The sequence below is a fragment of the Pezoporus wallicus genome, unplaced genomic scaffold (assembly GCF_028554395.1).
Source record: "Pezoporus wallicus isolate ANWC-B61680 ecotype Strahan unplaced genomic scaffold, APGP_CSIRO_Pwel_v1 contig_3365, whole genome shotgun sequence".
NCBI classification, from domain to species: Eukaryota; Metazoa; Chordata; class Aves; order Psittaciformes; family Psittacidae; genus Pezoporus; species Pezoporus wallicus.
Window position 1 is genome coordinate 2005736 of NW_026640883.1, and position 121131 is coordinate 2126866.

The 121131-nt window shown below is 41.3% G+C and overlaps 3 protein-coding genes across 4 annotated transcripts; 1 reads left to right on the top strand and 2 right to left on the bottom strand.

Annotated features, from left to right (window-relative positions):
• Positions 1 to 582: 582 nt before the first annotated feature.
• On the bottom strand, positions 583 to 41885 carry COL17A1 (collagen type XVII alpha 1 chain). Its single transcript, XM_057421080.1, is given in 58 exon segments — positions 583 to 1229; positions 1425 to 1454; positions 1456 to 1496; positions 1715 to 1777; positions 2355 to 2495; positions 2655 to 3071; positions 3850 to 4002; positions 4241 to 4354; positions 4889 to 4978; positions 6002 to 6130; positions 6359 to 6442; positions 7000 to 7137; positions 7404 to 7511; positions 8523 to 8570; positions 8946 to 8993; positions 9156 to 9197; positions 9285 to 9311; positions 9825 to 9884; positions 10042 to 10104; positions 10888 to 10929; positions 11037 to 11090; positions 12319 to 12399; positions 13086 to 13121; positions 14107 to 14187; positions 14979 to 15014; positions 15528 to 15563; positions 16259 to 16285; positions 16635 to 16706; positions 17082 to 17117; positions 17873 to 17935; positions 18339 to 18374; positions 18577 to 18612; positions 18998 to 19051; positions 19193 to 19228; positions 19866 to 19928; positions 20402 to 20506; positions 20680 to 20742; positions 21229 to 21255; positions 21739 to 21765; positions 22706 to 22744; positions 23358 to 23573; positions 24012 to 24161; positions 24505 to 24549; positions 24687 to 24776; positions 25101 to 25262; positions 26547 to 26612; positions 26973 to 27044; positions 27881 to 27952; positions 28702 to 28845; positions 29798 to 29941; positions 30320 to 30367; positions 31965 to 32000; positions 32936 to 32983; positions 33343 to 33477; positions 35444 to 35542; positions 36352 to 36396; positions 37083 to 37148; positions 41700 to 41885. Coding segments are annotated over 57 exon segments (4587 nt in total). The 5' UTR covers positions 37138 to 37148; positions 41700 to 41885; the 3' UTR covers positions 583 to 1115.
• Positions 41886 to 64693: 22808 nt separating this feature from the next.
• On the top strand, positions 64694 to 69132 carry SFR1 (SWI5 dependent homologous recombination repair protein 1). Its single transcript, XM_057420980.1, has 4 exons — positions 64694 to 64808; positions 66722 to 66837; positions 67964 to 68350; positions 68573 to 69132. Exons 1-4 carry the CDS (start codon positions 64778 to 64780, stop codon positions 68762 to 68764), a joined length of 726 nt encoding a protein of 241 aa, XP_057276963.1. The 5' UTR covers positions 64694 to 64777; the 3' UTR covers positions 68765 to 69132.
• A 2588-nt stretch (positions 69133 to 71720) lies between these two features.
• Positions 71721 to 119745, bottom strand: CFAP43 (cilia and flagella associated protein 43). Of its 2 annotated transcripts, XM_057421015.1 has the most exons (39): positions 119577 to 119745; positions 116198 to 116451; positions 115319 to 115415; positions 112420 to 112587; positions 111056 to 111206; positions 107489 to 107639; positions 105641 to 105703; positions 104469 to 104548; positions 103626 to 103757; positions 102419 to 102532; positions 101201 to 101281; positions 100254 to 100402; positions 99163 to 99266; positions 98351 to 98491; positions 96132 to 96301; positions 95230 to 95382; positions 94688 to 94818; positions 93820 to 93985; positions 92630 to 92743; positions 90957 to 91034; positions 90708 to 90833; positions 90192 to 90296; positions 89462 to 89578; positions 87915 to 88073; positions 85988 to 86194; positions 84559 to 84648; positions 83710 to 83787; positions 83162 to 83287; positions 82513 to 82632; positions 82322 to 82429; positions 80681 to 80767; positions 80299 to 80387; positions 79705 to 79912; positions 78863 to 78975; positions 77922 to 78078; positions 75946 to 76110; positions 73903 to 73983; positions 72608 to 72761; positions 71721 to 71968 (listed from the first exon to the last, which is right to left on the bottom strand). In XM_057421015.1, exons 1-39 carry the CDS (start codon positions 119651 to 119653, stop codon positions 71811 to 71813), a joined length of 5022 nt encoding a protein of 1673 aa, XP_057276998.1. In that variant the 5' UTR covers positions 119654 to 119745; the 3' UTR covers positions 71721 to 71810. The 2 variants fall into 2 exon arrangements, with proteins under 2 accessions (XP_057276998.1, XP_057276999.1); XM_057421016.1 differs by lacking the exon at positions 71721 to 71968 and having other exon boundaries at positions 72632 to 72761; positions 73903 to 74053.
• Between the last annotated feature and the right edge of the window lie 1386 nt (positions 119746 to 121131).

Here is a 121131-nt window from a genome sequence, read left to right on the forward strand (position 1 = left end):
ACCTCAGTGTGTGTGTGCAGCACATACGGCCCCAGCAGCACCGTAATGCTGATGTGGTGTCACACGCGTGATAACCAGGCACGGTGCACTGAAATGCCAGCCTCTGCCCAGTGGTACCTTACAGCTCGGCCATCACTCAGCCCCTAGGCTCCCCCAGCTAAAATACATAAACTTTACCAGTAATGCCTCACTGCAAGGAGGAAGGCAGTGACTGTGGCACCCTGGGACAATGTGCAGAGACTGCTGCTACTGTGACTGGAACCTGCTGCCAGCTGGAGAAGCAGGTCGGCATGGGCCTGGCCCACATTCCTGTGCTGAGAAACAGAACAGCCACCAGCACCACCCAGCTGCGTCTGCCCATGGTCACAGTGATGCCCAATGTAATGCTGGTCACGCAGGCTTGGGTTGAAAAACACACTTTAATTGGGCTGTTTACATTAAAAATATTCCCCCACCCCAATGTTTTTAAAAAACAATACAAAAATACTTCTAAAAAGATCAACAAATTCTGTTTAAAAGTGCTTCAGTTCGGTCCCTGTGCATGTCATGTCCCGCTGTGCTGCTATGAACAGGCATCGCAAAGCACGTGCTGACCCAGGCAGAAGCACTTCTATGTGCTGTACCCATCACTGTCTGCACCCCTCCAGTAACAGCTTGTCCAAGGAGCTGTGCTCACGAGCAGGTTTAATGCACCTGGAGCATTAAACCCACTCCTGAGGCCAGGTGGATGGGCATTGCTTTCCAAAGCAAGTGATGGGCTGGGATGATTGTCCTGTGGGCTGAATCTGAGCTCTTAAAGGCATGTGTTTGGTGGGGGTTAGATGCTTTCGTTTTTAATTTATGCTGGATAGTTAGCTAGTTGTTAAAACAGGATTTTAGATAGCTGGGAGTAATACAAGAAGCCTGGACTGGGTGAGACAGACACGGCTCGCTGTCAGCCCAAAGCCTGGGAGCTCAGGGTGCTAAGCCAAACATCAGCAACAGCAGCAAATACCCACATCAGGGCCATACTTGACACATAAAAGAGCCATTCAAAGCTCTGCAGCAACACGGAACTATCAAGCCTAAGTGGTTAGCTGTGGGCAGGGATGTGTTAGCTTTAAGGCAGTGATGACTCAAGCTAATTCTCTATAGGCTGCTGGGAATGCTGCCCAGTGCAGAACTGAGCTGCCTCTTTCCTCAAACCCCAACATTTCTTCTTTTTCTTCTGCCAACATACATTTGTTCACCTGGGGAGAAGGAAGTCAAAAGGAGGGTTACTTGAAAAGTTCATGTGGGGTAACAAAGACAAAAGACCCCAAACAAGCAAACAGCTGGGGCCATGTGGGTTTTCCAGCAGTTCCCAGAGATGGGCTGGTCCCTGGGGAATCCTCCCCTCCCCAACAGGCACCCCCTGCTCTCCTGGGGATGGCAGATGTTCATACCTTTCTCTCCTTTCTCTCCTTTTGGTCCCCGGTGCCCATGGCGTCCGGGTGGGCCCATTGGTCCAGGGTCACCTGAGGGAATGAGAAGACCAAGTTTGCCCTTGGGCAGGACTGGCCCACCAACAGGGACAGGCCAGGGTACGGAAGGGCAGCTCCTGCTGAGATCTTGAAGATGCCACCTCCACTGTGGAGGTGTGACCTTCAGCAGCCCTGTGCCAACTATCTCTGTGGACACAGGGCTGCTCCCTGGCTGTTAGGAGGCTTGAGAGGGAAAGGATGGCAAGCCTTACCTTTGGGTCCAGGATAACCTCTCTCCCCTTTTTCACCGGGTGGTCCCTGGATGGCACCATATGCTGGAGAGGGAAATGAAGGAGAGGATGAATGAGTGGGACAAACCACTTGCAAAGGGCTCTGTACTCCCTCAGAGCAGCAGTGAGTCACACTGGAAGGACATTTCTCTAGGTTGGATGGGATTAGACTGACTGAAAGCAAGTTCTGGTTCTGATCCCAGCAAAGTCCCAGGGCATGGTGTGATCCCATTTCACCGGCACTGCTCTGCCACCCTCTCTGGGTGTCCTGGCTGTTACCAGGGCTCGAGCTAGCCCACATTCAGGAAGGGGAATCTCAGCACAAAGTGAGCTGCTGGCTCCTGTTGCTCTAGACATGCCAGCCCAGCCATGGTAAAATCAGCCACAGGGTTTGCAAGCACAGTGGCCTTCAGGATTTGGGACGAGTTTCCTGCAAGTAGTGGGAAAATCTAATGCACCTCCCCAGCAAGGGAGGAATGGGATGGACAGACTACCTGCCTCCAGCTTTGTATCTCAGCAGTATTTCTGCAGCGTGCAAAGGTGAAAAGATCACTGCATCTACAAGAGGTTGGTGAGATCTCACACACATGAGCCAGAAACCAGAACTCAATACGTCACTTACTTCTAAAGAAGTCCATGAGGTCTGCGGTGACGTTGCCATAGGCTGCAAAGACCCGGCTGATGCCAGGAGGACCAGGAGGGCCTGGGGGACCTGCGGGTCCCTGCGCAGTGTAAGACATCAGGTCCTGGAGAATACCTTGGCCTGAGGAATTTAAGATATCATTTGAAAGGAGCTCTGGGAAAACTGAGGCTGGATGCTGAGGCAGGAAGGGTAAGGGAAGTAAACACTGACACAAGCCACAGAGGGTTGGGGTTGTGCGCTGGGACACAGAGGGTCAGGACAAGCAGGCATTCTACTCACTCTGTAGGCTCTCTGACACGCGGAGTGCCAGCTCATTGTAATCCAGGGAACCAGAGAAGGAGTTCCTGTAGGATCTGCTTGAACTCGATCTCCTGCGTGATTCCTCCTCTGCCAACAACCCATCAAAAGACCCATCATTGCCCATGGAGGTCTCATAAGAGCCATCGCTGCCCATTGAGGCACTGTAAGATGACATGCTGCTCATGGAGCTGCCATATGAGCTGCCCGTGCCCAGTGATCCCCCATGGGATCCCTCAGCACCAAGGGATTCTCCATGCATCCGCTCAGAAGTCCGTAACCCTTGGTATGATGAAGACATAGACCCAGCCATCAAGCCACTGTCTCCTTTGGGTCCTGGTGGTCCCCTTGGCCCAGGGGGTCCGGGTGGCCCCGAGATGTAGCTTCGAACTTCATCACCTGCAAAACACGAGAGGGGGGGAACATCAGGGACACTGGGGTGCTGGGGACCCCAGGCTTGGCACAGGTCCTGTGCTACCACCTGAATGAGGACTGGAGAGTGAAATTTTGTCCTGGCAATTATCACAGTGACCCTCATCCAGTGCTATCTCACAGGCAGCAGGCACGGATGTCAGCCTCAATCTCCACAGGTGCCATATCACCCTCCTCCTTCCCATCTCTCCCACAGTTTCAGGTGTCCAATCTTAGCAACGTGCCCACAGCAGAAGGGTGCACTCCTCTCAGGCCAATGTCAGCACCTCTGCCAAAACAGCCATTCTGTGACCAAGGTCCTAAAAGTGAGGGGATCCCCATGTTTTTGGAAGGCTGCCCTGGATGACTTGCCAACTTCAGGGCTCAGATTAATGCTGCTTCACAGCTGGCTCGGCTCCAACCCGTACATCACCCATTGCTCTATAGGCAGGTGTTTGTCAAAGAAGATGCTTTTCACATAGCAAAATTCTGCAGATGACCTTATTAGGGAGTTATTTGGACCTTACAGGCCAATTGTAACTGCCCAGTGCCTGTTTCTTTTGGCTCACAACATGGATTTTGCCTCTTTGAGAGGAGACCAGCCCATCGGGTGCAGTGTAGACCTGGCTGTAGAGATAAGGTGTTTCTGCAGCCCCGTTTTAGGGAAGGCTCCTACAGAACTGCCTTAGCTGTGGTAGAGGCAGCAGCCTACACAAAGCAAAGCATGGCTCGGGTGTGTGCAGGGGGATGGATGGTGTCCCCTTACTCTTCAGGTACTGGATCAGCTCACTCCTGAACTCATCGCTGTTGGTGATGTCAGTATAGGACAGGAGACCGGTTCCTGAGAAGCCTGGAGGTCCTGGAGGGCCAGGAGGGCCAGGTGGGCCCTGGATTCCAGAGACGGAGGAGTATCCCACACCTTGAGAGAGAAGAATTATTTTCCAGCAGTGAGAGGACAAGGGAATCACACATGTCTGGGGATCTGCAAAGTGCAAAGGCTTCAACCCCAACTTCCACCCCTCTCCAGCTGATGTTGTGAAGTGACCCTGTTCTCAGTGGGCAGTCCCAGCCCTGCTGAGCTAAATCTCAGCCTCAGTCCCCCAGCACCTACAAACAGAGTCTGCCTGCCAGCTGTGAGAAGTACAAAAGTGCTTTACTTTGTAGGTAAGCAGAGAAGTCCTCCAGAGAGATGCCTGGTGATCCAGGGATCCCCGGAGGTCCTTGGGGCCCTGCAGGACCAGGGGGCCCAACAAGCCCACTGAATTCAGAGTCTGTAAGAAAGACACAAGAGAAGGAGTCACTCAAACCACCACAACCCTGATGAACCTTCCCTGACAATACAGTCAATGTTAGCCACAGCCAAGTATAAGGTATTTTTTTTTCTCCCCAGCACCTTCTGGTACAGCCTTCCTGGTGCACCTCACTTTCCTGTGCGTAGACATCACAGTCAGGAGATCCCAAAGAAGGCAGAAGTCCCTACTTTTTAAATATACTTTCATAAAGTGGCATAAAAAAAATCCTTTATGCTGCAGAGCTGGGAGAAGGGCTCCTCCAGCCCCATTCCCAAGACAGCACCTCCCAGCTGCTGCTCTCCACAGGAGCATGGTGATCTGTCTGCAGCCCTTCATGGTCTGTACAGGTCCTAGCAGAGCCCAGGAAGGCTGCGGTGTTCCTAAGTGACCATCATAGTCTCACAGACAATTATTTGTCATGATGGGCAAAAGGAGAAACTCTGGTTAAGCCTGTAAAAGAAGATCCTGAGGTATGCATGGACCTCTGACAGGGGAGTAAAGAAGCTGGCTTACTTCTGAGGTATGCTGTCAGGTCACTGTAAGATATACCAGGTGTCCCTGGAGGCCCAGGTGGTCCAGGGAGCCCAATGCTCATCCCAGAACCTGCAAAATCAAACAGATCCAAGAGTAGCACATTATTAGAACAGGCAATTACAGTGTGAACAGACAGGTTGCAGGGCTTGTTCATCAGTAATGCAGGAGGGACTCCTGCAGGGTAGAGTGTTCTCAGCAGCAGATCGTGCTGGGAACCGGGGCTTAAACCTTGTTCTGTGCTTGGAGTTAAAGCTTGCCCCGTTAATCTGAACACGAGGGCACTTGCACACCGGCAGGCATCAGGCCTCTATTCATGACCCACTGGCATGTGCTGCTCAACCTGTGTCACCTATCTGCAGTAGGTCTGATGCAGAACTTTGCATCTTTGTGATGCGCATTAATGAAATGTCCCTGCTGGTAAAGCGCAGCTGTCCTGGGTGGGGTGCTACTGCTAAACAGCAGTTTTCTGCTTCCAGAGCCAAAGAGGAAATCCCCACCATCTTTGGAGCAGCCAATTAGTGAAATCTGGTCTCCAAGGTCAGGTCAAAGAGACTAAGAATGGGCAAGGCTCTGCTTTTAAGGGGAAAAATGCAGCTACTAGGATTAGGCATTTTAGCACTGCTGTTGGGGATTCTTGAGTCCTTTCTATCCAACAGTTCTTACGTGCCACATCACTCCCTTACAAATGGAAAAATGAAGCAGAGGTGCTTCATTTACTTTAAACTTGTAAGATTTTGTTGTCTCAGCTGCCTTGACACAAAGTGGGTATAGACCAACTCTTCCACAGAGGGATACATCCTGGCCACAGAGCCAATGAAAGGCACTTGAAGGGATTGATGGGAATTCTAAAATGAAATTATGTTCCTAAACTCAGTTTTTAGCAAAGCAAGAACTCATTACTAGAGTCTGTGGATAGCATCTTAGCTATAGGGGGTCTTTGTTTTCTTCCAAGTTTCTCACAGTTCCTGTGAGGACGTCTCTGTACATAGGGATTCACACAGTCAACACTGGAAGAGTTTTCACTGACCGCATGAGCTTTCTGCTCAGTTCCCAAAAGAACAGAAGGAAATGCACACTAAAAAAGGCCATTACTTGTCAAGTAGCTGATAAACCGTCTGGTCAGCTCATCATAATCCAGTGACAGAGACACGCCATCTCCCCCTGGTCCAGGAGGTCCTGGTGGGCCCCGAGGTCCCACCAGATACTGACGAATTTCTTCTCCTGGAAATGAAAAATGCATCTTTTAAGGCCATCCAGCTCCTGCAAAGGCACCAGGTCTGAGGATTTCTCAGCCTGTGAGCAGGCCACTCAGCAGCACCTATGGCAGGCCTTGACCCTCTGAAGCAGCTGCTGGTAACTCCAGTTAGACACAGGAGATTGGAAGGGAAGAGGAGGTCTCCTGGGATGCTTTACCCCTAACCCCCATGTTTCCTTTCAAGGTTCACTTACTCTGCAGCATGTCCAGAAGTTCTTGGTACAAAACAGATGTAGTTGATACAGAACTGGCAAATGACTGATAGCGATCTGAAGAGCCTGTGGGAATGAGGATGAGACAGAAGATGAAGAAGGGTCAAGCAAGGACAAAGGAAAGCTGAGTTAATCCAGTTTAGCTGGTGGAATGAGCCTCCCATGCCCTCAACCATGATTCAGTTCTGTCTCACACATACTGGTCATCTCCACAGATGTGTGCTCTGTGCTTTTCTGAACTAAGATTCCAGGCTGCTTCCAAAGCTCTGGAAATTTCACCCACTTTAGGAGGGCCCCAAGTGTACAAGATAGCCCCAGAATACCTGAGATCACATATACCAAATAGAGGCACCTGTCTGGGTCTTAAGGGCATTAGGGGGTCTGACAGCTAATGTTTAATGTGAGACTCTTTAAACAGCAGCACCTGTTAGTTAATCTAACCATTAAAATGAAACAAGGCTCAGAGGCGACCTCAGCTGTGTGAGACTGCAGAAGATGAATAACTGGGTTGGGGTGCTGCTATTTAAAGACTGATGTTTCTCCTCTAGTTCTCACCTCCCAGGTGTTGTACAAGCTCAGCCAAGAGCATGATTCAGTACAGAGCTTACCAACATGGTGCTTACTTGTCATATAGCTCATAACACGGGTAGCCAGCTCCGCATAATCCAAGTTCATCCCATCCGCAGTGGTGATGACTCCAGGTGGGCCCGGAGGGCCTGGAGGGCCTTGGGCACCAGTCAAATATTGCCTTACATTGTCACCTAGATAGGAAGCCCAAGATATATCCACATCAGGAGAGGGAAGACAATGACCACAAGCACAATTACTGGACCCTCTTCTCCTGGCAAAAAAGCAGGCCAACAGAAGGACACTTCTGCAGACACCACAGTGGGCAATGGCACTTCACAGTATTCAACAGAAATAAGACCAGAGCAGTAAGGCTGCTGTTTCTAAAGGGAGGGTGACATGGGGCTCAGGGAGAAAGGCATGCTCCTGCTGAGCCACGGCAAACTCTCATTATACTCACTCTTCAGGTAGTCAGTGATATACTGCTGAATCTCCTGAGATGAACTTCCACCTGGGCCAGGAGGACCGGGTGGCCCGGGAGGTCCAGGGGGTCCTTGTCTGGATCCACCTACAGAAAGCATGGTAAAGAGAAGGCATGCTTGCAGTAGACCAAAGGATGCTAAAGTGTGCTTGCACTGAGCCCTTCCCACAGGTCTGGAAATAGCTTTGGGAATGGACAGTGGAGAGGGTCCCCCTCCATCTCTAAACACAGTCTAGGCATAGGCTATTAGGCAGTATATTGTCTTCAATTCATTCAGCATCTTATAATTCAGCCTGTGCAGCTCTGCAGGGCTGAGTCCAGAGACCTCCCTGGCTTTGTACTTACAGACCTGGCCAGTTCATGCCCCAGAGTGCAATGCTGTGTGGAAATATAGATGGAATTCCATAAAGTGCAGAAGCTCATTAGTTTAACCTCATTGCCCTGCTGCTCCCAGCCTGGGCAGCACCAGCTCAAGAACCCCAACACTCATCTCCATTGCAAGATACAGGTAGGTCCTGTATGACTCCTGTCACCATGTTGTCACGTGACACCTCATGTTCATTAAGGTGTTTTCCTATGCTCCTGAAGTAGTATTCCTATGATGTAGAGAATCATCAGGGGGTTTCTTCATATGGAGGGACACTTAGGTTAATACATATGCACTTTCTGTGAAACTGCACTAATATCCTGCATACACAGATGCTCTTACTGAGAATGAAAGCAGCTTAATTCACATGAACCCACCTGAAGGTAGGTAAAACTGAACAAAGGACCCTTCTAATCAGATTTTCCACTAGAGGGTTCAATGCAGCTTCTCTAATCCCTCGTAGAACATGGTTAGCCAACCCAGAATCCCTTTCTTTCATATGCCATGAGGAAAAACTCAAAGGATTCCCAGTAAGCTGATAACAGAAAACTTGCAGCTCTTAAATTATCTGATAAAAAGCAGATTGTGCAAAAAGAGGTTTTGAACACAAATCCCATCAGCATTAGGTTGGCACCCACAGCTGTAAAACCTGAAGGAGCTTTTTCAAAGTAATTTCAGAGGATGTCAGCATTCCTTGATAGTCTCAGAGCAATGATGGTCTGGCCTCTTACCTCGAGATGCTCCTGGGATGCCAGGAGCGCCTGGGACACCTGCATCACCTGGAAACCAGAGCGAGGGAGACAGACAATTGTAATGGGTGACAATGCACGTTGCATACTTGGTCATGTAAAACAGTTGAGCTATGTGTTGTCAGAGAAGCAACTACCTAGTCTTGTAATGACTATCTTGAATTAGCAGCTTGCTGGGGAAGAGCAGAAGGAAGGGGCCACAGCAGCTTTCCTGAGTGTTCTGTGACCTGCCCATGTGCCTTGTGCTCAGAGCGTTTCTATTGCCATGGTCCTGCTCTGCCTGAAAAGGCAGTGGTGAGCACAGATGAGGTTTCCAAAGGACCAGGTTAGTCCGTGCTTTAGTGTCAACCAGTCTTGGTTGTGTGAGGCTACCAGCAAAGAAAGAAATAAGATTCTTAACTTCACCTTTGGGTCCAGGTGGGCCTGGTGGTCCCTGTATGGTGACTCCCTCACCTGCCAATTGCAGAAGAAGAGTCAGAGATTCACAGGAATAAAACACATGGACAAAATCCTGGCTCCGCTAAAACTAAGCTAGAATCAGTAGAGCAGGATTTTGTCCCCTGATTTCAGTCTAGGGACAACGAATTAAAAGGAGGAAAGGGTACACAGACTAACCATGGGAGGAGAATGCTGAAAGACCAGGCTCACCCGGTTCCCCTGCATGGGACACAGAAATGATGGAGCAGTCACATACATAGGCAAGCTACCCTGCACTCCACTGCTGTCTCCTGGAAGCCTCCTTACCTCTGAATCCTTGTGGACCTCGTTCACCTGTGAACAGAACAAAGGAACAGTGTTAGCATTTGCCTTGTTCTGATCTGCAACATCCCAGCCTACACTGCAGAGTATTATCATGGCCTTCGATGTGCAAGGCAGAAATGAGCAAGGAACTAGGTGCCACGTTTTCCTGACAGCTGAGAGCTGAGCTCCACTTCACGGGGCCTCCTCCTTGCACTGACCTAGCCAAGTTCAACCTGCATTTTGTGTGGACGTTTCCCCTTTGATGGCAAATCTGAAGCTCTAAATGCTCCTGAACCTAAAGGGCTTGCACAGTTGGGATGGGAATACAGCTATTGCCTTGAATACAGTACCGGAGGCCCATGAATTTGTCCGACAAAGACTGACTTGTTTTACATCAGCAGAGAGGAGTCCTATTTAGTGAGCACTGTGCTAGCTTTCTTACAGCCACAGAAAGGCAGGATGCTTTCTGCTTCCAAGACCTCCCTTCCTTCTTTTCAGTCTGAAGTGCTGAGATCCATCTAGTATCTAGCAGCATATACCCACCTTGGTCTCCCTTCGGGCCTGGTGGGCCTGGTGGACCTGGTGGGCCTGTGAAGAATGCTTCTGTAATTAAAACAAAAGGGTTTCTTCATGACATCCAACAGAACACGACATAAATTTCATCTGTCTCCACCTGGTCCTAGCCAAGGATGTACTCTATGGAACCACAGGTCAGGACATTCACAGGACACAGGTGAGGGAATGAGCGGGAAGAACCTACCTGAGGCAGACATGGAAGACCCTGATCTCCCTGGTGGGCCTGGAGGTCCTGGCAATCCTTCTCCTAGGCAAAAGGGAAACAAAGGTTTTAGGAAGGATAAGGATTTGTAATTGAATGCATTTCAGAGCTGCTACATCTCCAGCCACAGCCATAGCTGAAGTATTTCCAAGTGTAGCCTTGTATCATTGTTTTCTCCACAGACATCCATCCATGTTAGTTATTTTTCATTATCTGTTGGCACCACAGCAGACACAAGACAGAGGAACAACTTCCTTTGTGGTACAGAATGCCTATCCCAGCTGGCCTCCACTACTTTGATACAGAAGATTCATTCCATCACACACCTGACCTGCTCCCCTTTGCTACTGAGCAGAGAGCAAGGAATGGGGTTATGTTCCTGTCTCATGTCCTCCTGCACCTCCCCTCTTCTGGCTGTGAATAGGACATCTGTGTTACAGGAAGTGGATATGTTCCTCATTATAAGAACCACTCCATCTGTCTCCAGCTGGAAGTTAACGCTGGACAAGTAAGGCATAAAGATGGAATTGATGGCAGTTACTTCCTCTCGGACTTGAGAACATTGAGTGTCTTCTCAAAAGGTATGGTTTTTATGAATTACTAGCCTGGCTAGCAAACCTCTGACAAAACAAATCTCCTCTCTTGGGCAGCATCTTGCTGCTGACAAACTATACTGCAGTGAAATTGTTTTAGGAGGAACCCACTATGGGAAATTCTGCTTCCAGTAAAGTCAGCCCAGGTCCAAGATTGCATCTGGGATACCACAAGGCACAGGATAGAGGTACACCTCCCACTTTCCAGGTTTGTTTCAGAGAAAGAAGCTCTTACCTGGGGGGCCACGAGGTCCAGGGGCTCCCTGCACAGATTCACCTGAAGACAAAAGAAACAGGGCTTACCTAGCAAGCTCTATGGCCCAGAAATGTGCCGTGTGCATTAGCATCCCCCTGCTACGTACTGAGCTCTGCTATGTTACGTACCCGGTGGTCCAGGGGGACCTGGTGGTCCTGCTCGCCCTTGTAAATCTGACAGCACTGTGCAAATAAAACACACACAAAAAAGAGAAAATTGTTGCTATGGAGCTAGTGCTGCTATAGAAACTCTGTCATTACATTGCTGTTAGAAGCCTTTACAGTCAAAGGTGGACTAAGGCAGGACCTGGGTGACCTAAGCCAAAGTTAATGCAGAGCGGGGAGAGGAGATACGTGTCTGATTGCCACCATGTAGGTTAGGACATGGAGCAAAATACAGCCCTAAGCAGGCTGGCAGCATACTGGAAACAGAGAGGAGATCTCTCTGGAGAATGATTGCTGAGGGAAGGAGCAAAGGACTCAAAGGCTAGAGAAGGAGGGAAAGAATTTTCCAGGAGAGGAAAGATTCCTTCAAAGAGGGGCAAGTTTGCTAGGAGAACACTATGCAGTCATTATTTTAACAAGCAGCTGCACTGTGTTATCTTGATTTGAGATGTATCCTCACCTCCAAGTTGAGGCACAAACTCAAAGTTCAGTAATGCTGAGATCCAAGACTCCTGAATGGGGGATGGGACAGTACTAAAGCATGATCTGGATATATATGACCCCATTCAGATGGTGATCAGGGAAAGACCATTTCTGATTTTATGCCCTCCTCTACCTTGCCTTTCCTGCACACTTGCAGAGGTCCAAGACCCTAAGAATTCTGATTGTAAGTGCACAACACATCTGGTATTGCACAGAGCAAGCAGACATGTTTCTTGGGATGCTGTTAAACCACTCTGTTCTGCTCCACTTATTTTCCATTTTAAAATAGCATTTGCTCCTCTGTGAATTCATCCTCTAACTCATAGAGAGATTTCAACGGCTGCTGCTCAAATTAGTGTGCCTTTTCAAACTGGTTCTCCTCTTACGGATGGCTCTGTGATCATAGGGAACTGCCCTGTGTGGCTAAAAGGTCAGGCTGAAATCTCATAGCTCTGTGACCATCTCTGCTGCTGGGGGCTGTTCAACAGTCACCATTCCTTAGATTTCTTCTCTGTGACATATGACATGGGCCTGATGCCATCTACTTCCTTTTGAAAGCACTTTGGGATGCACAGATGAGAAGGATGAGAAGGAGGGCAGAAGAGGTAGCTGGTATGGTTATCCCACTGCCAAACATACACACACATACTTGCCCTATGTCACGTTGAGGGGAAAGAAGTAGAGGCATCTCTGTTAGCTGTGAGAAGGCCTTGAGGCCTCTGGCACTTCTCCAAGCGAAGGAGTGGAAAGGTGGCCCACTTACTTTGAGATGCTAATGATGAGACTTCTGTTCTGATAGTTTCTATCACAGCTTCACCTGGGGATCCCTTCTCGCCCCGTGGACCTTTTTCAGGGAACAAAAGAAGAGAAAGTGAATCATGTAACTGAGAGAGGGTGACATTTTGTACCCACTCCTTACCTCCTTGTCAACGGGTTCAGACTTTGCCTATGTGAACAGGGAGAGTGAACTCAGTCCCTGGCTCTGAGGGACACTGTATTCAAATGTGGAAATTACTGCACAATTTGCCCTAACAGGATCATAGGAAACCAGCTAAGAAAGGTTCTTAGCAGTCAGCTCTGCTCAGGCCTTTCCAAACAGACATCTGTCCAGTTAGCAGCGGTTTCACAGGGACATTATTCTCAATTTCCCTCTAAGTTATTCTCCCACCTTTCAAAATGGCACAAGGTATCAGCTGGACTATATCCCATACCACAGAAAGGCAGCCACACTTGAGAAGTGTCTTAGAAATACCAGCCTCCAGAAAATATAAGAGACAAAAAGACATTTGCAGCATCCACATCACACCGGCTCTTCCCATCCCCCTTCTTCTCTTGGGAAAGAAAAAAAGAATAGAAATTCTTTGCAAGATTCATTAAGCCAAATAATGCAGCAAAATGAACTGAAAGGAAGAAATCTGCAGACAAAAGGGAGAGAGGTTGTGCCAAGGGCTGAGAGAATTAGAAACAAAGGAAAAGTAATGATTTCCATTCTCTTTAAGAAGCAGAATCAAAGCTGATGGTGAATGGTACCTTGCTGTCCAGGGAGACCAGCTGGTCCAACAGGACCTGGTTTCAAAGGAAAAAAAAGAGACTGCATTAGATTTGCCTGGCTGTACTTTACAATAGCAATAGGTCTTTTATAAGAACTGAGACTATAAAATAATCTATTTATTTGCCTGCACAAGTCAATCAAACTGCTATATGGTATTGACTTCATTGATGTCCCATGTATTACCCGAATCTCTGGAAAAGAGGCTTATTTTCCATCATGTGGTAATTAAAGTGCTTGGTGCCCCTTAGACTGAGGAAATAACCAGAGTGTCACTGACCACAGCAGGAATGAGATGATAGGCCTAATCCTCCTCCTGCGCCCTGCTTCAAGCTGAGGCTAGCTGTACCAAACCAGCTCCAAGAAGCTGGAAGTGGCACAGAAATCCCACTAGAACCAGGGCTCAGGACGTATGCTGCCTGACACCAGCATGCTGGAGGGCAGTGTCTGACCTGGAATAGAAGAGTCCCAGGACCAAGCTCATGTTTATGTTTGTCTGTGTGTCTGTGTTTGTATGAAAGGTTTGCATACACTAAATGTGGGATTTCTGCTGTCTTGAATTCAAAGCTAGGACTGGAAAACAAACACTTCCTGATCTTGGTGACAGTGCTGGGAAAGGGATTAGACACTAGCCTGCTTTCCTGAGACGCAAAAGAGCTTGATTCTACTCACTGTATTTGACCTACCACTATTTAGTACTCATCAGATCAAAGGACAAGAACAGTGTTCCCAGTTTCTTCATCTTCTCAGCACTCCCTTCTCTCCTACCCCCTCTGTGATTGTACCCCATTAGTCCCTTGAGGTTGCTGCCTTCCTAACTCAACCTGAGATCTTGGTCTTTCTGCAGGGAAGGGTGAGGACCATGAGTCCTGCCTGAGCAATCTTGCCACCCAGACAGGGCAGGCTGGCAGAGCTCATAAACATCACACATTAAATTAAGAACTGGATCCACAGTGATGTAAGCTGCCTGCAAAAACCACAGCAGAAGAACAGCTTCCTCACCTGGAACACCTGGGGGTCCAGTGGGGCCAGCTGGGCCAGGAGGACCTGGTGGGCCTGGCAGAGCAATAGTTGAGGAACCCTCTGAAACACAAGCACATACACTTGTACACATACACATACATACACACATCCAGTGAACGTATAACAAATCTATCCTTAAGGAATCACACATCTATAGCATATGTATTCTCCCAACACAGGGAGTCCCAGTACAGGTCCGACACATAATCAAGATGAATTTAGGAGGCACAGAGAAAACCAGTGTCCTGGGTTCAGCAGTAGCAGTCATTTTTCTCCTTCTTAGTAGCTGGTGCAGTGCTGTGGTTTTGACTTTCGGCCTGGGAACAGCGCTGATAACACCGATAGTTTTAGTTACTGCTCAGATGTTCAGTCTGACCAAGGACTTTGTGAGCCTCATGCTCTGCTAGGGAGGAGGGGAAGCTGGCAGGAAGCAGAGACAGGACACCTGACCCAAACTAGCCAAAGAGGTATTCCATACCACAGCACATCATGGCCAGGATGTAACTGAGAGTTACAAGGAAGGGCTAGTTCACTGCTTGGTTGGGCTGGGTACTGACATGTGGTGAGCGGTTGTATTCTCTTCCCTTGTTATTTCCCTTACCATTATTATCATTGGTGGTAGCAGCAGTGATTTGTGTTATACCTTAGTCACTGGGCTGTTCTTATCTCAACCCATGGGAGTTACATTCTTTCGATTCTCCTCCCCATCCCTTTGGGAGTGGGGGAGAGGAAAAAAGGTGGGGAGTGAGTGAGAGGGCTGGGTGGCTGACTTAAGGCCTGGGCTTAAACCACAACAACCAGAGATAGTCCTCCAAAAGCAGATGTATTTGAACTCTCACAGCACTACTTACCAGCACTTACAACTTTTCCCGGAGCTCCAGGTTCTCCTAAGAAAACAGAGACAAAAGATAAACTTCTGTTTTGGGGAAAATCTGTCACTAGCTCAACATCTTTGTCTTATTAAACATGTGATTTCTATTCTCTTTGCCCTTGATCTCTTGTCTGAGAAGTCATAGCACTAGAAAGTCATGGGGGAAGCAACAGCATTTAGCTGTAGACATCCTCAGATCAGCTTCCCAGGCACTACATCTGTCAGCACAGGCGATAGGCCTTGACTTAGCTGAGACAGCCACACAGCTTCCATGGCAGTCAGCAGCCATCATACTCATATGCTAAGGGCAAAACCAGGTTTGCTAAGGTTTTCTAAGTGTAGAACTTAGATGCCCTGCCTTTCCTGTATACTCAGGCAGGCTTTGCCTACCATCTATTTCTTAAACCTTCCCTTCCTAAAGCCACTAGATGCCACTGTTGATTCAGGGACTGATCACTAGAGCAGATAATCCTCCCGAAAATGAAGTGCTTGGAGAGAAAATGAGTACTGGGGAAGAAACAAAACTCACCTTTAGCCCCTGGTAGGCCTGGGTTGCCTGGAAGTCCTGATAAGAGGTGGACAAACAATTTTAAAAGGTTAGTGCAAACATTCTTTGCTCTGTTTTTTCCGCATACTGCAGTTGAGTTTCACTTGTGGATTTATAGAAGGAGCTCCCTACTCAAGACCCTGGCTTTCAGCATTTAACAAGCAGGTCACTGGCAGCAAGTGGAGGAATTCACAGTGGATTCTAGACTGACCTGTAATGTCCTTGGGTGTAGTTAAGGGCTTCCTTTCTCTCATTGCTCCCTGGATGATAGCCCTCCTAGATTTACCTGTAGCTTCTTCCAGGTACTGCTCCCTGGCTTGAGGCTCCTGGATAAATTCCCTTGTGATTTGCTCCCCAAATCACCTCTGCTTGCAGACATCACTTCCTCTGTTTCCACCTCTATTGCTACATCTTCTCTCCTCTGTTTCTGCTGCTGACTAGAAGGACTTTTCAGTGACGCATAGGGAACTGAAACATATTATTTGCTGCAAACTGTGTTTTAGGAGAGCTAAACTTGCCACACTCCAAGGCTCTGCATTGCTAAGAACTACACACCAACCACAAAACCCGTCTCAGAAGCCAAAGGACATGCAGAAACCTTAGGATCTCACTTTGGAAGACCCAAGCAGCACCGAGGGAAAATTAAAAAGGGTTTCTTTGAGCCCATATCAAAGTGTGTCATTGACAAATTGGAACATGGTGGAAAAGCCTACCTGGTGGTCCTTGGGGTCCTGTGAGACCTGGAAGAAAAAGACAAAAGTTCTAAGAAGTTTCAGGTGGAGAAAGGATAGACAGGGAGAAAAAGATTACATTTACTTGAAATTGAAACACATGATTCACAAGGGGTGTAAACTGGCTTAGCATCTGGTAGGTAAACTGAATGTTGGCTCATAGCAGTTGATGTTCTTGTCTGCAGCATGTGCAATCCTGAGATCACAAAGGGTCTAGATTCCCTGTGTGTCTCCCTTTCATCACCATCTTAGAGTACAGAGATCCTCTGCAAGCCTTAAATTAAGACTGGGAATTGTTGACAAAGACATCTGTGTTCCTGACTAAGCAATAGCATTTTTATTCCCTGTATGCTTTTACCTGGTTCTCCTGCATCTCCAGAGGGTCCTGGGGGGCCTCGGGCTCCTGGCATTCCCATAAGACCTGGTTCACCTAGGGATATAAGCACCATTAACAAGCCAGAAGTCCCTGACTTACAGTCTGCCAATTCATTCAAGCTTGGCCACCAGCTGTCCTGCTGCACTTTCCACCTATTGTATCCTCACAGCCAACTGGCCATTTCCAGGATGAGAGTCTGGGAGATGAAGATCAACAACAGAAGAGTGCTGTAGTGAGAAGAACTGTCACAAGTTTACAGTCAGCTCCATTATACGTCTCAGTTCCATGCTTACATGGTTGACGCTACAGTTCTGAGACAGCAAGATCCCAAAACCTGAATCTACTGCCATCTTTTCCCACCTCTTTCACAAATTAACCTCCTGCCAAATCAGAAAGTACCTGTACTTCTACCTCAGAGAAATCCCTTACCTTTTTCACCTGGCTGTCCATCACGGCCAGCTTGTCCTGTCCAAAGAAAAGAGATTGTTAGGAACCACTGCAGTAGTACACAGTTGCACTGTCCTACAAAGCAGAGCACAGTTCTAAACACAAGAGGGTGGTTTTTCATCATATTGCATCCAAAAAGAAACCTTGCCTGCAGTTACTGAAGATCTAGAAAATAATCACTTGAAATTTAACTGTAGATCATCTTTTCTGAGTATACAGGCTAATCATAGGGTTAGGGTTGGAAAGGACCTTAAGATCATCTAGTTCCAACGCCCCTGCCATGGGCAGGGACACCTCACACTGAACCATCTCACCCAAGGATCTGTCCAACCTGGCCCTGAAAACCACCAGGGATAGAGCATTCACAGCTTCCCTGGGCAACCCATTCCAGTGCCTCACCACCCTCACAGTAAAGAATTTCTTCCTTATATCCAATATAAACTTTCCCTGTTTAAGTTTTAACCCGTTACCCCTTGTTCTATCACTACAGTCCCTAATGAAGAGTCCATCCCCAGCATCCTTACAGACCCCCTTCAGGTACTGGAACACTTCTATGAGGTCTCCACACAGCCTTCTTTTCTCCAGGCTGAACAGCCCCAGCTTTCTCAGCCTGTCTTCATAACAGGAATAATCTTAGCTATCTAGAGAAAAGACCTAGGATCAAAAGTATGATTCCACTCCCATATTGTTTCCTTGTCTATGCTCATAAAGACACACTCTGCATGGAAATAACATTGCCTCACATTTAAACACAGCTGTTTTCTGTTACCCACCTGCAGGTCCTTTAGCCCCTGGCTCTCCTGGAGGACCAGGAGTTCCTCTTGAGCCTTGTTCACCTGCAGCAAAATGGTATGAAAATGAATCAATCAAATCTTGGTGAATATACAATTTATGACTGTCAGCAATAGTGGGTGTTCTGCATTGACAGGATGTTCAGGTCTCATGATTTGTGACTGTCTCTGGGCGTTAGAAAAAGCTCAAGCAACATGAATACAGGGCATGTGAGGGAGAATTTCCCTAAAGCTAAATACAAAGATTGCTACCAAGATTACTGAAACAAGAATGGGATCTATTTGTTTAAAACTTGGGTGCAAAAATAAAACTCCTATAACCAGTAATGTCATTACACTTTTTTTCAGAAGACTAACTTGGATTGGCTGGGCTATACTGTTATTTGAAACTCAAATAACAAATGTGTGTATTAGGTAAGCTGCTACTCCAGGAAAACAATTCACTGACCTGTCATTCCACGAGAACCCTTCTCACCCTGATCACCTGTGGTACAGAAAAGAGAAGGATTCTGTGATATTGTTTCATTGTAAAATGTTTCCATCAGAGAAAATAAAGTCTGCTTCCTGACACTAGCACAGAAGAAAAAGCCAAAAGAGGCTAGGGTTAATACCCATGGACAGTATCCACCTCTAAAGAATCTAAAGAAAATATCCACAAAGACAGTGGATATAACTGATCAACATACCTTTGGGTCCAGGGGCTCCAGCAGCTCCTTTCTCACCTGAAAGATATATGGGTGATTGAAGAATAACAAGAAGTCAGAAGGGAATCTAATGCATCAAGAAAAATCAAGGGAAATACAGATGCTCTGATACCAAACAAACTCAAACCATAAATTCCTTTGCTTCAATACAGCTCCATCCATCCAACCCCATTTCCTCACCTAGACTGCTCTATTGACTCTGTGTCTCCTGTATTTCTCAATACTTATTTGCAATTGCTAACTAAGTTTAGTTCCTCATCCTCTTTCCTCAGTCTTAACTCTTTCCTTTGCCCCTAGCATCAAAATGCTTCATGCTCAGACCAAGTCTGCTACTCAGGGCAGTGCTGGAAAAGTACATCAGTAGTTAGTGCTGCTGTAATTGCCAAGGGGAAGAGAAGCATACCTTTAGCACCTGGGAGACCTGCTTCTCCTCTAAACCCCTGTAGGCCAGGAGGACCTGCAGAAAAATGAGATGGGGGGTTTAATTCATCCCACTGACCATTATGCGCCACTGAAGAAGAAAAGCTATGAGAAGCTGTCACTCTGGTTTTGTTTTCTCTAGTCTCTATATTTAATAGCAAAAGAATGCAGCACTCACCTGGAGGACCTTGTGGGCCTGGAGAACCCATCAGACCTGTGAATAAGGAACATGGATTCTCTTTCAGTAACACCACAATTAGAAAATTAACTTTCAGTTTGGCATCCACAACACAATAGGTGTTCAGCAGGCTGGAATTCCCTCAGCCACTGAAAGAATTTGCATCACCAGCATCCCCAAACCCATGACAACAAATCTACACAACTTAGTTTTTGTGATGTGGAGTAAGTGGTTTTCCCTACAGGTAAAGAGACTCAAGCCTTTCACTTTGGCTGGGATGCCGGGATCTATACTTCAGGGGGGACCAAATTTTTCATAGTGCATTTTTTATTGCAGTTACATGTATTGTAGAGCTGTAACTGTGAGAAGCCTGTTAGGATATGGAGCTTACCTTATTATTTCTGAAAGCAGAGAAAAAAACAGTTGGAAACATCACACATCTTAAAGACTGGTGCTTTGCAAAACCCTGCCAATCCTCATTCTCACTTAAAAATATCCAAGAATTTATTGCTCTAAAGGTTATGTGTACCTACCAAAGTAAATTTTATCTAAAATGAGGACCATTCATTCACTTTTCATGACTGCAGTGCAACACAAGTGAAACAGGAAGGCTGGAGTGCTTATTTACTCCTAACCAGTCTGCTAGGCTCTCTCTGTTCATCTCCATATTTACCTTTAAGGCCAGCAGAACCTGGGGGACCAGGTGGCCCTGGAGGACCTGGCTCACCAATACCACCTGTAGGGGAAGAGCATGAATAGATAATTGTGATCCTGTGTTTCCATTATTTTCCATTATGCTTTCTCTGGCAAGTGTCATGATTAATCTGCTGGTCAGTTTGAAACACCAAAGTAAGCATTCATTGTCCAAGAAAGAAATCCCATCTCATTGGGATTCAGGATGAGCAAGAAATCCCCCAGCTTTGGTGACTTGGGTAACAGGGAAGGCGACCTTGATACTAAGTGCTTTTGTTTCTGCTAAAGTCAAACCTGACTGTGAGACCTGGCAAACCAAAGAACCCTTGTTTACTCAAGTATGGCAAAAAAATCCTTTAGTCCAGATTTGTCTGTGCTGGAAAATGTCTAAAATAACATCTGGATTTGAATAATTAAGTACTATCACTGAGGTGTTTTATAAATCAAACAAATAGGACCAAACTCTAGCTTTTGTTCATCTCTGCTTTATCCAAAAATGGGACACCTAGATCCTACCTCTGTCTCCTTTTTCTCCAAATCCTGGTGGTCCAGGCTCCCCTCGAGGCCCTGGTAGCCCTTCTCGACCTCTCTGTCCCATAGGACCTTCCATGCCTGGATCACCTACAGGAAACAAATGCCTTGTAAAAAAAGGTGTCTTTAGGGAAGGCTTGGGCAAAAGGATCCATGGCCACCTCCATAGGGGAAGGAAACGATCACACCAACTTGGACTCTGTATTCCTATGCCACATGTCAATCAACTGCAAGAGACTCACAGCATTGACAGAGATGCTTACCCATGCTGCCTTTCTGTCCTTTTGGTCCTTCTGGTCCTTGGTGTCCAATTGGACCAGGAATGCCTGGAAAATAAAACACAACAAATGTTCAGAGTTTCTGTCTGGGTGCCATGAAAGAATAACATGTAAATGAGGGGAACCTGAACCCTGGAGGGATTCATCAGCTAGGGTAAAGAAGATATTACTTGGAAGGTAGGTACTTGAACAGGGATCTCTTTGGAAGAACACAATACTTCTAAGAGCACGAGAAAGTTGGGCCAAGTACTCATGCAGCTGTGGGACTCTTTCAGAGGTAGGCTGGGATCTTTACAACCTCAAATTAGGCATGTTTGGCTAAGTGGAAATCAGGCTGAGGCCTTGCTTGTAACCAAGCCTCCAAGCTGTGCCTGTAGCTCAGCACCAAGTGACTTAATAAAGTGACTTAGTCTATGCTAAATATTGACTCTTTAGAGAACCACCTTGAGCTAGCTGTGCAGTTCAAAATTTGTTCCTGCCTACAGTAATGTCACTAAATGTCCTCCCTCAAAGGGGAATTGTACTATTGCCTACCTGGGACACCAGGAAGTCCTCGCTCTCCTGTAGAGAGAAAGAAAAAGACATTCAGTGGGGAATAGGTCTTCCCTGTTTGTCACTTTAGCAAACCTTAAAGCCCCATATAAAGGGCTTTATGTTCCTAGCAAGTTTACAAGTTCTAACACTTCCAGCAATACCACATTGGCCTTCTTGTATTTATGCATTGGACTGAATCATTCACACCATGCAAAATTCTCTGAAGCACTCTGTGATTAAAGCAGGTAGAGCTTGGCTTCAGGAATGACTTTCATCTAGGTGAAAGAAGTTTCTAGATTCAAAGTGAGATCTGCTATGTCTTCTAACGTGAACTCTAAAACTGTCTTGTCTGGAAGAAGAGAAAAAAACCCCAATCATCATAACAGTGTCTGAACTAGAGAATGCATCAGTTTCTCCATTTTACTTGTGGAGTAACAAAAATCCACCTGTTACCCAGGCCCTGTGGCAGGCTGCTGATCTACCTGAGAAAGCAGGTAACTCCCAACTCACCTCTGGGACCTTGCATTCCCATGTCACCTAAGTGGGAAAAAAAATTAAATTAGGAGAGATGCTAGAGCTATTTCCAACACCTATTCATTCATTTTGTTTTTCTGGTTGCTTTCCCACCTTCAATGAAATACAAAGGAGTTTTGGGTGAACAGGGATACTTCACACTTGAACAGTGCAGGATCAGACCCATTGCATTAGTGGTGCAATGCAAGATTCGACTTCCTGTATTAGTTCTGCATGGGATCAGGCCCTCTACACTTCATACAACAAACTAGCTTTACACTCTAGTAGGACAAGGAAGGAGATCATCCCTTTGTATTTGGCACTGGTGAGACTGCACCTAGAACAACATGTTTTTGGTCTCCTCACTACAAGAGAGATATTAAGGTGCTGGAGCAGGTCCAGAGAAGGGCAAAAAAGCTGGAGCACAAGTGTGAGGAGGAGTGGCTGAGGGAACTGGCGTTGTTCAGTCTGGAGAAGAGAAGGGTCAGGGGAGACCTTATCACTCTCTACAACTACCTGAAAGGGGGATGGAGAGAGGAGGAGGCTGGTTTCTTCTCCTGAGTAACAAGCAATAGGACAAGGGGAAACAGCCTCAAGTTGTGCCGGGGGAGTTTTCGATTGGATATTAGGAACAATTTCTTCACCAAGAGGGTTGTCAAACACTGGAACAGGTGCTCAGGGAGCTGGCTGAGTCACCAGTTCTGGAACTATTTAAAAGACGTTTAGAAGTGGCACTTGGGGACATGGTTTAGTGGTGGACTTGGAAGTGTTATGTTTACAGTTGGACTGGATGATCTTAAAGGTCTTTTCCAACCTAAAGGATTATGTGATTCTTTTTGTTCAAGTATAAACCGGATTCATCTTTCTCACTGGCAGTTGCTGCCTCTGGCAACATCCAGCCCAAACTTGGGCATTGCCAGAGTAAGGAATAGGACAGGGGAAGAGAAGGACTATATGGTTGTACCTTTCTCACCAGGTTCTCCTCTCTCCCCTCGGAAGTAGCCTGTAACAGAAAGTGAAGGGGCTCTTAGAGCTCATCACACAACAGAATAGCTACTTGCTTCATGTACAAGGATCCTTCTATTTGGAGCTTGAGTCTGTAGGCAGCACAGGCTATCAAGCCCAGCACAGCTTTCTAAGTAGTTTTCTCAGCAAATTTGCTTTTGCAAATACATGAAACCTCTGAAGCTGGGAGAATGGAGGCTCCTCTGATCTTAACCTATTTCCATCATCTGCTAAACAGAAGTAAATTGTTTTCCCTTTCTAACAAAAGTAGCATGAGAAACAAAGTGTGGGCTCATTTTTCTGGGTAGTTCTTTCAAAATGGAAAGCTTCTTTGCTGCAGCAAACATGGTACGACCTGTCACAGGATGGCATATCCACAAACTTCTTTCTTCTCTTTTCTGCTGCATTTTAAGAGATGCACCACCAGCGTAAGTGGTAGCTCTCTGAGCTCCAGCACAGCCTGTCTGTGAGGACAGGTAAGGGCATTATTTTTGGCAGACTTCATTGCACTCTAGAAGTCCTGATCTTTAGGCCCTTGGGCAAGAAAATCTTCCCACTCCCTTCCAAATAACCTGGTCTCAGGCAGCACCACAGCTATTCACTCTGCTCACCTCGTTCCATTTCCTTGTTCAGTCTGCTCTTCACCATCAGCCAGACTGCCTCTTCATTTTCATAAGGGAAGCTTGAGGAGGGTGAAATACCATGAAGAAAGTCTACTCTTGAAACATCCTTTTCTATTTTTGAATTCCCTTGGTTAATTGCCAGAAGGCCGCCATTGATTCTTTCCAGGTCTTCCACACGAGCTTTCAGCTTTCTCACCTCTTCCGCTGGAAGTTAAAGTAAAATGCTAGGGAACAGCTGTTGCCACAGATGCATGCCTGAAATACCTACTTCTAACAGCAGGGATCAGGCAACACTGTGTCAGATAGCTATGGCCACTGAGTTTTGCAGGACTGCTTTTTGTATTTATTCTTCTAGCAGGGATATCTGAAGTTAAAATGACAACTTTGGAATCTGTTAGTCTCTGAGAAGACCTCAGATCTCAGTAGTTTTCCTAACCTACTCACCTCAAGACTACATAACCCCTCATTAAATTTTATATTCCTTATCCATTCTTTCTGTACATTTGTAATATCTTAGTGGCAGTCAAGTTGAATGTGCTCCTCCTCATCTCTTTGGCTTGCTGTCTCTGGTAATTGGCCTCTTTACCAGCTTATGCCCTCTTTCTATCCCATTCAACATTTTGTTCCTCAGTTATTTCTTACCCAGAGCTATGAGTCCAAAAAGCAATCCAAGGAGAAGCAACCAGGCCAGAAGCAAACCCAGGAGCCATTTCCACCAGCTACAGCAGGAACTACAGGGACACCAGGATGGTGCTGATCCGACTGCACCCCCCACATCACCATTCCGTATTTCTGGAAGAAGGAAGGGGCAGTCTCCTGGTTAATGAAGTGTTCCTTAACTTCAATCAATAATCTCTTATAATAAGGACACCAAGTCTAATCCATTATACAAAGGGCTATGGAGAAAAATCTTTACATCCCACTCTGCACACGGTGCATGTAACTCTTGTCCCTGTGGAAGCTGGGAACATCATTCTCAATGAGAATTCCAACAGGGGACAACACTCAGTGCATTTTATGATAACAACTGAAAAATATGGTTCCCTTGAGATCACCCATGTCACTTAAGGATTGTTTTTTTTACATATCGTGCTTTGGCACTTCTTCCAGTTAAAGTCTAAATTGCATCAGTTACCTGCATAAGCTGCTTTGTCCCTTGTTGCTGCTGATTTTAGTCCTCCTGTTTTAACAGCAATAAAAGAGGTTTTAAAAGTCTTTCTGTGCATTACTGAAGTTAGAGCATTAGCTTGAAAGAGGAAGGCAGTAATGGAAGCAGGAGGAAGTTCTATTCTTTTTTCCACAAGGACAAACTCTTACCATTTGCATCTGATTTTATGCCAGTATCTGTAGTATAAGAGGAGGTCAATCCCTGCTTCTCTTTCTTCAAAGTGTCTTCTGCAAAGGATCCTGAACAGGTAATTAAAATCATTACATCAGAAGTTCATCCAAGCCTATTTTTCTCTTTGGCAAAAGGCATATTTTTCATTGGGATGACAAAATAGCTCTGCCTTTTTTTTTCTTTCAAAGCTCCTGAGCTTTGCAAAATATTCCAAGGCACAATCTGAAGCTTCAAATGCAAAAGCTAGACCTAGATTGCAGCTGCCACAGTCAAAGGCTAACTGCCTGTCAGAGCTTCGTTTGACTTGCAGAGTTTTGAGTCAGATGTCCTGAACTCTGAACTCCCCCCATTTCTCTGCCCTAGCATATCCACATGTCCAGAAGAAAAGTTACCTCCATTAAGTCCAGTGGTAGAGGCACTAAAGACTTTACCACTGTCCTTGTTCATGATCAAGCGCTCCACCTCCTTTGCTGGGGCATTCTCCTTCTCCAGCAGCAGGAACTTGCAGTCTTTGCGCAGAATGTCTTCTCCCTGGGAGCTCAAAACTGTTCCCCCTGCGATATTGATAATGGATTGGAATGAGGAGGAGATGAGTGTGGGCCACTGAGTCATAACTGCAAGCCACAAGCCTTTTGTTCATTAAAATATGCAGTTCCGTTGTGATTGGAGTTGCCACGGTTATAAGCACTGAGTAAGAGACACACTGCTCACTGAAGCTAAGAGGAGACCTGTGTGTGTCATTAGGTTTCTTTACAGATGTGTATTTCACTAGCAGGGAAGCAACTGCAACCAGAAATGGAGAGCGTCTGGAATTCAGTCACATGAAGAAATTATCTGACCAATGATATCTTTGCTTCTCAAACACATTTACTATAGAATCACAGAAACTCAGTCTGAGAGAGACATTCAAGGGCCACCAGAACCAGCACAGGTTAAGTTGAGGAGCAGCTTTAGCAGACCTACTCTGTCAAGCACAAAGGACTCCATATCCTTAGGAGGCAGGCATGGCTATGGGGCACTGAACTGTAGCTTACTGAGGTTTGGCAGAGGCCAAGCAAGGCTCAAAAACATTGGTGTGGTCACTCTTCTGCAATCAGAAAGTACCAAGTATGCTTTGAGCGGTGTACAAACCTGAATTTGTACACAAATTGACACAACACTGAAAATCAAGATAACTGTAATGGTATTATTCCATCACTCTAACACAAACCTGGAGTAAACCTGTATTAGAAATGTTATCATAACTTCTGTGGTATTTACACCTATTTTTAAGCCTCATCTTTGGAATTCCTTGGATTACAAAAGAAACTTGGCTTCCCTCACACACACACACACAAAAACCAACCCTAATTTATAGATCTCAGTTGCAGAAGCAAGCTGGATAAGATGAATCCCAACCATTCAAGACTACAGGCCAGGAGAAAGAACTCCTCTCTTTTAAAAACAAATAGTCTGATCATATGTAAGTCAATCCCTTGATTTTTTTCAGTGGTTGAGGCTGGTACTACTGCAAAGTGATGTTTAAGAGCAACCTTGCAAATGTTTTGGCTTCAAATAAAGCATGATTTCACACATGTGATCTTCTATCCGTGACCTACCTGTTGAGCAGAAATAGCTGAAATTAAATCAGCTATTCCATTAGAACAGCTCACTTGCTCATGCTTAGTTTCTAATTAATTTGCTTTCTATTCAGAAAGTTACTGGTAGGAGACCTGGCTAGTGACATGTCCTGCTCCTGAGGAGCAAGTGTTAGTGTCAGTCAGTTGGATGAATCTCTGACTCATTTTTATCATGATATGCTTGTTAAGGCCATGCCTAAACAACTGTGAATGACACACCTGCTGTGGTAGACACACCAGTACTTGCCATGGTGTTGCTCTGTGAAGTGTTCTTCATCCCATATGCTGCAAAGAAGAAATTTGAGAATGAAGAGATGAAGGATAACAAGGTATCCACACACCAACTTGGTCTGCACACCATTTCAAAAGCCTTTTCTCATTCAAGGTATTTAGGACAATTCAAACAAGCAAGGAAATCCCCAGGAAGCAAATCTCTAATGCTTCCATAGGCACTGGGTGCTGTTCTTGCCCATAAGAGGTAAAGGAAATGTTCCTCAATATCACTTTATATGATGCTGTGCCTCAAAAGATGATCATGAAGGAGCCTCTGTCAACATGAACTGTCTAGTCACTATAGAAAAGGTGGGAGAAGGCAGCACACATTGTGTGACCATCACACTTTTTCTAGGCTCAAATTGTACTGACCTGCAGAAGCTGCAGTAGCATTCTGGGGCAGGGTTGAAGAGCTTGGAGACAGGTTGTTTTGAACTCCAAACACTGCAAAGAAAAACATTGCCATAGGGGTTATAGGAGTCCTGCAGTGCAGGTGATATTCCACCTAAAACCAAAACTACCAGTCAGCTGGAGGCATCACAGGACTAAGCATTTCTGTTCAAAGATCTTCCTCACAAGATGTTTTTTTCCTTAGATCATTTTGCTGTATAAGTTATTGCTGCCCCAGGACAATGATGATCACTTTAAAACATGATCTCAAGTTTGACTGTGAGGCCACTCACATGCTAATTGCTGCAGGTAGGGCACTTGGCAAAAAAGTAAATTCAGAAAACTGGCTTGGACTGACCATGGTAGATTTAAGGATCTAACTGTACAGTGTGTACTGTCAAAGTACTGCCCAGAGAGAAGCGAACAGCTTGGCAGGTGACACCTTTGGTGCCAGAATCAGTGTGTACAGTGTACAGGCTGCTCTCATACACCCTGCTCTCTTCGCAGGCCCAGTGAGAGACCCTGCATGATGGCACTGTGCTGCGTAGACACAGTGTGTCTATAGACATGTGTGGATTAGGACATGAGTCTATTTTTTAAGGCATTATCCTGAGTTGTTCTAGGGAAGAAACAGGCTACCCTAACAGACAAATTATTCTCCTTGGAAAATCTCTAGCGTTCCCTGCCTCCCAGACAAAAATCGTCAGGAGCTAACACCAGCTATAGAGGTCTGACTTTGAATAAATCCACTGTAAATATATAGCTGTGGTATGTAGATAAGCTGCTGACACTGAGATGAGGAACAGAAGAGAAATAGAATGACATTGGTACTATTTCATTGTACGTGTCTCTCAGGACTGTGGTGATGAAGGGAATAAGGTAATTCTGACCTGTAGAGGAAGCGCTCAGGCCTGCGTTCAGAGTATGAGTGCTGGGAGCCAGGTTATTTGGGACACCAAAAACTGCAAAAAGAGGAGGTGAAATGTTACTTCCCTGGAATCAGAAATCCAGCGCCCGAAGCTCAGTGGCACACTCACAGAAATTAAGTCAGGGTCACTGTGAAATGCAGTTAATGATATGCACAATAATTGCAGAAAGGAAAAATCTTGACAATTGTGATACCAAACCACTCTGTTACTAAATTGAAAAAGGGGAGAAAATCCTGCATCAGACAATTTTCAATCATGTGACAGTGTGAGAAAGCAAAGCTTTTAATAGTATGCTATCATAAAGCTTCCTATTTTTCTCTGCAGCTGGGAAATGCAGCATCCCTGGCATTCAGGTCTTATAATGTATAAACACACTCAACACTTCTAACATTTAAGATTACAGCTTTAGTGTATGAGGACTGAAGGATTAGACCCAGTTGTTTTTACAACGGGCTAGGATAATTCAATGTTAACTAGAGTCTAAAACTAGTTTTTATATGGAACGTGAGCCTGACCTCATTGACAAAGCTATCATCAAAATTTTAGAAACAGATCACAATAAGGAAAATATATCCTCACAAAGCGGGGTTTTCAAATAGAGTCAGTGTAGAAGCAGAGAGCACCAAGTTACAGAAAAACAGAGAAAATTCAAGCATAACCCCTGCTATCTCAATTCTCCCATCACTTTAGCTCTTCTTGCCGTGCAAAAACCCCCCACTGCTGTTGACCCAGTTTCATTATGGAATTCTATCCTTCAAGCCTGGACGGTCCAGGAAGCATACCTGAACCTGTAGAGTGAGACATAGCATTGATCAAGGAAGAGCTGTTATGGTATCCACCAAGGGAAGACCCAGCAGGCAGAGTGGATGACCACATGTATGAAGGGAGAGCGGTATTCAGTACGGTTGTATCATATGTCCCCGACACTGTATAAAAACCAAACAGAAGTGTGTTTTGATAAGACCAGGCATATGGCTCAGCATGCATTGCAGCTTTACATGGCAAATAACTTCATCTGCCTTAAATTTCAATTACCCTTGTGGAGTCAATGCAGTGACTCCAGATCAACATGGTATAACTGATCTCAAATGACGGGTGATTAAAGCCCATCTGAATTTTAACCAATGGAATAAAGATTGATCTGGTAGCATTATCATTCACAAAACCTTGAAGAGATTTCATTGTTGTTCATGCTGATACTAGAATAAAACACTTCAGTCCACCATTCTGTTAATTAATGATCCTGGGCCATGGGATGTATTTTGCTTCCCATAGGTGGATTTGATTGGTTCACTAGTGTATTGGGCTAAAATTCACAGTTTTAGACAGGATTTGAACCATGTGCAAGTGAAAAGGTATTGCTTGCTCCTAGATACTGGTGGAGGACAGTGGAGTGAATGTGAATACCACTGCCTCAAGCCCTGTGGTGAGGCTTATAAAAGCTGGTTATAGTATTTTAAGTACCACTTCTATTATTTTCAAGTTCTAGTGATCTCTGAAGCGTGTTGTGTGCACAATAAATCAAACACTGACCCAAATGTCTTCAGTGCTATCTCCATCTTTCTTGAAGATAACAGATCAAATTGCTTCAAGAGGTATTTGCTTACAGCTCTTGCCTATGCCAGAAGCACCTCTGAATTAAAGCTGGTGGCAGCAGGAACTGGCTTATTTTTATGGAAATTAGACAAGTAACTAGGATGCTACCCAAGATGGCTCTTGTTAGGACAACATCTGGACAGCCCTGCAGCATTCTGACCCTTTTTCTGTATTGCCACCACTGTCTGGGACAGAAACTGTGTTTTCTTACTCAGATGTTCTTAGCAACTGGGTATTTTTATGGCAAATAATGTTTGGAATGGCTCCAGCATTGCCAAGTACCTGACTGAGAGCTCTCTGTAACCATCTTTGTCTCCACCACAGCCTTTTTTGGTATCGGGAGTGTACTTGATGGTGATCGAGTAGGGCTGCAGCTGGCTGATCGACTTCCTTTCAGCAAACGTTTCACATCATCCAGTTCTGTCCCTGTCAGGAAAAGAAACATGTCCAGATCACCCAAAAGCCATTGTTTCATTGATCTATAATCTTGCCCTGGCTAAACCATTCAGTGTCATTTACATGTGTGTCGATGAAGTTGTACTTTCTGGGGGTGCCACTTACTAACAAAGCTTCAGGGCCTCTCTTTCTGGCACTAAGTACAACTACACTCTTGCAAGACCACCACCTAACACACAGCATGCTTCCTTGTTCAGAAAGGGGAGACGAATGTTCTTAACAGGGAAAAGAATTACATGCTGCTGTCATCATGAAGACTGGACCCCAGAGACACTGCAAACATACCCACAGCAGCAACATCCTCTGTCGTATACCTGATCCCCCTGGAATAAAAGCCATGGCACTTACATCTGCCAGAAGGAGATGCACTCTGCAGTCGGACTCGTATTTCACTCTCTGGAAAAAGCAAAAGCAGATCATGAATATGGAGTGAGATGTGTTTGTGCCCTGGGCTGGGAATGAATCTTTAGGCAGAGCCAAATTTTTCCCTTCTTGTTGTCTATGCTCCACCTTGCTGTCTTGCTGCTTTATCTGAACTGCACTTATGGCCCAATGTGAACTGGCTGTAAATTGCTTTGGGTGATTTTTTGTTTTGGGGTCACATTTTGCTACATTTAATTCCAGAGAGGTTTACTCAGTGAGGGCCTCTGTTGAAGTCAAAAGCATTGTTACTGCCAGATATACAGAAGGCCTACTCCATATATGCAGTCCTCAATCACATTGATATTCCCACTCATCACAAATATTGTTATTATCGTCCTTCTGGACGCAAACTTAGAGAGCCAAAAGAAGCTTAGTAAGTACACAAATTGCCCACTACTTCTTGGGTAAAATTCACACTACAATGGGCGCTATGATTTAGTCTCTTACAACTTGCTGACTTCTCTTCTGACTCACTGAATGTAACCAGGCCAGTTTAAGTAAATATTCTCACTAGGTACTTGATTTTATTACTGACTTCTACTGTCCAGCACAAGCGACTATGGAGTTAATACGATTTGGCTGGGGCAAGCCTTTAAGCTTGCTACCCATAAGCAAACTTATCAGCCAGGACATGTGACACATACTCCTGAAGATGAAATCTGGCAGTGCATGCACTATAAAAGACACACTAGCCTTGGCATTCATGTGGAGAAGCTGATGGATTGGAATTATTTTCTGAAGTAATATGAGAAACTGGAGCTAATTCTCTGGTGTCTGTTTTATTATGTATGGCCTAGTTCTGCTGGGAGCTTATGTAAGTGTGCTAGAGGAGACTGTGAAGATCTGAGGCAGAATAATTGGTAGCTCTGACACTCCAATAGAAGTGTGCAAGAGCACACTTTGATTTATATCCACTGCTAAAATTAACTTGGATAAAGTGACATTATAGTTTCCTCTTCAAGCAGCTGGGAACAGATATTACACACTTACAGACCAAGATAGCCTTTCTTTCCCCAGCATTGCTAATAAATTATTAGAAGACCTGAATGATTTAAACAATGCAGATCTTTAAAGTGATCTGGCTAAATAGACCACAGCAAGACCATAATTTCCTCACCATCTCCTTAGTACGAGCATGATATCATTTCAGGGTATGCCCTTACAGTTTGTAAGATAGATCACGTTAGGAGGAACATGAATACACTATATTCATGTTGATAGCAATTACTATAAATATGTCATAAGCAGGTCACAGAGCACAGACGGATTGAGTTATCATAGTGAACGGACAAAAATGAAAGATGATGTCCTATGCTCCCAGTTGCCCAGCTCCTCAAATAGATCCTCTTTTCTGACAGTCCAAACCACCATGACCTTCACTAGGGTCAATTTTTACACTGAGGGTGCATAAGCAATTGCTTACCGATAAATGGTTCACATCTGCAGTAGCGTAAATCCGCGTACCTCATCCTACTACTCTGCACTTACTGACTGCAGCTAAGGAACAGGTCCATTTAACACACCCTGAATAAAAAACAAAAGAGGCTCCTAAAAGAACAGTATCACTCACCTCGACTTTGGCTTCTCCCTCTTGTGGCTGCAGATGCTGTGAACAGCAATGAGAGTAAAGCAATATTAGGGTTTACTGCCCATGACATCTCAGAAAATTAACACATGATCTTGCTCAGAGTGCTCAGACAGTAACCTTTACTTGGGGCACAGCTGGGGAAATTGAACCCTCAGAGTTTTTACCATGCCCCTTTAGACTATAAGGTATCTAAAGAATCAGTAGCACCTTGAGCATTTCTGGACCAATTGCTGTTTCTTTTTGTACTTATAAATGCACACGGATGACAATTGCCTATTTCAATTGCCCAAAAGGAAGCTAATGAGGCTGTTTACCCCATCAACTAAGGTTGGACACTGTGAAACCCTGCCTTCTCTCTGAGCTCTAAGTCTTTCTGAGAAGGACTGCCTGATCATATTGTTTCACTATGTACAGTGAGTAAAACTGGCAGCTCAGAGTTTAGACAGGGTAACCTCATACCTGCTGACAATGTTTAGTGTAAATATATCACTTGATAGAGAGTTCACCTTCCCATATTAATATGCTGAAGTCTAGAAAATTGCTACTGGAAAAGCATATGTAGCAATGCTCAAGATCATGAGTCTGGGCTTTCTTGCTTGGAGCTGTTCTTCCAGTTATGTATGGCAGAGCAGAGGGAAGGAAATGATACAATGCACGTCATGTCTATGTTCTCCCATCCATGTCCTGTGCCATATGGGGAGCATAACAAGAGCAGCTGAGGGTAGCAGATATACAGTATGCATCCTCTGAGTATGCATCAGCTAGAGACCCTGCTGTCAGCTCTGAATGTAAACCCCAAATAACTCCTCCAAAGTCATGGAGCTGCACTGGCTGCTCAATACAGAGGAAGTATAGGTAGGGCAAGACACAGCAATATGCAAAAAGCCACCGTAGTCACCAACTCACATGACCTTGCCATCAAGTTCAGAGGAACAGCTCTAAAAAGAACATACCAAACTCTTTTCTGGGAAACTCAGGAGAAGAGTTGGCACTGGAGCTCCCTGCAGAGAATAGAAAGGTGTTCATTAATACTTTGCACAAGATCATTAAAAGCTTTCAAAACATGTCTTTCTGGTAACCGTCTAATCCCAGTGGGCAACAAACATTTCCATTTAAAAAAAAAAAAGAGATGTTCAGGATTACATGAAAGGGCTGCTAATGTCTTTCATCAAAAATATGTCACAACTCCTTTTAGGAATGAGCGTTTCTATCCATAGGAGTTAATCATTAAAATGTGTCCCTGACGGCTTATTTCCTAGCAAAACCACAATGGTATTCTTGTGCTATTTGGAACAAACCTGCATTAATGCAACCTCAGAGTTCACTACACATTGCCTCCTTATGGCATATTCTGTGATACCTTCGTATGTTGCATGGCGGTTGACATAGGTTTTTCTTTCAAATGTCGAGCCAGGTGATTTGGTGAGAGTAGAGCTGGGAGACTGGGTTTGTCTGTAGCCAGAAGATGACATTGAATTCAATCTACCACTTCCACCTATAGGTAAAACAAAATACAGTCGGCAAATTGAAGACATGGTCTGGATGTACACTGTGGATGCCCTGGGTGCTTTATGTTGCTGTTGTCTGAGCTGGACAAATTTGCATTGGTACCTCACAACTCTACACTGGCAAGAACAACATTTGGGTCTAACTCTGACTGTTCTCACCATGTAGTGCAGGGAGAAGTATTTGTTATCGTTGTGTTTTCAAAACAAACATTGTCAATGATATATATATGACAGTAGGTTTTGGCCTAGGATGATGAATGAGCCATCTCCCCTGAGCAGGACTACCTGGCTCTTGATGGTGCTGGGTTTTGGTTTGGATACAGATCTGCCTGTAAACTCAAGCGTTACATGACACAGACCACAAAAAACGGGAGACTTTAAAGCCAAACTCAAAGTGCTGAAGGATACAGTTCATGAGAAAAGGGAAAGCAGAGATAAGTCCACTTCCCTTCCAAAGCAGGTATCCATACTTTCACTTAGTCATGCCTTAGTCAGTTCACTTTCTGGAGAAGTGACTGAGGTGTGCATCAGGCCCAAGGCATCCTGAAGATTTTTAGAGTCTGTTATATTTCAACAGAAGAAAGAATTTCCCTCCTAATTTACATCAGTGATGTGGAGAAAGAACCAAGCAGACATAACTAATGTGTCCATACTCTTGTATGGAATCAAATCCTGGAGTATGAGCAGATAGCAGCAAAAAGGGGGCCCTGTAATAAAGTGCACCATATCCATGCTGATCAGCAGGATCAGACTGGATATTGTTTACCCATCCCTGCAAAAAGAACATGTCCATGTGATCTCAACAGAGTGCTTTCTTGCCAACTTTCCCCTCTACAAGGACCTGTATTGTTCTGTAACTTTTTGACTTAATTCAGCAGGAAGAACTACTGTGACAAGCAGGGCTCTGCTAGAGGCATTCTGCAGGCAGAGATTAGAAAATGCTTCATGAAACGTCAGGAACTCATTATCTCTAAAGTTCAGGTTCTTTTCTCTTCCTCCACACACTCAAAATAAATAACAAGGGAGATGGCAATCCTGCCACAGTTGTCTGAGTTTGCAGGGCTGGGCTCAGTTCTCACACTGGTGCCAGTCCAGACAATTACACTGACATCTCCCTTCACTGGAGTTACTTCACATCTCCTCTGAGGCAAAGTGATTCCATAGTCTAGCTTTTAATTGGTATGGAGGTGTCTGTCAGATCTACTGGGTACGCCTAACCCTCCCGTTGAGCTTCCAGACTGCACTTCACTCCCTTTGGTTTGACAACTCTTTCAGGGCATGGAGGATATTTTTTACAAGGGTAGTTATACAGTCTGGCCCACTGAGGATAGAGAGGGGTGTGCCAGAAACCTGATTAGGAAGCTTATTCTTCAGACACCTTCGCTACAACAATCTAACAGCTGGGCAAAGAATGTTGTTAGAGAAGAACCCACAGAGTAGACAGCACATACTGATTTAGCACATCCAGAAAATCTGGCAGACCGTTTCAAAGTGCTAAGGCCATGGATGAATACACACACAGAGGAAAATATTTTCTAGGAAATTTTGTAATAATATTCTATCCTGAGCAAGATCAACAAAACGATTTGTCAAAACTGTCTTTGGAACAAGAATGGTCAGAATGATTGTGATTCGGAAATCAATCCTGAAAGAAGGAAAATCTGGGTTCTAAATGACTTCCTAACAATAGTAGGAATGACATTTTGTGTTGTTGCTTCCCTGAAATCAAGTTTTCCCTGTGGAAAATGGGAATTTTGCCATTTACTCACTCATCCTCACACCCAGCTTTAGAGAAGGAATACCTTTGTCTTGACTGTTTGCCACTTCTACTTCCACAAATCTTATTTTCCCTACCTCTGGCTCATCCTACTCCCCTGGCCTGAATTTCTCCTCAGATCATTTCAGCTGCCCTTGCTCTCTTTTTGCTCACTGTGCAACGCCCTAATTCCTTACTTGAAGTCACATAGCTGCTGCTATGGGTGTAAGATCTCTTTTCCACTCCACTCCCTCCAGTGTGGGATGACGTTTTGAGCCCACTGCTGCTCCCTCCTTCTGGAAGAGATAAGCACAAAATGAGATATTCTCTCAAGGTAAAAGATCAGAACAGCAGCAACACTGCAAGACAAGCCAGTAGGTACCCAAAGCTGTCCTCACAATAACAAATATAGCTTCATGTCTGGTGAGATACCAAAACTGCAGGGAAGTGTCCTGGCAGGTTAGATAAAACATTCAGACTGCAAACCCAGCAGGTCTGTATTCAAGTTTTGCTCCACAGATGGACTGAAGGATACTCCTGATAACCCTCATCATAAATGAGATGCAATTCCTTTCCAACCCAGCTGGAGCAAGCTAATAAAGAATATGGTGCCACAAAGAGCGTAGAGGATTCTTCCCTGCTTGGTACTTGTACTTCCCTACAGAAGTAGAAATCACCCATGACACCTGACATTACCCAGAAAGATTCACTCACTGTTGTCAGCTGGGTAAGATGACAGAAGAATACACCTCAGCTCCAGCAGTGGAGGCTGCAGACCCATCACTTTTGACCCTTGTCCCCAAGAGACAGTCAGCACTGGAGACCCTCTATCTGGGTTTAAGCCCTTGGAGAGTCTGGTCTACCAGTCTTAGTGGACTATGCAGCTTTGTTTCTGACAGTATCCAGACAGCTTCCCACATCCTACTTCCTGCATATTCTCTAGTAAAAAGTATTTTGGGAGAAGCATTTCTGAAAATAGCTCCTCTTTGGGTGTGAATCTTTTTTGCACGGAGACTGCCCACACCCAGGGATTTATGGAAATAATGTAGTCAAAAAGCATGGAGGAGCACAGAACAGCAGAAGTAATGTAATGACAGTTACTTACTGGGTGGCAAGGACGTCAGTCTTGTGGTCACAGTCTCTGTAATAACTGAAGAAAGAAAAGGATGCAGAAGTATTGGCATGTTAATATAGCCAAACAAGATCAATGTTCTACTTAACTTCCATGGAAGAACATGACTTAGTCAAAGGTGGTCTCATTTAGAGAACAGTCCATTAAGACCACACTGCTTGGAGACTGCAGTCTCATTAGTACCCAATGCTGTGTGTTTTCAAGCCTTCCTACCTCTACAGTAACTAGGGACATGCTGCCATGAAACACTTTTGTTCTTCACAAGATCCCTGTAAAACATGGAAGTACTATTATTCCTGGGCACAGCCATTGCTGGAAGAGCAGCCCCCTTACTAGCTTCCTCCTCGTTAATTCCCATAATGCCAGCAGGAAAACTATCACCTGTTTTACACACAGCCAAAAACCACATCTGAAGACCATCTTCTAGGCCACACAGGCAGCGGTATCAGAGGTAGGAGGAGAGTCCAAATGTCTGCACTACTGGCTAAAAATGTTACCATAGGGCAATCACCTGTGGCTAAATAATCAGGTCATGCTACATGTCTCTGTATGTGTGATTTTGGCCCTTACTCTGTCTTCTACAGAGAGAACAGGGACAGGTGCAGAATTTAGCTCTGGGGCTCTGGTCAGCATTCAATCCCTTAGAAAACTGAGCATCCACTTCTGTGATTTCTGGTGTGTGACTCAGAAAATGTTCTCCTTACGTCTTTCAGTAACTTCTGATCCATCTTGCCTCGTTTTCTTTGTTACAGAATCCATACCATTGCCACCTGCAAGGAAAGCAGACACTGCACTCAGAGCTCTGTGGATAGTAGGATATTACAACAGCTCCCCACAAGGCCCACCACTTTTCTCCCTTCAGCTGTGGAAGACATCTATGATAGGGAGTTTATAATGCCTTCCCAGAGCCATATCAGTATTACTAACAGACCTGCATCACTTTACTACAAAACTGGATGCAGCAGAGCTGAAACAGCAGGAGGGGTTGTGAAGCCAGCAGGTGAAATAAGGGCCATTGAAGCAAATCCACTCAGTGCTCGAGAAGTTTAGACCTGGATTTAAACCCAGACTTTGTGGCACTACACTACTGTCTCCTGTTGTGCCCCTATAAAGGCTTGATCAAAACCACAGGATTGAAATGCTGCTCCCACACATCTGCTTTGGGCAGGACTCAACAGTACAGGATTAGAAATAAAGGCAGTGGCAGGAGTAAGCTATAGGCACCATGCGAGCGCTGCCAGAAACACCTAAGCAGAGATACTGTTGCACTTTCGACAGTAACACTGTGCATTCTCTGGGTAAATCGATGCTAAAGCCACAGCACTGACTTTAGTGATGCCGAAAAACACTGGAGGCACGCTTAAACTAGCTGTTTTCAGCAGCTAGGAACTTAAGGTAGGAAGTGCTTTATCTTGTTTTATAAGCAGAGCAGAGACAGTTTGGAGGCCCTGTCTGCATCTTTGGAATCTGATACAAGTTAATGCCAGCTCAGGTCAGCCTACATAGTACTGGAATCACTGCTGGGAATGCTGTGTCAACTCCCCTTCATACCTTGGATCACACTCGAGTCAAAATTACTGAGTCATACCTCTAGCAGAGGTATAACTGCCTGCCAAGGCAGGAATACCACAAAGAAACGTGATTGTGGAAAAACACCAATTAGAAAACATTTCTGTCAGAAGGAAATACACATTTTCTCAATCCTCATCTAAGGTAACATTTTATCTTGTGCAGCCACAAACAATGAAAAGGAAGAGCTTTGAATTTATGCACAAGGTCACAATAGATTAGAGCTCTCCAGTGCATTCGAAGACTCCTCCTCAAAACTGAAGACCCAGCTGTATCAAAATGTCCACAAATAACAGGCTGAGTACCAAAAACACACTTTGGGAAAAATTCCTTCCAAGATTCAGAGCCCAGCTTGAGGCAGAACCCAAGACTGTGCCCTCCAATTCAACTCCCATTTGAGTCTGATCCTCATGATTCCACTTACCCTTCTGCAAAGTGTCTACTGAGTACCCCCCTTGATGTTACGCTTGCACTGCCCACGCACAAATAGTGGTATAAAGTAGGATGCAGCAGAGAATCTGCAGGAATATCTTAAGTTCAGATTCAGTTCTGCTATTCCCAGAGCTGGACAGCAACAATTTCAGTGTAGAAGACACACTGTCAGTCAAGCCACTTCAGCCTCCTATCACAGACTCAGCTCCAATTTGCAGAGAACACCCACAGTGCCCAGGGCCCTCACTCTCTGCACCTCAGACCTGAGCTTGGCTAAACAGCCCTGTAAACGGAGCTCCTGAGACCACATCCAAGTCTGTACACAACCTTGGCATCAGAATACCATCCACGCCTTACAGTGCTTGCTAACACTGGGGATTTCCATGGGATTATCCAGAGTGCTGATTCCAAGGCATGAGCAAGACTGGAGCTGTATGTGTTAGGAGAGTTCCTCCTCCAGCAGAATAACAGTGCCCTCCAATGGAAGAGTCATTCATTCCAAGAAAAGGCAATCTCTCTGCTATTCTTTACTGCATCAACAATGGAAACATCTTTCAAGCTCCTTCCCTAAAAAGCAGATGCTGGAAGCTGTTGTCAGCACTGTTGGCTTTGCCAGTGTTTTTGGCAGGGAACACAGTTTTGTATTTGGAAACTGCCTTCCTATTGCTTTGTATCCCCGGAACTCCATTCCCTTTCTCCTATTGGGAAGTGGTACTGCTTATGGGTACTGGAAGAGGGCAGCACCACCACGGAGTTGAATACATCTTCTGCATCTTTGCTTTCCCTTGAGGAAAGGGCTTGCTCTGTTACCAATAAAAATAGTAAAATCACAAGAGGTTAAACCACATCTTTGGAGCCACACATGCCACAGCCCAGCTCCAGCACATGATGCAGTTTGATATATGTTGCATGTGTTAGCCACACGAATGCAAAACCCAGCCCAGGCTCCAGTAGGATGACTGAGCTGGATTTTCATTATGTGCCAGGACTGACTGACTCATTTCACCAGCTCCTATCTGGATTCACAAAGCCGTAGCTGTGGGGTACGTCTGTGGCAAAGCAATAGTGCTATTAAATCAGAGAAGTCACCTGCAATCATCTCTGAGCAACAAGCAGGAACTCATGCAGTGGGATCACTCTCAAACAATGCAGGCAGCATAAGAGAGGGAACCCTATAGCCATTTTAACATAAGCTCAGGGTTTACAGTGTGCTTGTGGCACCCACAAAAACAGGGAACCTGCAGACCGTAACCGTGTGAAGAACCAGGAGAGGTCTAGCACGGGCACACTTGTCCACACTTTTTCCTCTCTGTAGAGCACTGAAAAGCAGGATAGTAACAGCAACCCAGCTTTGCAAAGCATACTTAGATCCATGCTTTCCACGTCAGCTTGACACTGCAGGGTGACTCCTGCACCCCCTTTTCCACCTGACTGCAGTGCACCACACTGGCAAGGACACTAAGCCACTGAGATGGGACACTCAAACCCCTCTTACTATCTCAGAATTTAGGTATGGTGTGCAAAGGTAATAAAGTTTATTACAGACATTTTTTCAAAGGGGAGGGGAATAGCCACAAGGACACATTTTAATGGAAAAATGAAAGCAGGCACGTTTCAGATTCCTTTATTCCTCCACAATGTTCTTCCAGTTTTCATGTCAGAATGCTGTTACACCCCCACTGCACATCCTTTCAACTCCCTCCTTCCTCCATTAATAAGGCTCCTGCTGTTAGACACTCCATTAAGAGAAGGAGGCACCAGCAGGTGCTGAGATTAATAACATTTAATGTCAGTGGAATCCTTTGATCACAAATACTCTGAGACTCAGTAGATGTCCCCAAACCATGTCATTGACTATGTTAAAAGCAAATGCCATGTCTTCCATCATATCAAATGTCTCTTAGGGTGCCCCTTTCTCTTAATCAAGCCTTTCAGGTGCTACTGTCCTGGGACTAGAATCACAGAATCAACTGGTTTTTAATAGAGTTTTAAAATGGCCCTTTATCTCTCTCTTTTTTACACCACAGTCTAGGAATCTGACCTCCTCATTCTGCTTTAAAACCTATTTCTTTTCAGTTATTCTAACAAAACTAACACAGTCAGAATCAAGTCAACCAAATCTGCTCATTTTGTAGACTCACTGAAACGATGCTCATTCCAAGGAAGCAGGTTAGTGCCCAACCAAAGCCTGGACATGCTGCCAGGATCCAAATGTTTCTCTGCCCACAATCTGTCCCATCTGACAGCAGTATGAGCCCATTTTCCAGAGCACAAGCAGGAGCACTGCCCAGACCTTACTCCACACTGCCAGGTACCTTCCTTTCAAAAACATGTCCTCACTGTCTCTACTTAATTGAGCTACTCGAAGAGAAACAGCCCAAAGCAAGGCCAGTCTGACCCACACAGGCTTCTCGCTTCTGGCACAGAAAGGGAGCCAAACAACCTGGTATTATACAAAATATGTTTGCAGAACAAGCAAGTGGTGCTGTCACCATTCCACAGATGAAGCAACTAGTCACAGAAGAACAAGTAACTTCCCTGAAATCACTCTACAATTCAGTCCAAAGACAGGTCTTTTACCTTATGCTACTGTGTTCAAATTGCCAGACCTGCTGCTGAAAGGTTTCAAACCAATTCTGAAAACAGAGTTCATCAACTTAGTGTGACAAAGCTTCAATAACACCTTACAATGCCTCCTAATCTTCTGTGACAAAAATGTAGCACGAAGTCCATAGTCAATGAGTCACTGCTGATAAATAAGTCTACTCAGCATAGGGCAAAACAAAGCTTGTTCATGGCAACACAAACTTTCACTCAGAAGCAGTTCCAGGCACTCTCAGGACTAAACATCAACTCCTTAATATTACAGCCTGCACCCACCACCTGAAGCTCTGATTTATTATCATCATTCCTCCAGCACGTTTCAGCTCTGCTCACTTTTAAAACGAGCCAACAGCTGATGTGCATTTCACCATGCTGGTACCCTTGCAGAACAGAGAACATCTAGCTAAGCTTTATCTATTTGCATGGCAGTACCACAAGGTCCATTAAAAATATGCCAGAGCTTGGCTTCACGTTTCTTATCTCCCAGCAGGTACACTCCTTTAACTTGATGCTCACTTTAAAAGAGCAGCAGTCGCTGACAAACACAAACCCTAAATGACCCAGCTCTTACACAAATTTTTACATTGTATTCCCCAGAGAAACATGTAAGACCTCCTCTATTTCGCCTGAGAATTCAGCCTTCCTCTTCAAGGAATCTAGGAGAGAGAAAATAAAGGATACTTTTTTTCTACTCCTTTTTAAGTAATGTAACTTACCTGGAGTGCTTTGCTTACTGAACTGAAAATCTGTTTTTCTCCTCAACCGTTTTCTTTCTACCAGAATTTGCCACCTACACTTTATATCACGTCCTTCCAAAGGTGTGTGGAATCTGAGTGATCATCCAAAAATGTTCACCTCTTCTTTAGTCAACCTGTTTTATTCTCGCCCTTCTTCTGCTTTTCTATTCCCGTGCTCTCAAACAAGTCCCAACAAAGGCGTGTTGTGGTTTCCTGCCTCACCCTACCCTTCCAATTACCTGACACTCAATGGAAAAAAAAGATCTGCCTCCAGGAATCAAACTTTATTGGAAGAAAAAAATTCTCCTGCCTATTTGTTCAGGTAGATTAACTATTTAGATCCCAGACAGACACAGGTGTGAAGGCTTAAGCTGAAGAAAATGAAGTTGTGCCAAAACTTTCTGATACATGATCTGAGCTCTACACTGGTATTTTCTTACAGAGTTACAGAGCACCTGTGGATGTCTCTGCAAAGCTGGCTGCAAACTAAGCATATTTTGCTGCTTGCAATAGAAGGGGCTAAACTTCCAGCTAGTACAAACTGGCTGGAAAGTGCTCAAGTCAGCAATCTGAACTGCATCGCCCACCACATAGATATTTATGCTCTATTCAGAAGGCAGCACTATTAATAAATATAAATACACCAAACTGATTAAGGAACAAAATTTCTTCCGCGTATATCACCTACAGCCTTCACTGAATAGGAAATGGAGCAGCAGAGCAGCCATGGTGTGTCAAAGCAAAGCTTCATCTAACTCACAACCCTGTCTTCCACCATGGCTCACTTTAACAGCCCAAGGAAGACTACGGGAACAGGATAAGCATACAGAGATATTTTCCTGGTGTACAATGGACACTTCCTAAATCAAAAGCAGCAGCATTGCAGTCATTCCTTGATGGGTATTTTCCATTAATTGTCCAATTATTTTTTTAATCTGTACAACATTTTAAGATGTAGTGTCCTACAGCAAAGATGTTTACAGCTTAATCATACCTTGTGCAAAAACACTTCCACCTACTGAACATGACAGTGCCATTTGGTGTCCTGGGTTTATTTGTAAGAATCAGAACCCACCTTTGCTCCTCTCACCCTACACAGATTTTGACAGGTTTGTACCACAGAATGGGAAAAGAACTTGATGCTTCATGCCTGTTTTTGCACAAACCTTTTAAGGTATCGTAGCTGTGCACTGTCAAGATTGTACTCTGTTCTTTTAAGTCGAAAACTTCCAAAAAGTATGTAGGCACATGGCTGCTATTCAGCACTACGCTGCCACTCCAAAGGCTACGCCCTATGCTTGTTGATGGGAATCAAGACTCCTTCAGAATTCATCAATGCATCTCCTAAATCACAGAACTTGTAATTATATTTACTTTTAGTCATAAAAACATTTATGAAGCATCATTTCCTCCCTGCATGGAGGAAGCATCCATGACTCTTCCTTCTGAACACTAATCAAAGGACAAGCTGCATGTGACAAGTAAGTCATTAAGAGGAGTAGAGCTCAGCCTGGGACCTGGCCAAACTGCTCTTGGCTTAAGACTTGATAGAATGATAAAAGTGGATTTACCTTTTTGAACTTCACATTCTTTGAACATGACACTTTACTGTCCCTCTTACTGTCAACCGCACTTTAAACCTGCACTTTGGTCATCCCATTTTACACCTGATTCCAGCACAGTCCAGAGCTGTGTGCTTCAGACATAGCCTGGCTGCTCTCAGACAGAAATTGTTCAAGGCAAAACAGCACTGAATGCACTGGGATATCATAGCTCTGCAAGACCCACCAGTACAGGGAAGATTCACTGGAATGACATAAAGATTTCACTGGAGCAAGAGACTGGACCTCACATTTTAAGATAACATGCTCAGGACTGGAGAAATTTTCTCACTCCTTGACCTTTGTTCACCAGTTTTCTTTACATCGGTATAACCAAAAGTAGCCATCCCAATTTTGATAAAATCAGAAAATTACGGCATTTCAGTCCCTGCAATGTCATCAGTGAGAAAGATACTGGTTTAATGTGTCTTGAGAACAAAGCGTTCACGGAGTGTCTCTTCTTTCTTACTGGAAAGAAAAATAAGAGGATGGTGGGGTAGATGTAGAGGTGCCTTAAAATGAAACTGTTGACTGAGAAGCACTAACTCTGCATTTAAAAGGGGAAATACAGGAGAAGGTAAAGTTGAGGATGCTGCTTGATGAAACACACTGACTACTGCACTCAGGTTCCTAATGGGCATAATTTGGAGAGGTCCTGAGCTGCCTCACATTTCACTGAAGTCACTGATTGGCTCAGGTACCCAAAGCTACTGAAAGTCAGGTGTCTAGCTGGCACAGGGCAATGAACTGCAGCAGACCTAGCTTCAGGTCATCAGCTGCCACTTCTCCAATAACAGTGGTGTTGTGTGAACTGGTGGTTAGAGCAGGGGAGGCACTTTGAGCTCCTCTTGAAGGAGACAGTATCCCTCCTCACATTCCCCCATCTGCCCTGCTCAATTTTGCTTGTAGAAGGTGAAGTCTGTACAGATGGAGTCTGCACTCCTGAAGTACACTGCTCCTAGGTGTACCTGTGAATGTTATACCAGATGCAGAGTCTGCTGCTTTCCCTGTTCCCAACACAAGAAGAAGCTGTACAGACTTTGAACTTTCAACTGACACCTCAGTCTGGCAGCTATAGAGATCAAATCATGGTTGAAGACAGCACTGTTTTCTCTGGTGAAAGATGCTCCAAAAGCCTGCAACTACTGAAGCTGGTACTGAAAAAGCTGAGATGAGGCAGGAGTCTCCACTGCATATTCACTGCACCTGGGAGGGGGCTGTGCTACAGCACATCTGAATCACTTCTCACTCTGCAAGGGGAGCCCAAAGATAAAGAGTCTCAAAGCTGAAGCAGCTGGTTTTGTCACGGCTGTCCTCTGGCAGCTTAAGGGGTGTTCAAGGTTTAGAAACAGCCAAGTGATGATAACTTTTTATCTTCAATTTCAAAGGCAGCTGTGGAGCACAGGATAAGGTGTACATGGGTCTGGTAATTCTGTCTTGATTGACACATAAATTACACAGCTAGTGAATCAGCCAACAAGCTGATTGGAATAGTGCAGGTCTGCACAAGGATGGTTCGCACAGGGAAGAAGAAACCACACCTATTTCTGTGTAGCAACTGCAGTTCTCTCTTCATTTTGCTAATAGAGCTGGGCAGCTACTAAACCAGTCAGAGCCTCCTGAGTCACTCCCTTGACTCAATGCCCCAAGTCCACAATTTGCACATCACTTGAGAAACTCACTGTGAGTAACCTCAGGCATGAATAAAAGTCTTGTGGGGAACTGATCATTGCTTTTGGGGTGCTGGGAGGTGAGTAATGTCAGGATGCAAAAAGCCATTACTAACTCAATCTCCCAGGTTCCAAAAGACGAGTGATCAACAGATGTCTTGGCTGTTTGTACTCCTTAATATAAAACCTCTACAGCTAAGGACTGCCTTTCCCCTATCCTTTTGGCTTTATACAGCATTCCACACAATGGGAGGCTTGCTACAGCTTCTAAGGCTTATCACAGTGCAAATAATAAATAGCAATAATTATAATAAAGCTATATATGCATACAGAGCATTGTAAAACACTGATCCTTCACCGTGCAGGACAAACTGAATTGTACTGGTCCAGAAAGGAGGGTCTAGGCTGTTCTGGTGGAGGGCAGAGACTGGCAAGAGGTGGGTAAAGACTTGGGCTTGCTGCTTTTACTATTACCATGTGGACAGGAGGAGTGGGACTCTTCAGCAGCAGTAGACGGCTCTCTACCTCTGCTCAGAGACAAGCCAGGATAGACACTAGGTCCCTGATGCTGTTATCGATGCTCTGCAATACAACTGCCTAATAGTTACTAGCAAGTAGCCCAGTCCAAGGGCTGAGAATGGACATGTGCATTGTCTTGTGCATCTGGAACTGCTCCTGATAATGTAAGATTTGGGAACAGGCAGATCCAAACAAAACACATTGGTGACTTCTTACAGCCCCTCTGTCCTCCATGCAGCTTTTAATGCACACTTACGCTTAGGCATATTGTACATTTTGGTACAGGTCAGGCTGTTCGCTGGCAGAGCCAGGAGTTATCATCCATACCAGACTCACCTCTAACGGCAGCAGGGCTGGGATGTTAACAGACCTGTTTGCCAACGTGACTTGCTGCCATCTCTCCTTCTGCCTTTCCACTCCCACCATGGCAATTCAGGAGCTACCCCAGATGTGCAGCAAGCCCCAACATCTGCCAGGGAACACAGCTGTGAAGCTGATGGCCCTGATCAGCGCTGCTCTGAGGGGTATCACTGTGAGCTTAAACTAAGTAATTTTCACCCATAAGGAGCCTCTCCTTCCCTGTGCTGGCTTTCGCTTTGTCCTCTAGGTAAGAGTTGCCTCAACACATGCTCCACACAGCCGCAGAGGTCAGAGCTGGACTGTCTCTCGTTTGATGCGCTAGTTACTCCAAATCAGCCCACTGCCCCACCTGCTTGGTCAAAGACAAAGAAAACCAGTCCTTGAGTGTTTTATTTGGGAGAATTCAAAATCTGATTCACAGAATCAAATAATTACCCATCCCCCAGCTTTTAGAAAACTACTGATTCTTTGCAACCTGTGAAGCCTTAAAACAGTTTTAGCACCAGTGTTTTTTAGAGAAAAAATACGCACCAGAAAATGCACTATTTGCCAACATTACACATCAAATGCTTCAGTCAGCCAGGCAGCAAAGGGACACAACCAATGCCAGATGACCTGGCTGTGGTGTTGCCAATATAAATAATGGAGCAAAGTCAAAGCAAACTGTTTACAAAGAACTGGCAGCAAGCAAAAAAAAAAACCCAACCCCAAACCCAAAAATCCTTTCTGGCAGACGCAAAGCAAACACAGTTGGATTTGTGAATTGCTCACCAGCCATACCCATGGTCAAAATTCCAAGCAATTAGTATTTCAAACAAACAATACAACCAGTTCTACCTGCTGCCAGTCCAAAGCTTGAAAGTTTAAGCACCATCACATGAAGCAACACAGGGGGAATTGCAATGCAACAGTACAGGACAGAAGCTGAAGACAACGCTTATCTTGGAGATCTGCCTCAGAAGATGATGAGTGTTGGCAAATAGATTTCTGAGTTGGCAACTGATTTCTAAGTGCTATCCTGACAGAAAATTCAAAACATACATTGTCAAAAAATCTCGGCTCAGCTTAGCTACAGCTTGGAGCAACTCACCACCTATACAGACAGGGTTCTCTTTAGCAGGATAGGAAATGCATGGGAGGGTGCCTGAAGGGTCCCTGAGAACAGTTTTCTTCTGTTCTCCCCTTCTCCAGCTTTATTCATCCCTGCCCTGCAAGTCCTTTTCCCTGCTAATATTCTGAGGGTTATTTTTGTATCAAGGATTATTTCACAGCCCATAAAGGATTTTCAAGAGACTTTAGGAAGAGAAATGCCACTGGTACTTGGTCACTCAGGTGAGTATGTACTGCAAGAACATCTCCTGAAAGTACCTGGGCACAGGGAATGGAAATTAAACAGAAGACTATGCATAAAGCCCATAGTTCACACCCAGATCAAGTAACCACTCAAAGCACTGAGGATAACTGCAGGGGCACCAGAACTGTTGCTGCAGGGACAGCTGAACTGCAAGTGAGTCTATATTGTTGGTGGTACACCTCCTATATCCCACTCCCAAGCCCTCCAGCCTTATCTATACTGTCAAGATCTAACTTCGCTTTCATAACAGATTTCCTCATTATCCACATTGTTTACACAACACCAAGAGAGAGCATTAGCCTGAGCTCCAGAGCAGCCTGAGGGCAGGTCCAGAGCATAAGCAGTCCCCAACACTATGCTCATGCAGTCCAGATTGATCTACCATGCACAGTTAAATATAAGGTGTGTCACTAGTTTTCACATATTCCAGAAGGCCTAATAGTCATCCCTAGAAGGTTTTTTAACCAATACACAAACGACTTTGCAGTGTATCTTCTACAGAATTTGGCTTCTCCTAAATGCTGTATTGACACAATGAACTCAAACTACCGGTTTCCTATACCAAGACAAAATTGGGTATGTGGAGCAAAAATCAATGACTTGATACCACATGTGGCAAGTTTATACTCACTCTTGAGGTTGTGCTTGCAGTGTACAGAGACCTTCTATGGCTCTGCCAGGTGCAGAAGCAAGAGAAAAAGGGAGCTTCCTGAGACTTCTGTCAATAAAGCATAGAGTGCCACAAGTAGCTTCTCAGCCTTCTCAGCAGGGATGGGGATCCCCAGCAGCAGAAGCAAGCACAGTGAGCTTGCAAGCTCATCTTCTAACAAATTCATCAATGATACAGTATTGCAGGCCACCAAGAGAAAGTGCTTCAATTATCAGGGGTTCTGATTTAGCATAGAAGCAAATGATCACCAAAGGAAAGAAAGAATTGAGGTATATGGAGATTTTAAACATGTATTCAGTATGTTAATGTTTCTGTTTTGTGAGCTGACAAGTTGGAGCTCATTATGGATGAAATACATTTCACTCACCATTTTCAACCACAGACTTTATGAAGAACCTGTGGTAAGTAAAAGAAGCATATTGACAAATGATTTTAACCTACAACAGAGGGATTATCCCCTCCTCTAAAAATCTTTACAAGTCTGCAAGTTAAAAAAGGCTGGAAACTATTGTATCAGATCATGTTAAAAATATGTTAAAAGAGCAGAACATGCATATACAAATATACTATATATGATTTGACCCCTTCTGCAGGGATCTTTCGTAGCACATGGAAAGTATGTAGTAAGTTTGGATTCAGGGTAGAAAGAAAATGGTGATTCAAACTCAGTCTATTTTAGTAACACAGATCTTTCCTGTGCCCCATCTATATGGCACACCGGCCTGGCACTTCAGGAAACATAAAAGCATTAAAAAAACCTCATCCAAATCAAGTTTTTGAGCTTTTCAGGTTTGTTGTTTGCACACAATGGGCTTTTTGCAGTCCCTGGATGGTGTGCCTGGCTTGTTGGCATGTCTGTGCCCATGTGTCTGTTGATCATGAAGCTGCCTTTGTTGTAAATTTCAATTAAAAAGCAAGAGGAAATTGAATACAGTGACACTGAATACCAAACCTGGTTCTGTTCTCCAGCAACACTACTGAAGAGTTTGTGTGGCTTAAAGAGGGACAGGTTTTTTCCTCAAGAGTATATATGGCAGTTAGGAGAAGGGGAAAAGACAGACCCAGAACCATGATAACCTCTTCATTGTTTACAACAGAGGAAATAAATAATGGATCAAAATTATCAATTGACTGAAAACTTTCCATCAATTTTATTTTTCACACCACTTTTATAGAGAAGTTTACAAGAAAAATATTTTTATTTCCAACAGATTTTGAAAATTACAAAAAATTGAAAAATTCTCTTTGTTCCTTTCTTCCATTTATTTATTTTTCTCCAGGGATGTGAGAGCAATCATTGGGATTACAGGCTTTCCCAAAAGAAAAGTTAAAAACATTAAAAATAGAAGGGTTTTAGAACATTTTTCAACATTCGCATTTGACGTTTATAATTTAAAATGAAAATCCCTCCCCCTAAGAATTAAACAAAGGAAACTCTGCATTTCTCCCCAAAAAAAGTTTGCCTAAATAGATTTCATTTGAGAACCTTCTTTGCAACTCTGTTAAGCTGAAGTCTGGTGCTAGGCAGAACCTGGAAGAAAGTTACTGCTAAATGAGGCTGGTACAATCTAACCCCAGAAATGATAAGATAAGCACAAGAAAGCTGATTTTACAGATCTGAACGCTGGTAACACTTAGCCACTTTTACCACATAACATTTTCTGAGATCAGTCTTTCTAGTACAGAGAGCTTGAAAGCACAAAACTGTATTTCTACTCCTTTAACAGGCAAATAAAAACATCTTAAAAGCACACATTTCATGTACAGTCATAAGGCTTGATCTTTCCCTCAGTTCTGCCAGGTTTACCTGGCTATGATTCAAGATCAGTAACTCATCTCTCTGAGTTTTTATCTTCATATTTGAACTCTCGTGTAGACCAAATGATGTAGCAGATATACTGTCTGGCACTACAGTAATACTGATGGGGTAAGAGTCTCCCCTTGGTTTGAAATCCATGTCAAACTGAAATCAAGGCATTCTGGCTTTTTTTTTGTGGAGATGCAAGAGAAGGCCAACCCACTGGTAAATATAATCCCTTGGAATATGCAAACACCTCTATAGGGATTTAAACCTGTAATTTTCATACTGTTCTCTCCAACCCTGTGATCAGACAGTCTGTCCTGGGCCAAAGGAGCTTTAAGAACATGTTTCCTTTAAAATAATGAGGTTTCTGGGGGAATTGTCAAACCTAGGTAGCAATGGTTCCGAAGGGAACAAAAGAGGGGGTTTGTACAGACATGTGCTGCGTATATCCTGGGAAGTTCTGACTATCCCCTGGGCCCATGCATGATGAAGACTGAGACAATTCAGGAAACTTCCTGAGTCATATTTGGAATCGAAGACTACAGAATTCCATAAGATTTCTATTCCAAGATGGTCCCTGTCAATGAGATCCTTCTCCACTAGGAACCTACTTCCTGTGATTAGGCTTTCAAGCATTTCAGGGTGGAGCTCACTTTTCACTGCCAAAGTAAACAACAGGAAGAAAAGTCCCTGCTGGGCTACTAAGGCGTTCACTCTAAGGGAACATGCTGTGTTGTGAGCCCTGTTTATTGCCACTGATCATCAGGTATTTATCATAGACTGGCACTTATCATAGTAAAGATCAACATTATTACCAGGGATGGGCATTTCAGCTTACACCAGCTTTTTGTTTCCATGGGTGCTTCAGAGCCAAAAATCAACTTCCAAACATATGTTTATCTGAGTATTGCAAAAGAGTTTTAAATCAGGAGACGGGTTTCCATTAGTGTAAAGCTGGACTGTGCTTGTTTCTGTTGCATTTGTTCATACATGAAATAACACTGTGCATTATTAAAGAGCAATCTGGATCTTATTTTGGTTCTGAAGGCGACATCATACCACTTGCTATAACTGCTTGTGGCAAGGATATGCATGAAACTGGTTTTGTTCCCATTTCTACTGCTATTCATTTACCAAACTGGTCCTCAGAAAGGTTTAAATCTCTCTTACTGGCTGTTGTCATGCTGCACCTGCTTTTCCTGGGGCGCACAGCCTCACCTGCCATGTGCAGGCTTGCAAAGCCCCAATTTAAATGGCACTCCTTCATTAGAAGATACATTCCAGAAGTATAAAATATTATTATCCGATATACATGGCTAGAAGACTGCTGATCTCCTGCAAGCACAAGATGGGACATGAGACTCTTGGTAAAATTGCTCTCCAGAATGCACCTCACGTGGCAGCTAGAAGCCTTGTGCATGTTCTTGGTACTGAGGTTGAAGACTGCCTTGGAGAACATATTCTCTCACACTGTAAAAATCACTGAAGTAAAGAATGAGTTAATCTCATGGAGCGCTAATAACACCTCTTCAGTTTTGTCTCTTCTTTGGAAACATTTTCCTACATTACCAAAATTATGCCTCCATCACTTTTTTCTCTCTTCCCTTCTACAGGAACTGTCAAGTATCTCTTCAAAACAGAGATACCATCTGTGCTCTTTCTAGTCCTTTCATCAATTTTCCTCGTCCTCTCTTTTCAGCAAGGAGCTATGGAAATTTATGAATTCGTAAGTTTTGTGGTCATAGGACAGAAGGTGTAATTTCAGTTCACGTGACTGGCAGCAGAGTTGTATGAGCTGCTGTATTGAAGTTTTGCAGATTTAGTACCTTTCCCTGCTCTGTTCACTCAACTGTGCCTTGAGTTATGCTTTATTTATAAAACGGAACTGCTCATTCAACTTCCAGTACATTGTTTCTACTCTCCTTGATTTACTACCTGAAGCTTTAATTTACAAGTGCTAAGATTTTTAGCTTCCCTGACTATTTAAAGAAAAAACAACTTATTGAGTTCTGGTGGAAGGACATGCAGTCCCTTGAGGCAAGCAAATGCACTATCAGGTCTATACTGAGGGAGTCAGTTGTGCATAATACCTGTTTTGACAAACATTTATTCATGATAGAATAATATTCATTTTTCCTGAGCTGTCAGCTGGTTACAGGATCAATGTAAAAAATGCATTTTGTAGGCTAGTACATATACATTTTCTAACAGCCCCCACCCCCAAATCTCTTCAGCTCAGTAAATACTGATGAAATGAAGAATTGGAGTCTTGCAAATAAGTATGTAGTTTATAGCACCAATAAAATATAGAGTCCAGAATAAAATACTGATGCAACAGTTCTGAAGTTGTGGGGGTTTTTAAATGCTGGGTTTGGTAAGCAAAGAGGCTATAAAGTCCAAAGCTGCTAAATTCTATACTTTACACAGGCCCTATGGCAAGGATGCAGGGAGAACACAGAGAGTAAGAAAAATACTTCCTTTTTACTGCATTTTGAATAAAAGGAGAACACTGACCGAAGTTCCTTAAAGCCATACAACCCAGAAGCTCATATCCCTATTTCAGTCTTACATCCACAGAAGCTTTGATCTACACATCTGAAAGCAGGGAAAATGCTTTAGTCCTCAGCAGAGGGATGGGACACGCGGAGTAAGACATCAAATTAGGCTGGGATGTATTTATTCATAGGTTGTAAATCACTTGCACACCAGTACAGTATCTTTTTCCTCCTAATTATGTGCCTTCAATCCACATGATGAAAATCTTCAGCCATTTCAAATTCATCAACCAGTTTCTTAGGAAATGGAATAAGGTAGATGGATTGAATGATTACATGTCAGACTTTCAATCCTTCAACAAATAATGATAAATGCAGTGTATAGAACAACCAAAGTCCACAAGTTTTAAGTATGTTGTGAGTAATAAGAGCTACAAATACCATAGCAGGGCCTGATAAGCAACCCTTAACTACACAAGAATGCATCAAACCCAGGCATTGAAGGAGTCATACTGTTCGGCAGATCTGAATCTGAGTCAGAGACTGCTAAGATCTCTCTCAATAGGGAAGTTATAGGTGTCCTTGTCTAGAACACACTTTTACCTTGACTTTCAAGGTGAACTGGTCATTTACAAAAAGGTATCTTTATAGCAGGTTTGCCAAAAGCATAGTGATCTGTCTTTGTTCAACCTGGTCACTGAAAAGGCTTGGAAAGAGTAATGTGTCTACAGTGTGCTGCCCACTCCGCAGTGGTTATCTTGGAGGCAATATAGGTCCTTGCTCTGTAATGAGAAAGCTGGCACAGACTGAAATTGGGATCCAGCTTTGTTCCACACTGGGATTTATTTTTAAGATCTTGACAAAAAGTACAAGGTCTGTCTTTCTCAAATACTGTTATGTATGGATTTTTATAAATACTCATTATTTATGTCTTTCACTGTGCCCTTCATCTGAATCATGTGTTGAAATTAATTATAGCATTTATGGACTTCTATATTGATATGCCAGCACTTCAGTAATCTTGATCGAGTTTCACATCTACATCTCACACCCTGGTCATACAAATGTTCCCAGAGAGGCAGAACAACAGACCAGACCCACAGGAAACACAACATAGAAGCAACACTTCTCTTCAGAAACTATTCAGAAAGAACAGATACAAGGGTTAAAGCAAGCCAGTCTCTGCACATTCTTTTTTGCCTTGACTCTGAATTGATTATGAACAGACATATATAAAAGCTGACAATTGTTTCTAACTATGCAGTAGTTAGAAACACATCGTTTACCAATAATTATAAAGAGAGTAAATATTTGAGCAATATTATAGAAGTCAAAGGTCATAGCTAGCAGCTCATTATCAACAGTTTTTCAATCTGTTTTATGATCCCTCCATGTTCTTTAATCTAGAATGTCTTTTAGTTTGCAGCTTGCTTCTTATGTGGGCTAAAAGCAGTATTCAGTACCATTTGTGGTTACTTTCTTTACGCTCTCAGTGCCTCACCCCTCTCCAAGTCTCTTGCTTTTCATTAGAAATTATGCTTCTGCAAGCAAATCTCTAGCCAGACACACCTTTGCCATACAAAACCACAAGTGATATGCTAATTCCAACCAAAAATGTTTGTTGAAGGATAGAGAAGATTTCTGACCCAGAAGAGACCAGAAAAGATCACTGCAAGTCTGTGGCTCTTTGATATTTCTGTCTGCTTCAAATGAATGCAGAGGTATAATGAAGTCTGTGGAATATCCACCCATGCTTATTGGTGTAGTAGTAGTAAAAAGAGTCCTAACAACAATAACTCCTACAGAAATCATGCAGCTATTTCATGCATGACAGTCTTACAGTTAGTTCATACACAGGTAGAACCTCTATGTCCCAAGTTGCTGCACCTATCCCAATGCATCCAAGTGATCTGTAACTCACTGCTACAACCAAAACAAGCATGTTAAGGTGACAGTTGTAGGGGCTGCTCTCCAATATGCCAGAGCTGACTGGGCAGGTTTTATTGTCAGCAGGACATGAGTCTTCATTTGAATACAGACTTCTTTCACACACTTCTCCTGATGATGACATGGAAAAGATGATCCTAAGTTGGCTGGGGTTACGCTGCTTTGCACAATGAGGCTTCTCCCGGAATAGCTTGCTAGAGTATGACAATTTCAGTTGCAATGAGGAAAACAACAGAGACTTAATCAAGGAATATTCAGAGAAAGAGAATGAGCAGTAGCTGGCTTTAGTGGCTCAGAGTTACTCCTTTACCCCATGCTCTCCCCAGTAATGGCCATGAATGATTCTATCAGATAAAGTTGCCTGCAAGAGGATCTCATTTTACAAACCAGCTTTTCTCCAGTGCCAAGAAGGCATTCAAAATCAAAAGTAAAAGGAAAAAGGGTGGCATAATGGCAAGCACACTGTGCTTCAGCTGCTTAGCTGGTAGGGCAGAACCCTGGGAAAAAAAGAAGCTTCTTTTCAGGGCTTGAACACTGATTTCAGAGTAGCAGGTTACTTTTTAAATAGTTCTGAGTAAGACATTTGCAAGTGAACACTCATAACTCGGATCCAAGCTATTTAAGTTGCCTCTGCTCCCAATTTCTGGCAGTTTTTCTCACTTGGCTCTGAACCTTCTGACTGTGCCCATCTCTATATTCATGTCTCTGCTTGAAAAAATCCTGTTTCTTATTCAAAGCACAAAAGTATTCCCTTTCCCAAAAGCCAGGTCTGTTGTGTGTCACTTCTCTGCAAGCTGACTGGCTGGAAACTCAGTTGATAGGCAAACTTTTCATTTCACAGCAACTTAGGTTCTCATTAATTTACTTCCATCAGAAGTTCAGCTTGTGAAACCTGTGATAACACAGACCTCTTTTATTAAAATCAAGGCACCCTGGGCTCACCCTCACTCCATATGTTATGACTGCAGGTGTTCCTGCTGGCATGGAATATATCTGTGTATATTTATTGTTATCACAGGGTTGCCAGATGCGTGTTATGATGGCTGCCTTCCTTACCCAATGCCTGCAAAGGGACTGCTCTTTGGACGCTACTTTAGTAATACCCATGATTAAAGCTGTCAACTGAAGGCCTTCTACACACAACACCTAAAGATGTTTTTAGTTTCCAGCATAAATTAAAGATTTCAGAGTAAAATATTTAACACACACTCCCCCAAGTATTAAAAATCTGTACTAAGAAAAACACTCTGTCAGGTGTAATGGCAAGATAAAAATAATGGCTAAAATCCAGTATGGGCAGTGATCTGAAGTGAAGAACCCTCCCTAACAAGTGTGTGTATTTTCTGGAGTTCAGTACACCGAGTTCACTGAATCCAGTGTTTTGGAAAGATGAGGTATCAACAGGGAGCCCAATAAGAACACCAATCCACTGCTCCACCTTCTGACAAAACAGCATTTGCCTAAGCTTATAAAGAACAACTCTCTGGGAGTCTTTATACATTTATTTTGATGTACATGTGTAATTTTAAGCACATAAAATAACACAACTGTAGAAAATAAGGCTGAAAAGGCCTTCAGTTAGGTATCTTGTCCCTCTCTGTCCCAAGACGCAGCTCCACCTTAACTATTCTTGATAGATTTTTCTTTAGAAGATTTTTATAAATTTCCATGAGGTTTCAGAGCCTCCCAAGGTGATCTGGTTCGTATGTCATCATACTTGCTGTTAGGAAATGGCTTGAAGTTCCAAACCAAGTATCTCCTGCTTCAGCTAAGGATCACCTCCTCTCTTCCATTCTCAGTGTAACAGATCTCCTTTCTTGCTGCTGCGCTTTATGTATCTGAATGCTGTTACATTTGCCATTAGGGTTTTCAATAGCAGACTAAGCTTTTCCTGTTCCTGCAGCTTTCCTCAGACACTGAGTTTCCTAGACCTCTGATGACTGAGAACTAGTGCTAGCCCTCATGGGGACTACCCACATACTTAAAGCTACAGGCATATTTAAGTACTGTGCTGAACTGCAGACTTCATTCCTAGTGCTGCCCAAGGCTGTCAAACACACGCTGGTCTAGTTTAATTGAATGACACTTCAGTTAATTACTGTTTTGATAATAGCCATCTGGAAGTTTGCAAATGTCTTTAACTTGTAACTGCAGGTAAGAACTACCATATTTTGCTGGTAAAGGACAATCAGTGCCAAATTGTTGGGAACCTCATCTACCTGATGAGAAGCCAGCGTTTAACTTACAGTTTCATAAGGTATTTCCTTAACAATAAAGCTATGAACAGTATTGGATACTGGTATTTTTATATGCATAGAAGCAAATTCTTTTGCCAATAAACAGCCATGTCCAACACTTAATGCTTGATGAGGCATTGGTAAGCACATATATCCTTATCCTCATCAATAAAGAGGTTCAACAACTTCCATTTGAGTACACAAAATGCAGCAGACAGAACAGCATCTGTGGTAGCTAATGCACACCAAGCAGATGCAATCAAGCAAAACATAAAGAAATCAACAAGCCAATACATGCACATAAAATATTATAATGAGAGCTTAGGCAGACAGAGTCCAAGAGGGAAGAAGACGGAATTGCCAGTCACGAGTGGTCAGCTCACAGGAGGGAGGGCAGTGAACTGTGCTTAGATTGGTGTTAAAGGGACTATTAGAATTACGTGTTCCTACTTCTGTTCTGTTTACTGTAGTTATTTGCAGTGCTGTGAATTTGGCCCATGTGTTTTGCCTGTTTCAAAAATAAGTGCAGTAATAGAGTTTATCATGGTGACTTCAGGGTGTGTGGTTGGCTCCTTCACATTCTGGATTGTAAATCATTGCAACAATGGTTGTAAATCATTGCAATCTTTTCTGTGAGGATGGCTGCACACAGGTTTGCTTAGAAAAGGAAAAGAAATATTTCTGTGTAAGATACATATGTGAGCCACATCCTTACTATTTTTTTCTCAGTGGTATTGCTCCTATGCTTCTGGTGACACACCTAAGTCTTAAAAGAGTACATCACAAACTTCACAGCTCTGGTTTGCTTCTGAGACTTGGCAATACACATGGCAATGTATCTTTGGTGAACTCAGGTTAATTATAAAAGGAAAATGTATGAGTTCTTTAGCTTCTTGAGGTCCTCCCAACTTCTCCACTGCCTGGTGGCCTCTCCAGAGAGATGTAATTCAGGTTGGCTGTCTAGTGTCAAAATTAGACAGCAGGCTTGATCATTAAAAATCCATACTGCATCTGACTGGCAGAACTGAGGCACACTGTCTGTAGCACTGAGCAGAAAGGGCAGCATTTTCATTTGCAGTTTTCCCAGCAGTGCTGTGCAGTCACTGTGATGTTGCATGCCAGCATCAACTTTCAGCATCTCATCAGTGTTGGCTTGAGACACATTTGTACTTCTCACCTGCAAGATGTACCTGTGGTGTACTTGAGAAACTGAGACTGGTGAAGAGAGCTATTTATTTATTCTAAATGGAACCTGAAACTCCTTGAGAAGGCAACAGCTAAACAGCAAGACTTTCCAGTCACAGGTATGGTACAAAAGCTCTGTCTGGAGAAGGGATCCTCCTCTTCGACATTTCCAACCTCTGCCTATTCTCTCTGTGTGTTAAACACATCTTTAGAAAATCAGCAGTTACAGCTAGGCACACCTACTGGGAATGCAAAGTAGTAGTAGCTCCTGCATTATAGTAATACTTGTAAGAAAGTGTGCCACTTTAGGTTTGAGAGAAAGCTAGGAGAAGGAAGTGTTAGAGCGGGGTAGTTTAACAGCTTCTACACTTGACTTTTTTAAAGAGAGAATCCTGCTTTACAGAAAAAAAAATTTCTGACCCAGAATTCCTCACTGACATGGAAAAGAAAGATGTTACCAAACAAAATGAACTGCAGGGAGTAGATGATAATATTCTTGATTACTCTTTGTACCCACATATCACATATGATTAAGTAGGGTGCACACATATGTGCATTGTTGATCCTAGAAAAATTAATCCCACACAGGAATTCCTATCCAGGCATGGATGTGCATTTTTCAGGTTAGTCATACCCAGATTCACAGGCTCAAGAAGAGACAGGGTATATTCTAGCTAAAGTTCCAGGGTGATCTATCTACTGATCTAACTCCTGTGGAGTCTTTCAAGAGAAAACTTGTCAATGCATTCCCATGTGTTGAGTTACCACCAACCATTTAACCATGATGAAATAGCTTATTCTGGCATATGCTACCCATAAAATGCTTGTAATTAACTCAAGGGAAAAATGCACTAAACTGTAAAGCATCAAAAACTTAACAGCTCTTTCAGCTGTATATGGGATGTACTGGGATAATTCCAGTACTAGGAGATTTCCAGTTACAGGAGTGCTACTTGAAGTGGTATTGCATGGCTCTCATCAAAGAGGTTGGTGACAAAGAAAGCTCTTTCAGTGACTATTGATATGCGTGATGGGGGTCACTGGTGCCATCATGCAGGCTCAAAGCTACAAGAGCTACTGATGGGAAACGTTCCCAGTTAAGGTGGGAAGCATTTGCTCACCTGGGTCACTAAAGAATTTTCTTCTTTCACTTAGTATCAGTTCAGCATTCCTGGACTCCATTTAAGACAAATGTTCTTCATCCAAAATATGGTTTCCTTATTTTGTTGAGAGGGAGACTGGTGCTTCACACACACATTAAACACAGTGTGAAACACGCTAATGCAGTCAGCTGCAATTTCAGTATCTCAGCACCATATGAAATTGTGCCATTAGCTCACTCCATATACCACACTTCTACTGACTTCCATCAGGATAGTGTAGCTCTGCTTCCCTTCAGTTCAGAAGGAACTTTCTCAATGACTTCAAATGTCACAAGGGCTAAGCTGCAGCAAGTCAATAAAACAGTAAAGATAATAAGAGTAATCACTTTAACCCATTGAGGCTGTAAGAAAATACTACACACTAACCAGTAAAGCTCTTCCACTACACCTATGTAGAGAAAGGGACTGAAACTAGTTTTCAGTGTGAATACAAATAAAAAATTTGCACTGAACCAGTACAGTTCACAAACATTTAAATAACCATTTAGAAATGAGCCACAACTGGCATAAACAGTGTATTTTACCCAAGAAATGAGAAGTCAAAAAGCTTCACTGGACATTTTACTTGCTAAAGGAAATGGAGCAGCAGACATCCTTGTTTTCTGCCCTATAGGTGAGTATTTTTAGAGGAGGGTTGATAAACAAGTATCTACTGAGTTCCCATTGCCTGTGAGTACCTTAAGTCTTGACCTGTCATGAATTTGCTTCAACCTTTCTATTAAAATGTGGGAGTTTCACATCTGTTCACAATTCTTGGTGAATTGCCTTACTTGCAATCCTGAGACAGCTGTCATAGAATCATAGAATGGTATGGGTTGGAAAGGACCTTAAAATCATCTAGTTCCAAGACCCCTGCTATGGGCAGGGACACCTCACACTAGACCATGTTGCCCAAGGCTGTCCTTAGACATGTGATTTTGTTTGCATAAACAATACAGACATACCCCCCAGATCACAACAATTATGAACACTTAAAACATTATGTAACTTACTGAATGTATGACCAGGACATCAGGAGAGAGCTTTAAGCCAGCTCTCACATGAGTGTATTAGCCTGTGAGCCTGGTTTGCAACAGAAGCATGGTCAGTGCTGACAGCATTGCCACACTGGCATCTTAGCCCTCAAGATGTGACTTCATTGCCAACAGTACCCAGAGATGGAAAACTCCCATGAACACATCTGTATTTCATACTTATGAAAAGACCTCCTAGTTTTTACTTCATAAGGCTTTCTCTAGCCTTAGGTAAATGACCTAATTTCTTTCTTAATGAGAGTAGGTGTATCTTTGAATCCCACCTGCTGATGCTGCAGCTTGGTAGGGAAGGAGGTTTGCTGGGTAGAATGGCTATTCTACCATCTAACCAATGATGCTACTGAAGTGTTGATGGACACTACTCGCTCATGACTATACTCAGAGCAACAGTAAAACCTCCAGAGTCCAAGAAGAATGTAAAGTGTGGATCTCCATCTGCGCTTACCTGGATAACTTGTGTGGTACCCCAGTTTAATCTAATAAGTCCACCCAAGGCCTCCAGACTATGGGTAATTGCCCCCAAATTAGCTCATCTGTGCTTGCAAATGAACCACATCCACTTCTTCAGCTTCACCAATTCCAGCAGCAGGAGTAAATGCCAGCAACCTAAAAGGTACAGCACAGCATGATAACTTCTTTATTAAGTATGTGAGAAAACAGTGACTCCAAGCTCCACTACAGTCCAAATACCTTTAACATAAAAATATGCTCAGACCATCACAGATGACAAAAGCCACACCAGGGACTAGTTTAGGTGAGGGCATAGACTGAAAAGGCTTGAATTTTCTTAAGGTAATGATCAATCAGTTCTCCAGCAAAGACAAGAACACTGAAGGTCTGTTTATTGTTTCCTTTGTCTGCTACAGCCTCGTAAAGCCTTCAAACTGTAGGTTTTGGCATGCCTGTGTCAACAAAAATTCCACAAGAAGACACAAAGTAAGAAACAGTCCTTGTGCCCTTCCCTTTTATTAGTCCTGTGCCTCACCCACTTGGCTATTCACACATGCAGCAGGGAGACCAAGGAAGCCCATCTCAGCTTCCTCTTGCATTATCTTTTGTAATGGCAAATTGCAGTGCCCCTTAGCTACAGTAAATTATGTCAGTTTTTCTTTCCAAGACAGGCACATTTAAAATTGAAGTAAAAAATATGGGATAGTCTAAGCCAGGCCCAAATGTAAAGTAGAAAAAGCAACAAAACTTTATTTTTGCTTTAGCTTCATGCTGATGTCCTTCTAGGGACTTTACTCTAATTACTGGACATTTTGCACTATTATGAGAGCAGAATGTATCTCCCAAGGACAGGTTTTGTTGCAGAAAACTGGTTTTACTCCTGGAATCTGGTCTATAAAGCCCTTCCCTTGATATATTTACATGGCTATAGGCAAGTCAGAACAATTTTCTGAGGAGCGAATTACAGCCAGCAGAAACACAGCCCCAGGCCCATGCTGAAGTGGGTAGGATTTGAAAATTTCTGCAGCAGTTAGTTGTTAGGCACATAAAAACACCCCACCCTCCTGCCTGAGGCTAGAGAGAATACGCAGACAGTGCAGAGTGTACTTCATGCGTCAGGATACATCATTTGGCTTTCAACAAGATCAACAGATTTCAGAGAAATGAGAGAAGGTAACACAGTTCCTTCTCTTCTTAGGTGTGTGCCTTAAGACAGTATGTTAACTAACATCTCAGTTACTCACAGGCAATGTTCAGAGAGAAAAGTCCCGGCTGTGGTGCCCAGCAAGCTGTTATATGGAAGTTCTCTGATGCTCCTGGCACTCTGGAAGAACTTAGAAAGGTCAGACTGGAGTCTCTGAACACAAAGCCAGTATCCTTTACTATTACTTTCCATTTTGGCTTTGTTACTGCAGATGATGTCTATAGGGGAATATAAGATGTTCTTGTCCTGTCAGTGCTGATGTGTGAGCCCTAGTGCTTGTCTGGTAATATAAAATTAATGAAACAGACAATACATAGAGAATGTCTTTCAATTGTGCAGATAAACTTGTATCAACTGAATAAAAAATATCCAATCACTGCAATGTCATCACAGAAACACCAAAGAACATAAAACAAGGAAGCACATTTTCCGTCTAGTTCCTTGGGAGAAAAAAGTTTCTCTGAAGGGCGGCAGTATGTTCAGCAGATAGAGCTCAGTAATTTTATTACCCTGTGCACAATTTCCTGTGTATTTTTTTCTTATGTTTTGTTTACCCCAAACTATTCTGATCACAAAAGAGTTTAAAAAAATAAATAAATCAAACAATAGCATCATAGTGCTTAATAAAGACTGTTTTGCAGGGAACCTTCTACCTGCCTGTACACACTAGTAAGCTTAACTGAACAGTATGAGAAACACTCTCCATGTGCCATAAGCACGCCAGGATCAGTAACACACAGATAAGCTCTTTTCCCCAAGGGAAACAGATGTGCACTGTTTGAGAGGAAGGTGTTTGTCTGTCTCCTGTCTGACATCACCAAGTTGCAGATAACATAATACCCATCAGTACTGGGTTTCTGCAATAAAAGTTCTGGGTAGTCACTGGAGAGTCACTGATGACGCTCTAGTTCCCAGCTCCATCAGGGCCCTTCTTCCAGGTCTTGGACAAGTCATGTTTTTGCAGTAGTACATGGAAACACCAAGTAAACCCATAGGCGAATGTGGTAAAAACAGCTAAACATTTCATACCAACCTGAAACAGGATCTCCTCCTAGAGTGATTAGCCATCAGTGAATACTGATGATAGCATTTCCTTTTCTCTACAGTATGTGTAGTACATAAAACTCATAAACCCAGTGCGTGGACCTGTCTTTCTGTATTCACAATCTCAAGTAAACTGTAATCCTTACTTGGGGTGGGGCACATGGGTGTTGCTCAAGTAAAGTAGCAATGATAATGCACAGGATCATTTTTTCATGTGTTATGTTCCTGTAAAACCATACTGGAATCTCTGCTGGCAAATGGTCTAAAATCTCAAACTTTCTGTTGTTCTTGTGCAACTCAATTGTTAAACATGTCTGCACAACAGAGCATGAGTAATTTAAAGCAGGGACCATCCTTCAGACAGAATGGATTATGTTGCAAACTTGGAGACATGCCATCTGAAAGCTCCAGAGTATCTGAGGTCCAACCCATTGATACCTTTGCAGCAGCAAGTCTGTAGCACTTTTACTGTTGTGCTCAGGAGTCCATTTTTGACATTAAAAAACGAACAAAAAACCAAAATCAAACCCAAACAAAAACCTCACCAAAACCAAACTTATGACATTAAGTCAGCTGCAGGTATTAAAAATAAAGGCAGGTTTGCTGGTTTAAAAAATGCCTCCAAACTGCCTAAACAGTTGAGATATTGAGTGAGGTTTTTCACTAGATGATTATAAAAGATCACACAACTTAGTCACATAATCTAATTTGCCTCATTTGCCACTGGGAATAGTCTAAATCACTTTCACCCAGTCAACTCCTATACAAGGAGAAATCTAAAGGCCCCAAGTTCTCAGATTTCCCAAAGTGACTTGTTCTAGATGGGCTTTGAATGCTTTGATACTTTTTATTGTATGAGAGAAAAAAAGGTTGCTATCATCCCTGTGAAATTCTATTTGAAGTGAGTGAATCTGTGTATACTTGCGTTGAAAAGCACAGTAACGGCTAACATATGATCACATCTACCCTCAGTGCTTACTCGCCTCTCAGTGCAAGAGTGTATCTTGCTCAGTACAGATGGAGTTACATGAGGTGAAGAGACAAATGAACATCCTCATCCATGGCTGTGAGGAAGAATAAGGCAGGAAATCAATGCATTTGTGCTGCAGAAATTAAGGGCACAATCTAGCAAAAGCACATGGGTGCATATACTCCACATGCAACACTCGGCACAGCTGTGCAAGGCCTCAATGCACAGCATGGAACAGTTCGCCTGTGGGCAGCGCTGAAGGAAGCACAGATCCATCATCCCTGTGGGCTGGGAGGTATTGCTGTTACACTTCTGCAGCTCACTTGCTCAGTCCTGACAGTTACAATTTGAAAAACACTTTGTGCAAATCAGTTTTGAGAAATGTCAAGTCCATGTGGAGAAACCAGGTCTGCAGCTTGGAAGGAAAGTTTGCTGATAAAGATATGAAAATCACATTTGCTTCAGCAGTGTCTTTGAGAGCCAGGGCACTCTAATCCTTCTCTGAAGTGCATGACTGCAACTACAGTGGGGGCTGCTCCTGGTCACTATCACAATACACTTGCCTGGCTGTCCAGTCAAGTTTCTTCACTTCCTTCTCCTTCCCTCACAACCACGACAGTGCCATTCAGATCACATTGGTGCGTTCCCCAGGTACAGGCTCATCCTCATCCCCCTTCTGTGAGCAGACAGTGCCTGAGGTAGAAGCGATGGATGGCCTGGGAAGTTGAACTTTCTTTGTGCCAAAAGGCTGGGCCTGCCCTGCCCTCATAGTGGGGGACGCTCCATGCCCAAGCTGACTCCCAGGCACAGGGACACTTACAGCAAGATGGCACAAGGCCTTCAGCAAGCTCCTAGAGACACAGCGCAGCCTGCCATGACGGCTGCAACGTGTGTACGAGGTGCACCGGGGCCCCAGAAGCCCTGCTCTGTCGTCACCTCTGCCGCAGCAACGCCCACCCCCACGTTTCCCGCCCGACCCCCTGCGCCCGCCCGCGCAGCACCGTTACCACGCCCACCGTCTTCCCCTGAGCGCAGGCGCAACGCGCTATGGCGGGGGTGCGCATGTGCACTGCCCTGGCCCCGCCCCTTTCCCGGAAGCGGGAGATTGAAGCGCCGCGGCGGGTGAGGGCTTGTCCCGCCCGGCTGCTCTCCGCTCCTTTCAGCGCGGTGCTGCCGGCGTGGGAGAGGGAGGAAGCGGGTCTCTCGGGGCTGTCCCTTCGGCTCTTATCCTGCATCTTGGCTCAGCTGGTTCTTGGCGGCTCAGTTCGGGCCTCCCGTTGCTCCACGGCGTGTGGCTGGGGCTGCGGTTGTGTTGCTGTGCTCGGTTTCTGGGGTGCCTCTTGACCTTCCATGGTGCCTCACCTCAGAAAGAGCTCCTCGGGTTTGTGGCTGTGCTTATGGGCTGCCTTATGGCAGCCGCCTTTCTGCTTCCCTGCAGGGTGGAGAGCTGGCTGGAAAAAAGTTGTTGAGTGGTAACAGAGCCTTTGGTTGGTGAGAGGAGGGTTTAGAAAGAGCGAGTGTTGTTACATAGTGTAGCTATAAACAGGAAAACTAAGACGTGTAGCATCAGGGACTTAACCCAAAGCAAAAAATCGAATTAGTACTGAAGTGCAAAATTGTCCTTTTCCACCTTCTAGCCCGAGTTTTCCTTACTTACTGGACAAAAATATTTTTCTGTGTGATAAATAACATCGCAGCTTGAAAATGTAGAGGATACTTGGGCTGAGATACTGGGGAAGGGTTTTAAGAGTGCAGGAGATCTGTATGATCTGGTATAGTGGAGGCGTGTCTGCCTGTGGCAGGGGGGGTTGGAACAAAATGATCTTTAAGGTTCTTCCCTACCAAACCTTTCTGTGATTCTAAGAATGTGCTTTGGAACAGAGTTCAAGTAACAGTATTAGTAAAGCACTGGAAAAAATATTCATTGTAGTCATGGTTATTTGAAGACAAATAATCGCATTGGAAGAGTCACAGGACAGCAGGACAGGATTCTGTTGAAGCTCTTAGGTTTCAAATGATTTTGCTGCTGGGGAAGACTGATTACATATTTATGACCTGCTGTATATACAGAGGCATGAGGTAGCTTCTTCTAGGCTCTTGCTTACAGTAAGAAATAAAAGCCTGCATTGTATTTAAGCCTGCATTGTATTTAATGGGTGCTGTGGGCTTCCTGTTTAATTGGTAGGTTGCTAAAATACCCAGTTAACTGGATTTTGTTTACTAAAGTTTGGGAGGTTTTAAATCAAATACCGTATGTTGAGTTGTGAACAACTGGAGGAATGTTGACTTGTAAGATAATTGAGGGCCCGTGCCCTTTGGTATAGAATGAGGAAGATCAGGTCATTTTTAAAAGGCTTCTGTTTTGAAACTTCTAATTGCAATGTGCAGCTAAAGGGAGGTGTAGCTGACAATTTTCCAGCTGCATTTTGGTCATTCTCAGGTCGTTCACAAGTGCTAAAGTAAGATAAACACTGCCAAAGTAATTTGAAGTTGGTATATGCTGGGAGACAGGACTTGTCATTTTAATTGAGATTCTTTTCTGAGCAGACTGGGGATGCAACTTTCGATTTAAAATTCTACTTGTGTAATTTCCTTTTTAAGCAGCATCCCCAGAAGGCTCAAATGAGAGAGTGGATTATTTTTGGACTTTCAGACCCAATTATTTTCTTTTCTAGAAAAGATTGTTTGTACATCAGGACAATACAAATCTTGTGGTTCCAACGATCCTTCTGTCACTACTTGGGATACAGTTAAAATTAAAGGACTGGTTCTTCACACCTGGTTTAGTAATTATTATTCCTTTGAGTTAGACAAGCATTAAAGGTCAGCCAGGTTAAGACAATACAGTTTGTTTGGAGTGAGCTTTTTTGATGAGTTCAGTGTTGCAGCATCTGATCCATGCAATGTCTGATTTATACAGACTGTAATGGGTTTGTTGCATAAGTTGTCTTGCTCCTTTTTAGCACTTGAAAGTATATCAGGTAGGAAAAAAAGATATTGTGGAGAGTAACTGTAAGACTTTATATTTTTCATTTTTTAAAGAAAAAATCCAGAGTTTTAGGACTGAGGGGAAAATAATCTACAAAATTCATAGTACGGTGCTTTATACCAGTGAGTAGTGTTGGTCATCCTCTTGAAGCCACTCGCAAAGCAAGATGTCTTTTTTGAACTTGCCAATTAGAAAATAAGCTTTAGTATTTCTTATTAGGGCTTTTTCCTCGTTTCTGCAGCCACATGGCTCATTATAATCTGGTGAAAATAGCACCATACATAATTTATTCTGTCTTTTAACAGAAATTGCTATCCGTTGTGAGATGGAAGAACCAGTGCTTGATAAACTGCCATCTTTGTGCCATACTCCAAAGGATTCTGGGACAGCAGCTCCACAGGCGACTAGTTCAGGGAAACGGGTATGAAAACTTACTTGGTTTCCCAATAACGTGACTCTTTGTAGTAACAAAAATATTTGTGAAATCATTAAGTAGTCAGAAGTCACTGAGATACTGTTTGCTGGAAGGCTAAAGATAGGCAGCTTATACACATAGCTACAAGGTTGTGCAGGTAAGGAATGTGCTCAGTGTACTTTGTTCTGAATATGCAGATGTTTGCTGTGAAGACAAAGGGATGGAGCTGTATAACCCAAATGCCATACTAATAAATGTAAATAGTATTTAGGGCTTGTGGTGGGGTTTGTTATGTTTGTTTTTTCTTTAATCTGCCATCTTCAGTTTTCCCAAATCCTGATTTTCTAGGTTGCTGTGTATGCAGGCTGACCTTCTGCTTACACTTGAACAAAATACACTGCTTTCAATTCATATAGCTCCATACTGCTGAGCTCTGCTTTGGTGTTCATCCTAGCATGTGTTATGGTGATGTCGTCACACTCAGCACCCGGACCTATACAGGATAGGGCTAGTTTGCAAGTGTTCCTTAACTAATCCTTCTCCCCCATATTGTAGTATATTTTCACAAGTGAAAATACTAGGCACATGTTATGAAAATTAACTCTCACTTTGAAGAAAAAAATCACTCTTTAGATTCTTATCAGTGAAGGATCTCAAAGTATGAATAAGTCAAAATCAGATAGTTTCTAATACTATCAAGCAGAATACAGATGTTTTATATGGGTGCTTATGTGTGTCGTGCGATGGAACAGCAAAAAACCCTAACCCTCATCTCCATTAAACTAGAGGAGGGAATTGAACTTGATGGAATAATATTAGCCATGTTGAAATATGCCATACACTTTCTGCATAAAGACTAGATGAGTAGGTTTGCCTCAGCAGAATACAGGCTTCCACAAAATGTGGAAGTAAATCTTTCCATATCTTGCAGCTGTATGTGCAAATATGTACGAAAGGAGGATGTTCAAATTTGTGAAAATTATGGAGAAAATTAGGAATTCCGGCTTTACAACCATCTTTGCATATATGCTATAGTCTATGTAGATAGTAACCAGGATAAACAGTTCTTTGAAATCCGATCAAAAATTAGGTATTCTGATCCATCTCTTCCTTTGGGTTTAATATTTTCTAGCCAATGAGTGCAGCTCTGAGGGAGCGATTGAGGAAAACAAGACGTTCATTTAATGCTAATATTGCAGTAGCAAAGCGGCTCAAAATAAACACTGAAGAAAAAGACTGTCCTGATGCTGACAAAGGGTGTCTGCCAAAGACGAGTATGGATTGTTCCACATTACAAGATGGTTCGGAAAACCTGGAAGGAAATGGCACTGGACATATATGTGTCAAAAGTCCCTTACAGGAGAGTGGTCTCTGTGGATATGCAGAGAATTCTTATGTGCTACAAACTGATCTTAGTCAGCAGCAGTCCCTGGAAGAAAAAGTAAGGCTGCTGAAACAAGTGCAAGAGAAAGAAGAACTACTTCGGAGGCTCAAACTGGTTAAGATGTATCGATCTAAGGTGAGGCAAACCTCTGAAAAAGCACTGTTAGGTCATTCTTTGAAGTGGAATTGATAGTGTAATCATCACTTATTAATTTAAGCCACAATACTCGCTCTTATGTGGTGTTTGTGTAGTGTCTGTTTAAGGTGTTTTACAAAAATAGATCTGCAGGGTATCAAAAAAACTCCACATTTCAGCAAATGATAACTTTTTTTTTTGTTTCTTTTGTCCCAATTTCAGAACAACCTGTCTGAACTGCAGGCTCTGATAGTGAAATGGAGAAGTAGTACCCAGCTGATGCTGTATGAACTCCAGTCCGCCTTTTCTGCAGATGGCAAGAAAGTGAGTCTCACTCAACTGATAGATACTTTTGGATTAGAAGACCAATTACTGCATTACAGCAGGACAGAAGAAGATTTTGTAGATTCATAATCTACAGGTGTAAAAAGCTTTGAATTACACACATGCAAAAGCAGAAAAGACTGAATTCTGATCATGTAAGAAGTGTTGATCAGACAGTGGACTTTATGCTTTGAGGTTATGAGGTTATGATACTTGTAAAGCTGTGTACTTAAATACAGTAGGCACTGTAAAAGGCATTACCTAAGAGAAAACACTGAACTTGTGCTGTTCTGGCTTAGCAACTTGATTAGTGAATCATTATTTAATAAAAATCAAATGAAATCAAGCCATACTTTAACAGGTAGAAGGCAGCCCATTCTTTGATTAGTCTTTGCAAGGTTACCTGTATTGATATAGTACCTCACTTTGTCACTTCTGTTGATGTTCTGATGGGAAAGAGTTCATAGATATGTCCCCATTTTACACATCTTCCTGCTGCCCTTCAGTTACTGACAGCATTTTGCAAGTTAACTAATTTTCATGTTGTTAATATTCTGAAGCCACAATGAGATGTTCTCAATAGCTTTAATTGTTCCTGAAGGAAATGTGCCATAATGCAGTCACTTTCAGGTACTGGTCCAGCCAGTTGTCTTCAGGGAAGCTGAAGTATTCTCCCACAGCCTGAGATAATGGAAGGGAAGGCAAGAAAATTGTAACCAACCCCTGTCTCTTCTACTATTTCATGTGAGAGCCAGGTATTTTCTCTCTTCAAACAAACAAGAAAAACAAGGGCTTGTCTAAAGGGAGTGATTCCAATACAGCATCATAAAACTGAATGAAACTTCAGCATCTCATTTACCCTCCAATAAATGTCTGTTTTAAATGCTGGGTTTTTATCTTAGCTTGAAATTGCTTATTTTCTCATGATGACGTGTGTGTGTAGTGTGGTGACTTCTGCCTGCTTTTATTTCTTTCAGATCTCTGCTTGTCAAATGTAATATGAGTCGTAACTACTCTGCAGGTCTCCCTGCTATGAATATTGTTTTATATACAATCCCATTCCTTACTGGCTGTACCATAACTGGTTTGTTTACAGGTGCTATTTCCTGTTTCCCATGGGAAGAAAATCAAAGATCATACAAACCTTTTTAACATTGATAGGGCTTATTAGACTTAAATCTGTACCCACAACTTGCTCTTAACAATATTGATTGTTGCTGTCCACAGAGAATTAATGAAGAGAGCCTTTATTACTAATCACATTTTGAGTATTAAGACACTATTTCTTCTGCCTCTTGAGGTTAGTAAAAAAAAGATGATGGTGCCTGGTAAAGGGGGTGGCTCTCTTTATGAGTTCCTTGGCAAATTTGCAGTTCTGCTGCTTCTAGGCAAGTTTCAGCAGGAAAACATCTTGTGAAAAGAATGAAGATGTAATTGGAATCCTTACAGACCCCAGTTAGAGATGGTAAAGCAGAAAAGGAGGTGGTGTACAACTGTAAGGAGGTGGCATGCAAGTTCCCAGCAGTAGTTTTCCTTGCAAGGGTAGAATTTTTTTAAACTAAGATACTTTAGAATCACAGAATAGTTTGGGTTGGGTTGGAAAGGACCTTATGATTATCCACTTCCAACCCCTTGCCATGCGCAGGGATGCCTCACCCTAGACCATGTCACCCAAGGTTCTGTCCAACCTGGCCTTGAACATCGCCAGGGATGGAGCATTCACAACTTCCCTGGGCAGCCCATTCCACTGCCTCACCACCCTCACAGTGAAGAACTTCTTCCTTATATCTAACCTGAACTAGCCCTGTTTAAGCTTAAACCCATTTCCTCTTGTCCTGTTGCTGCAGTCCCTGATGAGGAGTCCCTCTCCAGCATCCTTGTAGGCTCCCTTCAGCTACAGGAAGGCTGCTATGAGGTCTTCATGCAGCCTTCTCTTCTCCAAGCTGAACAGCCCCAACTTTCTCAGCCTGTCTTCATATGGGAGGGGCTCCACCTCCCTTACCATCCTTCTCTGGACTTGCTCCAACATCTCCATGTCCTTTTTACATTGAGGACACCAGAACTGCACACAATACTCCAAGTGGGGTCTCAGAAGAGCAGAGTAAAGAGACAGGATCGCCTCCTTTGACCTGCTGGTCATGCTCCTTTTAATGCAGCCCAGGATGTGGTTGGCTTTCTGGGCTGTGAGTGCATACTGAAGCTGGCTTATGGTCAGTTTCTTATTGACCAACACCTCCAAGTCGTCTGCAGGGTTGCTCTGAATCACTTCTCTGCCCTACCTATAGCTGTTCCTGGATTGCCCTGACCCAGGCATAGGACCTGCTGTTAATGATCTTGCAATGGAATGGGTTAAAAATTTATGTGAATTTATGAAGGAAGAAGAATTGACACATCATGGAAGAGGGAAATAAAGATATGCAGGTAGATCAGTACCCAGCAGTAGTTAATGATTTCAAGGGTTCATTATTTTTCTTAGCTCTCTTGGAGAGTTCTGGCAGGAGAATAGACTGCATATCAGTGTGAAGGAATTGGGAGATAGCAGCAACTGTTTCAGGAGGCCAGATGTTTCCAGCCTGTTTTTCCTGTGATTCTGCCAGTGGTAGTAGCCACTGCTAATGCTGGCTGTGGGTAATTATGCTATCATAAGCCACAGCAGCTTTCAGGACTGGGCCAGGTAGCACGCATGGTCATGACAAAGCATACCTTCACCTCGCAACCTACACGTCTGCCATTGTAGGTGAAAATAGTTTTAAAGAAGCAAAATGAAATCACAACCAGAGACATAAATTTTAGCAGATGAAAATTCATGCAGTACTTCACTTTCAGAATGTTCTATAATTGCATATTGCAGACTAAGGCTATACAAATACACCTGTTCTTCTATTGGTCTACAATATCTTGTACCCTGTTTTCTGCAATGAGCTATAGGGTTTATATAATCAAAACAGCAGAAATAAATCTCATGAACTGAAATAGGCATAAAACATACAAAACAAACATCTTTCAAACAAGTTATTTTTAAAGAAATCACAGAAGAATTATGTTTGTAGAAAGGCAAGTTCTGGGAGAAAAAGATGTCAAAGCTTCTTTTCTTAGCCATGACCATGGTATTGTATATCTACCTGGACTCTGAGTTTTAAAGAATCGGGAATAGTCTTGATCGCAGTCTTTCAACTTGTGCCTGAAGAATTTCACACTCTTCTTTCTCTTCCTTAATCTGCTCCCGTAGGTGTTTCTGCTTCAAAATCTCTCGGTAGCGCTGCCTTGCAACCTTATCAACAATATGTTGTGTGTCTGCATAAAACAAAATAATAAGCGTCAGCCTGTACTTGTAGGGGATGCACAGTCTATATGTCTATTAAACACGTCCTGGGGTTCTTCCAAGTTCTGTGTAAAATAGGTAAGCACTTTAAAGAAGGCTCACAGTTGGGCTTAAGAGCCTATATAGTACTAAATAAAGCAAAAAGAAATTCCAAAAAGCACTGGGAATGCTTCCTTTAGTTTCTAGCAAGTATTTTGAATATCTGTTTTCCATTAGTGGGAAGAACTCTACAGTTTTTCTAATACCCTTCTCAGCTTCACATTACTACCTCTGATCCCTTCAATGGTGAAAGAAAGTGGGTTGAACAGTTCTGAGAAAGAATGAAAACCCTTTGCCTGATGAGGATATTAATGACTGTAATATTCTGACTTGAATAGTTTCAGCAATTTGGGTAGTCAGCTTTGGGTACAAGAACAACAGTCTCTAGGTATGCTCTTAAATAAACAATGTTAAACTGTTGTGGGAGAAAGGGCACTGCTAGTTTTGCACACAGTAATCAATCAATAGGTGCTCCTTGCCCCTTATCTGATGCTGATGGAGAACAGGACCGTGTAGCCTTGGAGGTATTTTCTGAATGTTCTTTGTGACTTAAGTGTGTTACTGTGACTCACCAGCTGCCTCAAAGATATGCCTCCTTTCTGAAGTAGAGACCAGCATTTCTTTGAGCTCCAGGCTGAGCTCATAGTTTTCTTGCTCTTTTAAACTGATGCGTTTCTCCAATTCTTTAACTTTTTTTTGGCGGTTCTTCACATTCTTCTTATGCAGCTGTCCATTTCCAAATGAATAAAGCAAATATAGGAGATTATACAAAAGCTGTTCTGACAAAGTTATGATAAAAACCTATAATCATAAGCACTGCATGGTAGCTCAATGAACTTGTGTATTTTGGTTTGACTAACAGCACATTCTAGTTTTACTTTGTATAGTGTCTTTCACGCACACTGTATTACAGTATGCTTTATGGTATTCTAATTTAAGTGGCTGACAAGGACCAAAGAAGTATGGGCCAGGGAGAGAGATCTAGTAACGATAAAACTTGAAAGGCAAAGAGAGTGAAGGAAGCAAATGGAATCAGTGAGTTGAGAAACTTTCAGCTTCTAGGAGCTGCTAAAGAAAGGGTGGTCATGCTGAAGTTGTTGGATGAGCTGTAGAGGGACAAAAGAAATGCTAAAGCTTGAAGAGGAAGAGGAGGCTCATGCCAGCTAAAGCAACCTAGAAAAAAATCCAGTGGAATCACTTGAAAACAAGGATAATGATAATTTGAATGCTGAAATAGATGAGGGAACCAGCAAATCAGAATGTTGTGTCTCATTTTGAATATAGGGGGGCAGTGATACTAGGAACAGGCTGGCACTCCTGAAGAGAAACGTTAAGCAGCAAAGACTGGAAGAATGCTTCATTAGAAATGGGAGAGTGTCTTTTATAGGTAATGCTGTGTAAGAAGTGATAAGCAGATCTGCATTCAGATGTTCAGGAAGGAAAGCATTTAGTTCTAGTAACAGGGTAAGTAGATTTCTCTCCATAGAGTTGATTTATGTAGCAATTCATGTACGATGACTGCTTCCAAAGACTTTAAACTGCTGCTGTAGACAGCTCAGTGCAATCTAAAGAAACTATTTAAAGGCAGATAAATACATGGAAGTAGGTAGGTAGGTAGGTAGGTAGGTAGGTAGGTAGGTAGATAGATAGATAGATAGATAGATAGATAGATAGATAGATAGATAGATAGATAGATAGATAGATCATCCATCTGTGTGTACTGTTATGGCTATGCTGCAACAGTCCTTGACGTAGTATGCCTATATCAGTTGCACTTAAGCCTTACAAATACCTCTTGCTAATGAAGGAGAGGAGTTGCACTTAAACTGAGATGTTTCTCAAATGTGGTGGTTCACTTAGGATTTACCTCATCCATCATGCCAAGAGTCTGCTCCATCACTGAAATGTGGTGGGCAACGTTGCTGTTGTAGTTCGGCACAGTTAGGAGCTGATGAATTAAAACCAGAAAGAAACCATCTTATTAAGCCAGTTTGTTTGTTCTCAACAATTTCCCACTTCTGTAAAGACAATTATTATGTGAAACTCAAACCCCCTAAAATTCTACACAGTGGAAAGGCTTACTAGTGATCATAAACAGACATTGTAAAGATACTCCTGGACGTTGCATGAATACTAAACTGTACACTTGTTAAAAAGAATGTTAACTATTATGCGTTAATGGAAACAAAGACCAAGAAAATTTGTTGTGAGGTTATCAAAAAGACCCCAAGCTATACTTTTGCTTATTAGGTAGTCTAAGCTAACACAGCTGGAAGGCAAAGTGCTGTACAGTCTGTTTTTAGGCCAGAGAAGAAAGTGATTATTTTCTGTCAAGTGGCTTCCTAGTAATTCTTACTTCTTTTACTGTTCTTGTATCTGCATAGTAATTCAGGTTTCAGACAATCTATTGAAGATTTTTCTTGGGGACAGTGCTACTGTAACACTTCTTTATCAAATGTCAAATGGTAGAATAGGCTGTATGACCTATAATGGGCAGTAGACAAGTTTCTGTAGATTTAGATTCATCCTTCCAGAGTATTGCCCCACCAAAGTGACTGGTAAAATTCTGTGGACTGCTCTAGTTAGAGGAGGAGAAACAGGAAAGACCCAGCAGGCTCCTTGCCTACAACACCAAACTTCTTTCATGCACTGCTTTGTTAATAGCCCTCATTCCAGGTGTTCTCAGGTCCACACACATTTATACAAGCCATCTGTCTTTCTGTTCCTGTTGTTGAGGTCTCTGTTGCCCTGTCTTTTCCACTAACCTCACATTTCTACTCACAAAATGATGTCAAGCCCCTTGGAGCATTCAGATTCTGATTAAACTGGTATCTGCCTCTGCTATGGGCAAATTTAAGTCTTTCTGAAGGGCAGTAGTTCTGTTCATCGGTTTAAATTAAGTTTGAGCTAAAGGCAACACTGGTGATGAATGTGCTACAAGAACTTTTCAGTGTGTTGTCACATCACCTTGTTGGAAAGCTGTTTTTTTGGTGTTAGTTATGGAAGTCCCTTGGGTGCAATTCAGAAGTGAACAAGCAGTTTGGAGAGTAGCAAAACAAATGAAGCCTGAGCAAAACATGTGTTTTGGATTTTCTTTTCATCTTTTGATGGAATTGCAATACCCTTACATGCTCTCCAACACTCTTCATTTTCTCTGTGCTTGCCTCTCCCCCACTGCAATATACTCATCCTACAACATCCCTTACTATAAGTCTTTATGCCCCCCACCTCATTGCCTTAGTTTCATCGGCTTTCTCTGCAGTCCTCTACATCCCGTACTGCAATACCCTCAGGTTTTCCCTACAACCTTTCTTCTTGCTCCTCTCTTCTCCCACTGGTATCCTTGTCTCTCTCCCACAACCTTTACCTATGTTTTCTGGCCTGCCAGCTGGGCTTGTTCAAAGCTATGTGGGTGCTGATTTGCTGGCCAACTGCTGCCTTTTGCCTGCCAGGTGTGGCAAAACAACTACCTCCCATTCTGCTGGTGGGTCAACAAATGGAAGTGAGCAGGGCTCAGTGAGGCTCCTGTAGGAATGCTCAATCTTTGTACCCTGAGCAGAAATTATGTTGTTTCTGTGAGATACCAGATGAGGGCACTTCAGACCTTTCACTTTAAGGGAAATTATAGTGCCTGATTTAAAAAATCTGTGCTTAGTGGTTGCAAACCCCAGATTCCTTACTTTCATTGCCAATTTTGAAATACTAAAACTTAGGGCTAATTTTGCCTTCATTTATGCCTGAACATCCTAAAGAACTTTATCACTGATCGATCTCAAGGGTAAAACTGAATTCTTGAACTATCAGGCATCAGGTTTCTCAGTAGAAGTAAGAGATGAGGCAGAAACGATGTTACAGGTATAGGCAGCAAAATATTCTGCAGTCAAAATATGAATTAGAGAAAGTAACTCACTAGCTGGCGATCTTTGGAAATAATTAGTGATACAATATCGCGAGCTTTCTGTTGCAGATCTTCTATCTGCATTCTCATTTTCCTGTGTTCCCATTCCAGCTGAAATATCCCTTTAGAGAAGTCTTTATATTCCACCATGCTAGCAATTTTTTTTTCTGCTTGAGCCTGAAAAAAATAGATTAATCTTTTAATTAACAGACTTTACAGATTATGGAATTATTATTTGCAACAAGATAGACAAGTTTCCAAAGTTATAATTTTAGGAAGGAAAAATGCTATATTGCACTCTTTTTCCAGACTTTGTTCCAGATGGTTATCTTTTGTGGAATTTTGTACCCTTTTATGCTCTGTGGCACAGCCTTGGATCATAAAGGGAGATGAAGGAAGTTAGAACTATGCTCTCCCTCCATCTTTCTATAAGAATGTGAAGTCATTTTAGCACTACAAAATATAAGCTTAGTCTGTATAAAGTATTTTGCAGTTGCTACTGAAGGCTTTGTGTAGTAGCAGTAAGAAGCTATTTTTGTACAGCCAGAACACCTAAAAAAAGAATGTTTAATGAGAGTATCCTAGAATTACAGAATCATAGAATCCCAGGTTGGAAAGGACCTCAAGAGTCATCTGGTCAAATTTTTCTGTGCAAACACAGTCTAGACAAGATGGCCCAGCACCCTCTCCAGCTGAATCTTAAAAGTATTCAATATTGGGAAATATTGAGGAGATTATTCCAAAGGCTGATTGTTCTCATTGTGAAAAATTTTCCTCTAGCATCCAACCAGAATCTCCCCAGGAGAACCTTGTGCCCATTTTCCCTCATCTTTTCCGTATGCCTCCTGTAAAAAAGGGAGTCTCTGTCTTCTTTGTAGACACCCTTTAAATACTAGACCATGCTGATGAGGTCTCCCCTGAGCTTTCTTTTCTCTAGGCTGAACAAACCCAGGTCTCTCAGCCTTTCCTCATTCAGGAGGCTTCCCAGTCCTTTGATCATCTTTGTGGCCCTTCTCTGGACCCTCTCCAGCCTGTCCACATCATTTTTGTATAGCAGGGACCAAAACTGAATGCAGTATTCCAGGGGTGGCTTGACAAGAGCTGAGCAGAGTGGTCTAATGACTTCTCTATCTCCACTGCTGATACCCTTGTTAATGTAACCCAGCATCCTGCTGGCTTTCTTCACTGCAGCAGCATACTGTTCACTCATCTTGAGCTTGTTGTCCACCAGGACCCCCAGGTTCTTTTCCACAGAGCTGCTCTCCAGCCAGGTAGATCACAGCCTGTGCTGCACTCTTGGATTGTGTTTTCTCAGGTGCAAGACATTACACTTGTCCTTGTTGAACTTCATAAGGTTCTTGGTAGCCCACTCTGCCACCCTGTCCAGGATGGCTCCCCCTTCCAAAGTGTCCACTTCTAGTTTAGTGTCATTGGCAAACTTGGCCAGGGCACACTTGATCCCATCTTTCAGATCCCTTATGAAGATATTAAACAGTGTTGGGTCCAATAGTGATTCCCAGGGATCCCCACAGGTCACCAGTTTGAAAAGTACGAAAAACTATTTTAAGTATGATCATCAATTTCACCTTAGATAGAAAAGTGTATTAATTTTTTAAATCTTAATGTAAGCTACTCTTCAGATGCTACTTAGCATGACTGTAAGTTTGGCTTGAGGGAATTTTTGGACTTGTGCCCAAGATATTAGCATTTTCTATTTACAATGTGTGTGTGAGTGATGGCATGTCTAAAGGCTGTTGCTGTTTCATTGATCTGAATTGTATTGATCAAACATCAAGAAAGCAGTCTGTATTGCAATCTTTACATCATAAAAGACATTACAGAATTCTTAATAGCTTCTAGATTACAATTCAGCCTACTGGTGTGTAGTAATGAATTGGAAGTAGATGTTTCTGGAGAAAAAGCAGAGCCCCTGAAGGACAATACATTTGTTTAAAAAGCTTAAATTTCCTTTGGATAATGTAAATTACCATGATATTGCGATTCAGTTCTTCAATAACGCTCTTACTAATGAGAATGGCATCACTGTATTCTGGGATCTCTGTGTTTTCCAATTCTACTTGTCCTTGTTTTAGCAAAAACTGGATAGTCAAATTCAACTGAAGTTTCATCTTCTCCTCTTGCAGCCTAAAATGGCAGAAAATAAAAACAATGCCTAGTGCTTTCAACAGGTATATATAAATCCTCCCATGATTCTCAAAATGTTTATATTTATTGCTGGTAAGTGGTATGTTCATCTAGGGGTTATTCTTTGACAGCCTGATTTCTATTTTCTCCCAAAGTGACTACAGAATTTGCATCTCATTTCTACATATGAAGTTTTCAATCACTGGATTCAGTTTAACATACTCTAGCAGATGTTGTGAGAGAAAGTGTTGTTACTGAAGAGAAATCTTAACAATTGAAAAGGAAATGGAGGAGACTTCCAGCCAGCACCCATTTTCTTGTATAATTTATCCTGGGGTTTGTTCCTGAATGAATCTGAAAATTATGTCATGGAAACACTGCAGATCTAAAGCAGGTCAGTGAAATTGGGTGTCATGTGGCACATTGCAATTGGGAGTGATCACTGTATCTTAGGCCCACATGAGTGAAACTTAACTGAGCTAGCTAGCATATATATGGCCTTGAAGGCTTTGGGGATTCACTTTCTGATGTAGTGTTTGGGCAGTCAGTTTGCACTGAAGACTATGGTGCCATCCTTACTGATGTTACCTAAGAAGGTAGATTAAGAGTGGTGTGACCTGCTCACATGTACTGTAATTACACCTCATTTCAGAAATATTATAGGTCTCAGATCATCCTAGATAAAAGAGTGTTAGAGGACATGGCTGTGTAATTCTGTAGCTTTTGGTTCTGGTTTGGTGGAGTATTAAATTGTAGCTGAACACAGGAAAAAAACAAAAATTACCAAGTGAGTTCCTGGAAAATGGCTTCTATTTCTGAATCAATTATGTCACTGTCATTTACTCTTCTCTGGAGAAAGGCCTGCATCTCTGCCAGAGTCTGGGACTTCCATTTCACCTAAGCAAGCAACACCATGAGATTCTGAACTTTTTTAGCTTGTATGTCAGGGCAAGCCTCTTCAAGAACAGAGAAGACAAGTTCTTAAGAAGACATATGTATGTATAAATATGCAGCCTGCTATTTTGAGAATCCCAGTAGAGCACATGAGGTACAGAGGTTACAATCCTTACACTCTGCTCAGAAAAGTATTTATTCATTTATGCATAGTTTATTCACATGAAGGGAAATAATATTTCTTTTTCTCTTAGTGAAATTTCATTATCTCTGTCTCTGGATATTTCAGATTTACACCTTTATGCTTTTAAATTAGAACTTTCCAGCTACACCCAGCTGAACTATTTTAAATTTGAACTTTTCCAGCTACACAGAATTGGGAATGCATTGGTGCAAATGTAGGTAAGCTAATGGGAGAGAATTACTCCAACAGATCATAGAAGTCAAATACCTTAACAGTATTTTGGTAGAGATGGAGAAAAGGAAAATGATCTTTTTTAAGAAAATGAAACCGTATCAGGATCACAATCATTTCTGATCAAGTCTGTCCACATTAATATGCTGATTTTTCCTCTGAAGGACAACTAAAACTTCTGTGTCCAGAAGAAACTTTCATACTCAAATGTAGCTTAGGTATCCTGCAGTGTTATTTCACTACCATTTGAGCTCAAAAAAAGTTCAAGACCTGGAAATATCAAGTAGAGTACTGGCAAAATAAAGAATTTTACATACCAGCTCCTCACTCTCCATTTTATTTCGTCTAGCTAGACAAAAATTTTCCCATATAGACAGATCTAAGCCATCAGGCATGTGCTCAGGACTATCCAGTTCATCCATGGCTTTCATTAAAAGTGTAAGTGCATCTTTGTTATCTCCAGCTGAGCCCAAACACTTCACGTAGGGGTTAGCTGTGTCAAGGACAGTTTCTTTCACTGGAGTCCTAGTGCACACACACAGTAGATACAGGTTTTACTTTTAATTTTCTCTAGCGTAAAAAAAGCTCATAAACAACTAAGAACTTTTTATACTCCCAATCTCTTGCAAAGAGCAAACAGGTAATACTACATCTCACACAAGGTAAGAATATATGTTTTTGAGACCTGATGATTACTTAGATTGCATTTAAAATAGATTGCGTGAGGAGAATAAGGCAATGCAAAATAGCAACTGTTAGTATGATAGGAAATCAACAATTGTTAGCTAGCCAATAAAAAGCAGGCAGTCTGATTATCAAAATAATTGAGACTATTGAAATAAATAACATTCTCATTCTTGCCTCACAAAAAGTGCTAGTATTTAAAAGGATGGAATGAAGGGGGATCTTACTTTGGTCGCTGCCTGTAAAGCTGGAGAAGTTTCTCAAGCAAATGGGCAGGTACGTCAGCAAACTCCCTTGCAAAACTAGATTCCAAATTCTAGGAGGAAACAGAAAGCTTTCTTGTTACCACAATGATATTTTTAAAAAGAGCATCCACCTGCCCATATTTTAGAAATACAGAATATGGTGCTCTTCCAAGTACTCCCAAGTATCACAGAAATCTGGACTATTTTATAAATTCTGTGCACATATTCTCCTTTACAGCTTAATTTCAGTGATCAGCACATTGACCAGAACTCATCCTGTGCTTACAGTGAAGTATGCTCTCAGTATCAAGACACAGCATTAACTTTTTAACTTCTGAACCTCATCGTGTTTGTTGAGTCTCACCTTCTCTTGAACTACGGCATTTTCATAGACGTCTATGTAAGCCTCAATTTTACTTTTTGTCATCTGGATTGTTCTTGCAGTCTTGACCTGTAGCAAAAGCAAAAGATTTCAGGAATGAAACTCAGCCAGCAGAAGCACTGAATGGCCATTCATATATACTGATGAAGCTGACACTTTCTTATTTCTAGGCAAAACGTTCTGAGCTATTTTTGCAATCAATTTAATGCCTTCTTCAGAGGGTTACTTGTAAATACTGCTAAAAAGTGAGCAGGTGAGAAATTAAACTAGTCCACTGCTTAAGAAAGTAAGAATTTCGTGGAGGAAATATCTTATGCAAATGCTTATAAATCTTCTTTTTAAGCTTCAGAATGTGTGTTCCTACTTGTTTACACTTTTATAGAGATTTCCTTTTCCTTTCATGTTGTCACAAATAAGACCAGTCAAAAATTCCCAGTAAAGCATTCTTCGTTTTAGAGTGCAGTTTTCCCATTGTTATGACATAGTTCTGCTACATGTCAGGATACTAAGCTCATCTGTTTTATTGAGGCTGTTTAATGCTTATATTCTGCTGGGGAGACCGTTTTGATGTATTTGACAGTTTGCATGGACCAAAAGTTATACCAATTGGAATGTTTAAAAAGGGAAGGAAAACAAAAAAGATATGTTTTGAAAAATGTATGCTGGTATACATTTGGCCTCAGATACTTTTAAAAGTAGTTCAGCCTATACTTCGGAACCTCTCCTGTAGCTCACATACGAAGGGCTCCTTGCAGCTCCAGACACAGACGTCTGCACAAGTCGAGTAGATCTGACATGGGGAGGCATTAGTATATGTGTGTATGTATATATATATATGTATATATATATTTTAGTATAGTCCACACAAATGTGGACTCAGGGACAGGTCCATGAAAACAAATAGGCAAATGGGCTTTATTGTCCCAAGCACCAGAACCAACCTGCAGACTACCACCACTTAAATCACCTGAGTCACATAAGTATTGGCAGAACATAGGAATTGGAACTGTCACTCAAAGTTATTACTGTGGGCAGTAAGCACTCACACTGAAATCTAGATCTACTACTTGTACTCTCCAGTCTTTTTTTATGTATGGTTTTACAGGGATAGGTAAACTCTGCAGGAGGTTGAACTGGTCAATAAGGCTATAAACACTGTGCTCCATCGTATGTTCTGCATCCATGGTCAGATACTCATACGCAACCTCTCACTGGCAAACAAGTCAGCGTGGCCCTGGTGTACATTAGACACTAAGTGGAAAATGCAATGGTGTTACACATTCTTTTGTGCACCTTCCTGTCATAAAAGCATCACAATTGGTGCTTTCAGTTTGATATTGTATACTAAAAAATATTATATATATAAAAGAAATAGCAGTATGCCCTTCTGAATGTGTGGAGCTTTACCAAAGTACTCTAGATGAGCCAAGATCTATTCAAAACCATATGTATTTATAACGGATGTCACCTGCACCAGTTGAAAAAAAAGAAAAAAAGTCACCCTGTAAATTGTCAGAAAATCATTTATGGCAAAATTTTGATTTGGAAAAAGCAGTCTTCACAAGAAAGTACATTTTAAATATTACTCTTTTCCTAAGAACAACATTTCAAATGACAACTTACTTTTTCTTTCTCCTTTTTCATAAGGAAATTATGAAGTCCAGTTTCTCTGGTGGCCAACTCTTCATCCAACATTAGAGCATAAACAAGATTGACTATTTTGAGTTCTTCCTGTGAAATGATTGTAATAAAAAATAAATTAACATTCCTGCTGCACAGAGGCATAGATGAAAAATGAATGTTCTCTGCAATACCTGATAGATGACCATCTCTAATTTCACTTTCTTTTCAGAGAGTTTGCGTACAGTCTCATCAAAATTCTGTGTTGTTTCTTGTATAGAAGCTTCAAGCTTCTCCAATTCATCTTCTAGTGACTGGGAAAGGAAGGACAAAAGCAGCAATATTACATCTGAAGGGACAAATAATCTCTGATATAGTATATCAGATGCTGGAGAATGCACAATTTTGAACTCTGTTCTTCAGCCAAAAGGTTCCAAAATTTACTTGTTTGGAAGGAGTGTGCTGCCAGGCTACCAAGTTATGTTGTACAAATACCACTTTGAAGGACAAATGTAACTATTCTTTTTGTATGGAATCAGCAAATCTGGGAATGGAACCTTAAAAAAACCCTAATTTTTGGACTACTGGTACATTTGTGAAGGAAAGTTCCCTTTTGTCAAATATCACAAGTTTTGGTACATATTAATTGGTGTAAGTAGAGATTGACTTATATTACTGTCTAAGATAGGAGTTATTTAATATGCCACGTGATCTTTGTTTTTCATTTATTCTTTGTTCATTTATTTATTAGTATTCATTTTTAGAAGTAGCTCCTGAGAAAGATCAGAAGCTTTGGTCAGGAGCACTGTGAACAAACCCACAACTTTTCTCCTTTTAATTTACCATTCTGTAATTTTTTTTTTCTTCATTCAGCTTCTTGACTTTTTCCTCATAGTCTCTAAATTCTTTCTTTTCTTCATCAGTCCAAACATACTCAGGTTTGGATATAAAAGTAGGTGGAGGAATATCCTGGAAATATTAAAGACAAAAATGCTCCAAAAGCAATATAAGTTCTCCATCAGCATACTAACAAACTCTACGACATATCAAATTTAATGAAGGATATGTCTTAGTGGTAAGTAAGTAAGGTAGAAGCCTTAACTCTAAATAACATATATGTTACTGTAATGGTAATACTAGATTACATACCTTCATTATTCTACTGTGATAGGGACAGGCATTGATGGGTAAATCATATGCATGCACTAGAATCTTGTGGTCTCTTTTGAGTCCAGTGTATGGACTCTTATGGAGTCTGTCTAGGCATAATGCAATTCTACAATTCTATGACTTTCTTCCATCAGTTAGGTTGGAAATATTTGCTAGTTGTATTTCACATTTCTTTAAAAGCCTACAAGCTACACAAATGATATGGCAGAAACACAGCTCACCATTTTCAAGATGTCTTCCTTTTTGACTTCTAGCACTCCACCCATCATGTCATCAAGAGCACGCAGTCTCTCATTGTCCTGGGAATAACCACAAAAAAGTATTTTAGGCTAAAAAAAGGAAGTAGAGTCATTGGAAGTTTTGGGAATGATAATAGGGTAGTGCACTTCTACAACACCCATACAATTATTCTGTGTGTCACTGGTAGTTTAATGCTCTTCAGTGATGCATGTGAAATATGCTAAAAGTCTCAGAGTGTTTTCTGGTGGTCAGATGTTCATATACTAAATAACTTACTGCAACTGCCATTCTGGCAGGTTTGGAAAGAATACCAAGGCATAGACTACTCCTGGGAAGATGGCAGGCCAGGATGAAGGAAGTTGTAGTGCTAGTGTCTTACTGTGCATCTTTTCTGGAGGCCACAACCATCTTAGGCTTTTCACAGATGTATTTTAAAGCCAGAGGTGTCATCTTCTAGTCTGATCCCTGAAGAACAGAGGTTGCTCAGCCAGCAAACACCTATCAAGCACAATGCTCTTGACTGAGCAATAGCATGCATTTAGAAATGTATCTAGTTCCCAGTCACCTGATACGGTATTTTTAATTGCCACTAAGCACATTAAAAATTGCAAGCCTAACACTAAATCTTTTCTTCCCCCAGATGGTCTATGTAGTAAAGGATTATGTGATTGTAAAAGATAATAAGAGGAAAAAGGCACACATCATCATTACCTACCATTCAAAATTTATTTTTCCATAATACTTTACTGGAATATTCCAGTGCAGCATTAACAAAATAAGCTTAACCAGAGACAAAGGGCTATTCAGTAAAAGGATACTACTTAAAGTACCGTAGCAGCAAGTTGTCTTTCCATTTCAAGCCTAGCCAGCATTTCTGCTTTCTCTTTCTCTTCTTGAGTCAAGTATTTTTCAGCTTTAATCTGAAGGAAGAAAATGGCATTTATATCGAGGTTCTTTTCTTCAAACATGATCAAATGTGGACTAAACACTTGTAAAGGTGGGCATCCTGGTTTCAGTTTTTTTCTTCCTAGTAGCTGGTACAGTGCTACGTTTTCGATTTGCAGTGAGAATAATGTTCATAACACACCAATGTTTAACTGCTGCTGAGCAGTGCTTACACAAAGTCGAGGACTTTCAGCTTCTCATGCTGCCTGCCAGTGATGAGGCTGGACAGGCACAAGAAGCTGGGAGGGGACGCAGCCAGGACAGCTGAACCAAACTGGCCAAAGGGATATTCCATACATATGATGTCCTGCTCAGCATATAAACTAGGGAGAAAGTTGGCCAAAGCTTGGGAACAGGCTGGGCATTGTTTGGCTGGCGGTGAGCAATTGTTTTTCTTTGCATCACTTTTTTTCTGGGGCTTTATTCCTCTGTTTTCCTTTTCATTACAATTTAGTGTTATTGCTGTTGTTATTATTACTATTATTATAATTTATTTTATTTCAATTCTTAAACTGTTCTTATCTCAATCTATGAGTTTTCTCATTTTTACTTTTCCCCATCCCACCAGGGAGCGAGCAAGCAGCTGTGTGGTGCTTAGTTGCCAGCTGGGATCGAACCACTACAATGGTGTCATACTAATCCTTAATGCTTTTTGTTTCTCTGCTCTACGATGATATTCCTCAAGAAGCAAATTGTTCTTTTAAAGAGCTCCAAAAGCTACATTTAAAAATGCTAAAATACAAACTACCCTTATTTTTGTTGGAATGAATTGTGTTTTGTGCATACCTTTTCTGACAGCAGAATATCACAGACTGGTGGGAGAGCAGAGAGAAGTGAGGAGAGTCTGATCGAACGAGCAGTGAAATCGGTGAATTATATTGTTTAAGAAATACGGTGTTTCTTTATAATTTATCAATTTAATTTAGAAGTACAATACTAAGTATCCTTTAGTACCTAAATACTTAGTTTGAAACTACTTAGTTTCAAAATGTTGCTCAGAGAAAACAGAGAAACCCTTATCTATGGAAGTAATCCCTGTGAGCCTGGTTTGAATCTTATTGTCCAGAACAGGGGGAATTTCTACCTAACCTATGGGCAATTAAAAACTTTCAATAGCAATAAAGTACGACTGTATACATTTATTCATTTCAGATTGACTTATGAAGAGTTTTCTCCTAAAAAGGAAAGGGAAGCAAAAGACTCAGATGATTTTAAGTACACAGGCACCTCTGTACTGACACAATGTCTGGAAATGAGAAGAGTTAGAGAACTGTATTTGAGTGGGTGAAAGAGAAGGATTTATTTTTCAGACACCTCTGAATCCTGAACAGTGAGTGCTCGCTCTGGCATCTCATCATCTGTAAGAGCTGGTTCCCACACTTCCACTTGGAGTTCAAGTTGTGCCAAGATTTCATGGATCCTCAGGTTCCTTTCTTTCACTCGTGCTATGTCCTGCTCCTTTTGTCGTGCAACTTCGTCAAATTCCTTATTAAAAGCAGTTTTCAAGTTGTAAATGATGTCCTGAAATACCAAAAAAGGAAACAGCAATGCTGGACAGGTCACACCCATCCACAATTACACATAATCCCTGAAGCCATCAGAATCATAAACGTGTATTTGAATGTGTGATGGGGATAAACTGGTAAAGCCCTTTGGTGAAAATCCTAAGGGCCAAGTTCAATCTATTTGTTAAATAGAGGTGAGCAGATTATCTGTTTTGGGTTTTTTTCTGTTTCCCCTAGAAAATCTTATTCCTTTTTTTCTATGTATTTACCATTTGACAAGGATTCTGAATGAAGCATACTGCAGCCAAAACTAGATAAAAAATTCAGCTTCCTTATATTTACTGGTTTTTGCACTCATCAGCTGAAAGAAGAAGGGGCTTCAAAGAAAAAAACATGTGACCTGTAAATGTATAGATTGTAAATCACAGGTGCAGGGAGGCAGAGTTAAGGACATGCCTGATTTCTGAGTGATGCAACCTGCAGTTTCAGTATGCATTCATGTGCTTTTCTGTCTGACATATGTAAGTAAAATGTGCCCATTAAAAATTGAAAGCTAATATTTAAAAACACCTGAGACCTTAAAATGCTTTTAACAAGTATATATTCTTAGTGGATAAATTCTTCCTTTAGTTAATTGATCTCAACACAGCAAAGTAGAATATTAAGAGAGCAAACCATGTGTCTCTCCTACTGTGTCAATTTACTAAAATGAAATATGAAAAGGATTTCAGTTCCATTTAAACTTCATGTTTTGAGATGCTTTGCTGCTTGCAATTTACATGATAATAAATATTTGTGTCCATGTTGGACACATTTCATTTATTTCCAATATAATAATAAGTTAGGATGCAATAAGGCAGGCTGGCAGGTAAGGTACAATGTTGTTGGGAGAAAAAAGGTTGTGCTCAATGTCTGTTCAGCCACATCGCTACCAGCAAGCTCACTGTGTTGGCCAGGAACACTGAAGAGCTGTTTACACTTGGATATATAATACACATCTTTAAAGCCATACAGTAGAAAGAACTTGCTACATCCAAGCTCACATCTGTAAGTGCTCCTTGTGCTTCTTCCCACTTACTTTAAACACTAGCTTATCTACTAGATTTTATGTATAAAAATGCATAATTATTGAACTTTGCTACCACTTACAGCCTTAAAGAGCTCTGAGGAGGCAATGCTTTATAATAGTTTAACCACTTATACCCTTGTAGATCATTGTTGTAAGAAGCCTATTCTGTAGCATGTTTTCTACTTAATAAACTGGGATAAGAAAAGTAAGAGAGTCTGCTAGTAATGAATAATAAATAACAGGAACATTAAAGACCCCAAATAAAGGGATGGTTAAGACCAGAGAGAAAGGAAATGGTGTGAGGATCCAGTTGATCTTTCATTCGGTAGCAAATAATAGGGAAGCGGTCATATTTTCACAGGGCATGCTGAGATGTACAAGCTAGTTTTGGCTATACAAACTCTTCAAGCACAGTGGGCAAATGCAGATACCCTCAAATTGGATAACCAATTCCATTAAAATGTTTTTCTTCCAGACCCAAGCTGGCATATCCACATGGTGCTCTATTGCACCGTGTGCATTTATCAGCTTTCATCTCAGTAACTCAGAGACCTACGTGACTCTCTATTGTATAGCTGTCTGTGTGCCCAAAATCTAACAGTGGCTGTGACTGTTGTGAGAACCAAGACAGTGTCACTGCAGTAATACAAATTTAAGAAGACCTCACCTTCAATAATACTATCTGGTTGACTTTTTGCTCCCTGGTGTGCAAGTCCCATTGGCTGTACAGGATAGATGTGTCTCCACCGTACTGAGAGCTCAGACTTCCAATCAGGCAGCAAGATGCACTATCATTAGCCATTACTTCTGCCTTCTCTCCTTCTTCCTTAGATAATACAAGGAAGATAATACTCAGTCTCAGGACTTTTCTTCTGAACATAAATATCACAAAGATGGTAACTGTTAATTTTGTACATGATTCAGTGGCAAATGTATGGAAAAAAAATCTAGAGGTTATATTCTGGTGACATGGTCTAGTGTGAGGTGTCTCTGCCCATGGCAGGAGGGTTGGAACTAGGTGATCTTAAGGTCCTTTCCAACATTAACTATTCTATCATTCTGTGATTCTGCAATTAAGCTCAGAGATCAAAATAATACAAGTTGAAAGGTTAATATCTAGAATATTTGGTCCACTTGTATGTTTGCCATTAAAAGGAAGACATAGGCATACTGGAGCAAATTCAGTGATACGCCACAAATGCAATTAAGACTTTGAAGCATCTAACGTGTGAGGACAGGTCAAGAGAGCTGGAATTGTTTAATCTCTAGAAGGAGATTAAGTCTTGAGGGAATCTTAATAATGCATATAAAAAACGAATGGTGGGGAGTAAGGACAACAGAGACAGACTCTTCTCGGTGATACTCAGTGACAGACTGAGAGAAAATTGGTATACATAGAAATATAGGACATCCAACTTAAACATAATAAAACATTTCTTCCTGTGAGGGTTGTTGAAAGTGAGGCATAGGCTGGGATTTACTTTGCTGAGGAGATCAACACGGGTATCACCAGCAGAGACAGAGAAGTTACTGTCCCACTCTGCTCAGTTCTTGTCAAGCCACCCCTGGAATACTGCATTCAGTTTTGGTCCCTGCTATACAAAAATGATGTGGACAGGCTGGAGAGGGTCCAGAGAAGGGCCACAAAGATGATCAAAGGACTGGGAAGCCTCCTGAATGAGGAAAGGCTGAGAGACCTGGGTTTGTTCAGCCTAGAGAAAAGAAAGCTCAGGGGAGACCTCATCAGCATGGTCTAGTATTTAAAGGGTGTCTACAAAGAAGACAGAGACTCCCTTTTTTACAGGAGGCATACGAAAAGATGAGGGAAAATGGGCACAAGGTTCTCCTGGGGAGATTCTGGTTGGATGCTAGAGGAAAATTTTTCACAATGAGAACAATCAGCCTTTGGAATAATCTCCTCGGGAAGTGGTGAATTTCCCAATATTGAATACTTTTAAGATCCAGCTGGAGAGGGTGCTGGGCCATCTTGTCTAGACTGTGTTTGCCAAGAAAAATTTGACCAGATGATCCTTGAGGTGCTTTCCAACCTGGGATTCTATGATTAATCTTATTTTATCTTTTTAATTTTATTTTTTTTATGATCTCTACAGCAAGAAAATGGATTGTAGAAATGTAACTATGTGAAAAAGGGGAAAGACGCCAACTCAGAACATCCTGAATATGCCTTTATGCAATACTTCAAAGCAATTGTACCTTAACATCAGCTGTTTCAACCTTCTTTAACCTGAGAACTTTCTCCAATGTTTCCAGCTCTTCTTTACTACGTTTCTTCAATGGATAATTCTTCACTTCATGAGGCGTATGGAAGCTCTGTTCAAATTAAAAACAAACAAACCAAAAACCAACTAAACAAAGAAAACCCCCAAACAAAAATCCTAAGGTAAAAAGTCCTCCAGATAGCATCTATCAATTCATTTTTCAATACCGGAATACTGAATAGTTATAAAGACTTCTTAAAATCTTTATCCACAGAATTCAACTAGAAAGAGTTTGGGTTTTTTAAGTGACTTGTTCTTTCACCACTCTTGAGATAAGCCAGTATCATCAGTTTGACCAATCTCCCTCTGTTTAAAATAGGCAAAATCAGGGTTAAATTTTGCCTTTATGTTTTGTGTAGCAGAAGTCATACTGACTGCACACAGATAAAGAACATTACTTCTCCTTTTAGCAACACTGCATAAAGATATTCTCTGGCACAAAGGAATTCAAAAGTTGCTTATTTGCTTACCAGCACTCTTATCCACCTTAGAAGGTAAAATCAGCCAGGCTCAGACAAAATGAACTGAATAAAAGATTTGCATGAGCCCTGAGAAGTAAGTTTTTTCCCATGCCAATAAATCAGAAATCTGTTATACTTCTATTTATTTTTGTCTTACAGAATCAAGAAACTACTGCAGAAAATGAATTAGAAAGCAGAGGTTACCTTAACTGCACGTCCTTTTATATACATAGCATCCCAGCACTCACGTTTGATGACATCCTGCACATAGCGGTTGGCTAAATTCTCCATCTCAATCTCCTTCCTAGTCTTTCAAGATACAGAAAATAGCATGATGTGGTGCAAAATAACAAGATATGGGCAATTTCTACTGAGTTATTGAATGAATCCTAACAGATGAAATGAATTACCAGGATTTTGTTATCTTAGACTATTGCAACTATGTTCTCCAAAAACTATATTCCATACTACTAAAAGGCATCATTTTATATGCGCAGAAAAGCGTTCTAGAGCTTAAGCGATGTGCCCAAGGCCAGTGTCAGTTTCTGGCATAGATCCTATTCCAACTGGCAACGCATCAGCAGCTTCACCTGCTACAAATACTTTCAACTTTTCCTCCTCAGCAGCAAACAGCAACTTTGAGATCTTCCTCTGCTCTTCAATCATTCCTTCTCCTTTTCACTTCTAGTTTTAAGCTGTTCTCCCCCCATTCTAACATACCATAATCACTTTTTGTTCAGCCTCTGCTTGAGCTTTTTCCTGTTCTTCTATATCCAGGTTGAACTCCTGTGGCTCTAGTTTCTCGGTGTCTGGCACCTGTTCATTTTCAAGCATCATTTTCTGAATCTGTTTTTTTTAAAAACAGGTATAAGGAATAAAAAGTAATTTGAACGTGAATAGAGGCCATAAAGGAAGGATACTTGTAAAGGAAACTGGAAAGCTGAGCCATTACCCTTGTGAGAAACTCACAGTTTCACACAGCTTTTCTACTTCCATTTCCAGCTCTTTCTTCTGGTTACCAAACCTCCGAGTCTCTTCTTTCATAACCTGACATACATCAAATATATTGTTGAAAGACAAAAATAGACAAGAGAGAAAAAAATATGTAAATAATCTAAAGGAACATCTGTACAGAAAACAAAACTCCAAAGGATTAATAACTGAAACAGACATAATCCTAATTCAATAGGATGATTCTTTGAAGTGCTCAAGAGAAAGAAGATTATACAACCAGGTCACGTTGTAAATTGGTTGTACAGCAACATAGCATAAAGGAAAGAAAATTTAAGAAAGAAGTAATTACAAGTGTGATGATTACATAAACATTGAACTGCAGAAAGCCTACTGCTAGAATTTGTTAAATGTTTTGTATTCCTCAGATTTTTCATTGTAACTAAGCATTTCCTGTGGCATATTTAAAGAAACAAGTAAACTAAAACATCTGGTACTCATTCTGGAAGCAGTGAAAGTTTCTTGCCCCTACAGCTTGACAATTCATCTCTTGGGGAAAATTTTGCAAATAGTCTGCACTTCTGGAATTTGCTTTCTAAAATAAATTTACAGCTTTAAGTAAGATTATAGCTATTGATTGAAAGAAAGGGATGTATCCTTCTGACCTCAGATGCACTCCATCCTCTAACAGTCACATGCAAGTCTCTTAGGACATTAATGAGCATCTTAAAACAACCTAGAACCATATTGCTGCCTTCAACCTTTGCTTCTCATCACCTATCCCTACCTGATACTAATAATCATGTGGTACTCGTGTGTATGCACAGTCACATGGATTTGTCAAAAAATCCCAGCAGAGATGCCAAAGCATGAGCACCGGCATCAAAGCAGGAACAGGAATACATGTCTGGGGGAGTGATGAAGGAGATGCCACTTTCAGTAGCAGTATGTCTTAGACTGACCGGAGCCACTTAGGAAACTGCATCATAATTTGGAAAGTCACTCTTGGAATCACTCAGAAAGCAATGATATTTTGCTTTGTCCTATCACTGAACCTCAAAAGCTGCACAAAAATACACAGCTCTGGCTCATATCAGAAAGAACTCCTAGCATTCCTAAATTCACATTTCTGGGGAAAAAAGAAATCTATACTAGCAGTAACATAGCAGTTTCCAGGCTCACAAAGTGCTAAATCCCCTCTCTGTAAATCTTTGATGCACTTTTACTTATAAAAAAATTGGTTACATAACATACCTCAGCCTTAACCTGAAATAAACCTCAGGGGTTCTGTAATTAATGTCATATTGTTGAGTATTGATTTATCAGTGCAGTAGAATTTGTTATTCTGGCCCTTGGGAAGAAGAGAACGCTGCTTGGTTTCTGGTAATAATATTCCATGCAATTTTTTGACATTTAGAAGAAGAAAGTTTTAACAAGTTTCTAAAGGAACTGATTTCTCTGACTTTTCTTTTTTTGTTCAGAGCTCCTATTGTGCTACCTACTTTCACTGATGCATTTATAACCTTGAGCTAGAATTTCTAAAAGTCTAGATTGCAATGCCTTAAAGAGAGGTCCAAATGTCAGAAAAGCTTTAGAAACTAGATTTCTTTACAGCATATAATTTGACACTGCAAATCACTACTGACTCTTGAAAATTCTGGTTTTGATTAATTCTTGTTTTATGAAAGTACCTTCTTTATTTTCTGACCTATCCATGTCATGTCAATGGCTCCAGATGAATACAAAGTGGTGATGTTTCCATCTTCTTCTGTTACCTCTACATTGGAAGATTTAAGTGGTGCCTGCTGAAATTAAGGATATAAACATCCATTTCAGATACTTAGAGAGAATGAAAGAGACAGAGATGAAATAAAAAATGGACTCACATTAAAAGCACCACCACCAGATTCCAGAGCATTACAACATTTTTGTTCCCTAACCAGTCCCCCGATTTGATCCTGCAAAGCCTTGATATAACGTGAAGCCTTTTGAGACCTCACTTGGAGTATTGTGTGCAGTTCTGGTATCCTCTACATAAAAAGCACATGGAACTGCTGGAACAAGTCCAGAGAAGGGCCACGAGGATGATCAGGGGACTGGAGCACCTCCCTCTTGAAGATAGGCTGAGAAAATTGAGGCTGTTCAGCCTGGAGAAGCCTGTGTGGAGACCTCATAGCAGCCTTGCAGCCTATAAGGATGCTGGGGATGGACTCTTCATTAGGGACTGTAGCGATAGGACAAGGGGTAACGGGTTCAAACTTAAACAGGGGAAGTTTAGATTGGATATAAGGAAGAAGTTCTTTACTGTGAGGGTGGTGAGGCACTGGAATGGGTTGCCCAGGGAAGTTGTGAATGCTCCATCCCTGGTGGTGTTCAAGGCCAGGTTGGACAGGTTTAGTGTGAGGTTTCCCTGCCCATGGCAGGGGGGTTGGAACTAGATGATCTTAAGGTTCTTTCCAACCCTAACTATTCTATGATTCTATGAATTGACGACTGAAACAGGCTGACTGCACCAATCTCTGTAATCACTGCTTTGCCTGATTCCAGCAGAAAAATATGACTAGTAACACACAATGTATAGTAGTAACATCACACTGGGAATGACACATAATTTCATATGAGGAGAAACTGACTTTCACTGAGTTTTCTGTGGCTGAAGAAACTAAGTGAAATTGATGATCTGAATGTCATCCTCACATAACTATTCCATTTCCTTGATAATAGTATTCTACAAATTAATAATTAAGCATATTCAACCTGTCCTCAGGGGTATTCTTTTACTTTTACGAAAGGATCAGAGTTTCTTTGGAGGACAGTTTTATCATGTGTAATTTAAGGATAATGATCAAACTTTTTCCCCCCTTAACAATAAAGAAAATACCTTAACTTTCTCTTCTGGAAGTGATACTAATTTGGATTCTGGGTCAAACTGCCATTCTGCCATAGATTTTAAAAAAGCATTTTCATTTGAAGTAGACTTGCTCAGTATAGCCAGAAGAGATTTCCAGTAAGAAGAAGCTTCCTTAACTTCAGTTTTCTTTAACTTCCTAGTGAACAGAAAGGGAACTGATGTATTGTATATGTATTATGGATAACAAACAAAGTATTAAATATTTTTAGTTGTTATCTTTATAACACAATTATTATTAAGCTGTTTAAAAATGTCTAGTCAATATTTTTCCATATGATTCAGTATTGTTTGAGTAAATTAAGTTTCCACAGAATTATAAATTCTAAAAGATGGATTACCCATCTTAGAAATATTGCTCTGGCAGAGGCATCTACCTGAACAATTGTTATATATTTCTGTAACATATATATTACAGAAAAGCTATAGTTTCAAGTGTCTCTTACTCCTGATGTCTGCTGAGTTCTCTATAGCCAAAGTTGAATTCCCATTAAAGCTGTGATGTCTCCTAATAACTGAGTTAAAATAGTATCTCATGAGATTACACCCCTTACATTCCCAGAGAACCCCTTCCAGGTGGTTTATTTGAGAATGGTAAGAAACTCACTATGGGTAACACTAAGACACTTGTTTATCTTGTATTGCAACCATACCCAAAGTACTAGACTTCTCATGAGCTAGGTACACAGCCTCTAAAGATGAGTGATTTTATATCTAGCCAATTCTTCTCCTTACTTTCAGACTAATAAATGGGAAGTCTAGATTCACTAATAGATATAAAAATTAGTCTGTCAGGATGTCAAGAATTTACAGCAATATTGGTCTGCCACTTTATACGTACTTCCATTTCAGACACACCAGGGCACCATCACTTTTGCCATTAACGAGGATGAATTTGCCATCCAGTGAAAATACCACGGATCTGATTCCCCCTCCTTGATGTGAGTGACAATGCTTTTGAGCAAGTATATCCTGGAAAAATCATAGAAGCAGTGTCAGCAAACATGTTTTTCTAGTCCGTAAATTACACTTCTTGGCTTTTAGATAAAAGTCAATCCAAAGTACATAAAAGACTAGGATTTATGAGTTTTAAAAGTCTGACTACAGATGGCACAAGTTCATAGTATACTTATGTTGCAGAATATAAATAAGAGTAATAAAATTATCTGCCCTAAGATATATTGAAGAAGAAATCAGTTTGTATGATCGTATACATATTCATTATAAAAACAATTTTACTGTATAATTCTATGTCAATTCATGTTCGACATAAATTTTTTTGGAACACCTTATATTCAAGTGAAGAGAAGCTTCACTTGAAGTAGCTTTCACACCTCTTTCCCATGTAAACCAAACAAAGCCTGTGCCTAGATGTCTACCTACCATAGTAAAGGTATCATAGATGAGCAAAACACCGTCCTTTGCTGCTGAAGCCAGCCACCGGCTGTTGGGTGATAAACAGAGGAAACCTGATCCCAACTGATTGCCAGGAGTCCTCTTTTCTGATAAAAACACTGATGAATCTTCTGACATGTTCTGTCAAAAAAGCCAAACTGTTAGCAGCAGTTTAGATGATGGCAATATCTATGCCATTTTGAGAAGACTAGTGAGAGCTTGCGGGTGCAGTTTCAAATGTTGTTGGATTTCTGAGCTCAGGAAGCTGAACCATTGCTATGCTGCTGATTCTCATCTCTTCAAAAGGGTCTGTATGCAGTATGTTTGGGCCTAATGTTTCTTGGCTCAGGAAGTAAGAGACATCACAAAGAGGAATGCTCACCCTTGGAATTCATCTTCTTGCTTGACCTAACTCTTAAACTGAGGGAGACCTATGAGCTTCAGAGAGCTGAAGTTCATCAACAGTCAATGACAGTGGCTTCCTGAAGCCCCCACTACTTCATTGCGAGGCAGGGCTGGCCTGGCTTTGCAGTTGCATCTTAGAGTCATGGACTCACATTGGCTCAGTTCCTTCAATAACTGGATATTCAGGTTACTCAGCAGCCTACACAAAAGCACAGCTCCAATACAGAAGCTACATGTGAAGTGCCTGCAAGCCATGTGAGTTTTAAGAACAACTATTTAGCTTTTTCTGTAATAGAAAAAGGAGATTGCTTTTGCCAGGTTTCTGAGCAGGTGGTAGGATACTGAAAGTTGATGTTTGTGGATGGAGTAGGTTTTTTTAGTGCAGAGGGGATTTAAGATAATATCCTACTATATTCACTTCACCCACAGCTTTTGTTCACTGGTATTTAACCATGACCCAAAATAAAGCAGCATCAGAGAATTACCTCTTCAGAGAGACGGTATTTACAGATGAAAGGTGCACAGGTGCAGTAGCCATACACAGTGTTATCCTTCAACCTGACTGCTGAACTCAGAGAGTAATCCAGATCATATCTCTTCATTTTAATGGCACTACCATTAAACATTCCATGTGCATTAACATACTTATCATTATCTAAAAGATTAATGGAGAAAAAAACAGGAAGAGGCATCACTACCACTAATGCAGGTGCTTAATCTCTAAAGTAATAATAAAAAACAATCTCAGCAAGGAGTGAGCACGATGTGAGTTTTCAAAGAGGAGATTGCTATCTTGCTTTAACACTAACTCTGTGGGTTGGCTGGTATAGCACACAGCAGTGAAGCAGAAGGATAAGTCTACTACTAGCTCTAAAGAAGTATTAGAAACAGTTTAATCACAGTGATGTGACAATTTGTATGCCCTGATTTACCCTTCTACTTGGGTATTATTTAAGCAGTGCTAATTAGTTTGCGTGGAGGTTCATGTCACCATTGCCTTCATCTAGAACTTATTTAGGCATCTTTGCCTAAATAGCCTGGGTAGTATTGGTTAAAACACATCTTCAAAAGAGCATTTTATTCTTTTTGTTTCCTTAATTTGAGCTTTAAAGAGACACCTGAAATCAAGACTGATGCAATAACTGTAGATCTTTAGCAACTTTGAAAATCAAGCCCCATTTTATGTTTAAAAATAGGCATAAAAAGAAGCCCAACATTAGCGATTAAAAAAAAATACTAACTTCATTGAAAACTACTTTTTAAAAAGTTTGTAAATTGTAAGGCCTCTTAAAAACTAAATATAAATAACTAGAAAGCCTGACATTAGGCTTTCTAACAATTTTACAGTTTTTTCTGCAAAAGGCTTTGTTAGCAATTCAATTGCTTATAATAAGAGTAAAGTGACATAAAAAGAGCATTTTAATAATGAACACAGAATGCCTTTTGCTTTAACATGATAGGTAGAAGACATCACTGAAACTTCAAGCTATACTGATTTAGAAATTCTGAGATGGAAAAGACATAAAACTGGAAGTATATGGTGCCACTGCCAACCAAGTCTGTCCTGCACTGGCTGCATGGTGAGGACACAAAGAGCAATATTAGCCTGCACTGTGCCTTAGTTAAGTTAATGCATTTAAGCCTTCTCATGACAACTGAATTAGTTTCCCAGCTGATTTCAGGAAGTGTCCCAAATTGATGTATTCCTAGAGTATCAGACACAATTAAAAGCTCTGTGATCACTCATGACACTCAGGTCCATTTTTTCTCGCTTTAGTACTTCTAAAATGCTATATTACACCTATGTCCTGAACGGCACAAACACATTACTGAGTTGTTTCACAGCTGAGTATGGAATTTACAAAACAAATCATGAACAGTATTGGAGCATTTAACGTGGGTTACCTTATTTAGTGAAAGACTAACAAGTTCCCTTCATTTTACTGCCAGATTATGAATAGCTATTCTGTGATATCCCATTATGTACATTTGTACATTGCACGCTGAAGATATACAGGGCCAGATTTCCAGAAAGTGAATGGAAGTGCACCATTTTTAAGTCTCCTTAATTCTCCCCTTTTCCCCATAGTGCCATTATTTTTATTGAATGTGTCTCTTCCAGGTTCCTTATCCAGACGCAAGTTAATATTTGTTATATACAGTGGACTTTCCCCTTGGTGCTTTTATATAGAAAAGCTACAGCAAACACAGGTAATCATGATTTTTTTAAATATATCAACCTTTACCTTTTTTTGATGATATATTATATACCTTTAATAATTATCTGAAGAGGCTGTTGAGGCTAATTCCACTTAACACTTCATATGCTAGTCTGCATAGGGGTGATGCCAAATTCAAGGCCTCCTTGTGGCCAAGTTTGGGCATTGCCCACATAGTAGCACTAATAATAATAACAACTACAACAACCAGTAGTAGTAGTAGTAGTAGTAGTCAAGTTGTGGATTTGTGATTCTGAAAGTGAATTACTCCTCTCCTTCCTTAGCCTTCCGTCAAAATATCACAGTCTTTCTGCTGAACTGACTCAGCTGACTCTAAGTTTACAGATAGCATGAAAAATGATGCCCCCAGAGGATATACAGATGAGATGAAGAAAGAGATTAAGATTGTTAGTATTTTGTATTAAGGGATAGCAATATGTTCTTGTCTTAGAAAAATATCACATAGTGTGTATTTCAACTCTTACCTGTTGTGAGTGCTGAAGATAGACAAAAGGTTTCCAGTCTTGCCTGCTGTACCACTGCTACATTAAGAAGTACCACCACTTCAACTAAGTCACTCTTGAAGTCAGAAAGTACAGAAAGATCCAGCACTTCACCTGCCAACTCTGAAGCAGGTAGGGAACACCAATACAATTTGTTACTGAAGCATGGTAGTATTGTTTTCACTAAGAAACCACGTGAAACAAAATGAGATCTCTCTTTAGAATACATCTCTGGTCAACCACACAGTTTTGAACTTGCATTAAAATGTCAGACAAGCCACAGCCTGTTTTCAGAAAGTGCTGCATGCACAAAACTTCAGCTTGAGGCATCGAGTGCTGAGAATGCTAAGCACCAGTGTGTTATTATTACATTAAACATTCAAAGCTGAGTTTACATGCAGCTTGAATTGTAGCAATTTGGAGGCTGTCTGCTGGTAACTGCCAGATAAAGCATAGAAAAGCCTCCTCTAAGAAGCCAGCCAGACAATGAGAACATGATCAGGCAAATTCTGAAAATTTTCTAAGGAGATGTAATACTATATTTGTCAAACCAATGAAAATGATAAAATAATGTATTTTGTACTGAAAATTATGAGGAAGATCTATATGCACAGATACGATCTGTAAGTATACAGATTTTCCAGGGCAAAATATGGTTGGGAAATAGGTGGGAAGAATATGTTTAGTCTTCAAAAAAAGTAAGGAAAGTGGATTAGTCTGACCAGCAAATATGCTTAAAATGCAGCAAATAAATAGTGAAAACACAAAGTAATCAATGTTGTTACATATATTACCTACATATCCAAGAACTTTGAATAACTTTGAAGGCCGGGCATCTAGAATAAAGATGTGTCCTTGTGTAGCTCTAGCGATGAGGAACTGGCCACTCTGATCATAACTAGGTAAAATATAAATCCAAGGAAACCCCAGTTCAATACAATCAATAAAAAGGGTCAAATAATTCCGCTCCCATATCTCTGCTGACTTCACTGAGGGCATAAATGCAACTGGATTTTCAGCTTTTAGGATACTGGTTTACAAAGCGCAGTGCAATTTCTAATTGAGTAGGTGGTCAATCTGAAGCTAATAATACTCCATAGCACCTGAGTTAACAACTCTATTAAATCTTTCTTTGAAATTCACTTCTTTAAAAATAAAACTCCTATAGGGATTTTTAAATTATTTTGAATAGCCATGGCTTTGGTTGCATTGATTTGACTTCGAATAAGCTGCTTTGTGTATGCATTTTTAGTGGTTTAGCTTAGGTAACTGTGAAAAGAGATTATGTCTAAGTCTCCAAATAACACACAGATTTATATTAAAGTTTAACAGTTCAAAATCCATTCTATTTTATGAAAAGTAGAAGTAAAATAATCTCAGACTCTTCAACAGCTGGAAAACCAAAAACCAGCCAAACAAAAAGGCCTTTTAGATCACTCGATCTAATTATAAGAAGACTGGTAAATTCTGGAACTGTAAGCAAATAAGTAACTAGCAATGGTAATAAAAACCCATTATATAAGAATGGATGACCAAAAGGCCTAAACTTAACTTCATAAAACCTCAAAATTGTATTCAGTGAGAAATAACCCTCTAAATTCAGATACATGGAATTGTGTGTAATTACTGCATCTGGGGGGATCTGTCAGAAAGTATCTTACACATCAGTATCCTTGGTGCACAGTTAAAGCTTCTTAAAATACAGGTTTTATTCTATTTTTCTCATATCAAATCTTGCTACTACTCCTCTTGCAAGCAATTAAAGTAATTGAAGCTGTTAAAATATTTTTATTTATTTTTAGAATAAAAACTTCTTTTTTTTGTTTAACAGCATTACTCAAGCAACAAATTGACAATATTCCTACCCTTGTAACAAGATACTTACTGCAAAGACAGCACTGGAAATTCAGAAACAAAAATTCTGTGAATGACCCGTGGAGCTTCAGCTTCCGTAACATCAAGGAAATAGATTTGACCTCTTTTGGTCCCTACAGCAACGCTGCTGGAGGAGGGACAGCAAGCCATAGCAGTTGCCTAGTTGAGAAGTAAAGGATACTTAACAGTTCCATATCTCTCTATATATTATCCTACATGTCAGTACCCATTTTCTTTTACTATTTAAAAAAAATTGGAGAAGAAACCTGAAATGGTTTATGTAAAACACAAACAAAGTTTTAGAGACATCACAGGGATTTTACCTATGCTCTGTGTCTACATATCAACAGGGAATTCTGTGCTCTCCAGAAAATAAAATTAAATCAACTATCCAGATTTTAAGTGAAAGAAGTTCCACCTAAATAAAACAGTGAACGCATTGTTACATGTACAGCTGTAACAGAAAGTGATCTTCTTTCTTACTATGTCAGATTTCAGGGTTTGAATGCACCTTAATCAGGGCAAAGCATTAACAGTTTGAAATACTTATATCAACTCAATTCTTAAAATCTGCTTCTCAGATCAGTCATGGAATTTAGTTTTTATACACCTGAAACTTTTCTTGTGGTTATGACACTCATTAAACTTAAAAAGTAATGAAGTAATACCATAAAAATTGTGACTATTATTTACAAATATGTGCTTAAAGACAGATCATGAGGACATTAGGTTGAAATGTTTCCTCTGCTTTATGGCTGGGTTAAATACACAATTAGTTCAAGGAAACATTCTGGAAGACTATCTTTTTTAAATCTGTTTCATGGGCTGTTTAAAGACACTACTGAGCTTTCCTTATCACTGCTTGATAGAAATCTGTGGGATATTATGCTATGAACACAAAACTATTAGAGAAAACTTTAAGTATCAGTCACTATATAAGCTCCTGGTTACATGTACCTGAACATCAAGGTTTAGCTTGCTGAGGCCAGTTCCATCTTTCAGCAACCAAACTTGTACTTCACCTGAAATTGTTACAGACTGTTGAAGAGAGAAAAAACACAGTCAAAGGAGGGTGGAATAAACAAATAACCTGGAAGTGACTGGTGATCTCCTATAGAATATAAATTCAGCTAATGGCTGAGCATAGCAGATCAAAGGCCACTAGTTTTGCTTGCAATTATCTTGCTTTCCCATTAAGTCCAGTTGCTGCAAGGGGCACCTGCCTAAGGAAAACATATAACAATTTTTGTTAATTGCTGCAGGTCGCAGGAATGGTCTTTAAGCAGAATGAGACAATCTAGGACAAAACATGTAAGCTTGATCAATATTAGCACTTCCACCATTCAGCCAGCAATAGAAAAACCTGTTTATAGTTTTCTTTGCATAAGAAAGCACTTAAGAACAGGTCTTGTTTTCCCACATGAAAAAAGATATATATCATAGTGGAGCTTGAGTTCTTGTATACAGGCATTTTTCTAATTCCACAGTAAAGTATAGCTAGAGATCAATCAACCCTCACATTGCTTATTGAGAGTAAGGTAAAACCTACCATTCCCATAGAATCATAGAATCATAGAATAGTTAGGGTTGGAAAGGACCTTAAGATTCCCATGTTAACAACAGATTCATCAAACCTAATTGATTAAGACCCCAGGTTCCTAGGCTGGCTACTTGAAGAATTGATGGCCTGGAGATGAACTGATGACTAAAATATGTCTGGCAGTAGTCAAAGACATAGGAGGAAAGCAAGTAATTTCTCATAATGGACAGATGAGTAAGATGTTTTTTGTCCCTGGACCCAGAACAGAGGCATCTCTCAGGCTGGTCCAATTTGTGTTGAAGGCTGAAAAGATAAATAGGAATTTCTTGTTCCAACATCTATTTCCTGAATTGAATCCACCTTTTGCTCAGCTATGTTCCTGAACATAGTGAGTCACACAAATCAGCGGCAGAACCAATATGATATTTTAGCAATCTACCCTGAATTATCTACCCTGCATTCTAGGGCAAGTTCTGACCCCTTTATAGACCATACCTGAATTATTGCCATTTACTTCTGTAACAAATATCAGAACAGTCCCAATCTCTGCAACGCTTTAGATTCTGGGCCTTAGCAACATACTGGTTACTTGAAAAAAGACACTATTATATATAAAACAGAATACTGTTTCTTACCACACAGTACTTGTTCCCTGGAAGAAAATCGGCTGCCAGAAAACAACTTCTGCATGTGTCCAGAATTTTGACAGCTTCTCCACTATGTGCAGGTTTGTAAGTATAGAGTGTCCCCTGAAAAAAAGAGAAATAATTCACCACTGGCCTATGAAAGTTTTCATTAAGAACTTCTGAAGATTTCAACAAAAAAATAGCCATCTTTCTAGCTTTACTCTTTAAAGTTTTATATTTGACTCTAAACTGAGGTAAAAAGTGCCCAGCAGAATTCTCATTAAATCAATGGATTATATTAATTGACGCTAGCTGATGATCAGGTTAGTACATTTTAGAGTGATACAGCCAGTCACATTTTCAAGGAGTTCCGCTTCTCAAAATTGCTTTAATAAAATAATTTAAACCCACTCTATTTCATGTCACTCCAGGAATCAATAAATATTCTAAGCCAATATAAAATACATATCATAAATCTTAAGCTTTAAGAGACATTTTTATCTAAAGATCTCAAAGCCTGTTAGAAAAAATTCATAACTAACATTAACAAAGATTTTAGATCATCTTATTTTACAAAAGGAGAATGAAATCAGTGTGACTGAAGTTATCATTGCACTGCTGTCGTGAATACAGAACCTCCTGACATGCACAAGAAACATTTTAAGAGCTTTAAAAATGCCAATTTCAATGATTAAAGGTCTGCAAGAAAGGTAGAATTTCAGGATTTGGGACCCTTGTGTAAATTCCTGTACACCAAGATGGTCAAAGAAGGATCTTGGACTGGGTTGCCAGACAAATTCAGGTACATGAACAGAACAGCTCTACACCATAGCCACAGTAGCTCTGATGTACATGAGCTACTCTTTTCTTACTGGGCAGGCACACATCAAGCCTAGAGCTCAAGCTCAGTTGGTCCAACGTGACCTGAACACACTGCAGACCCTAAAGTTACTCCACTGTACACGCACAAGTGTTTTTGTTGGGAAATCTCAGCATTCGATACTATATAATTCACCACCTGTAGGAGACAAATGTTCTGTGCTTCATTAAAAGCCTTTCCAATCTTTCGTTAAAAAACACAAGCTGTTTTCTCCTCTGATATAATCTGTGACTTGTGTGATTAGATTACAGACATTTCAGGCTAATGATATCAGCATACACATATAGCATCACAGGAACATTCCGCTATGTCATGCCATTATCTCAAATGCTATACCTGGTCAGTGACAAGCAGAAGTACGGTGTAATCAGGGGAGAATATGAGGCTGGATATGGGTTGTAAGATATCAGCATAGATTGTCATCTCGTACTGCAGACCTTTGATTTGATAAAAGAACAAAATGCCCTCCTGTGCAGAAAAATACAAATCCACATGAGGTTTAGGTCATTTCTATGGCAAACTGAACTTCAAGCAGTTCTGCAAAATCTCTAAACTAACAGTGTTTAACTGTATCCCATCACTAACAGACTCATTTGCCTTTAGTGTATTTAAATCCAGTGTGTTTTTACCCTGGGTAATAAATCTACTGAAAAACAAAGGTATTCTTTAATACAAGTCTTAGTAACAGTCCATGCCTTATAAAAACAGACTCTTTCATCAGTTAATTCTCCAGATTTCATATTGATTTTTTTGAGACAGTATGAGACTTTGTCCCACTCTTAAGCAGTAATGTACAATGGTATTGTCAGTTTGGGTTAAATATTGAGTTAAGAGTTGAACAAAACAATTTGGCAGTTCCCTCAGCCATTTTCTCTCTTGCTTTTTGTCCATCCTCCTTTTCTGTTCCTCCAGAATACTCACTATCTTTTGTTAAAAGAAAAATTGTCCTCTTTTATTGCTTCTTTGACTACAAAAATAGAATCCCTTCCTACCCTGCTCCCTTCCAATTTCTTGTCTCAAGTTTTAACAAAGAAAATACATACAACATCAGAGAGGACTCATAGTTCTGCAGCCCTCCACTTTTTTTCTAACTCCTGTCTTTGTGGTGAACTCTGCAAATATACTCCATTTGAACGCTGATTTCCACACAGTAAGCTAAAAGCATAAAAGATGCCTTACACTTCCAGCTGTGTATAATCCTTCATTACAAAATGCCATGCCAAATAAAACTGGTTTTTGCAGATCCGTTGGTTTATCACCTGAGAGCACAGAAACAACATAAAACATCAAATTTGATTTATTGCAACAATGTGTTTCAACTTCAAAACTGAGATGATTTACTATTTGTGAGTAAAAAGGCTTTGTGGGCTAAATATTCTTTGGACTTTTGCTGTGATAATGAAGCAGAAGGTTGGTATACATAATTTAAAGTGACAGTACTACTGTGGTGAACTAGAAATTTGAGAAATCACTTGACTTTTGTAAAGGCTGCTAAATAGCCACATTAAAGTCGGTCAATAGCAGAATAATTTATGTTGGAAGGGACCCTAGAAGTCCTCTGACCCAGTCTCATGATCAGCACAGAGTCAACTTTAAACTCAGAGCCAACTTCAAAGTTAGATCATGTTGTCCAGAGTCACATGCAGCTGAGGTTCAAATATATCCAAGAGTGGAATTTCCATAGCTTCTCGTGGCAACTTGTCCCAGTGTCTGACTACTTTAACTGTGAAAGTGTTTTTATTCCTAGTATCTCTCCAGAATTTCCATTGACCTTTGCCTGTCTGGTTCCATTTTCTCTCTAACCTTTCATTAAGTAGGTAAAGCAATAGTAAAATCCCAATTTTTGTTTCTTCAGGATGAACAAACATGGTTCTCTCAGCCTACCTTTGTGTTGGGTACTGAGACTCTGCAATAATCTTTGTGGCCCTGTGCTGAAGTTTTTCCGTTATGTGAGTACCTTTTTTCTACTGTGGAGCCCAAAACAGTGTTTGAAACAACTCCCTGAATACTAACTCAACTAAGTTTCAAGTCATTGCAGTTCTAAAAAAAAGTTACTAAAACTAAGCAGTAGGGAACCTATTCTAGCATCCTTATTCCAATGTAAATTAGAATGAAGAGAAATTATTTCACTGCCACTGTTTTTCCTGAGGCTATTCATTTGGCTGTCTATTAGCACAAAAGCTATTAATCATTTGTCATGTAAACATATAAAAAATTGCCATCAATGTGTCTTACAGAGGCCAGTGTGAACAGAGTCTTTCTAACCAGTGGCTTCCAGCTGTACTCTCATATTATTACTCCCAGAAATAGACATCAGTGATGCTATTAGCTTAATTTGAACATGGAAATACCTTTCTTTCTCTGTACTTCTTTATGAACATACGATACGATGTCTGATATTTTACGCAGGTGATCTGCACAAGAGAAAACAACTTATAACATCAACCTTGTTTATATGTCAATATTGCAGTAGAAGTCAGCTGTATTCCAGTCTACCAAATGACAGCCCAGTTTCAGTACACTGAATCTTCCCCAAAATCCACCATTTCTGTCATTTATGCAACTGAGCAGGCACAATCTTTCTATGATTGAGCTTACAGCTGTAAAAGGGGATAGCAATACTTGGCATGGAGAGTGGTACAGATGCAGATTTATATATCTTCTAGTGCTAAGTGCTGGTATTCTTATTTCTAACCATGGGTTTGGGTTTTTTTATTTGATGTACTTACGAAGGAAACTTCCGTCAGCCTCATAAAAATGCCCAAGTGAAATGATGTGGCCGCTTACAGTTCTGTTTGCAACACCATAATAGGAATTTAGCATGTGCTTAAAGCTGGGCATGCACTTAAGCATTCTGCTAAACAGATACAGGTTGCAGTATGCTTTCTATTAAGCAGAAGGTTCATTATAATATGAATAGAGACAGTTGTGTTTGTTAGACAGTTTTAGGACAGAACTCAAAGAAGAATATACAGGTCAATGAAAAGCCCAGATGGCAAATATTCTTGTTTCTTTCCACTGAAGTGCCAAAAACATTTCTGGTCACACCTCAGCTTTTTATTTGTTGATGATTTCCAGCTCTTGATTTGGTAAGCTTAAAACTCTGATAATTTCAAAAGCAGAGAAATAATGCTGGTTTGTTGGGGTATTTTTAAGAGCAGCCTTCCATTTCTGTGTTAACTATTACAGCACTTTGGGAATGTCAGGGAAACTTCCTGCAGCTTAAAAACCCATGTATTACACGACAAAACAAGAAAACAAATTATCACCAGTCTGTCTATAATAGAATCATAGAGTCATTGGGTTGAAAAGGACCTTTAAGATCACTGAGTCCCACCATAAACCTAACACTGTCAAGTCTACCACTAAGCCATGTCCCTAAGTGCCACATCTACAGGTTTTTTAAATACAGGTGACTCCACCACTTCCCTGGGCAGCCTGTTCCAGTATTTGACAACCTCTTTAGTGAAGAGATTTTTCCTAATATCCAGTCTGATTCAGTGTTTATTAGTGAAACAGTTCTATGCTGGTCTAAACCAGGATATTACCCCATTGTAGTGTTAGGGAGAATCATATTCCAATACTCCTCTTAGACCTGACTGAGCCAGTGAACTTCATGTACACAGTTGGACTGACACCTTCTATCCCTACAAAGGATGATAGGTACAGGCTGCCACTGCCAAAACATCTGTCAGCTGTGTCTCACTGTCCTCCATCTTGGGAGTGCTCTGAATGGGCACAGAAAGGTAGCATGTGGCATTCTATTAAGCAACATTACCTTAAATTCAGCATTGTTGTTTGAAGACTTTTAATGAGTCTTCAAAGGTATGTTCTAACATCATCTAACACACCAAATGAGGACAATCCAATATTTCATGCAAAATAAAATAAAGTCTTGGTACTTACCTAATAGTAAAAAGACTGTGTATAGCTGGTATATTAATAATTTAACAATCTCATAGGACTGGTTAATAAGATCTGGGCTCTAGAAATATGTTTTGATAAAAATGAAAGCCAAAAAAGAAACCCAAATAGAAGCTCAAAAGATATTTCAAATGCTTATCATACTAATAAGAGAAATATGGTTCTACAATATAGCTTTACAGTTTCTGTAAAGTACGCAATAGGAGAACAGAAGAAAGCAAAAAATCCACTTTCCTCACTACTTGAATAAAACACACAATGCAGATATTTCTTACCAGGCAGAGGTTTTTGTTGAAGAACAGAAACACCACATGTCTTAGCATCAATTGCCAAAACATATCCTTCTTTGCAGCCCACATAAACTTCTGAGGTTGCAGACCAGCAGTGGGCAGTGGGATGCAGTAAAGGCTTAATATAATTTCTAGGCTGCAGCACAAAAAGAAACAAATTCAGCCAACAATTGGCAAGTATCTGTACAAGCAGTTACATATATTTTAAGGCAAAAAATTAAAAGATCATTAACTTAAAGAGTCTGACTACTTGTACAACATCAGCTGTACTTTATTCAGTCATTTGTTCACTGAGGCTTGTAACTTGAGAAACAAGAACATTTTCCAGAAAAGTCTATGTCTGGAGATAGTTTCTTCAAGGGAAAAAATATCCATTATGGATTCTTGACATGAAAAGTTTTATAAAAAGACCATTGTAATAAAATGGTTCTGGGGAAGAAGTGGAGTTAAGTGAGCCTGTCATGGTAAAGCATGGTAAAGAAATCCAGGTGCCAATTGTAAGGAATATTGAAACAAAACTAAATCAATCTAATTCAAGAAAGAAAAGGATTGAAAGCAGTAGGAGATTTCAATTCCTTTCACTCTGCTGCCCCATTGTGGTTACACCTTGGTACGTACCCAGCCTCAGAACCTTGTTCCAGAGTGTGGAACCCTAACACATTTCAAAGAAGCCAACAACAGCACTGGCAACGGGCTTGCTTTTCTTACTTGCCTCTCACGCATCCCTTAGGAGTGGGCTACAGCCTCCAGGGATGATGTAATATAGGCTGAGGGCAGCTCCTTTCAATAATAGCCTAAATAAATGGTTCTCCACTTTGGATTCTCACATCAGTATGGAAAACACTGATCTCAGCTGGCTCAGATTTTGTGATAAAGAACAAAAAACCTTCTGTCAAATACTATGGAGATAGGAAGAGCTTTGTCAGGCCATGATACCATTCCCACTGCATTCAGCTGAATGCACCTCATGAACCACCACAGGAGAAGCAGGATGTCTCATTAATTGAAAAACCACTGATGATAGGAGAGAGGAAAATAACTCTAAGGTTATTCTCCTTGACCAATGTTGAGGCACAGATTTTAGGCCAGAATTAGACAACCGCTCATGGACATTTGTAATGGTACACAAATTATTAGTGCTAATAACTATTGATACATCTGCCACAGCAGCCTGTCAATGTACAGAGGCAATGAAGAACAGTACTTACAGCAGCTCTATAATGGACAGCTTTGTCCATTACAGCAACTGTAATCTGAAAATATATGGATATCTAAGGAATACAGCAAGTTCAGTCATTTCAATCTCTCTCAAAGTTGCTGCATTAGACACTTTTCAACACAAGGGTCTTGATAAAACAGTATTTCAGAGGAGTATCTTCTCCATCAAGTATATTCTCATCAACTTGCATGGGAACTGCGTTGCCAAAGCCATATGTTCCGTGCTGAGGTGCTGGAAGAGGGTGTTTAACCTGATAAGACATATGCACATCCAGTGTGGGGGGTTACAAGACCCAGTGGTGGCTCAGTTTTTCTGCTAGATTAGAGATGGAACATATGTATACAGGCATGCATGGAGGGGAGAGTCAGTGCTGTAAGGCACAATAAACGCAAGTCCTGCAAAAAATTACTCAGCTATTATAGTCTGGAGCAAGGCGAAAACATGCAAGAAATTGGTTCAGTTTCTCCTAGTTCTAAACGTTAAGTGCAGCACCTCACAACTTACAGGAAACAACATAGCATCACAAGAACAAATGGAACAGCAGCAGCATGTATTTCTGAAAAAAAAACCCAAACCAAACTAACCTAAATTCTTTCCTTCCTAAAGAACCTGTTGTTCATTACCTTGTCAATATTCTCAACCTAAATACACACACTTAGGGAATTTGGACATTAAATAACTACTAAAATATTTATCATGTATTTTGAAAGAAAAGGAAATCTTTTTCAAAGACTAGTAGTACAATCTGCTCTTACTCTAGGAATATTTCTAAAGAGAACATGATCATCTTGAAGATGCTAAAAAGAAACCTAGGTTTCTCTGAAGGCAGTTAGGAATGCAAAGACCTTATAGTGGTTTTTAGTGTAGAATCATATAATGGTTTGGGTTGGAAACAACCTTAAGATCACTTAGTTCCAATTCTCCTGCCATGGGCAGGGATACCTCCCACTAGATGAGGTTGCTCAAGCTCTTGCCCAGCCTTTTAAACCAAGTATGGTTGAGAGCACAGACTTTCCATGTGGAAAAGTTCATGACATGATTCTGCAAGTTCAAGCAGAAGAACCTAGCACTTCTGAGTGGAATAGAAAGACAGAAATAGAAATAGAAATAGAAAGACATTCAAAGACAGAAAAATTCTATTAAGCCTCAGAGACCTAACATGGTAGTTGGGTTTTTTTTTCCCCAATACCTCTTGTAATTCACTTTACAGGCTAAAGAACAAAGTGGGCTTTGCAGTTCATCATCTGTACATAATGCAAGAGGCAGCAAGGCAGAAGAAAAAGGCAATGCCCCTGATGAGCATTTTCATTTGTCGTGTTCTGAGCGATCTGAAATAAAAGCAGCTCATGTTTAAACAGAATCAGTAGATGACGTTTGTTTGTAGTTACTGATTGTTCTGGAAACCAAGGGCATCAGCAGGTACACAGTGAAAAAGCTTTGTGAAATCTGAATGCATGAAGCTACGAAAAGATGATGAGGTCAGGAGAGCATCATTCCCTGTTTTCATTTTCTATTTTGCTTTATAACAAAAGTTTATGGCAGAAACCTGTGATATGCTAATCTGATAATGCAGAACTCACATTTATCCAGTGAAAAGACATAGTATAATGCCAGTAACATCTTATACATGGTAGTTTGGGCATCTCTTACATATCACAAGTCACGACATAGAAATTGATGGTATTAATCTTAGAAGAGAATCCCAGATTTGTGACTTGAATGTTTTCACACTGGCAGATGCTTCTGGCTGATAATCAAGTGAAGGTAAATTTCAAAGTGAGAACAGTTATAAAGCCTCTCAAAAGAGGCATTTCAAGGGAAGCTAACAAGTAAATAATCAAATATAAAATGAGACAAACAAGCAAGCCCAACACTGACAGTGGTATTGGAGTGTATTTCAGAAGCAGAGGTTGCTGTTTGGAACAAAGCCTCCCATCTTTCCATAGCTTGTAACATTTCAGCCAAAATGAAAACAAATCCCAAAGGGAAGTAAGGATACCTGAAGGTTGCTATCAGTTTACCATGGGAATAGGTTTTCAGGGTTTTGGCAGGGCACATTAGCTTGGGCATGGTTAAATGCTGACATGCTTATACTGCTTCTGGGATACAGATTAGTGCCTCCACTGTGCAGATATATGACTATGCTAGGACCTGTGCAGTAGCAGCATGATTTCTAAGTCTCCTGTCAAAATGGATGTAAAAAGTATTATTGAGACAACAGATCTGTTTACTGGGCTGTACCTGTTTAACAGACATTAAATTATTAACACCTATTTGCATTAAAAAGTATAATGACTTGAAATAGTAAAAAGGAAAAAAAAAACAGTAATTACCATGAATGTTTCTGCTTCATCTCCTTCCAGTCCAGCAATGGCTGAAACTGGTAAAAGAGGGCCAAAGTATGGGTCTTCATCATAAGAAACTGGAAAAAACAAATCCGTATGATGACTCACCAACCCTTGTGCATCAGGGAGTTCCACGGGGCTGTGAAAAAGCAAGAGACACTGTCTGAGGAGAAGAAATAATATGAATAGTAAATGTTGATATAAAACTGAGAAGCAGGTTTTCAAAAGTTTGAGACACCATCTCATTTAAGGGGATTTGCTTCTGTGAGAGTAATGATGAACTGTTGTAGACAATCATTCCACACAACACATACCATTTTACTGAAAAGTAATAGTAAGGCTACTACAAAAGAGGAATGTTCCTAATGCACAGAAACAGACTGCCATGTTCTAGCTCAGCCTTTTCTTGTTGTCTTGTATAAACAACCATTCTATGTTTTTGTTTCCTTATTGACCAGGATTAGTAAAGTCACACTCTTAACTTGCACACACTGTGAAGATTCCTGCTTAATGTTTACTTGCAGAAAGTTTAATGATGATGAAAAATTAGTAGCACTATTTGCCTGTTGTAATCCAGAAATTGGTGTATGAGCAGCTGTTACAATGCCTCTACTGAACAAAATGAAAAGTGAGGAAAAGGAAAGGAGAATACAAGTATTTTCACATGTGTACTCTATACTGACAAGGCAAAAAACCCTTCAGTATTCTTTTCAGATCTCAAATTAAGGCCTTGTCTATACTTTCACTAGTATATGACAATAGTTGGCAATATATTCATAGGTAACATGCGAGTTCTATACCAACCTCAAAAAACATTTTTGCATAAATAAATTCTAGGTGCGCTCTGTTCAGGAAACAGCATTGACAGAGCCACCAGTAAATTGGCCACACAAGGTGGACATCACACAGAAAACTGATACTGCTTTTGGTACAATTTGCGAATAATACAGCATATTGTTTAACTATGCCTACTAGGAAGAAACTTGATCCAAATGTGGTGATTTCACAGGTACAAAAGCAATATTCAACATAGCCACTTGCAGGAAAGTAGTCCAGGTACTACCTTAATTCAGTTATGCAGCTTTTGATGGAGGCTGCCAAGTCAGTTGATTAGTATTAGCTTCATGATGTGCATAATCTGGACATGTGAGTGCTAAGAAATTAAATCATAAATTCAATTAACTTGACTTAACAGACAGATCCACACTGGTGGTGATTTAGCAATTACTGATTGCAACTGCTTGGTGAACTAAATTGGATTAAATTCTTTGAGAACAGATGTAGGTTGCCAGTTTTAGTTATTAAAATAAACAACTAGATTTTTCTCTTAACCTAAAGGGTCTTCCACTTACTTTTGCTTCAGATGATGTTCATCATTATTTCTTTCAATATGCCAGACAGTAACATTGCTCTCATCAACAAGACAGAGTTGTTGCCAATTCATAGGGTTAAAACTCATAGATGTCGCTGTTACCCCTGGCTGAGACTCACTGCAAAGGAGGATATTTTCTTGCCAGTTCCTTCATTAAGGAGAGTAAAAGAAAATCAAATCCATTAAATAAATCAAAAACATTCATGCTAAAGATCTGGATGTGGTTATGACTGATTTTTAAGATCAAGTTTGGAAAACAAATATTTTGACACTGACAAAAAATTTCTGCTGTCAAACAAGTTAGGTCCTCATGAGAGTGCAAAGGAGGTGGTTAGTTAGTGACACCAAAAATTATTACTGCTACGAAAAGATTGAATAACAAAATAATTTTGAAAACTGCCATTTTAGAAACCTTATCATGCACTTCCTTTTGTGAAAAGACCAACAGACTCATGAGACATGGATTTTTTCCATCAGTTCCATCGGTGACTACTTGAATGACCCAAACAATCAACTCTTTAGCACTCCAGACCTCAGCCTTGCTTTTCCAATCCATGCGTTTCCATGATTATAATGCTTGCAAGCTTGCAGTTGGGAGGGATTATTATTAGGAAATAAACCACAGTCAGCCCCTGATTGTCTATGGATTAATTACTTAGGTAATACAATAACTGTGCTGTGAATGCAGACACACAAGCTATAGCTGCATTAACTAACATGAGCACAAACCAGCAGAATTTGTGTAGGGCTGTTATGTATAGCTGACACAAGGCTAGGAATCTGCTTTCCACTGAATTTCCTTTTGTCCAGTGTAACCTATATTATGTTCTCGTAATTGTATTTCTCCATTATCTAGATTAATTCTTGACTGCATTTGCATTTTTAGGTGCTGTCCAAGAACTGATTAACATCATTTGAAGCAAATGGTTAAAACTGCTTCCTAATTTATTGGATGATATATCTGACCGTTAATCTAAATAACATTTACAGCTTTAGTATTTATCTTTACTGCTGAGAGGAAACAAAACCTAAAATGCATACACTGCTGTAAATGGATTTAGTATAATCCTGGTTTTCTAGCCTGTAATAAATTCACTCACATAAACAGGTCAGGATGCAAGACAATGGTTAATACTGATGGCATATGCAAAAAATGAGAAGTATTCACACATACACAGAAACTCTCATTAGAATTACATAAAGCTATAAGCTGCAATCCTGACTTTAAAAGATACCAGTATAGCTCTTTCTCTAAAGATCTGTCAGCATGTTCTCATCTCATACCTAACAGATAGTGCCAACACTCTTTTATAGTAGATAAAATACTAAGATCTGAAACTATACAGTACATGTATCTGAAAAAGAATCTGGCATTAAGCCTCCCCTTTGAACAGAACAGAATAAAGATCTAGGGATAAAATATCTCAGATGAAAGGCAGCTTTTAGTTATCCATAAGCTTTCTGTATTTTGAGACTGACATAACTTTCAAAACATCTTTTATACCTCTGATTCTAAACTGCTTTAAATGCAGGAACTCTGCAGTTATTATACTTCAATTACACATTGAGATTTCTCTCATCTGTACACATACATTTCTACAGTGAATGAACAATATAATCCAACTGCAAAAATGGAGGTCCTAATCTTACACTAATTTCACATACTTGACCAGAGCTCAAGTTATTATAAATTCTATGTTTAATGCTGTAAGGTAATTCCATTTTACTACTAAATTCTTTCTGACTGGAATCTCGATGGTTCTTTCATGACAATTAGCTGCTGATAGTCATACTCATGCTGATTCAAATAGGTTTAACTTGTTTGGCCTTCTATCTATTTCTAGATATTTGCAGTTTTAAGAACAATCTAAAGAAGTTTTCCAAGATGGTGGATTTTTGTTCAAGTGCACATAATGAACACATTAGATCATGTGTGTTATTTCTGCTCTAAGTGACAAACGTAAGCTCTTCAGGCCAGTGAGGTTGTCGTCTTGGTTTCTACTGCAATATACACAGTCATCCTTTCTGTATGTAATCAGAGTTCACAGCAAACATTCTTCTTCTTCATAAGGGATAAAGGAGAGGCATCTGTAATTCTATCTCTACTAAAATTCTGAAGTTACAGAAGTTTCTGCCTCTTCACTACTCATTATACAAGAAAAGGTCACAATTAAATTGCGAGTATACAGACTTCCTTACATGTCCTTGTTCAACTTCCTCCTACTCCACCCTCCCTATCTGTTTGAAGAAGTGCTCAGGCTCCACAGTCATTGCAAGCTTGCTGGCAACGGAGGCGAAGAGGATTATAGTTTTACAGAAACATTTTAAAAATTAAATAGTCAAACTTTCTGGTAGAACCAACTTTTCACACTGTATTATTTAATACTGCTTTTCATGACAATGAGCAGAAAATGATGATGTAACCCTGTGAGCCAGGGTAGTGTAATCACTGAACAAAACTGTAAGACAGAACTAAGATGAAGCACAATTAATTAAGAGGACTGCTAAACAACCCAGGGGAGACAAAAAAAGGAGAAATTGGCTTTAGAGTGGTTTTCCTCATTTCAGCAGGCAACTTTTTCTTCACGAACAGCATGGTATTCAGCTTCCAGGGGTGAACAGGTAATTAACTGATGCTGAACACTTTGAAGAAGGTAGAAGATAGCTGTAGCAAAGTAACAGTCATTCTGAGTAGTGGCTACTAATGCTAGTAAATCAACACCAACTTTGGTACAGAAAGGTTGCACACAACGATCAATCAGGGAAAAGGAGATGAAGGCAACCAGTGTGTCTTCCACATTTATTAATTTATGCTACAACAGCACACACACACAAAAATATGAATTAAATGTAAATGGTATTAGATTTTAAACTCTTACCATATTGAAAGAATAAATTCTGGGATGGAAGAGAAACTGGCTAGATATGGGCCTGTGAAACTCAATGCAAGCAAGGTGTAGTCCAGCTGAGCGTTACCTGAAATGTTAAAGAATATGGTCTCCAATTGCCCTGGACTTTATTGTACACTATCCTAGCTAAAAGTACTCTTCTCAGCTCCTTCATATCCACTTTTACTCTTCAAAAAACATCCTTAAGGCCTCTGATTTTTTGCTTCACTAAGATTATATTTTTTATTTTCTCATAAAAATATTCCCCATGTATCACTGCTTGGAGATTTTTCAATTTTTTTCAAGAATATCTTGGATTTTTAATGTATTTTTTTCCCAAGTACCCTGAAATCCTTTGCAGTCATAATTTAATTCATATACAGCAAAAAAGCAAGTAGCATGAAACTTATTTAAAAGGCAAGGAAACTGAAACATGGGTAAGGTAAGCAGCTTAACTTAGGAGAGAAATATTATGAAGCAGGCAAAAAAAAATTCCCAGATTCCATGGATTTGTCTGCAAGAACCCTCATTCCTCTCACATCTCTGATTTGTCAATGTGGTTTCAGTAGACTGCTTGGAGCCTACTGCAGTATGATTTTTCTTGTGATTTTGATTACATTTTCCTAAAATAAATTCCATTTGTTTTCCCTTTAAAACAGCTCCATTTTGTACTGTCTTTTTCCTCCCTAGCTTAAGCCTAACTAAAAGTAGTGCAGTGGAAATTTCCTTCCACGGCTTTCCAAACATCTTGTCATGAGACAGTTTCCGGTCTCAGTTTTTCAAGTCTTATAAATAAACCCCCTTCAGAAAGTGGATGATTTAAGTATTGTTTTAATGAAGGAGTGACAGGAAGGACTACCGCATCATTACCTTTTAATTTTGTCAGTTTAGTGAGTTCTGGAAAAGTGTAGATATATATGATGGGATTCAGCCTCCGGTCTGAAAAGGCCAACACGTGACTGTTCCCATTTGCTGTGAAGGCTCCCACCTGGCCAGCCTGACACTGCAGCGCTGTCGTCTTCTTTGTTTCAATGTCCAGGAAGAGGATGTAATTGCCACAAGGGTAGCAGACAGTTTGATTGTTGATAAAGCCAAAGTTCTTGTTTGAGAATCCCTGAACCCAACTTAGAAAAAAACCAAGTGAATGTTAAAATATTAATCAAAGACAGACATTTCTCAAAACACTGTTTTGTTAGACTGATGTCAGACTTATCCTCATGCCAAGTTGCAAAACCAAAATAACTTCAAGATCTAGTACTATGGATCACTGTGTCAGTGTTTCCAAACATACAGGGTCAATCTTCCCCTTGTGGAGCACGACGGACTGTCATAAGAACAAGGAGAGATGCTTATATTTCACTTTTCACTAAAAATAAAGTTAGCCTGTTCACAGGCTCTGGTTTGGTATTCCTGTATTATAGTAATATAGTATACTTTACTCTGAATTACACAGGTACAATCCATACTTGGGACACAGTTGTGTTTGCTTAACCTTTTTCACTTTTATAGCTCATCTCATTCCCATAAGATAGAAAGTACAAAGGCATGGCTTGGGTTTATATGAATGTAACCAAGATGACTGGTCTGCTTTAAAGATAAATAACATGGTAAAACTTCGGAATGTAAACAGGATGTGTTACACAAGGACTGAAAGAAATTATTGAAAAGGAGCCAATTTATGAACTTACAACACATTAACAAATTCGTAACTGCCTGCAGATTTTTCTGCCTTTCAGAAACTGTGTGGATAAATATCAGGGGCCTCTTATCAAAGTGACTGCATTTACCACTAAGTGAAGTTGTCTGAGCCACATCTTAGCCTGCTAGTACCATGTCAGAAAAGTTTCAGCAGTGTAACAGCTATCCTCTGTGTACAACACTGCTGTTAACACCTTCTAATTTCTATTCAGAAACTTTCCATCTCTTCTTCCAAATAGGACAGTTTGACTGGAAAAGATCTCTGTCCTCTGCAATTGCAAGCAGCATTTTTATGCTCTTTTCATGATCATAAGCCAGTCATAAGATCAGTTCAGCTGCTGATCCTCTGAACTCTTACTAGAAGATCGTACTGCAGCCCCAGCACTCTCATAGTTAAGAACGCCTTAAAATGACTTGTCTTAGGAAATATACATGGGTGCAGTGGAGATGGCAGTGGTTTTTTGCTCCCCAAAAGCTGGCTCCCGTTACAATTATTTATACATTGGGATTCTTCTATTTTACAGCAAGAGACATGGATTAGCAGTGGACTTGGCAGTCCTGGTGTTAACAGTTGGACTTGATGATTTTAAAGGTCTTTTCCAACCTACTTGATTCTATGAGTCTATGTCCAGCAATAACTTCTCATTATCTTTTTTGAATAGCTTCTGCTTTTGGCTTATTTCGCTACACACCAGATGACTACATGTAGCCAGAGGGAAGTAGAAGCACACTGACCACGTGCTTGTGCAGATGAACTGAACACCATGGCAACAAAGAGGAGACATTTCAGCTGATGAATGTTTTTCCGGACCTTTTACACAAGAATTAGCTGTATGATGTGCCATGGCATGTAAGCAGACCTTTATGAACATGCTCACAGGACTAGTTGTATGCTTTTCTCTAACATTAGATCTGAATAGTGGAAATTAAGTATTTTTAACTTTTGTTTGCAGAGGTAAAATGAAATCCAGAAAACATGTATGCAGAGAAAAATTAATGGGATGACAGAGCAATTTATCATCCTGATACAATCAGTAAAGGCTTAAGGGGACAAGGATTCAGGCTGTTACAAGATGTCACCTCTGACTAGTGCAGTAATCAGCCATGGCACACTCACATTTCCCATGCTGTGCGTCTCCAGTTCTATATAAACTTTGTGTCAGAAGTATTTCAGTCATAAAATTTGCCAGCTGGTGAAATGTAGATGGAGCAAAGTAATTAGAGTTTCCTTACAGATCATTTTTCCACTGAAAAATGCTAGCTCCATGAGTTTTGTCAAAGTTCAGTTTTTTCTGAAGACACAAACTACAGCATTCCAATTGCCTGGTGCAAAATAAATTTTGTCACTTTATTCTGATACATATACTGCTACTGCTACATTAATTGATAAGAAAAGCAAACTTTAAACTTTTCCATTTTATGGAAATAGACTTTACTTCACATTCAAAAGGATTTAAATTCTTTTTTATTTTGGATCGTATTTTTATTTCACAATGGTGTTTTCACAAAGCAGAAAACCTCGGTCACAGCTCTTGCAAGTAACACCAGTTTGCACAAGAACTTCCTCTGAATAGCAGTGATGTGCTTCAGATGGTATCTTTTTCACTCTGCAAGTATCAGAATAGTTAAGGCTGAAGCTGCTTTACCTATAATTATGGATGTATGTAGCCACAAGCATTGATGAAATGGCTGAAATACTTACAGTGGGCAAGGAAACTTAAACATCTGTCCCATTACATAGAAAGTATGTGCAAACATCCTAGATTGTTGTGAAAGGCTCAACGAAGGTGGGGTAGGAAGGATCATTCATCTACAGTGCCTATTTGTTCAGAACCAAAAAGCAAGTTGTTGGACTACCAAGAGCTCTGGAAGAGAAATGTTATTCTATATAGAGTGTGGGTTATATTTGTGGGAAATCAAAATCTGAAAGTCTCTGACACACTGATTAAGTTGCTGAGAAAGGCAGGACTTAGAATACTAAGAGCCATGGCAGAAGATCATGACAGTGGGATTTAGGAGGTACAGAACAGCCAGGGAAATTCTAGAAGTTGAAGCAGTCAAGGTAAAACAGAAGAGAGATGTGGCCATGAACAGAACAGAACTGTACAGGTTCACAAGGCCAGGTACTAAGAAAATCATGCCCCAAGAGGACATGCTGTGTGTTGCCAGAACCACTACAGAAAATACAACAACTTACACCACACTTCTTGTCAACTCGTCAAGCTCCAGCTTAGAAGCAGTCAGGGTTGCTTATTCCTATGCTAAGGGCAGTGAACGTAAGTTTCACCTAAACCCATCCCAGGCTCAGTTGCCACTACATGCTGCGGTGCAAATGCTTCTTTCCCTACCTGCCGCCCTAACACGGCCCACAGCACAGCAGCCTCCTTTCCCTATTCTCTGCATAGAGCTGACCCGGGATGAGAGGCACATAGGCCCAGGAGCACAGGACACCCCGCCGGGGCTGAGTGATCGGGGGTGTGTGGTGCGGGTGTGCACGTATGGATGTGGTGTGGATATGCATGTGCCGAAGGGCTGTCCCGGCAGGCCCCACCTCACTTCCAGCGCGGCCTCCTCGGCCGAACTGCAGCGGCGGGCCCCGGCGCACGACTCCTCAGCGGCCACCTCCATCAGCGCCAGCGGCTTGCTAACACCCGTCTCTTAGGAACCAGAGCGCCTCCCGCCAGCCTCCGAGCAGGCCGCTGATTGGCCCGTGGCCCTGAGCCACTCGCCAATGAGCACTTGCGGGCATTTAAAGGGCCAGCAGCCCTAGAGGAAGGAGTGAGTGGGGCTCTGGATCCGGACAGAAGCCCGAATACATAGTGGTGAGGTGGGACACTGATATTTGTGGGTAATCAGCTGCTTTATCAGACGAAGGAGTGAGTCAGCTGCGGGGTTCATTCCCTTGGGCATCACACTGGTCCTTCTGCAGCTGCTGCTCCTCCTATTCCAATGGCATATGACCTCTAAGTGAGGCAGCTGTGGCTGTCCTCCCGTTGCTTCCATGGTTTTCTTGTCATGAGGTGCTGCAGTTCTTGGGATGTGTAATACAGTGTTCCTGAAGCTTCGAAGAGAATGGAGAAACTGATCGCTGGAAGGCATCACAGAATGGGTTGGGTTGGAAGAAGCCTTAAAGATCATATAGTTCCAGCCCCTCTGCCATGGGCAGGGATATCTCCCACTAGAGCAGAATTCTCAAGCCCAATGAAGTAAAGCTGCAGTCTTTGCCTATATACTTATGGTTTTTAGCATGGCAACACCGTACAAATCTCAAAATATTTAAAAGCAATATTATCTCCCTTTTCCCTTTCCTAAAGGGAGAAGTGTTATTTATAGTGTTTTGCTTGTGTTAGTTTGTTATCACTTATCTGTACAGCAGCAGTGTGCAGATTTGTGATGCTGCTACACACTCACAGTGCTATAGAGCAACAACAGAAAGAGGCACTCCTGTCCGGAGGCAGCAGGCAAGCCTGTACCTTATACCTCTTGTCTCCGCACATGCTCTGTGTGCCATGCAAAACCAAAGTAGAATGAAGAAATGAGTCTGTTTTAGCATGGTGCCCTTGAGGGGCTATTGCATCACACAGATCTTGTGATGCTGCTTTGGGTTCCTACATGTCTCCTTCTGGGCTGTGAGTTACCAGACTGTGTTCTTAATTGCTAAAGGCAATCTCAAATTAATTTTCTCTTTTTCTCATGACCCAGAATGTTGCTGAATCTCTCCTAGGGGCAGGCACTCAGAGGAATGAGAAATATGTCCTCTAACAGCTATTTTGTTTTAGCGTCAGGAGGAATTATTGGAATTATTTTCTTGGCACGGGACACATACGTGTTCTGTTTGCTTAGGGCATGGCAGGCTTGTGCAACAAATCACTGTTCCCTTCACAGCTGCTTGTTACATAATCAATTAATTACCTAATCAAACCACAACGACTTATCAAGGAATCATGTGGTTCTTCCATTCTAATGGATAGTGGTGTCAGGTGTGTGGTTACTTTACCAGTGGCTACCTCAGTGTTTGCTCTGCAGGAGAGATTACTGCAGAAAATAATGGTCGTTGCAACATGATGCCTGGAGGCCCATATCCAGTTACAAAACAAAAACAAAAG

Coding starts and splice junctions, on each gene's coding strand:
- SFR1 (XM_057420980.1), top strand. CDS start 64,778: ATGGTGCCTCACCTCAGAAAGAGCTCCTCGG. Junction 66,838..67,963: donor CGACTAGTTCAGGGAAACGG/GTATGAAAACTT, acceptor AATATTTTCTAG/CCAATGAGTGCAGCTCTGAG. Junction 68,351..68,572: donor TTAAGATGTATCGATCTAAG/GTGAGGCAAACC, acceptor TCCCAATTTCAG/AACAACCTGTCTGAACTGCA.
- CFAP43 (XM_057421015.1), bottom strand. CDS start 119,653: ATGGAGGTGGCCGCTGAGGAGTCGTGCGCCGGGGCCCGCCGCTGCAGT. Junction 100,403..101,200: donor AGCTAAACCTTGATGTTCAG/GTACATGTAACC, acceptor CTTCTCAACTAG/GCAACTGCTATGGCTTGCTG. Junction 83,288..83,709: donor AGGAAGACATCTTGAAAATG/GTGAGCTGTGTT, acceptor TAATATTTCCAG/GATATTCCTCCACCTACTTT.